This window comes from Nannobrachium achirus (assembly GCF_963921795.1).
Source record: "Nannobrachium achirus genome assembly, chromosome: 7".
NCBI classification, from domain to species: Eukaryota; Metazoa; Chordata; class Actinopteri; order Myctophiformes; family Myctophidae; genus Nannobrachium; species Nannobrachium achirus.
Genome location: NC_137816.1, coordinates 37,965,122 through 38,109,300, shown reverse-complemented (window position 1 = coordinate 38,109,300; position 144,179 = coordinate 37,965,122). Strand labels below are relative to the sequence as shown.

Below are 144,179 nucleotides of genomic sequence, written 5' to 3'. Positions count from 1 at the left end.
ATCATACATATATCCCTTTTATGCCCATATATGGAGATCCAAGTCTGTAGAACCAGCCACACAGATTGGGCTGTCCAGGACATCTGTCTTGGCCATATATGGATTCTGTTAGTGTGGTATGTGGCCAATGGGCATTCCCATATCATATGAAGTCCTGTTAGATATGGGCTTATTGATCTCCATATAAGGGCACAAAAGGGATTCTGTTCTCAGTGATGTCAGAGGGTGATGTCAGAGCGCCAGAGTGCCAAACCAAGCGTAGACAGACGGAGACAAGATGTGCAGTTTCTCATACTAAACTGCGACCTTTGGTCGCGAAAAATTCAAGCTATGCATAACAATGCCATGGTAAGAAGAGACTGAGGTACGTTATGGGAGAATCTGGTGTAGATACAGAGAGATAGTTGCCCTCCAACCTTCCAACATGATGCTTTGTGATTAAAGTAATGCAATAAAGGTCTAGTATGAGGATAGAGGGACTGGTGAGTCATAGGTCAGCAGTGGGCGTAAGGTGAGAACATCGGAAAGCCTAAAGCGTTTATAAAAAGCAGCCCCGTGCTGCTCCCAAGTGCCCAACATTAAGAGTTATTACTTCCTCCCATATCAAACCTTCAAGCACCTTGCTTTATTTACAACACAACAGCTCACTTCTCACACACACACGTACGCACGCACGCATGACGCACGCATGACGCACGCACGCACACACAAACATACACATACAGACACACACACATACGTGCGCACTCGCACACATGACTCACACACATTTTAGTGTTAAAAAGCTATTTTTCTGTGGACACATTCACAACATTATTTATTGAAATGTAATATAACTGATCTTTAAAAGGCCATTCACACTGAACTATCGTTAACCATTGCATTTTTTTTTTTTACAGTTGTAGCTAATGAACAGGGATTGACATATACAGAGATCATATGGGCACAATAGGGACACTGACAGACAAGTACCGACGAGTACTCTGACAAAGCCCCCGACACTATGGGCCCTATTCGTGCTAGTGCCTTACCCTTTAGCCTTATCTGCTACCCGTGAATTATACGGTATCCCGTAATACATTATGCCGACTCTATTTGCGCCTGGAGGTACCGTGGGCGTGTTGTTCCGCTTTCCCTGAAAAGAAAGTCTCTTGCACACCTACAAAGGCGACAGGTGCGTCGAGGCTAAACAGACTAAACAAAGGTCCGTCAAACTGAAAAAGAAAAAAACTCTCGCCACACTGTCTTCAAATGCAAGTGTTTTTATTGGGAATAACGTTTAGGTCTTTTAGACTTTCATCAGGCTTTATCTTTATCAAATCATATCATAAAGATAGCCAATGAAGGTCTAAAAGACCGAAACGTTGTTATTCCCAATCAAAACACAAATGCATTTGTGTCTCCATCCGGAATCAATTGGGTATTCTTTTTTTAATGTATTATTATTATTATTTTAACTCAAGTCTCCTTGGGGTGAGTAATGAATAGAAGATCATTTTGGGGGTAAATTCTAAAGATTTTAAAGGTGTCAAAAAAAGGTATTAAAGTATTATTAGAATTAAAAGTTTTGATAGTAACACAATTTTCAACTGTGGTTGCTAGGGTAACACTGTGGTTGCTAGGGTATAACAGGTGGTTGCTATGGTCTAATATATTGTTGCTAGGGTCTAATAAGCAGTTGCTAGATGGTATTTCCCCATTGAGCGCCCAAACCACACCCATCCATAATGTAACGGGTAGCGCAGGTGTTTTAGGGAAAAGGCTGGTGTCCCAAAGTACGTTTTGCACAGGAACGCCCCTTGTACCAAAGTGTGCTAAAACCCCAAATAGTGGCTTTAGCAAACTCAGCCGAAAATAGAGCCCTATGACACAGACATATTGATCAGATCAGCGGTGTGATGAGTGAGGACCACAGCCCAACTACGTACGGGCTACTTGTGCATAGCAGCCTGATCATAGGCTATGAGTAGACTAATTAGATAATCAAAAAGCTCCACATTCTCTTGACTCCTTTCACTTTCCATTTCTTGGTTGTTGGCCGGATCACTAACACATGTTGCCCTTTATTGGCTTTTTCAAGGTACAGCTTTTTGATTTCATACAACCAATCCAACTTGAAGCAGTTTGTTTGTATGGATTTCACTTTGATATCCTGATACAGTACCTATGTCAGACGTCCAGGCCATTCCTATTTGCCCGTTTACCTGAGAAGCTTGCAGTTTACAATGGGAAAGCGGTAGGCCTATGTGTGTTTGTGTACACTGCATACTGTATGTATGTCACTCTGTCTGCACATTTTTCCACCAGAGGCTGCTGTGGCTCAATTATGCAAACATCTTGGTTGTCATGTTATGGAACTTTAAAGGACGACTTCACCCATTTTCAACCTTTCTTCATATAGTTGGGCCTCACTAATGTTCATAATAATATGGTACAATTTTTGTCTACTTGGTCTGTGTCTCAGAGGAGGGCTGTAGATAATTAAGAAACCTGCCTACGAGTGACATCATCAATGGGGAATATCCAAGCTAATAGATACTGCAGGCTTTCTATTCCTGGAAAGGTAGCATTGCTATAATGGAAGCCATTGTTCTCACGGCACAGATATAAAAAGCTAGATGCCTCATTCGCCTCTGCAGTTCATTGGAGCGACATGCAAAAAGTGTAGTCCGGACTTCCTGGAAAAAACAAGGGATAGCTGCCAGTCAAAGTGACTACTGGCCAATCACAACGCGTCTTTTCCGTGACTTATCAATCCATCCATTTCCTGATGTTTTATTCCCCTCCAAACACAAGTGTCACCAACGTCATTTCTCTACCCTGCAATTCCAATCTGCAGATTCGTCACACACTGGGTGGAAGACTGGAGCTGAAACTGCGGCGTATTACAATGGAGCGGGCCCAGTCACGTCTCGCGATGCCAGCTATGCAGCTAAGGCAGAAACGCACTCTGTGCTCTTTCGATACCTCAATACAATTAAATAGTTCGCAAGTCGAAAAACAACCACTTGCTAAACAATTTGTGATATATTCTTTTATATTCCTGGAGAGATTATATAACAAAGGTCGCAATCGTTCCGAAATAATGTTTATTTACAAGCTGTCCAGCCCCGGCACTGGCCGGCAGCCCGGGCTCTCATAGACTCTAATGTTATTCACGAACTTCCGCCACGAACTTCTGCCACCCAAAGTGTCATGGCGCATAGCCGTGGTCACTGACCACGCCCATGTGTCCCTTCCTGCCTGAACTTCCTTGATGTTGCGCGGCTGCGCAGCTCAGCTGTTCTTACAGGCTGCGTACAAAAAGACCCGCCCCGCCTGCCTCCGATCGGCCTACCAACGTCCGTATGTGTGGCGCACGTGGAAGCGATGCACACGGATTCCCTTGGTCCCTCGATGCATATGCACCAGAGCCGAAGGAGGCGTCCACCTTTCTATGTCTATGTTTCACGGTAATACAAAAAATTAAACATGCTTAACGATGATGTCACTGGTAGGCGGGTTTCTGAACTGTCCAGAGCCCTCTCTGAGACACACACACAGACAGAGTCGAAAGAAATTGTATCATATTATCATCAGCATGAGGACTTTAATTATGAAGGTTGAAAATGAGTGTAGCTGTCCTTTAAAATTAGAATTATGAACTGGTAGGATTTAGTTTTTTTTAAATTAGTACTGTACAATGTACACATATTTTCATGCAAATGCTTTTGTACTTCTACTCAAGTAAAATATTGAATGCAGGACTTTTTGCTCCTAACAAATCAGAGTACTTCCAGTGATTCTTCTGTCACAGCATGAGGGGAGCTTGGACCCAATCTGCATCAGGGGAAGTTAAATCAACTAACACTGCAGGGTCTCCCAAAATGTACAAGCCTGGAGTAAAAGGGATGTCTGTTTGAATCTTGTCATGTGGATAATTAAGCAGAACTCCTGTACAGTACATCTGGGCAGCTCCACAGCAGGTGAACCACTGCACCTTCAACACAGCTTCATCCTTCAGTCCTACATGTGCAACCTGGATGGGGTCCAGGGCATGGGGGGTATGGGGAGGGGGTCATGGGGGGTTTAAGTATTGGGGGGCTTTCAGGTAGCAACTACTTGGTATGGAACACCCCCATACTCTCATTCCCCTCCAAACACTTTTTGCTACTACTCCTACAAATTCTATCAAATCACAAATCGTTATAGATTGGAGTCAAGTCATGTGATCAAGGTGTATCAGTCAGATTCCATTCCATTTGGCTATGTCTTCCAAAGATTGTGGGCAACCAAGCCTGGTGGAGGAGCGTACTTTTCTAGTATATTGTTACTGCAACTAAGTGGTTCTAGGCTGAATAAAATCCCCATGCTTATTGTGTATCGATGCCACTCAACTGCAGACATGTAATGCTTTGCTCGACCCAGGTGATCTAGGATATTTATACAAGACTAATTCAGAAATATGTTGCTCATCACAAAGGAATGTAAACTGCTTGTAGTTAACTGCCTTGGCTCGTGCTTCCACAGCAGTATGACAACTTTCAATATTTACATTCTTCTGTAGCATAAAAAAATGCCCTAGACTTAACAAAGGCGGGATGAGAATGGACAAGCGCTCTGGCTTTGTTCTTAAAAAGGAAACATTTTGTTCATCCTTAAAATGTGGAATGCTGACATCACCTAGAGGTGTTCCAAGGAGTCTGGGACATTTAAGAACTGTCAACCTTTAGGCTAATGGAGAACATCAGATTTCTCCCAATCTGGCCTGTTATTTAAATTTCTAGCATTTCCTGACAAATGAATCATCTTTTTCATTCTCTAGTCTACAGGCTCTTTTTTATTTGAGTTTGTACTTGTTTTTGATAGTGTTATTGTTACATTTTTAATTCACACATGGTATTGCACATACAGTGTTGATTTCTGCGTTGGCTTACATTAATTTGTCCTTTCTACAGAACATTGTTTTACTGTTTTAAGAAAACAAAGTGGGAAACATATTAAATATTAGTATTAGTATTAATAGTAGTACTGGTAGTCGTGCATCTAAAGCAAATAAGAAGGCGAGAGTCTAATATCAAATACATTCTGCTCAAGAGGATAGATTTCTGTGTATGTGGTTGATTGGCATTTGGCTTGTTAATTTAGGACATTGCTTCTGGAATATCACAAGGGGAAGAGTTGCAACTAGGACTTTACCCCAAAATAGGGACAGTCTGGTCAGCCTATTTTTGTGATATAGTTTCCCAGTCCTTGATAGCAAGTTCTTTATACTGTCGCACAAACTGCTGTACATACTGTACGAATACACACCCAAATACACACCCAAATACGCACGCACGCACGCACGCACGCACCTGATATGAAATAATGAATCAAAAGGAGCATGGGGTCCAGAGGTTTAGAAGTCAGCCAACATGTTGTGATGCCCCCCTTGTTTTGAAATAGGTCCAAGCATTCCTGCTGGCAATGTGCACTCAGATTCAGCAAGCCACAACTCTTGAAAACTTTTCTTTAGTTGGCTCTCAAATTGCTTACATTTTTGCTGAGTTTTCTCCCTTGCAAAAGTATAATGATGCGTCTGAGTTTGCTTCTAAATGCCTGTTGAGTGTGTATTCCTGGCTGTCCTTGACAAAGGTTATAACAGCCTCTGTTCCATTGATTAGTAGTGTCATTTTTGGAAGTTTTACCTTTGAACTGATCTTTTCATAATATCTGCAATTACAAGGCCCATTATGGTCAGCTATTAGTTTACTAAGTGTAGAAGATTTAAGGGATTAAATAGTTTTAGTTTAAAGTTTTCTGTTGTAATATCATGGGGGATATGTCAGGGTGATACCATTTAAAATGTATTTACAGTTCAAACTGGCACAGCTGAAAGATGGGAAAATAGATTTCTTATTTACCTCAAATACTAAGCTTGTACTGTATGAAATGTACAGTTATCTATGTTTCAGTCAGGTATGAAAACACACAACACTGTTTCAGTTAGTTATCAGGGTTTTTATTTTAGTTTTTGTAAAGCCACATTTTTATCATTTTTTTTCAGTTAATTGAAACATTTTTCTTTTCACATTTATTTAACATTTGTTATTTTTTATGAAAATGTAAGAAAATTGCACATCCAATGAAAAATGTATATCTCTGACATAAAACAATGATTTACTATTATCAGATGATTTATAATTAGAGGTCCACTTATTCATCGAGTCACTGAGGATGTTTGTTTTCAGCTCAGTGGCAATATAAAGTCTCAGTCTATTAATGTGCCCTCCCACCAATCACACAAAGGGCTTCTAGCATTCTCTGTATGACTCATATCTAAGCCTCACTGCAGAGAGTTACGTGTGATGTGAATACTTAACAAGAAAACTATTTCCTATAAACTCACATCTACATTTTAGAATCATAAACTTGTATTCATCTTTCATAAATAATTCTTAGATTCTGTGATTGTTTACAGTATCAACAATAGAGCATGTTACAGTATCCTACCAGGAAAGGATGGAGATATACTATTCATTGAGGTTCTGTGCCACCCAGTACTTAATATGTTGTTGCTGTCGTGCATGAAAGCACTTATCCATATTCTATGGATATAAGTGGATATATGTTTTTTCGTAAATTTACGCCCTAGATATTTGAGATTGCACATCTGATACTTTTGATTTATTTTTGTATTTGAATCCTGAAAAGTAAGCTACAACTAAACTGTTCGTCTTATCAGGTTTAAAAGAGGAGAGGACCAACTTAAACGAGGTTACCATATGCTGGCTTATCTGTTCTCTTTAACCACAACTTTGTCAAGCTAAGAAGTTCTACTATTTTGAGTATATGTTCAGATGGGAGGGGGGAATACTAACTGACCAAATGAAATAATTGTTGTTTGACGTCATGACTTATTTTTAGAAGGTAATATATGGGTGTGGAAGTGCCTTTCCATGTTAGAATCAAAATACAAACAGATAACATACACACTCTGACGCATCTAATCTCTCACTGAAACACCAGCCAGTCACACGCACAGTAACAACAGAAAACACACGCAAGCATGCTCGCACGCACGCGCACACACCCACGCACACACACGCAGGCGAATGATAAGTTATAAGTTGACAGTGTGAAGTACTGGTATATACCTGTACTGTGACTTCAGATTCACTATTACAAGGATCAAATCAAGCCATTAAGATTTAGAAGACAACATTTCTTGAGTAAAAAAGTTTCACCTTAAAAAAGTATATACGGTAATACAAAAGATGTTGAAGTATAAAATATGTGGTTAAAATAAAAAAAATCACAGATGCTTTCCTGGATTGAATGGGGTTAAAAAAGACAAGAAGGGATCAATTAAAATAAAAGAAATTCTTTTTTTTCTTTTTAAAACAAAAAAAGCATTCTGAAAGCATTAAAGTTATTAAAATATTAATGAAGACATTCCATGTTCACTGAGCTGGTCTCACTATCCACCCAGCTACATACTCAGTTCATATAATTAAATATTGGTTATATTAAGTATTGTTTTGGACATACTGTAGAAGTTACTAAAATACATCAAACAGCTATTGCCCTTCTACAGTATGAATCTCACCGTTTTGGACAAGACACACAACGATCAAATGTGAAATTCATTTTACAGTACATACAGTGGAGAATAATCTTTCCATGTTTCTTAGAGAAGGTACTTTATTGGTAGCAATGCATTAATATTGATATTTTTGTAGTTCAAGTTCATTTTTACAGTAAGTGTTGCCATTTCAGGCTACAATAGAGGTACTGTACAGGAATTTGACAGGCATAATACTGGTTGAAATGATCAGGTCGTACTCAAAAGTACAGTATGACCTTCTTCGGAAATGGAATAATTGGAATTATGAATATCTTGATTAGACTCATTATTCAATGAGAGTTAATGACAAGTGTCACTCCAGCTATAGTCACACATTAACATATTAAAATATCTAAATAGCATGTAAACAAACATTATTGTCACTCTGTGAACTTATCCGAAATGAGTTCACAGTTTGTTCACATTTTGAGTGCATAGTGTTCTGATTTTAGGAAATTAGCATGTTATTGTATTAATTGCACTTACAGTGGTTGTTCCCGATTACAAACGCTTTCTTCAGTACTTTTTTGTCTCTATACTCACTGCTACAGCCTTCTGACTCAGTCCAAAAACACCAATGTCTTTATTTATTTCTCACTAAAGAGTTGTTCAAAAAGGATAACTGGGTGAGTAAGTTTACTATTAAACAATACATAATTTACAGGTTACAGGTATTTGTGGGGTCTTCAACAGAGGGTCCGGGACCCCTAGGGGATCCTCAGAGTAACTACAGGGGGTCCTCCAAAAAAGAAGAAGAAGAAGAAGAAAAAAAATAATAATAATATGCATTATAGCCAGATTCTTAACCAGATTCTGAAAACTTTAGCCAAAAATAGCAGATCTACAAGCTCACAACGCCTCGCGTGGCAAGGCGTTGTGAGCTTGTAGATCGGCTATTTTCGGCAAATAAGTTAGGTGTAGAGGAGAAGTATTGACAGTTCAAGTGGTTAAATATTGGAAAAAACAAATTTACATGAATCCAAAATACACCAATGATTGTGCTGTCAAACAATGCAATGATATGGAATCTATGAAGAGTTTTTGGGGGTCCCTGCTTCATCATTCAACTAAGGGGTCCTTGGCCTGAAAACATTGAAGACCTCTGGTATACTGGTTGCAAAGGGTCTCCTGAGGTGTTCAGCTCAACAAACTGAAGTGCCAGTGAAAATATCAGAATGAATTTCTGTCAGCAGGGGGAGAAAACACTTCATCCCAATCTCAATCACACAGCAGTGTAGATGTCTCCCTCTCTCTGCATCCTCCTTCAGCAGCAGTGAACAAAGTAGGCTATATTAAGCACTATTTCAAAGATAATGTAATGAAACTGCTATTTTCACTATTTCTTATTTTATTTCCATTTTCTTGTTTGTTTTCAGTTTTTAGTCAAATACAGCAATGCAATGACATTAAAAGAAAAATAACTTGTACTTTTTATTCCTTGAGTATCTCTCTCTCTCTCTCTCTCTCTCTCTCTCTCTCTCTCTATATATATATATATATATATATATATATATATATATATGTCACGGTTTGATAGAGAAACAGTACGATCGAGAAACGGAGCACTCGTCGTGCGGCACGGGGCGGAACAAGCGGTCGCTTTGAGCCACAACAACATAGCGTCGGAGCGTTATTTGAAATGACGCCGCAGCTCCAGGCGGAGCCTGCTCGATTGTCCACGACACTGCAAGCGGCGCGAAGGCCAGCGGACCTTGGGCGCGAGTGGCCGCGAAGAGCGGGCCAGGGCCGGCCCCGCGAGTTACGAAGCCGTGGTGAATGCAATCGTTATATTTATGCCCAGGCCGTAAGGCCTGGGCAAGCGCACGATAAACGCCCTGTCCAAGCGACTACAATTGAGCGCTACTGAGGTTAAGGTTAGGGTTAGGGTTAAAGTAAGGCATAGTAAGCTAATGGCTAAACACTGCCGAGCTAGGCTAGTAAATAAAGAAAGATAGTCGCAAACGAGTGACGTCAGCGCCTACACTAGTGAATGGCTGTCGTCGCCATCTGGTGGTGATTGGTGTGTGGTGAACGACAAAACAAGCGCTCTTACCATGAACGTACTGAGTTACCTAAACGTACTGTAACATATATATATATATATTACTTAAAGGACCAGGTCACCTCTGGGACAACCAGATCTTATTTTATTGTTGTGTGGGACACGGTCAACACAATCCTGAGTTATTTTTTGTGTTCAATCTGTGTTTTTAGATATTTTAGTATTTCAGCCGATTTCAGCATGCTACAACTGGTCATATGATGCAAAATGCATCATATGACCAGTTGTAGCATGCTGAAATACTAACATATCTAAAAACACAGATTGAACACAAAAAATTATTCAGGATTGTGTTGATCGTGTCCCACACAACAATAAAATAAGATCTGGTTGTCCCAAGAGTCCCTTCCTAGAAATGTAGTGGAGTCAAAAGTACATTATTTCTACTGAAGCAAGTAAATGTCCATCCATTGCGGTTATTTAATTGGCCTTAGTTTACTTTGAAATGTTGTACTATTATGTAATGACAAAACATCATTAACCAATTAATCCTTATTTTATACTTTGGCTATTGGTGAGCTTGTAGATCTGCCATTTTATATTATATTGTGTGGGTTAGGGTTAGGGTCCCCTGCAGGGAAACCAGACTCAAACACCAGTACTTTATTCCATCTTCCATCATCTCCTAAGTAAACTATTTTTTCCCCGCACTAATCCTCCCACAGTTTTGGTGGCACGCACTTAGGCCATATGTCAAATCAACCAGCTTCATCGGGACACGCATGCGTGCTACTATAAGAGATACGTTATATATAGTTTTGTTTATATATATATTCCTCCTGAGAAGACTGAGATCGTTTGGGGTGTGCAATAGGATGCTACAGATGTTCTATCAGTCTGTCATGGCAAGTGTCCTCTTTTTTGGTATAACATGCTGGGGTGGCAACAACAGAGCAGGTGACACGTTTAACCTAAACAGACTGGTGAAGAAAGCAGGCTCTGTCGTTGGGTCCTCTCTGCAGGGGGTGGAGGAAGTAACCAGGGTGCGCACTGCGAAGAAGCTAGATTCCATCTTGGAGAACTCCTCCCACCCCCTCCATCTAGAGATCACCAGTTACTGGAGTAAGAGAGGAAACGACCGCTTTACCTACCCAGTACGGAGATGTGAGAGATTAGGAAAATCTTTTGTACCGGCTGCCCTTAAGCTGTACAACGAGACACATAACGGATGCTTGAAAAGGTCTCCCTTCCTAACTTGGACTTACGGAACCATTGCTGTATTGACTTTGGCCCTGTCCAGACGACAACAGATTTTTAATCCCCGGGGAGGTAAAGCCACGAACGCCCATGGGTGTCCACATGCAAACGCATGCAAACGGAGGACTAGACGAATAGTTTCCAAAACTCCGGCTGCAGTGCATTTTTGTTACCCGGGCATATTTAATTTGCCTTGTGGACACCGTAAACGGAGAAGTTCTTTGCTTGCATGCTTACGTCACATTGTGCTCATCGCCTCCTCCTCCTTGATATGAGAAAAACCCATGGTGGTCTCTGTAGAATATCCATATTTATGAGCGCATTCACGACATGTTAACATTATAGAGCTCAGCTGTCTTGTTTAGGGATGGAGCCCTATTTAGCCTAACGAATGATTTTAATGATATTTGTTACTCTTGTCAAATGTCATCTTCATAAATGGTGGTCAGCCACGATCTCACAGTCTCAAAAGATAGTTATGTTCTGAATTTGTTGTCTCACATAGCTTTCCACCGGCTCAATAAGCCGGATCGATAAGGTGCTCATTATCAATAACGAGATACAGCCCTAGTCTTGTTAACGGAGCATATCTGACGCGACGCGCCTGCCTCTTCTCTTTGTCAAAGTTTGGATATCAAATGCCAATATCAAATGATTTCAAGCATAATGGAGACATACGCACGCATGCAGGCATTATTCCAGCCCATTCTCATCAGCTTTGAAGGTGAGAATATGTTGATTATTCACGGCATGTGCCTCCTTTTAAATTATTTCCACGATCAGCACAAGCTAAAAAAAAGTCCGTCTGAGAGAGCGCACCACTCTCTCTCTCAATACAAAGTGATGCTTGCTTGACCACGAAGTTCTGATTGATAGAGTTACATTCGTTTAATGCTGAGAGAGAGAGAGAGAGCACACCACACTCGACGATTCCTCTCCCCTCTCCTGCTCTATAGAAATAGTTCGCGAATTTATATTAAATGAATGTTTAAATAGCAATTGTGCATGTTAAAGTGTGAAGATTGTGAAACTTGGACGATGCATATAGCCGCTATAGATAGATAGCTGCTGCAATGATTGCATGAGAGCAGGGGGACGCGCCACCCGCTTCGGTGACGCGCAGACAGGGATTTATAGCGTAACCTGTTGGTGTGGCATCCTACTGACAGCGTTTTAATAGCGTTTTGATAATACCGTGTGGACACACATATTTTTCTACACGGGCCCGTGTGGAGGCGTAGAGGTTTCAAAACGAAGTCAGAAACCCCCGGGGATTTTTTAGGTATAGACAGGGCCTTTGACCTCTAAGGAACTATTGCTGTATTGACTTTGACCTCTAAGGACCTTCCAGGAAGAGTGCTCATGTGCGCCTTGCGGTGACACGCTTCCTAGTTTCTTCTTTTTTCGCACTGATTTTTGACACTGCACTACTAGGTTGTTAGTGTTGGTAGTTTCTGAGTATTTTTGCTTTGTTTAACAATGACAGTGAGATACTTGTTTGCACTAACTAGCATTGACTGCTATGGTCTCTTTTGCAAGACACTTTATGTATACTTATATATTATTCGCCCCCTCTATTGATGCACCTTCTCTTTATTGGTACTGTACTGCTCTTGTCTTTGTTTTGTTTTTTTCCCTCTTATTTATCTTTTCTTACGTCTCTGTAAACTTTGTTTAGGCATAGTTTTACTGAGGTTAGGGTTAGGATTAGGGTTAGGTTTAGGCATAGTTTTACTGAGGTTAGGGTTAGGTTTGGGGTTAGGTTTAGGGTAAGGTTTAGGGTTAGGGTTAGGTTTAGGCATAGTAGCATTCACCAGGTTTGCATTCACCAGTGTGGGACTAATGCAGTCAAATGCTCTACCACTGGGACATTAGCTTCTTCCACTGGTAAATGAGCTTCTTCCACTTCCAGGTGAACAAAAACAAGCACTATCCTACCCCAATCTAACTGAGTTACCCCAACTAACTGTAACGTGTATATATATATGTAACGGAGGTGATCCGAACCTCCCCACCCGGCTTTGAACCCGGGTCTCCCGTGTGAAAGTCCAATATCTTAACCATCACTCCAAAGGGACATCCCTATGCAATGAGGGCAGATACTAGACTTTTGAGGCTTCAGGCTGGGGCTGCGACTCTCTCCGCCACACTCACCCCCCTTTGACCTCCTCCTACGGGGAAGCCCGGATCCGGGTCACGGCACCAATGTAACGGAGGTGATCCGAACCTCCCCACCCGGCTTCGAACCCGGGTCTCCCGCGTGAAAGTCCAATATCTTAACCATCACTCCAAAGGGACATCCCTATGGAATGAGGGCAGATACTAGACTTTTGAGGCTTCAGGCTGGGGCTGCGACTCTCTCCGCCACACATATATATATATATGTATATTTATATATATATATATATATATATATATATATATATATATATATATATATATATATATATATATATATATATATATATATACTAGGGCCCAAGGTGGAGGGGCCCTAATAATTTTATACTATAGCTATTGAAAAATAGCAGATCTACAAGCTCACAGTGCGCTGCGAGCTTGTAGATCTGCTATTTTGAAAAGTCATGAAAATGTGTGCAAATCTTTGAATATATGTATTTTTTAAGCGAACATTTGTAACTCAAATTTAGCTTCTGGGGGTAAATATTTGAACTAAATATTTTGAGATGGGGGTCCGTGGCCAAACACATCATTTTGGGGTCCTCCTTCACATGAAAAATGTTGAGCACAACTGACAAAAAAAATCACGATTAAAAAAAATTAGATCTACAAGATTGCAGCTTGTATATCCGCTATTTCTCAATAGTTAAAGCACAATATAATTCTTAATAATGCGTTCCCAGTCTAAATGCGTTAAACCCCCTCCCCCTATGAAGAACATTCATGGGGGGCCCCATAGTGAATCCTTGTACCCAGGGCCCAGAATTTGGTGCGACACCCCTGGAGTACTTCCTCCACCACTGCATCCTCCGTTTCCCTCCCCCACAGGAGGAACACCATGAGTCAGGGAATGAGAGGCATGAGAAGTCACAAATAGAAAGTTAAAAGATAGCCTATAATCAGTGACTTATCTGACCATGTACATTTTGTGAATATGTATGTATTATATTGTCACTGTCGGGTGGAAACCTTGCATGTCCAAAACAGTTACTTTTCAGGAAATGGTGAAAAAAAAAGAACTGTAGTTCAATGTAGTTATTATTTAGTCACAAGCTCTTTTTTTTTTTTTGCTCAACGTATTTTTATTACATAGTATAAAAGTAAAAGTAAAAGCAGAATCGACATGAGACAAACAAAAAGGAAAACAAAACACAAAAATACAAGTCAGGTTTAGCACCGCATAAACATCCAGCAACAGTACGAGTGAGTACCCTTATATGCAATATCTAAAATTAAAAAATTAAGAGGCACTGTCAACTGATCAACATACGAAAGAAAGGGCTACCACACTATATACTTATCAGTAGAACCCATCAGTGTAGGCCTATATCAATTTTTTTCTAGTTTAAGAAAATACATGACCTCGCAGTTCCACCGACTAAAGGAAGGCGGACAACTATTTTCCAAGTTCAAGAGAATTAAACAGTGCCAGCAAGGCAGAGTAAGCTATGCTGTCCAAGTGTATCCCACGCAAGCCAATTGATTCTCAGAGGGCACACCGAAAAGACCAAGCATAGGGCAAGCTGTATTAATGTTGTCGTGGTCAGGCAGAAAACCTGTCTGTCCCATTTTCAACTATATGTTGTTGTCGTTTTTTTTTTTTTTTTTTTTTTTTTTTTTGTAAATTACTGCCATGCAGTGTCACTTAAAAATTGCAATAAAAGCCGATCTACAAGGTCTGCTATTTTGGTTATTTTTGAAAGATTTTGAAAATGAAAGTCATTAAAGAGGTGGTGCCATAGTTTTGTACTTTTTCTGTTTTGTATGTGTCTAAAGAGTTAACATTACTCTACTCTTGCCTTCCCTGTGTATTTTTGGTTACTTCCTGAAAGCTGAAAGCCTCTGAGTCAAAAGGCCCAATTGAAAAACACTGAGTTAATGACATCATAAACTCAGCCCCTCCCCTTTTACCATACACCCAACACTGTGGGTGTGGCCAACTTCAGCTAGGTCACCACCAACCTGACAACCAGGCATACTTAATGAACTGATGGGTGTGTGGCCACATAAAACATAATTTTAACACTTTCTGTACACTTTTTTGGAGAAAAAAAATCTTCCTCCTAGTATAATCATAATACCTGATCATCATGTTTTTTTTTTTTTTTTTTTTTGGGGGGGGGGGGGGGGGGGGGGGGCACCCCATCTGTAAGTGTGTCCGTGGGTATTAGAAATATTGAACCAATAAAAGAGAGAGCTTGTAAGAGCTTGTAACTAAATAATAACTACATTGGATCTATGGAAACAAAGCTTCTTAGTAACACTTTTGGTCAGTCGGGTTTCCTTACACAGTGTCACAATTGTTTTCTGCCTCTGTTTTTGTCTCTCGTACACGTCTCGCTTGCTATTATCCACTAAGCCAAGAGATGCCCTGAGATCAATACAAGAACGCTGGCCCCAAAATACGCTCACCCCGGTCCCCGGCCCAAATCCGGCGACCTCGGAGCGGTCGCCACCAGCCGGTAAACCTTAAACTCAACCTCAGTAAAACTATGCCTAAACCTAACTTTGTTCCTAAACGTAACATGGGACAAGGGTTCTGGTTACCCCTCAGACTGCCCCACCTACTGTACATACTTTGGCGACTGCACATAAGTCCCACTTCCCATAACTCGACGATGTGCGGTTAGGGTTAGGGTTAGAAATGGGGTGAGTCGAACAAACGCAACGTTGGAGAAATACGCCTTTGGAACAATGACACGGCACCCATACTGTACCTGTTCTCCCTCATAGGCCTTGTAGTTGTCCTTCTCCATCCACTGCAGATTTGTAACTGGACCACTCAGACTCAACTCCAGGGACGTGCTGGGCCCCTGATTCAGCCCGGGAAAAAGAGTTGGTGAGGCCCTTATTGCGCACTATAGAGAGAGATCTCTCTCTATAGCGCTGCTGCCACTCAAAGATTTGCCATTACAGATCATGACAAGTGACAAGCCAGTGGGCCAATTACATGAGTTAAATTTTGTCGTTGTTTGGTGGAAACCTTGTATGTCCAAAACCGTTTGTTTTGTATTTATCATTTTAAAAATGATTTAAACTAGTGAAAACAGCCGATCTACAAGCACGTGTGCTTGTAGATCTGCTGCTTTCACTACTTTTGTGTGACAGCCTTGTATGGTGAAGCAGGACTTTATTTTTACTTTTTTCCTAATGGCCGGCCTGGACCGGCCGGGAATGAACCGGCCGTTCGGGAGTTGTCCCGCTTTTCCCAATGGCCAGCACGTCCCTGCTCAACTCCTTGCCAGATTATCATGTTACCATGTACTTCATGTCTTGGCTCTCTGGCCTCTGCAGTGTATTCCATGTTTCTGGTTATTTGATTCCTGTCTCTGCTTATTTATTACAGTATACTAGGGCACGCCAGCACGGTCACACACACGTCATAAGCCGCAGAAGCAGCAGCTTCCCCGTTCTCTTCCATTCTATGAGCTTTCTGTTGCAGCACATAGATACAGTACATGTGGCTCTCAATGCGTCTGAAGCTTGGAATTCAACATTGGTGAATTTTGACCGGTCGTAAGGAAAGAGGCGCTGTGGTTGTCCCGACTTGGGAAGCATTTAGCTTTTTTCAATTAACCATCTACCCCAATGTAAGTCAAACAAACTACACACCGGAAAACTGGCACCAGAGCCTGCTCTAACCGGCACTGCCAACAACTCACAAAAAACGTGGGAAATTGATGCGTCTGACGCCTCAGCTTGAGTTGGCTACAATGCTCCTGACACATTTGTTCTATGTTTCATTCTGAATCCCTGAGTTCTGTCTCCGGGGCACATTTTTGTCTGCCTAGCTTGCATGTTTTGACCTTTGCCTGTCCTTGGATTTTGAATCTGGTGAATTCTGGTTCCTGATCTTTGCCTGCCTCACCATTATGTAAGACTTGTACCTTCTGTTTTATAAAACCCATCGAATTGCACCTGATCAGCGGGTGCGTGTTGTTGTTCCGACACGCATTACTCAGACGTTGCGTTCGTCTGACTCTCCTCCATTACTAAGACGGAGTAAGGAGACGTCGGACTGACGCGTGCCCCCCTGATGAGCATCTGATGTCTGCCTTTGAGTTCTTCCCCTGTATTGCTGCTACGCTGATAGCATTCCCTCTGTGACCCACAGACCACTATACTCACCCAGTTTCTGTCTCATCAGTCACCTAAGACAGACAAGGTCTTATGGGACTGTCACCTTCTCTAATTGATTTATCAACATCGATGTAAAATCTTTGGCTTGTAATCTCTTCATGCAGTCTCCCCAGCCATATTTTCTCCTCGTGTGACACTGAAACATAAACTCAGGCTAATGGACAAAAAGGATCTCCTCACTAAATGTATTAAATTCATTATATTGCAGTCTGAAAACAGGGGGCATAAGGTTGATTAAAATTTTCTTATTAATTAGATTGTATGTTTTGATGAGAGACCTCCTGCCAAACTAGTATTTATAAAGACCAAAACACTGTAAAAGATAGGCTATTTAAAATGTTTGAATTTTAGAGTTACATTTAGGCTATATATAATAATATTAGTAGATTAGTATGAACTTTATAAGTTATTAATTTAAACTCACTACACACACAAAAGAGGTCTGCAAAATAATCCATAATCCACTTTCATAATCCATGTACAGGTGATTAGGGAGTCTTACTGGTCAAATTGAGGTTTTGTATTTTTTAGTTATTTTGTTTCAGTCCTTTTAAAGTTATACTATGTAACTTTTTTTATAAAACATATCTTAAAATTGTCCTAACTATTAAATCGCTAAAGTTTTAGAACCCCCACTCCGTTAATTTCAGCCCCAAAAGCCTTTTCCTTATATGTTTTCTACTTAGCCGTGACAGGGGCGGGATTTCCCGGCAAAATGACGTCATCTGCATCATCCGTATACGTTGTGTACCGTTGGCCAATCACATTGCAGATCATACACACATGATACACTACCGGCCAATCACAGTGCATCTTGTGTCTCTTCAGGAAATAGCTTGCTTCAACAGCTTTGTTTACGCTGGTCTAGAAGTCTAGCCTGTAACTCCCCAACACCGGTCCGCAGAGGGACACGAGACACCTCCACGGATGCGTGGCGAGGCAGGCGAGCCGGCGAGGCGGACGCGGTGGTCTGAAGGCCCGGTCCGCGGCGAAAAACGGCCGAAAAAAGCAGATGCGACCGTGGTTTGCTATAACCCTACTGACCACTAGTTGAGCAACTTACACTGTATAGCTTTAACGTATAATCTGCCTTTTAAAGTGCAAGTCCTAATCAAGTCTTAAGCAACTCGAGACAAGTCCAAGTCAAGTCACAAATCCTGCTTTTCACGACTTCCCCAAGTCTCCAGCTCTGCCCTGGTCACCCAGTTATCTGCAAAGTGTGTCCAGAATCCACTGTAAAGAACAACCTTTAGCCACTTAGACCCTGTACTTAGTTTTTTATTTATTTTAAACTTCTGTTTATTGGTTGTTGTTTTTTTTTGCACATCAACAATGTATCAGTTACATCAAATTTAAATTGATTGGTTTGATTGACTGAAGTATCTATTAGAAGATTGCATAGGGAAAGGTACAGTTTCATGACAGTACAGTTCACTGGTACAAGGTCAACTAAAAGGAATATATCACTGAATGACAGACAGATATAAAACAGTACTATGCAGTAGATATTATCAGGAAAAAAAAACTGTTGTAAACCAAAACAACAATGCAAAATAAAGGTATTTACAAAGAATAATCACATAATGAAGGAACCATGAAATAGAAATAAGGTAACAAAGGACACACACACACACACACACACACACACACACACACACACACACACACACACACACACGGACACACACACACACACACACACACACACACACACACACACACACACACACACACACACTAAGACTGGGCGATATTAGGAAAACCTTCGATATTCAATAACGTTGTTGAATACCTCGATATCGATATTACTCACAATATTAGTAAAAACAATTACATGATATAGTTTTTAATGTTTTTCTACTTTAGGTCCACTGCCTGTCTAACTGTCTAATATGAGCATATCCATGCATGCACACTCCACAGTACACATAGAATAAATACATTAAATGCTTTATTTCCATTTCCAACAATGGTTTTATTGAAATAACCACAACACACACACAGTGCCATTTTGGTCACACCTTAGCTGTACCATTTGAGGTCAGCTTTACCAATACTGTAGGTCCTTCCAGTTTTTATTCTACACTAAACAAATATCTTTAGAAATAGCTGGAAATGACACACTGTAAGCCTGTAGATCAGCTATTTTCACTCAATCTGCATCCCAGGACACGGAAGCTAGGGTTTGAGTGTTGTTAAAGGGGAAAACCACCCATTTTCAATATTGAACAATGTCATTAATATACCTTAGAGGAGTTGTGTGGAAATAAAATAAAAAGTTCCCCCCTTCGGTGTTGCCTAGAACTGGAGGATTGATTTTGGGGTTTGTATTGCAAAGTACAACGGTGTGATGTCATCACGGTGTGATTTAAGTGCACAAATGGTTCATCTCTATAAGTTTAAATGTAATGTTACTGGTTTTGTCCATGGCTGTTGTAGGCAGGCAAACAATTCTCTATCATTGCGACCATAGGTCGCAGTTAACTATGAAAACCATCACATATTGTCCATACGTGAGTAACGCCTCAATGTCTATAGCTGCTGACCTGTTTGTTGATATTGTGACATCACATTGTTGTGACATCACCTCATCAAAGATCAAACCCTGGATATCCATACATGGAGACAACTGGATGATCACCTAGATCTCCATGTATGGAGCTAACCTCTACATCTGATTCCCAGATGATGTCCTGTTAGAATCCCCTTTATGCCCATTAATATTCAGCCCATATCTGGGAATGCCCATACAATAGAATCCCTTTTATGCTATCAATATTAATCCCATATTACTTTTCGCCCTTAGGCGTCTTAATGGTAAATAAATACTATTGGGGACGCAACAATTGACAAGCATGAATTTATATTTCTGGGCCGCTGCTGAAAAGGTTTGTGCACCACTGCTATATCACAGTATGCTTTGGTTCCTTGGTGTAAGATTATCAAAGGCCAGGCTATAACTTTTTTTGCACCTTTAATGATAGCCACACCAGAGATGCCTCTGAGCATGGTTTAACCCTGTAAGACCCGATTTTTTTTTTTTTTTTTTTTATCAGATGGTGTTGTACTGTAGGTGTCCTAATCAGAGGAAGAAGACTGTTTTTGTAAGATTTATAGCCATAAATCATAAATCATATTTTCATGGTCTAATTTACATTTGGGGATATTTTTCACAATAATAACATACATGTTCTAGACATTCTAATGATCACCAAAAAAAAATATTACAGGCATTTTACTAATATGTTTTTGTGAGGAATAGCTTCAGTGAATATTTATATGCAAATATCGTGGCCAATGGCATTGTAAAACTAAACAATAGGATCCAATGGTGATGTTAATGTGATGTTACTGTGATTAAATAAAAATGTGTCCAAAAAGTGACAGTAGGCCTTGGTTAAAGGTAAATTTAACATTTGATCACGTCACAAAAAAGCGTGAGCACATTACTCCGGTCCTAGCTGCCCTCCCTTGGATCCCTGTATATTTTAGAATTCATTTTAAAGTTATTTTTATTTGCTTTTAAATCTTTACACAGACTGGCCCCTCCCTATGTAGCAGAACTTGTCAGGCTGCACTCACACTGGAACGCACTCTTACGCACTAAGTTCAGTCAAAGTTGTGTGTTCAGTCAAAGTCTGTTCCAAAAAAGAATACATTTCCCACAATGCTTTGCGGAAGTGGGCGGTTCTGCTTGAGGAGGAAGCAGATATGGTATTTGGCCATGTAGTTCTTTTGGAGGTGTCATCGGGTGAAGGCCTGCTGCTTTTTGGTGACAGGTAAAATGGATTTACAAGCTCACAGCGTGCCACCATGCGACATGTTGTGAGCTTGTAGATCTGCTATTTAAAAAAGTTACTTTTAACAAAGTATTTGTATGTTTCAGTATTGATACTTTTATTTAAGCAATGAATTTGAGTATTTTTTTCACCACTGTATAAAGCTTACATTTTATTATGAATAGCACATTCAATCAATTGCATCTGTGTAGGCATCACTGTCACCATGTATGACATGTAAAGAAATATTTGTAATATTCATTGTTATTGTCGAATGTTTACTGTTACACACACTTAACTTTAATTTATTTATAATATTTTTCTTTCTGAAATGGAGGTTTCATGTCACTGCAGTGCAGACAGGCTCTGCTGCTGTGGAGTACAAACTACAAGTGAACACACCTGTGTGGGATTGCATCATGGCCTCTCTGTCCTATTGGTTGGCAGTTGAACCCTGCCCTTCTGTCTCATCAAGTGCAGCTTGTCTGCCCTCTACTGCTTGCCAGAGCGATATATAAGAGAGTGGCGTCACGCTTTGAACTCGCCGCAGACCGGAAGTGGCTTCGCATGGAGCCGTTCTCATTCCTAGCGAGCCTCTGCCCCGTCCGCCCCCATTCTAGCCGAGGCATTTAAAATCGCTGGAAGTAGACCAAATCACGTCTTTTTCACCATTGTAACGCATTCACGGGCCTCGCTAAGGTAGAAAACATTATTAAAAGAGTGAAAAAGACGTAATTTAGTCTACTTACCAGCGAGTGACAAAATGAATGGGGGCGGACGGGGCAGAGGCTCGCTAAGAATGAGAACAGGCTCCAGTAAGCTAGGCTAAGTTAGCTTCCCACCATAGAGTAAATAGGCTTTCCACGCTTACTATGGGAGTCGACGTAAGTGACGTAACTCTCTCTTCTACAACTCTGCTGCTTGCCTACAACTCTCTGTGCTTGTGCTTAAGCAACTGTGCTTGTGCTTAAGCAACTGTGCTTGTGCTTAAGCAACACCACAGGACTCTCACTAGACTTCAAACCATGTGACTTCCATCCGGAATGCATTGTGCTGTCTCTGCCCCCCGCTCCCCCCACACAACTCTCACTAGACTTTGTGCCTTTAGGTCTGTAGCCGGCCTCAGACATGTATTCTCTGTAGCTTTTAATGTTGTTTAATTCCTTGTTTTCATCTTGCCTTATTTCTTTGTGTGTTCTTTTTTCCTATGCCCTGGTATTGTTACACATGTTTGGTGTTCATCGATTGCCTGACTGCAAGCGTCAGACTCTTCACACACTACGTTTCACTTTGTTTTGGGAAAGAGTCTGATCCTTCGAGGAGACATTCTACTTCTGGGGGGGCGGGCTAAAGCCTATTGACGTCTCTCACACACACACACACACACACACACACACACACACACACACACACACGCTTAGAGCTCCCGACGGCGACGTGGCGTGACATTGCAAAAATACGTTATTTCTCATAACATATTATATGATTGCATGTTTACGTTAGTGCAAAATGGTATTAAAACGTAATGAAACGGCACTATTGTATAGTTTATTAAAAGAATTCGAGTCGAGCGGGCGTCCGGCTGACTCCGCCATTGACAGTTTTCACGGACCAATCAGAGTCCACTAGCGACTCACGTGGGCAGAAGAGCACCAATCAGAGTCCACTAGGGACTCTCACGTGGGCAGAAGAGCTCTGAAGGGAGGGGGCTGGGGGGGGGGGCTGGGACCGGACCAGCCTACCACGTGCCCCAAGTCTACAGCCCTGATTGGCCCATTCAATTCGGGGGGTGGTAATGTGCGGACTGATTTATCAGGCTAGTTCATCGATGCCTTTCATACAGCACTTTGGGCAATTGTATTGTTGTAAATGTGCTTTATAAATAAAATTTGATTTGATTTGATTTGCATGCTAAACATGACATCAGTGTATTTTGTGCTGCATTGGTGAACTATGATGTATTATGGAATTGGTAAAAATTCAACAGACTCAGTGAGAATGGCAGGGGAAAAAAGGCGAGTCACGATTTGTCTGTCTATCATTGCTTTACATTAGGGAATCCATCCTAAACCCAATACTATAAATAGAAAATGGGTACATGGTGATGGCATCTGCACACATGAGCATGCATGCACACAGATGTGTATACCGGAATGTGTATACATTATAGTACATACAGTACATACATACATACATATCGTTGTGCATTTTAATTGTCTCTCTGTTTGAAGTAACTCAAAGTGAATATGTGATTTGTCAATTGATTCTTTTTCTCCCAGGCTATGAATAAAACGCTTTCATTATTGATGTGCTGACGTCAGATGTCCGCCTGAATGTTGTATGTGGTGCAGACCTCTTTCTCTAGGCTAGCTACACACACGCACGCACGCATGCATGGGTGCACACATGTGCGCGCACACACACACACACACACACACACACACACACACACACACACACACACACACACACACACACACACACACACACACACACACACACACAACCACACAACCACACACACAATACTCCTACCTGGCATTAATGGAACTTTAAGCGCTTACGTTGCAGGCTGCTTGCAGAGCAGCGTCAACCAATTGGAGGGAGGATAATGCAAAACATATGTCTCTATTTGGCTATATCTGTGCTCCTATCTCACTCTACTGCATGCCTTCTTCCCTCTAGAGGCTGGCGTGTGCCATGCCATCAGAGCAGCAAGCCGGGGCCCACTGGTGGGCAGTGAGGATATTGCATAGTGGGTCCCCAAATAATTGGGAAAACACAAAGATTGATTATTGATAATATATATATATATATATATATATATATATATATATATATATCTTTTTTCAAATTAATGTAAAAAAAGAAATTCCTCGTATTTTCTTTTTCTTTAAAACCTTGATGCAGTGGTGGAAAAAGTACTCACATTTGTTACTTAAAGGAGGACTTCACCACTTTTCAACCTGTCTTCATATAATTGGTCCTTTTTTTCTCTCAGAGGAGGGCTGTGGGCAGGTCAGAAACCCATCGTTTTGTGACATCATCGATTGGGAATCCAAGCTAATAGAAACTGCAGGCTTTCTATTCCTGAAAAGTTGCAATGTTAAAGTGGAAGCCATTGTTCTCGCGATAATACAAATCTAAATATTATTTTCAAAAATATTGATAATCTTTTTTTTTTTTTGTGGAAAATGATGATGTCACAAGACGATGGATTCTGAACTTCCCACAGCTCTCCTAGGAGACTTGGACCGAGTAGAAAAAAATTGTGCTATTTTATCATGAACATTAGTGAGGACCTATTATATGAAGACAGGTTGAAAAGTGGTGAAGTTCTCCTTTAAGTAAAAGTATCAATACTGCAATGTAGAAATACTCTGTTACAAGTAAAGGTCTGGAATTCAATTCAAAATGTACTTGAGTAAAAGTACAAAAGTATTGTACTTTACACCACTGGTCAGATGGGTGGGCCGTGAAGGCTTTCCAGTGAGTATCAGAGCACTACTCTGTGCAGAGCTGCTTTCTTTGGTCTCAACAGGCCTGGATTAACCACTTGAAACCTGGAATACCTATTCTGGGGCTAACACTGAAAATAACCAATCGTTTGTTCGTTCGTGTAGGACTACACAGGCAATTGGGACATCAGCCAAGAAGTGGTATCATAATCCAGTTCAATGAGGCCGCTGACTCCATAGACATATAAAGGTAGATGCCTCCTCCGGCATCAAATGGTACTGACGGTGTTGGTAAAAGTGGACTGGCAAGCTTCCGGAATTCTGAAGGACGGATGCTCGGTAGGCCAATTAGATCCCTCTGTCCCACCGCAGGGGGCAGAGTGCTTTCCACAGTTCCAGCTTGCCAGTCCTCTTTTACCAACGCCCAGAGCCGGAGGAGGCGTCTACCTTTATATGTCTATGGCTGACTCCATGTGGTGATTTGAAGATTGGGCATTCATCAATGATGTGTTCAACATTCTGTGGTTTTCTGCATTCACAGAGATCAGTGGCAGACACTTCAATCATATGCAGATAGAGTTGGGTCTTAGCTACTCCAGAGCGAAGTCTGTTGAGAAGTCGCACCCAGGAAGATTGGTTGAAGGAGAGTTGATGAACTTCCTCAACGTAGATGTTGAATTGGACCATTGTTTGTTCCAGCAGTCAAGGATCCATCCAGGGTGTGGAGGGCTCGTGGTAAGGAGTCTCCTAGCTTCACCAGATGAACCAAAGAACTGCTGCCCAATATCCCTTCTGTCACATCTATACAAACTGCTTGAGAGGGTCATTCTATCAAGAATAAACAACATCATTGAAGAGAGCCTTCCCCATACTCAAGCTGGTTTTCGTAAAGGGCGATCAACAACAGATCATGAACCCGGCTGGTTCATGACATTGAATGCGCCTTCCAGAGGAAAGAAAAGTTTGGATCAGTCTTCATTGACCTCACAGCGGCATACAACACAGTCTGGCACAGAGGCCTCTACCGTAAGCTCCTGAAGACTTTGCTTGATGTTAAGCTTGTGAAATTCATCATGTTGCTTACACAGGACCGTACCTTTGTACTGGAAACCTCAAGCGGGAAGAGAAGGAGACTGAGGAATGGACTCCCCAAAGGCTCTGTTCTCGCCCCAACGCTTTTTAACACACATTTAATCGGCGTAAAAGGTGTCCAGGGCAACCCGCCATTTTACCTTCTTTTGAAGTCCTGGCAAAAAAGTAATCAGAGTAAATGTAATCCAAGTATGTCCTGTTTACTTTCACGATAGTATTTTCTTTCAGTCAGGACAGTTTTCGAACAATCGCGGGCCGCAGTGCTTTTGTAACGGCCGGTAGAGAAGGCTGTGCTTTAAACATGAAGAAGAATGGAGAAACATGCACATTTGTGCAGCAGAGTTAAACTGATGTGAATGAAGGAGACAGACTTCCCGGTCACGTGATCTCGTGCTGCATTTCGGGGAATGGAGTGTTTTTCGTCACCGCGATAGTTTACTGTGCAACGCGTCGAACGTGTCAAATGCGTTGGCACATCGTGGACCTCCTGAGTTAACATCTACACCGCCGACATGCCTGTTGGAGAGTGCTCGCAATACACCTATGCCGACGACTCAGCCATTGGATTTGGTGACAAAGCCTTCAGTGTGGTTGAGAATGGCTTTGAGCAAGATCTCTCACTACTACTGAGCAGGTACGTCCACAAATGGCACCTAAAGCTGAGTCTGCCAATCGATGTGCCAATACCACGCTCAACATCACACTCGATGGCACCAACGTCAGGCATGACCCCAACCCCAAGTACCTTGGTGTCACGCTTGACCGAAGCCTTATCTTCAAGCCACACATTCAACAAGTCACTGCCAAGACCGCTGCCTGTGTAAACCTCCTGAAGAGACTTGCTGGCACTGGATGGGGTGCAAACCTCACCACCCTGCGCACCTCCACCCTTGCCCTTGCATACTCCACAGTATGCTGTATGCCGCCCCTGCATGGAGCCACAGCAGCCATACAGCCTCTATTGATGTTGTATTCAACACCGCCATGAGGCTAATCAGTGCCTTAACATCAACCCCTGTAGAGTTACCCCCCATACTTTCTGGCATTCCACCTCCAGAGCTCCATTGAAACTTCCTGACCTTGAAGCTGGCCTGCAAGAGTGCAGATGAGCCAACAAGCCTGATCCCCCCGCCTGCTGAATATGGCGACCAGAGACTCAAATGAATAACCAATCTAAAAGCTCACATTGCGTCGATCACCATTTTTGGAAAATACATTTTGTGGAGAGAGATAAAAGGGACCAGTACAGAGCCCTTGGAAATCCGGTGTTTAAGTGCCTATTAGAGAAACGACAAATGTGTATTGTATAGTTCTTTAGACAAACCTTTGAACTACATCATTTTCATATGTTGTGAACAAATACTTAAACTTTTAACCTCATGAACCCTAGCATCCCTATTCTGGGGTGAACATTCTGAAGAAATGGCAGATCTACAAGCCCATGACATTAAATGTCATGAGCGTACTTTCTGTGAAGAGTTTTGGTGTTCACTAAGGCAAGTAGTGGCACACATAGGGCCCTATTTTTGTCTGTGTTTTACCTCTTATGCCTAAACGTCTTACCTTTTATTTACTATTTTGAAAAACATTTTAAAATACTTCAAATAGCTGATCTACAAACTCACAATGTGTCGATGTAGATCGGCTAGTTAAACTATTTAAAATATATATATATATATTTATTCTAAAGGGCTAAATTATTCATTTAATACAAAACTGGGGTAAAGTTTTCATTTCACATGGATAAAACGAATGATGGAGAATTGGAGTTAGACTTATTTTCTGTATCAAGTTCTGATTCACAAAATAAGACTCAACATTGAAGATACATTTTGGGCTTTACTGAGGATACATTATGATGACTAATAGTAGAAGGCATTCTCTATGTATATTCTATTGTTTACTTTATATTATTCTGGGTTGTATATTCTATTGTATTGTTTACTTTATATTATTCTGTGTTGTATGAATGTGTTTCAAATACAGTTTATTCACAATATATTTATTAATATGTTTTAACAGAATGAGAAAAAAAGCTTTAGCTTGGAACATGCAGTATTTAAAAGACGGTCATAGATCTGCTTATACTATAATGATATGGTAAGAACTGCAAATATGAAGGTGAGTAATGCACAAGCCGGCATTGTCTTCGTCATTTCATATTCATGTTTATCAATCAATGGTTCCTGGAAGAGAAATGATTGCGTGTAAGTAATGGAGGCTGCATGCTTGTGTGTGTGTGTGTGTGTGTGTGTGTGTGTGTGTGTGTGTGTGTGTGTGTGTGTGTGTGTGTGTGTGTGTGTGTGTGTGTGTGTGTGTGGGAGGGGGGGGGGGGGTCCTTTGTGTCTGAACCATTTCTCAAAACAGTCTAAAGTATTCCTACTAATGATGCAGGTTTTATCATTACAGTACTGCAAACTCTTACCCACCAGCCACCACTAACAGTATGTCGTTGTTGTCGGGTGGAAACCTTGTATGTCCATAACCGTTCGTATTGTACTGTATGTATCATTCTGCTATTTTCCATAGTTTTTTGCGACAGTCTTGTATGATGATTGATGATCGTTGATGAAGCTTGGAGATACAAGGTTTCATGCCCGACAGTGACAATGTGTTGCATTAACGAGCCCAGCCAGTCACAGCTAAACAACAATGTCTCCTTTTGTTGTTTATGCTTAAACACATACGATGGGAGAAAAGCATTTCACAACAGGATTAATAATATAGTGGGGAAGGGGCATGAATGAATGAATGATCCACCACCCCACCCCAGCCCAGCCCACCCCGCCCCGAGTGTGTGTGGAGTGAGACAGTGACAGACATGCGTTGCTGAGGCTGGCGTACGACCAGGGGCGTCACAAGGGGGGGGGGGGCGGCTGAGTTACTATAGGGCCCAAGGTGGAGGGGGCCTTAATTATTTTATACTTTAGCTATTGAAGAACAGCAGATATGCAAGCTCACAGCACGGCATCGAGTGCCGTGCTACAAGCTTGTAGATCTGCTATTTTTTTAAAGTCGTGAAAATGTGTGCAAATCTTTGAATATGTGTATTTTTTTAAGCAAACATTTGTAACTCAAATTTTGCTTCTGAGGTTCCCTGGAACTAAATATTTTGAGATGGGGGTCCGTGGCCAAATACATATAATTTTGGGGGTCCTTCACATGAAAAGGAGTGAGCACCACTGTCATAGAAACCTAGGTTTTTCAAAAACCTTAGAAGGATTTGAAATATTCAAAGACTTGCACAAACTTTCACAACTTTTCAAAAATGTGGGGCTGAGTTACTATAGGGCCCAAGGTGGAGGGGGCCTTAATTATTTTATACTTTAGCTATTGAAAAATAGCAGATATACAAGCTCACGCAAGCTTGTAGATCTGCTATTTTTGAAAAGTTGTGAAAATGTGTGCAAATCTTTGAATATGTGTATTTTTTTAAGCAAACATTTGTAACTCAAATTTTGCTTCTGGGGTTCCCTGGAAATAGATATTTTGAGATGGGGGTCCGTGGCCAAATACATATAATTTTGGGGGTCCTTCACATGAAAAAGAGTGAGCACCACTGTCATAGAAACCTAGGTTTTTCAAAAACCTTAGAAGGATTTGAAATATTCAAAGACTTGCACAAATTTTCACAACTTTTCAAAAATGTGGGGCTGAGTTACTATAGGGCCCAAGGTGGAGGGGGCCTTAATTATTTTATACTTTAGCTATTGAAAAATAGCAGATATACAAGCTCACAGCACGGCACCGAGTGCCGCGCTGCAAGCTTGTAGATCTGCTATTTTTGAAAAGTTGTGAAAATGTGTGCAAATCTTTGAATATGTGTATTTTTTAAGCAAACATTTGTCACTCAAATTTTGCTTCTGGGGTTCCCTGGAACTAAATATTTTGAGATGGGGGTCCGTGGCCAAATACATATGATTTTGGGGGTCCTTCACATGAAAAAGTGTGAGCACCACTGTCATAGAAACCTAGGTTTTACAAAAACCTTAGAAGGATTTGAAATATTCAAAGACAAATTTTCACAACTTTTCAAGAATAGCAGATCTACAAGCTCGCAGCGCGGCACTCAGTGCCACGCTGTGAGCTTGTATATCTGCTATTTTTCAATAGTTAAAGCACAAAATAATGCATAATGATGCGTTCCCAGTCTAAATGGGTTAAACCCTGTAGCAACTCATAATGTAATAACGGCTCATAATGTAATAAGGGCTCATAATGTAATAAAAAAAATGTAATAAAAACTCATAATGTAATAATCAGCTCATAATGTAATAAAAAAACGAGCGCATAACGTAATAACAGATTTTTCAATAATGTAATAATGTAATAATGTGTTACATTAAGAACCTCCACATAGGAGGCTCATAATGTAATAAAACTTCATAATGTAATAATGGCCTATTTTTTTGGTAAATATCATGGTATTTGCGACCGACCTCCACGGACCCCCAGGGACCCCCAGGGACCCCCTGCCACCACCGCCAAATAGTGCAAAAATGACCAAATCAACACCCCAACTGGGCTGCTCATGGGGGAATTCCCAGGGACCACCGACTCCTGCTACTCCAACAGTCCTTCACCTTCATTGGTTTAACTTTGCCCCGCCCCCTCCCCTCATTGGCCGAAAGTTTATTTGGCTTTACTCATCAACTGTTTGTTGTACAAACTTGTGGGTGGTGTCAATTGACTTGATTAAGAGTCCTTAACCTTAATTGGTTTAACTTGGCCCCACCCCCTCCTCTGATTGGCCGAAACTTTATTTGGCTTTACTCATCAACCATTTGTCGTACAAACTTGAGGGTGGAACCAATGCCACTCACAGGCCTTTTTGTGTACATACTGTGACCTGATGGTCGCTTATCTCCTGATTAGGGAGCCTTACTGGTATCATGGTAGTATCATGTCAGTATCATGGTCATTATCCTGGTCAGTATCCTGGTCAGTATCATGTCAGTATCATGCCAGTATCATGTCAGTATCATGGCCAGTATCATATCAGTGGCATGGTCAGTATCCTGGTCAGTATCATGTCAGTATCATGGTCAGTATCATGTCAGTGTCATGGTCAGTATCATGTCAGTATCATGGTCAGTATCATGTCAGTGTCATGGTCAGTATCATGTCAGTATCATGTCAGTGTCATGGTCAGTATCATGGTCAGTATCATGTCAGTGTCATGGTCATGGTCAGTATCATGTCAGTATCATGGTCAGTATCCCAGTCAGTATCATGGTCAGTATCATGGTCAGTTTCATGTCAGTGTCATGGTCAGTATCATGTCAGTGTCAAGGTCAGTATCCCAGTCAAGTATCCTGGTCAGTATCATGTCAGTATCCTGGTCAGTATCATGCCAGTATCATGTCAGTATCATGGTCAGTATCATATCAGTGGCATGGTCAGTATCCTGGTCAGTATCATGTCAGTATCATGGTCAGTATCATGTCAGTGTCATGGTCAGTATCATGTCAGTATCATGGTCAGTATCATGTCAGTGTCATGGTCAGTATCATGTCAGTATCATGTCAGTGTCATGGTCAGTATCATGTCAGTATCATGGTCAGTATCCCAGTCAGTATCATGCCAGTATCATGTCAGTATCATGGTCAGTATCATGTCAGTATCATGGTCAGTTTCATGTCAGTGTCATGGTCAGTATCATGTCAGTGTCAAGGTCAATATCCCAGTCAGTATCATGCCATATCATGTCAGTATCATGGTCAGTATCCTGGTCAGTATCATATCGGTGGCATGGTCAGTATCATGGTCAGTATCATGCCAGTATCATGGTCAGTATCATGTCAGTGTCATGGTCAGTATCATGTCAGTATCATGTCAGTGTCATGGTCAGTATCCCAGTCAGTATCATGCCAGTATCATGTCAGTATCATGGTCAGTATCATGATCAGTTTCATGTCAGTGTCATGGTCAGTATCATGCCAGTATCAAGGTCAGTATCATGTCAGTGTCATGGTCAGTATCATAGTCAGTATCATGTCAGTGTCATGGTCAGTATCCCAGTCAGTATCATGCCAGTATCATGTCAGTATCATGGTCAGTATCATGTCAGTGTCATGGTCAGTATCATAGTCAGTATCATGTCAGTGTCATGGTCAGTATCCCAGTCAGTATCATGCCAGTATCATGTCAGTATCATGGTCAGTATCATGTCAGTATCATGGTCAGTATCATGTCAGTGTCAAGGTCAGTATCCCAGTCAGTATCATGCCATATCATGTCAGTATCATGGTCAGTATCCTGGTCAGTATAATGTCAGTGTCATGGTCAGTATCATAGTCAGTATCATGTCAGTGTCATGGTCAGTATCCCAGTCAGTATCATGCCAGTATCATGTCAGTATCATGGTCAGTATCATGTCAGTGTCATGGTCAGTATCATAGTCAGTATCATGTCAGTGTCATGGTCAGTATCCCAGTCAGTATCATGCCAGTATCATGTCAGTATCATGGTCAGTATCATGTCAGTATCATGGTCAGTATCATGTCAGTGTCAAGGTCGGTATCCCAGTCAGTATCATGCCATATCATGTCAGTATCATGGTCAGTATCCTGGTCAGTATAATGTCAGTATCCTGGTCAGTATCATGCCAGTATCATGTCAGTATCCTGGTCAGTATCATGCCAGTATCCTGGTGGTCAGTATCATGGTCAGTATCATGGTCAGTATCATGGTCAGTATCATGGTCAGTATCCTGGTCAGTATCATGCCAGTATCATGTCAGTATCCTGGTCAGTATCATGCCAGTATCCTGGTCAGTATCATGGTCAGTATCCTGGTCAGTATCATGCCAGTATCATGGTCAGTATCATGGTCAGTATCATGTCAGTATCATGGTCAGTATCATGGCAGTATTGTAGGCTATATCATGTAGGGAAGGAAGGTCACCAGTCTCTGTCTGTCTGTCTGTCTGTCTGTCTGTCTGTCTGTCTGTCTGTCTGTCTGTCTGTCTGTCTGTCTGTCTGTCTGTCTGTCTGTCTGTCTGTCTGTCTGTCTCACTATCAGCAGGATCACACAAAAATGTCCAGACTGATTTGCACAAAACATTGGTGGAGGGGTGTAGTATTGGCCAACTTGGCCAAAAGACCCGATAAGATATAATAAAAACATGTTTTGACAAGGTCTTTGTCATTTGTCAGTATCATGTCAGTGTCAAGGTCAGTATCCCAGTCAAGTATCCTGGTCAGTATCATGTCAGTATCCTGGTCAGTATCATGCCAGTATCATGTCAGTATCATGGTCAGTATCATATCAGTGGCATGGTCAGTATCCTGGTCAGTATCATGTCAGTATCATGGTCAGTATCATGTCAGTGTCATGGTCAGTATCATGTCAGTATCATGGTCAGTATCATGTCAGTGTCATGGTCAGTATCATGTCAGTATCATGTCAGTGTCATGGTCAGTATCATGTCAGTATCATGGTCAGTATCCCAGTCAGTATCATGCCAGTATCATGTCAGTATCATGGTCAGTATCATGTCAGTATCATGGTCAGTTTCATGTCAGTGTCATGGTCAGTATCATGTCAGTGTCAAGGTCAATATCCCAGTCAGTATCATGCCATATCATGTCAGTATCATGGTCAGTATCATGGTCAGTATCCTGGTCAGTATCATATCGGTGGCATGGTCAGTATCATGGTCAGTATCATGCCAGTATCATGGTCAGTATCATGTCAGTGTCATGGTCAGTATCATGTCAGTATCATGTCAGTGTCATGGTCAGTATCCCAGTCAGTATCATGCCAGTATCATGTCAGTATCATGGTCAGTATCATGATCAGTTTCATGTCAGTGTCATGGTCAGTATCATGCCAGTATCAAGGTCAGTATCATGTCAGTGTCATGGTCAGTATCATAGTCAGTATCATGTCAGTGTCATGGTCAGTATCCCAGTCAGTATCATGCCAGTATCATGTCAGTATCATGGTCAGTATCATGTCAGTGTCATGGTCAGTATCATAGTCAGTATCATGTCAGTGTCATGGTCAGTATCCCAGTCAGTATCATGCCAGTATCATGTCAGTATCATGGTCAGTATCATGTCAGTATCATGGTCAGTATCATGTCAGTGTCAAGGTCAGTATCCCAGTCAGTATCATGCCATATCATGTCAGTATCATGGTCAGTATCCTGGTCAGTATAATGTCAGTGTCATGGTCAGTATCATAGTCAGTATCATGTCAGTGTCATGGTCAGTATCCCAGTCAGTATCATGCCAGTATCATGTCAGTATCATGGTCAGTATCATGTCAGTGTCATGGTCAGTATCATAGTCAGTATCATGTCAGTGTCATGGTCAGTATCCCAGTCAGTATCATGCCAGTATCATGTCAGTATCATGGTCAGTATCATGTCAGTATCATGGTCAGTATCATGTCAGTGTCAAGGTCGGTATCCCAGTCAGTATCATGCCATATCATGTCAGTATCATGGTCAGTATCCTGGTCAGTATAATGTCAGTATCCTGGTCAGTATCATGCCAGTATCATGTCAGTATCCTGGTCAGTATCATGCCAGTATCCTGGTGGTCAGTATCATGGTCAGTATCATGGTCAGTATCATGGTCAGTATCCTGGTCAGTATCATGCCAGTATCATGTCAGTATCCTGGTCAGTATCATGCCAGTATCCTGGTCAGTATCATGGTCAGTATCCTGGTCAGTATCATGCCAGTATCATGGTCAGTATCATGGTCAGTATCATGTCAGTATCATGGTCAGTATCATGGCAGTATTGTAGGCTATATCATGTAGGGAAGGAAGGTCACCAGTCTCTGTCTGTCTGTCTGTCTGTCTGTCTGTCTGTCTGTCTGTCTGTCTGTCTGTCTGTCTGTCTGTCTGTCTGTCTGTCTGTCTGTCTGTCTGTCTGTCTGTCTGTCTGTCTGTCTGTCTGTCTGTCTGTCTCACTATCAGCAGGATCACACAAAAATGTCCAGACTGATTTGCACAAAACATTGGTGGAGGGGTGTAGTATTGGCCAACTTGGCCAAAAGACCCGATAAGATATAATAAAAACATGTTTTGACAAGGTCTTTGTCATGTGTTTTTGAAAGAAAGATGGTTAATTTACTTATTTGAAAAGACCAATCCTTTAAGTGTTTTAATGTATAAGATAAGAGATAAAAGTTGTATTGATCCAGCAGGGAAAATTCAGGCTCCACAGTCTGCAACAAAATATATACAGTATGTACACCCTGAGCAGTGCTAGCATAGTGTTGACGATTACAAATAAAATAGAACACACAGAAGCATAACTGCTTGTTTCCGAGCAAGTTAGTCCACCAAGCGAGATGATTGTAGATAATATTGTAGATATTGATTGAATTATTACCTACAATATATACACATATATACATATGCCTATACTATATTGATTGTATAGATAATATTTCAAGATACATTAGAGACTAAAAGGAATTGCATTATACATTTATGCTGGTGAAGAATTCAAGAAGACTGTAATTATATATGTGGACGGACATTCTGTCTTGGCCCTTTTTCAATGGAGGTAATAATTATGATAGTTTTCAAAAACAATTGGCAATTATTACATTAATAACTTTTATTACATTATGAAGTAATAAGGGTGTGATCCTGCTGATAGTGAGACAGACAGACAGACAGACAGACAGACAGACAGACAGACAGACAGACAGACAGACAGACAGACAGACAGACAGACAGACAGACAGACAGACAGACAGACAGACAGACAGACAGACAGACAGACAGACAGAGACTGGTGACCTTCCTTCCCTACATGATATAGCCTACAATACTGCCATGATACTGACCATGATACTGACATGATACTGCCATGATACTGACCAGGATACTGACATTATACTGACCAGGATACTGACCAGGATACTGACCATGATACTGACATGATATGGCATGATACTGACCAGGATACTGACATGATACTGGCATGATACTGACCAGGATACTGACATGATACTGGCATGATACTGACCAGGATACTGACATTATACTGACCAGGATACTGACCAGGATACTGACATGATATGGCATGATACTGACTGGGATACTGACCTTGACACTGACATGATACTGACCATGACACTGACTGAAACTGACCATGATACTGACATGATACTGACCATGATACTGACATGATACTGGCATGATACTGACTGGGATACTGACCATGATACTGACATGATACTGACCATGACACTGACATGATACTGACCATGACACTGACATGATACTGACCATGATACTGACATGATACTGACCATCACACTGACATGATACTGACCATGATACTGGCATGATACTGACCAGGATACTGACCATGACACCGACATGATACGGTCATTATACTGACATGATACTGACCATGATACTGACCATGATAGTGGCATGATACTGACCAGGATACTGACCATGCCACTGATATGATACTGACCATGATACTGACATGATACTGGCATGATACTGACCAGGATACTGACATGATACTGACCAGGATACTGACCAGGATAATGACCATGATACTGACATGATACTACCATGATACCAGTAAGGCTCCCTAATCAGGAGATAAGCGACCATCAGGTCACAGTATGTACACAAAAAGGCCTGTGAGTGGCATTGGTTCCACCCTCAAGTTTGTACGACAAATGGTTGATGAGTAAAGCCAAATAAAGTTTCGGCCAATCAGAGGAGGGGGTGGGGCAAAGTTAAACCAATTAAGGTTAAGGACTCTTAATCAAGTCAATTGACACCACCCACAAGTTTGTACGACAAACAGTTGATGAGTAAAGCCAAATAAACTTTCGGCCAATGAGGGGAGGGGGCGGGGCAAAGTTAAACCAATGAAGGTGAAGGACTGTTGGAGTAGCAGGAGTCGGTGGTCCCTGGGAATTCCCCCATGAGCAGCCCAGTTGGGGTGTTGATTTGGTCATTTTTGCACTATTTGGCGGTGGTGGCAGGGGGTCCCTGGGGGTCCCTGGGGGTCCCTGGGGGTCCCTGGAGGTCGGTCGCAAATACCATGATATTTACCAAAAAAATAGGCCATTATTACATTATGAAGTTTTATTACATTATGAGCCTCCTATGTGGAGGTTCTTAATGTAACACATTATTACATTATTACATTATTGAAAAATCTGTTATTACGTTATGCGCTCGTTTTTTTATTACATTATGAGCTGATTATTACATTATGAGTTTTTATTACATTTTTTTTATTACATTATGAGCCCTTATTACATTATGAGCCGTTATTACATTATGAGTTGCTACAAACCCCCTCCCCCTATGAAGAACATTCATGGGGGGGGGGGGGGGGGGGGGACAGTAAATCCTTGTACCCAGGGCCCAGAATTTGGTGCGACACCCCTGCGTACGACGTACGCCACTGATGTGAAGCGATCCTCTCGAGGAGGTGGAGGGAGGGATGGGAGGGAGGGAGGGAGACAGAGGCACATTGAAGCAGATGCAGAGAAATGTGAGAGGGTGTCAGTGAGACTGGTGATGACGCGCTCATGGCTGCGGAGAGCTGGCGAGGCCGCGGCCCCGGCTCTGACTCACCTCATCCCCACGGGGCCTCCTGGTTGACGTCACTCAGCGTGCGCTGTGGCATTTTTCTGCCTCAACTTCACTGTGAGCAGCAGCTAGCCACACACTTAAAGCCCATCTAGTGCCGATGAACACACTGCAAATGTGAATCTGTGCGTGTTGGATCCGCATGCGTAGGCCTACTTGTGTTTGGTTTCACACAATGCACATATATATATATATATATATATATATATATATATATATATATATATATATATATATATATATATATATATATATATAATATAATATATATTTATATATATATATATATTGTTGGGCAGAAACCTTGTATCTCCATATTATCTCTGTATCTTTTTTTTTCATAAATTGAAGCCATATAAATCCCAGATCTGTTCTATCATACTGTATCACAGTGTTGCACAAAAGTAACAAAAATTGCCAGTCAACCAGTTCACAACACGTTGCGATGCAACAAGTTGCTATTTTTGCCTGTAATGTCATGCTAAAAAAGGTTGGGAAAGTAATTAAGTCTGTCTGTGGGTTTTATAGATATTTAACCAAATGGCAAGTATTATTAAGGGTCTACATTTACATCTATATTTGATCATTTTTCAATTTCCTGAAAACTAAAGTAATAAAGTAATAATACACATTATTAGCCTTCTTATTGACACAATCATGTAAAAACGTGTGGGTGAAAATATATTCTTAAACTATTTATATATAAGAATTATATATGATTAAATGGTTTAAAATGTTCTTTTTCTTTTTACATCTACATATAAACACCCTGGGATTCACAGCAAAATGTAGCCTATTTTTGTTAAAAGCATTAAAAAAAGAAAAGAAAAGAAAAAACTAACCATGTGTTTTAATAACATACTGTAGGTGATGTAAGAATGTACTATTACTATCATCTGTTTTTTAAATATATTTTTGTGTGTCCTGGATGTAAAGTGTAGAGAGTTTTTAATCACCTGTACAGGGTTGTAAAAAATCAAACCAAGTTTGAAGTGAGCGGTGGTGCGTGTGTGTGCGTGGCCGTGTGTGTAGCAGTTCATTTCAGGGTTGCATGTGTGTGTGTGTGTGTGTGTGTGTGTGTGTGTGTGTGTGTGTGTGTGTGTGTGTGTGTGTGTGTGTGACTCAAGAGTGCCACCTGGTCACCAGCGGTATTACAGCTCATGCTACGGACAGACATGCATAGACAGTAACATACATACATACTGTACGGACAAAGTCAACACTTTATATACAAGTTAACACTATATATACTATCAGTAAGACGCCCTAAGGGAGAGAAGCGACCTCGTCCTAAAGGGTGAGGTCACGCACATGGGCGCGTACACCCATCCGCCTGGGTGACAGCAGACTGCTGGCCAAGCCCTGGCACTTTGGCATGGCATCAACTTTGACCAAAACAAATGCACAGACCTGATTAGTTGTTTAAGTTGGCCAAAATGTGTCCACATTTTCCCAAATATGGAGATGACTGACGTCTGACATAATAGAAGTTTTACGTCATAGCCCGCGGCTGTAGCTCAGGAGGTAGAGTGGGTTGGCCAATGATCCATGGGTTGGCGGTTCAAATCCCAGCTTCTCCTGTCTACATGTCCTTGGGCAAGACACTGAACCCCAAGTTGCTCCCGGTGAGCTGGTTGGTGCCTTGCATGGTTTCCACCGCCACCGGTGTATGAATGTGTGTATGAATGGGTGAATGTAATGCACATTGTAAAGCGCTTTGGATAAAAGCGCTATATAAATGCACCATTTACCATTTACCATTCACATGAGACACAATATGTCCATGTATGGGCATTCCCAGATATGGGCTATGTCCATATATATGGGCATTCCCAGATATGGGCTTAATATTGATGGCATCAGGGATCTGCTGGTCAAGTCATCATTGTGACAGAACGGGTCATTGAAAATGAATTATGTCTTGGCCAATCATTTGCAACATCATTGTGATGTCAGAAGAGCATGAGGTTTGACAGACATGTGGATGGACGGACGGACATGAGTTGGAGGTTTTTATACCATTTAGTATGAAAACAGAATATGCATAACATGCTGCAGAAGGCTGGCCAGAATGGGGGAAAAAAATAAAAAAAAACATTGCATTGATGTACCTGGGACGTATCCTCAGTGATGTAGCCCATGGTCATCGGGGTTTCAGGTCTCGCAACATCATAACCCTCAGGTGACCCAGCCAGGGTTGATCAAGTCCCGACTTACGTCCCAGTAGCTACCCACGATCAGTCCCATTAGGGAAAGAAGGGGCCACACAATCCGCTGCTCCGAAACTTCTCTGCCGGGGCTGGGAGGTAAACCAATCTGGCACGTGGAAGGACCAAGCTCTGTGGGTTGACTCCTGTCCAGGCCCCTCCTACGTCTCACCAGGTCCAGTCCAGCTCTCACCAGGTAAAAGGACCTGTGCGTTGCACCAGACACCAAAGTAGGCTATAATGTATATTGCAAAAAGCTATTATTATGTGCTTGACTGTATCAATACAGTCCAAAATGTTTCAATAGTGAGCAGAAGATGTGCAAAACTATCTCTCTTGTAGAGACTTTTTAAATGTAGAGTTAACATCTAAATGAAATGTACCTTGCAGTTAACATTATTACCTCCAGTTGACTTGACCTGTCAAATGTCTGCTGTGAAAAGGATTTGTTTGAAGATGAATAGTCAAGCATGCGTTTCAAAGATTTACAGAGACAGGAATGATCTTTTACTCATAATAATAATGATGTCCTCTACTATTTGTAATAATGATGTCCAAGTACTGTCCACACTCGGATTCCTCGCTATATGGGAACTATGCAGAAAAAACTCAGTGACACGACTGTGATATCTGCCATCTCTTAGCCACATCTGATCTGATCCTACACACTGTGATCCAGGCTATTCTATGTACTCTGTTTTCTGTTTACAGTACTTTGCACACATTTAATTTCCATGGAGGTATGTGTGCAGTTGCCTTTTTTCTTTTCTTTTTTCCATGGTTCAATAGGAATGAACATTCTTACACATGTGTTATAGTTTATGGTTTTGTTTATAGTTTTTTTTTAAGTCATATATTTTTTTTTTTTTCTGTAACTAAAATGTTTTTCCAATTCTAGTTCAGTTATGTCGTTAGTTTTAGGACAACTTTAGTTTTAAAATGTTTTCATTTCTTTCTGTCATTTTAGTGGCTAAATATGTCTTTTTAGACACAATAAGCCCATTCCCAAGATGCACCGCAATCTTTCATGGGCAGGTGTGACTTATGTGGGCTGGTGTAAATGGTAACAAAGACTTTGCCGGCTTATTGTGTCTAAAAAATACATATTTAGCCACTTGTACACATGCCCCCAACCACTGAAATCAAAATACAAAAATCGCTAAAACAATAGAAAGCAGTAAATGAAAACATTTTAACACTCATCTTTTATTTTCTCTAATTACAATCTAAAATATGAACCCTTGTTGTAAAAAAACAAAGTTGTCCTTTAACTATAAAAACCCTGTATCCCGGAGGTGAGGAGAGAGGCTACCTGAAGAGGAAGTGAACAAGGAGAAAGACTGGAGACCAGCCCGCTGATCCAGATGCTTCCTACAAACTCAAATCCCTTCAACCTAACAAATGGGAGGTCTGTCACTCCGCCAGTACACCACATGTCCTTCCTCACACTAAAATAAAGGTGCCACCTGAAACCAAAACTGGTTCTTCAGAGTGATGCCATATATTTCTGGCAGAACTATTTCTAGTTCCAGAAAGGTTCTTTAAATAACAATTTATTTTGATGGTTCTATAAAGAGTCCATAAGAACTTGAACCCTATATACCATGGGTATTCAACAGGAGGTCTGCGGCCCCCTAGGGGGTCCTTAGAGTCTTGCAGGGGGGGCCGCAAAGTTAGTTTGATAGCAACGTTTGTTATTTAATTTTATAATTATATTCAAAGGCTTGCTTCTGGGGCGTCCCTGGAACTAAATATTTTGAGATGGGGGTCCATGGCCAAATACATAACACTTCACATGGAAAAGTTTGAGCACCGCACTGACATAGAAACATAGGTTTTTCAAAAAACAAATATTATATACAAATATTCAAAGGCTTGCTCAAATTTTCAAGATTTAAAAAAAATAGCAGATCTACAAGCTCGCAGCGCAGCACTCGGTGCCACGCTGTGAGCTTGTATATCTGCTATTTCTCAATAGTTAAAGTATCCATGGCCCAGAATTTGGTGCGACACCCCTGCACAGGAGGCATGTGTAATGACGATTCCTGACCTTAGGACTCCCGAGTTTACACCACCGAATACATTTCACAAACCAAAAGAAGGAGTCGTGCTGATAAGATAACCGCTAAGGCTGAGGAAGTCTCCATTACAGGCTGGACTGTTAAGACTCCTGGACGATGAAGTCATTTACACTTGCACAAACCCTGTCATTTTAACCCCAGGATGACTGTCTTGTTCTCAGCTTCACTGTCATTCTCTAGAATGGTTATGTGTTGTAAAGGGCAAATGGATCACTCCTGGGAATATTTCAGGCTTTGGTCCAGACATATAATTTTACCTATGGTGGGTTAATGGCAGTGAAGTGAAGGGGGGCTGTTGCATTTGTTCCTAGATTCCTACTGTGAGGGTGGTGGTTTCATTTCCACTACGACCATCTATTTTATATATCACCCCATTGGTGTTGATTAGATAGCTCTTGGTTTCGGAGTCTTGTCAAAGCGCTAACTCTCGTTCAGTCCCATACTAGTGCTGTTGAACAGGCTGAGTGGAGAATGACATGGACACTATGGACAGTTTATTCATATTTTAGAGCAATACGCTCTGCATAGAAACTTTGTTCTGGCATTATCTCCGTCAACTGTGGTATAATGAAACCTTACTACTACCGGCGGTCTCTCCTTTAGGATACTCAAATGACCTGCATTTGAGTCTCCACTCGGCCGCTCATCAAATTATTGGCTTAGGAATGCGATAAAACAAAAACATCTCCATGAATCCAATGCTTCATGGGAATAACTGATAGAAGATAAGTCGTTTTTTGGGGTGAACAATTCCTTTACGTGGTTAACCAGACAAATTATACATTTTGTTGAATAGTGTATAAAACATCTATTCACATTCTTTCACATTGATTCATTGATACATATTTGTCATCATCACGTTGCTTATCGTCACTGTCGGGCAGCAACCTGGTATCTCCAAGTTTCAAATGTGTAATTTTTTCCGCAAAGCAAAGCCCTGCTTCATCACACAAGGCCGTCGCACAAAAGTAGTGAAAACAGCAGATCTACAAGCACAGGTGCGAGGCGTTGTGTGCTTGTAGATCGGCTGCTTTCACTAGTTTAAATCATCTATCTATAAATGCGACAAATCTCTGTCTGTTTGTTTGTAATCCGCGTATCTCGAGAACCGTTCGTCCCACCGGCTTCAGATTCGGCACGCGCGTTCCCCGGCGCGGCATGGAGTGCAGTGCCGGGCCTCGACCCGACCCGACGCGCGGTTTTCCCTAACCGGCGCGAAACGTTCGGAATCTCCTTATGCGGAAATCGGCGCAAAATCGGCGCAAGCGCTGACTCATTGTGACATCACTGCAGTGCCGGGCGCAAGCACTGAGTCATTGTGACATCACTGCAGGCAGATACAGGGGCCTAGCCTCGACCCGACAGACTGAGATCTCCATATATGGGCATATGGGCAGATACAGAGATCTCCATATATGGGCAATACAGGGGCCTTGCCTCGACCCGACAGATATCTCCGTATATGGGCATAAAAGGGACACAGACAGATATATCTCCGTATATGGGCATAAAAGGGACACAGACAGATATATGGGCATAAAAGGGACACAGACTGAGATCTCCATGACAGATATCTCCGTATATGGGCATAAAAGGGACACAGACTGATACAGAGAATGGGCATATGGGCAGATACAGAGATCTCCATATATGGGCATATGGGCATAAAATGGACGCAGATATATGGGCATAAAAGGGACACAGACTGAGATCTCCATATATGGGCATATGGGCAGATACAGAGATCTCCATATATGGGCATATGGGCATAAAATATGGACACAGATAGAGTATATGGGCATAAAAGGGACACAGACAGATACAGAGATCTCCATATAATGGGGTTTGCATTAAAGGGTGGGGCATTCATTCCCTATTTACATCGTTCCCGAGTTGGCCAGGTCGCAAACTCCATATATGGGCATAAATGGGCACAGGCAAACAGATGGTCAAACCAGGTCCTACAGAGATCTCCATATATGTCAGAAAATGGACGTTGACAGACATATCTCTCCATATATGGGCATAAATGGACACACGCAAACAGATGGTCAAAACGGATCCTATGACAACAGGTATAATGGGGTTTGCATTAAAGGGCGGGGCATTCATTCCCTATTTACATTGTTCCCGAGTTGGCCAGGTCGCCGACTAGACGCTCGGCCGCCCGAAGGGCGGCCGAGCTTCTAGTTTAAAAAATTATAAATACAAAACAAAAGGTTTTGGACATACAAGGTTTCCACCCGACCACGACGTTATATTAAAACCCATTTAGTGCTCCAGAAATGAACGGGTTAACATGTCCAGCGTGCCTCCCGCAGGCTGCATCCACGACCGTTGTCTTATTTTGAAGGCCAGAAGTCCATAGCGTAAACACTTCCAGTTTGACGTCATGACGTCATTCACCGGAAGTGATCGTCATCAACATGCGGTTGTGTAATGGCCGATCGATGCCTTTCAACATGTGTTTTATTAGCGAGAATCTAATGCCATCCTTGGCTTTAAAAGTGTTGTTTCGAGATAATGGACATTAAAGATGAGATTCCCCGTCGGCCTCCATGTTAAGGGATTACTATTTTGTGCACGCGCATCCAAAATGATGATGAATCAGCGAGTCCAATCGTGCCAATCGTTTCCAACGGACCCTCGGGTAAGAACGCCAGCGTTACTCTATATACAGTACTTTTCGCGAGTATACTCGGGATCGGCACTCTAAATACTTGAGTATTTTTCAAGAGTATACTCGGGATCGGCTAGAAATGAGTTAAGTCATGTGAGGGGGCTGGCCTTAGCTCTAAAATGCTGCCATCTTACTGCTTGGAAACGTCACCAAACTACGTGGCTATACGTCATCGTCTGTTGACAAGAAAGGACACGTTATGGACACATAATCCAATGAATAAAAACAGGATGGAAATGTTAGTGTCCTTTATTGAGCAGGCGCACTAGGGTTTCAGACGTTTGAAGCACACGCAGTAGCGTTTTAAATGTGGAAGTCTTGCAATCCCAGATTTGACCACCAGCAGCTGCGGCAGCTTCACTGTCCCAGTTCTGGGGGCATGGTTCAGAGTATGGGAAGCCATTGGTGGCCCATCATTGGCTGGCCTTTAGCCAACAGGGAGAAAGTGAGAAAGTAATGAGAAAGTGATGACTAGTTGCAGCTGACTAGTTGCAGCTGTTTTTTTTTTTTACAGCTTTGCCAAGCTGTAATAAAGCTAGTGATTCCCATCAGCAGACCAATGTCGAAGTTTCCTTGAACGAGATACAAACCCTTAACTGCTACCGATGAGCAGGTTGGTGCCTTGCATGGTTTCCTCCGCCATCGTTGGCGTGTGAATGTGCCTGTGAATGAGTGAATGTCATGCTTGTAAAACGCTTAGGGTAAAGGCAGCCCCCTCACATGACACTTCTGATGCATTTTCTTTTCAGATCCATTGAAGAGTATGTCCGTCAATTGGTCTATTCATTGTTTTATATTAAAATCGCTGTCTCCTGAAGCTCAGAGTTACTGTACGCAGGAACTCAGTTTCCTATGATGCTTTGGACAGTTACAAACATCTGCATCTGCTTCCCCATTCAGTCCATTCAAGGAAACACAGAGAAATGCATCTATCTCCGATTCTACTTTCAGATTGTGCGGATGGTCAGAAAACATTTTTTTCAACTGGCCGCAACTAGGCGGTGGATCATCGCGGTAACAATTCTTCTTATGGGTGAAAAAAGGTGGACGTTAGAAACAAAGTGAACTTAGACATCGTGGACACGTAGTGGCTTCCGTGGGACTTCAAAATAAGGTCAAATCAATGAGGAGAAAGGCTGGTAAGGTCTAACAACCTGAATTAATAAATACCTGGCATTGATTGTGTAAGCAACGTGATTGGTTAAAAAGGAAAAAGCTATATAAATGAACCATTTACCAATTGGTTTTATCATGACTGTCAGGTCGCAAGTTACTTTGAAAACCTCCACCGGCTGTCAGTCAGTCTGTCCGTCACGTCACATCACATCACACCTTTGGCCCTACTCTTATCTCCGGCACCGTTGCCCCTATCCATGCCAAACTTTGCACACACACACTCCTTGGTTGGCAAACCACAACCTCCGCCCCTGATTTCTCACATCCCCTCTTCTAGCGCCACCTTGAGGTTGCTTTTTGCAGACATATGTATGCGACCTGACGGTCACTTATGTCCCGATTAGGGAGTCTTACTGGTATATGAACTGAGATACGATGTACTGTAATAGCAGTTGTGAGAAAAGTATTCAAGGAAGTCAACAAAGCCACCCTCCCACACAGGCAGTACTCTGAAATAAGACATGTTTAGATTTTTCTCTGCCCATACGCTGCGACTGTAATGATTGTTTTCTATGAGTACACAATGAGTATTTGATGCAGCTATGGAACTCCATGCTGTTCAGCAGTGTGTTCAGAACAGTGTGTTTGGGATCAAGAATGAGGACATTTTAGAGATAGACCAGGCCAATGACCCCGTCCCCTTAGTCGAGAGAGAGATGAAGCAGGGACCCCCACAACCTTTTCTTAGATTCCATATTCATGGGTTGCATTTGTAGTCCTACACCGGCCATGTTGAGGACCAACACTGGTGTTCTGATTGGAGTAGAACATTAGTTATATGCCAATCAGACAAATTGAAACACATGTGTTGGTCCTCAACATGGCCATTTAGGACTACAAATGCAACCCATGAATAGTTTCATCGTTTGACAGCACAATCATCATGTATTTTGTACATTTTGTAAATGTAAGTGTAAATTTGTGTTTCCAGATATTTAACCACAGTAAACCGTCAATACTTAACTTGAACCGTCAACACGCATACAAAGTTCTCCACTTATCGGGGCAGTTAAAGGTAAAAACACAAATTGGCCTTTTATAGCTCCACCATGAGGCTGATTTGAGAAATTTAAAGTGGCATTTCTTCCTCTGCCTATAGGGAATGTGCATGCACAATGTCATCAAAAAGATGCTGTATTCATGATTTGAGGCATTTTGTTCGAAACAGACCAATCCTGGAAAGTCCTCCTGGTGGCGCTATAAAAGGCTGATGTGAAAAATGCAGGGGAAAAATATCATGCAAAGCGGTACACAGTATCTCTAAAGTCATGTCATCAACATGGATCTGTCCCATTTCCCATATTCCCTCCTGATTGGCTATGATTGCCTTCTAAAGTTTGTGTATGCGATGTGACAGTCGCTTATCTCCCAATTAGGGAGTCTTACTGGTCACATGACAAAATCTATACTACAGTACTATCAAAAAATGAATTTGAAAAAAATCGGCCCCATGGCGGCACTAGAACAGGCCCATGTGGAAAATGTGGGGCAGAGGTTCTGAATCGGCCTCCAGGGAGTACACATGTGCACATGTTTGGAGGAGTCCGCGCCAATGGCACCGGAGATTAGCTGGTAACGGACGGACGGACAGACAGACAGACAGACACACGCACGCACACACACACACACACACACACACACACACACACACACGGACGGACGGACAGGGGCGAAAACATACTCTCCCCCATGCCTTCGGCTGGTGTAGACAATTATCTACACATTTACACATAGTACCTGAGGCTGCATGAGCATAGCAGCAGATGTATACTGTGTGCATGATATATTTATGGACGTTAGTTAAGATGCTAGAAAACACAAAAAGGGACAAAGGGTTAGTGAGTTGTACATGGGATTTAATTTAAAGTACAGGAGTTCTTACTTTTAGAAATAATTAAGTATCCAAAAGTACATGCTTTTAGAAAATGCTTTAGTATTCAAAAGTACAAATTACAAAGTAGACCTACATTTTCTTTAACACTGTCCAAAAATAAAAATGCTCAAGTAGGCCTATACGCACAGTACACAAAATATATTCTCAAGTACAGTAAATGTACTTTGTTACTGTCCAACAGACTGACTACCATACATTTGAAAGGTTTGAGAAGATTTATTATAGGCAACGCCGAATTTCTATTAACTCAACTGACATAAAAGGTAAAAGGTTAAAGGCTTGTAACTTAGCAAAACATATTTAATTTTTTTATATATTCCCTTAAAGAAAATATTCAAATTGAAACCCAGCAATACGTGGTAGCGGTAGTCCCCCGCCCCCTTCCCCCTCCTCCCAGCCTGTGCAATTGCACTAATATCCAACATGAATGTCTCCTTTTCACAGTGTGCTCGGAGTCCCATGAGAGCTGCAGGCCCTGCGTCATTCACAAAAATTATTCAAATAGCTTTGACCTCAGTCTTTTTCACTGAGAATTCTTTTTATAGCAGGTGGATTAGCAGGGATGGGCGGGGAGTGTGAGCAGGAGGGTGGGGGGACTCGGGGATGGAGAGAGAGAGAGAGAGAGAGAGAGAGAGAGAGAGAGGTGGTGAGAAGGCACTTTCTGTCCTCACTTCCTCTAACAGACTGCCAAAGCTGATGCTTCTTGTACATCTGCATCCTTCAGTCTCTCGGAGGGGGAGCCATAGGCCAACATGTGTCTCTGTCTTCATGCTTAATTTATACTCTGTAGTACGATGGTGTCGCTCGCCAAAAATAGCCCATATACAAGCTAACAACATGCAACACCATTGTACCATGATGTATACATCAGGCTTTGATGGTCTCACTGCTCTCCATCACTCCATTTGTCTTAAAATATGGAATTGTGATCCACTATAATAAAAATAAAAGACCTAGGAAGTAATGGGTTACAGTACAACAGTGTACTTTTGTTCAAGCAGTGTTGTCCTAGTTACTGAAAACCAGTAACTACTGTAGTTATACCGTTACTAGTTACTTAATTTCAAAGGAACTCAGTGACTTAACAGATTACTTACACCAAAAAGTAACGCATTACTGTGGAAAGTAACTTTTTAGTTACATAAAAAGGGAGCTCCCATTAATGACCTTATAACCTTTATTTTCATCACTTGACATGCATTGCACTGAACTCTGCTAAGCCATGTGGTCTATACCAGTATTGGGCAGTATAGGCTCAGGGGTAGAGAATTAAGCAATATTACACGAGAGGGTGTGCATTATCACGGTTATTTGCACGCCAGCCTTGCTGCAGGAACGAGCCGAAGGCGAGTACTGTAGGCAGGGCTGAAGTGCAAATACTGTGATAAGGCAGACCCTCGAGTGATTATACAACAGTTGCCCTTAAAGAAAACACGTCAACTTCATTTCATTGTAATTAAGATATTCTATAGGAATTTGTAATTTTTTAATGCCTCATTTAGCTAATGTCCCTGAACTTCATATGAAAAATGCTAGCCTAGCCACCTAGCATAGTTACTTTGGGGAGAGGGAGAACTTCAGCTCTTTCGCAACCAGCACAGCTGAAATCTTTGTGTGATGAGACCGTGCAGTAGTGCTCATTATTTGCACGGGTAGAGAGCCATTTCAACCAATCTGATTGCTTCGTCAGAACTACCTGTTGTAATCGTCATTAGAACACGGAGGGTTCCCAGTTCGAATCCGGGCTCCCCCAGAGTTAGTGTAGAAGTGTCCTTGAGCAAGACTCTTAACCCCTAGTTGCTCCCGGTGAGCAGGTTGGTGCCTTGCATGGTTTCCTCCGCCATCGGTGTATGAATGTGTGTGTGAATGTAATGCACAATCTATGTAAAGCGACTTGGATAGCGTCTTGAAGGCGCTATACAAATGCACCATTTACCATTTACAAGTGGTTCCCAAACCTTTTAGCTTGTGACCCAAAAGAGAAATTAGACATTTGCCCGTGACCTAAACTAGTGAAAACAGCAGATCTACAAGCTCACAATGCGCAGTTTCGCACCACGTTGTGAACTTGTACTGTAGAAAAGTTATTTTCACTACTTCTTAAATATTTGTGTTCTAATTTATGGAATTTTGTAGATTTTATGAATTATGTATGAATGCAATTACTTACAAAATAACTTTGAAATGTAGTTTTTATTTGCAAGCAATGTAAAATATAAACACAAAATAATCTTATTCTCCTCAAGACATTCTGAAATAATGTGCAATGCCAGCAGAAACTTGAGCGAAAATTCTTCTAACAAAAAATGTCATGGTTTGATGAGCCTTATGAAATAGACGCAACAATGGATTTGACTGCGAGTTGTGACAACACATGCATCAACAGTGAAAACATCACAAAGGATTTGATATAATCAAATAGCTGCAAGCAGCACAAATAGCTACTTGTTGTGTGTAGTTAATAAAGGGCAGAAGCATTGATTTACAAGACGATCTAAATCATCTCATCAATAATGTTAGAAGGCACAGCTGTCCACCACACACTGCTGCAGTGAAATGACTGATCAGCGGACGGGTAAAGTCAGCTACTGTAAGTGATCCCATTCAATCGTACCTAGTTGGGGCTATCTGTAGTCACGTTTGCAGTCTCAATGTCTGCACACTAGCCTGTTGGTACAGTACTATTTGGTAAACACAAACATGCCAAACATGGTGTCGGAGTCTGTCTGCATTCAAAATAACGAAGTAACGGCATCATGTAGTAAAGGTAACGGAGTTACTGAATTTAAAAAAATATGCGTTACAGGATGGCGTTACAGTCAAAACACTGTGTACACGGCAGCATCTATCATTTTGTTCCGTTTGGTTAGATAAAACTGGCAACATAAACTGTTTGCTCAATTACAAATAATAACTAGAAGCTCGGCCGCCCAAAGGGCCCTTCAATGGGAGTGGGAATCAATTGGTCGAGCTTCACATGACAGCTAGCTTACTGTAGAATATAGTCAGCATGCCAATCTAATCAACATGTCTGGAGGTCTGGACCAATAGAACGACAGAATGTGTCTTAGAAATGTATAAAGACTGAGCAAAATAATGTATTTGGCGTCTTCTCCGCCGGACGCCGAAGGGCCGATGGTTGGCTCTGTACCATGGTTTCACGCATCTTACAATAAACAACCAAACTGGAACTCTGAACCATCTCTGCTCCGTCTGCGTTCCTGCCTGCCTGCAATTCACCGTTTGTCAGCCTTCTGATTGGTCCCTGAGACTCCCTGACTGGCCAACCAGAAAAAACCATTCACTTTTTGCTATCGGGGGTGGAGTTTGTGCAGTGGAGAATGTTGTTTCAGGCTTTCAGCAACTGTCCGCAGTGCGGAGCACGACCTTCGTCCAGTACGGCCGCGGCAGTAGGGGGCGATCTCGCTCATCATAATGAATAAGCTTCAACAAACTAGTTCACATGGACCTTATCAATGGTCTAACTAGTTACGATTGGGTACATATATTTTAAATGGGCAGAATTACGAAAAGCCAGCCTATTATGTGAGGAGAACAGATTATAGTTCTCCTCTTCCTACCCAAGATGCAATGCGCTTTCTTTTTCTATTTCTATTCTCTCTCTGATCCAGAGGATTAAACAAATTAAAACATATATTTTCGGGGAAACCCCCTGTTTTGCAATGTAACTACTGTACCTTTATCTTCCCTTTTTATTAATATCACCTAGATGTTTTTCCTTTGATACTTTAAATTGCAATAATGAGGCTATGAAAAAAAAAATCCCATTCACTGCCACTATAAAAACAATCTGCCCAGGGTTAATGTCCCAGCATAGTAACAGGGCAGAATGGGGCGGGATTTGCAAAAGCCTGAATTGCATGCCTCTCTGCTTATCTTCTCTCCAAGCAACAAGGTTGAGAATGGTTAAATTCAACCCACAGTAACTCCGGGTATTTCTATTATAGACTCTTTGTCTATTAATATACTTCAATCGTTAAGGACTTTGGCTAAGGATTCCAAGGAATTGATCCACCGGGAACCGGTTCTCAACAAAGAACCGGTTCTCGATTCCCATCCCTAGTCCCTATGTCCCTATGTATGCAGTACCATAACGTCATAGAAAGTACACAGAGACCAACATCACCACAGCTGATGTCACGGACTGAACGGCCCATAGAGCACCGCTCACTTCACACAGGTGTGATTATTTTCCATTTCCCCCCCAATTCGTCCCATAATATATGGCTATGCCTGCTGGCGTAGGTATCCCGTTGTCCATATTCGCGAGTCTTGCCTGGTGTCTGCACAAACCGGAATTGCTAGGCTACAGTTTGTGTTGTGAGTGTGTGACATGGACCAGAACCCAGGACGGCCTCTATAAGACCCTGTAAGGAGGATTCAGAGGAAGCATCAGATAGACTGACAGAGACAGAGACAGAGATGTTGCGCTGGGTGCTGACCAAAGAGAATGGAGGACCAGAGCGTTACAATCTGGTTGCTGTGACCGTGGGTCACAAGGTGTACTGCTTTGAAGGCTACAGTAGTAGCGGAAACATGAATCAGCTCAATGTGCATGTCTTCAACACAGTGTCTTCACCCTGGAAGAAGTTGCCCCCAGTGACACCTGGAAGAGATGGACTTCCTCTTGAGGTTCCCTCCTTTAGGAGCCGGTCATACACAGCTGTGTTGATAGAAGATGTCATCTACATCTGGGGAGGGGTTTCTGGCAGTGATATACTTTATGAATTTGATGTCGACGCCCACAGATGGGTCCTGCCCAACGTTTCTGGGGGGGAGGTCGGGCCACTCAGCCTGTTTCTTGGGGAAGATCATGTATATCCATGGAGGATTCTTTATAGGATACTTTAATGACATCTACAAGTTGGACACCACCACAATGGTCTGGTCTTTACTTAACACCGGAGGAACTCCTCCACCTTCTTCACGGCGGCACTCTGCCACCATCATCGGGACAAAGATGTTTATATTTGGGGGCTGGGGGAACCATGGCAACAACGACATCAGAGTGTTTGACACAGACCTACCAAGAGACCAACTGCTGGCTGAGAACGCCGCCTTCTGCAGAGCATGCCTACAATGGAGAGCTGTACATATTGGAGGGGACCAGGGACTGCAACGATCTGTGGAAATTCAATCCAGAGACCCTCTCTTGGATGAAGGTTGTGCCCAAGGGAGAAGGCCTGTCTCAGATTCATTTCAAGCCCCATTGCATGGTGGGAGATCGTATCTTTCTCTTTGAAGGACGCAAAGTTGACACATCCAGGGACACACCAGTTCATAACCTCTATGTCTTAGACTTAAGTCCTAGTCTGAAGACGTTATGCAAGCTGGCAGTTATTCAGTATGGTCTGGAGCAGTCTGGACTCCCACACAACATCAGGTGGGAACTGGTAGCCATGACAACCAACAGCAACAGATGATGATGGCAGAAAGTAGGCCAGGTATTGCCATGTGTGTATGGCCTACTTGTGCACAAGTATCAAGTTGGCACCTCGACAGAGTGCAGTTCCAGTTTATTTCTGCTCTACATACATTTCATCATGGTAATTAGTGAGGTTGCCCGAAGGGCAACACACTCAATTCTGGGGAAACCTCATTTTCATGATGAACTTTTCACTGGATAAACTTTTCCGCTGCCATTGGATATTGATGGAAAGTGATGTCACTGATTCTGATAGTAGTTGAGTTCAATAGGGGAGTGGTGCTAGTGAGGATTGGTCGAGCTTCACATGTAGTCCCCAGCTATCTAGGCAATAAATAGGCAACCACACTCGCAATTTCCAATTGCCTCTAGTTGTACATTGTAATTGTAACATGCACCTGTAGCCTACAACCTGTGTCAAACTCACTGGCCCATAAATAATGCAGCCCAGATTGGAATGGGTTGTCAATTCATTCTGGATCACCTGTCTGCAGCCAGTTAGTAGAAATACAATCTCAGTTGCCCTACGGATAGAACAAATGCTATTTTTTACTGTTCATTGCTCACCGATGGCTAGTATAACAAACAGCTGGCTGGCTAGCATATCATGGTCATGTACATTCCTGAAGGCTGCAAAATAAGACAAAAGGAGATTCCAATCTGACTGAAAGTGATGACTCGACAATTGTCTGGAAGATGATACAGTATACAGTACATTGCAATAAATATTTGATGTCTCTTTTCTATTTACAGAACACCTATTGCAAGATGAACAGGTTTTGAAGAACGTCTTGGAATGATTGCTCCATTACGAGAAAACATCCGCAAAGGCGCGAAGTTACGTCATTTATACAGGCTGATGGCTATATGGCACAAACGTTCAATTAATCCGATGGGTCGGGTTGACCAATCAGGGACCGGCTAAGTGGCACAAACGTGATGCAACGCTCCCAGGGGCTTCACAAGGGGGGAAAAAGTGGGACTTACCAGGGCCCAAGGAGGAGGGGCCTTCATTATTTGATACTTTGGCTATTGAAAAATAACAGATATACAAGCTCACAGCGCTTGACTTGCTGCAAGCTTGTAGATCTTGTAGAAGTCGTGAAAATGTGTGCAAACTTTGAATATATGTATTTTTCAAGCCAACATTTTGCTTCTGGGGGGGTTCTTGCCCCCAAAAGAACTTCTTGGAACTAAAGATTTTGAGATGGGGGTCCGCCAAATACATATAATTTTGTGGGTCCTTCACATGAAGACGTTCTAGCACCACTGACATAGAAATATAGGTTTTTCAAAAAACCTTAGAAGACTTGCACAAACTTTCATAGTTTTTCAAAAATAGCAGATCTACAAGCTCGCAGCGCGGCACCTGTGAGCTTGTATATCTGCTATTTTTCAATAGTTAAAGCACAAAATAATTGTGCGGGTGCCCGCAGTGAATCCTTGTACCCACCCAGGGCCCAGAATTTGGTGCAACACCACCTTCAGAGGCCTGCCTCTTCCAAGTGGGAAGCATGGCTATACGTCACTGAGTTGTACAGTACATTTGACCAGTGGCGTCAGTTCAGAAAAAGCTAAGGTATGGCAACATGACTGGTGTCTTGCACGTGCGCAAGACACCAGTCATATTGCCATACCTTAGCAACAGGCTTGCTATATTTATTTTAAGAAGAAGTACATATAATATATAATTATATATACCTATATTATAGTTATAATACCTTGTTAACGTGACCATTTTGTTAAATGTTGCATTTGTAGTTATTTTACAGTAATTTACCAACATAATAACCCGCACAGATAGACAAAGAGACATTCATGGATTCATATTTAGAACTCACTTTTATCTTCCCCCCTGGACCCAGGGTATGGCAGCTGCATACCCCTGCCATACCCAATTGACGCCCCTGCATTTGACGAAGATACACAAAAGAAGCCACGTCCACGTGCCATGCCATACAGCATGTCACATGTCACATGCCATGCCATGCACTCTGGAAATAAAACAAGGAAAAAAGTAGATCATGCTATAGGCTATACTGTTGTAAAGTATTGTTTGCTACCAAAATCTTCCAAAAACTACATATTCATACTCTCATTTTAGTTGCTAACTTTTTTGCTAACATATTAACATTTTCAACAAAACTAAGACCCTCTGTCCACATATACATTCTGTTTAGCAGCATAGTATATATTTTTTTGTCGAATTTGCATGCCATGGCAAACATCTGAACAAGAATTAGTCATAAAATTTGATTGGATCTTTTACCTGGTCGACATTTGGGTCGAGAGTGACCAACTGAACTTCCCTGAGTGTCTCCATATATGGAGATTCAACTTCAATGAGTAAACATGGCAAACTGTCAACTGCCCGTATGTCTTGATAATTGGTAAAACAAACTTTTGGCCTATTTGTGGAGCTTATCTCCCGATTAGGGAGTCTTACTGGTGTAGTCTTCAAGAAACTGGTCCTGGTTATTCAAAAAAGCATTCTTGTCAATTTTGGCTGAGCCGCGGCTTGTACAGCTCACAACGGCAGCCATGGGCCATAAGCAAATCCGCGTATTTACATCGCTCCTAAATCCCTTTTTTGGTACTTCTCTACTGTTTATAAACACACTGATGAGCTAACATGCAGAAGTTACTCCATGCTAATGTTATTGTTGAGATTCTGCTGTAAAATCTTGTCTCGCAAGACTTCAGAATCCTATTGGATTCAATAGGCCGCAATCACATATATGCGTGAGATATCTTCTCGTTTGAGAATGAGGGGCGAAGGGCGTGTCCCATTCATTTTTTATGTAAGTCACATGGTTTCATGTCGTTGCCGTGTCTCTTGCTCAACCGAAGGCTGTCTTTTGGCCAAGAGATTTGCAAGAGACAAAAAAACACGTGACCTCCATTGACAATGAATTGGACCCACCCTCCCCCTCATTCTCAAACGACACGGACACGATAGCTGTCGCAAATGTTTGGACGGCGCCATAGGATTCAGAAGTCTCGCGAGACGAGATTTAAATTTAAACCTGACAAAACATTTGAAGCAAGATCCTTTTTTAATACTGGGATCTCCTTGGGGAATAACCTGACCCTACATACCGTAATACATCAAACAAAGTCAACAATGGACATTTCTGAAACAAAAGTGAAGGAGATTTTGTGGGGAGTGATGTTTAACATTTAAGGGAAGGACTTTGAATCCATGATGGGCATGGTTGCAAGTTGGATTATAAGGCTTATATGATTTTTCTTTTGTTTTTAACCTTTTCCTTTTGTTTTTAGCTTTGTTTATTTCCATGTATTGTTCTGTTCGATTGAGGATCACTTTGGAAATACATCCTTTAGTGATGCTTTTAAGTGCTATCCTCTGGGATTTTATTTCATGGCACTTTTTTTTTTTACCCAATCAGTCAGTGATATGTCATGGACTCATTGGCTGGCTCCTGTGTCTTGCAAAAATAGAAGCAAGATTTCAAACTTTGTTCCTATAGCAACTTAATCCACACTCATACAGTTTGGTTTTGATAGTAGAGTGGGTTTTGTGTTTCTCCCTGTTTCTACTTTAAGAGCGGGGCTTCAACATTAATGGTTACTCATTACTTAGTACTTGCTAGTCATGCAATTTACGGATTGATGCAAGTGTACAATAATAGCATCATTCCAGATTGACTGTTGAACTGTTGCCATGGACTGCTGCCATATATGAACTGTTACCATGGTATTTGAGGAATTGTAGTCATAGGTAAATGTCGTTTATAATTAAACAATATCATGAGTGGTTGTATTGTCATAGGCATGAGGCCACAAGCCAAGTCGTGAAGATAATCACAGCCGTGCTGATACACAGTGAGACCTTGAATGTTACGGTGATTTTGTAAAACAATTCTTCTATAAATTATTCATCAAGATATCGTTTGGTTGATGATGTTGTCATTTATTCAGCTCAGCTCCACCAACAAATAGTTACTTTCGGACTACCATCAACAAAATGTTGCTGAGGTAAATAACAGATTAACTTTAGCTAGCTAGCTAGATCAAACAGTAACTTTCAAGAACATGTCCTGTCAACAGACAGACAGACAAACAGTAAGGAGCAAGTTACAGATGTCAAGTTTTTATATGACTGATGTCTGGATACGGCGCTGCATGGGTTGCCTCCTGGGTGAGGAAGGGTCTGATCCTTCTAATGTTATAGAGAGTGTAAACCTACAGGATCGATTGACTGCTGCAATGTGTGCCTTGAATGAGAGCTGACTGTCCAGAACAACACCAAGGCTTTTGGCCGTTGGAACCGAAGGTCATGGATGGGGCAGGACTTACCTGGGAAGAAGAGAAGCTCGGTCTTGTCTGAGTTCAGCTTGAGGTGGTGAGAAGACATCTACTGTGTGATGTCAGCCAGACATGCAGCAATGCGCTCTTTCACCTCAGTGGCAGAGGGAGAGAGGGGGAGGGGGGGGGGGGTTAGAGGAGAACCACCCAACACATGGGCCCACGTAACCTCTGAAGCATAGAATCAGCCATCTTTCACTGGGTGAATTGTGGCAGCTTGACCTGCTTGCTGCCAAGACAAAAAAATGTCTAATGTCTTCAATTGCCAGAATCTTACCTTTTAATGTGCACGATGTGCATGGGTCATGCACGGATAATGCACGGATGATGTAGCCTGATACTTCAGTCCGCACATCACCACCCCCTGCTGGTGGGTGGTGTGTAGTGTGGACTGAACCCGGAGATATTTTATTTTATTTCAAGCGCGCCCAAAGAGCGGGCGCATTGAATGGGCCAATCAGGGTTGTATGCTTGGGGCACGTGGTTTGGCTGCTCCGGTCCCAGCCCCCTCCAAACAGAGCTCTTCTGCCCACGTCAGAGCAGTGTAGGCCCACGTGAGACTCACTCGTGGACTCTGATTGGTGTCCTCTGCCCACGTGAGAGTCTAGTGGACTCTGATTGGTCCGTGAAAACTGTCATGGCGGAGTCAGACTCGACTCGTATTATTTTAATAAACTATACAATAGTGCCGTTTCATCACGTTTTAATACCATTTTGCACTAACGTAAACATGCAGTCATATAATATGTTATGAGAAATAACAAATTTTTGCAATGTCACGCCACGTCGCCGTCGCGCGTGTGTGTGTGTGTGTGTGTATGTGTGTGTGAGTGTGTGACGTCAATAGGCTTTAGCCCGCCCCCGCTGAAATAGAACGTCTGCTCGAAATCTCAGACTCTCTCCCCCACGTAGTGTGGTGTGTTGAGTCTGACGCTAGCAGTCAGGCTACGGATGATGCAGCTTTCAAATAAAATAATCCGCTTGGAAATTCGTTCAGGCATTCAAAAGATAGAGGCTATAATGTTTTCTTCAAAGGTAAAAGAAGCTGTTCTGGGAGTCAAACATGCATTTCATGATCGCGATCATGCCGAAACCGGAAGTATGAAGTAGGGAGAAAAAAAAGAAAAAAAAAAAGTTTATCAAAAACAGCCAGCTTGGGAAACTACTATACAGCCCAAACTCGGGAAACTCGTGTTTGGCACTTAACTCATCCAGTGCCTATCCCGAACAAGTACGGCTTTTCTTCGGCAAAAAACATTTTTTTTACTCACCCTGAGCTGCTTGGACCAACGTGGGTGGTCCTGGCTTGTCCAGCGCTTTCCAACGAGCCATTTTAGATGGTCCGACGATTTATTCCATTGAAAATGGTTTAAAATAAAGTTTAGACCCCCCCCAATGTTCACTGAATGTTCACTGTCGACGGCGCGACTTATTCCAGTGTGCCTATCCCGAACTAGTTCGGCTTTTTTAATAAAATGAATAAAATAATCCGAGGCCGCACCAAGCCAGGCTCTAAATTTAAAATCTAGGCCGCCGACCGAAAGCCCTTTCCACCGGCCCGTAATCGGGTAATGCCGCCGCATCGCGCCGTCGAATCCAATACAAACTCACATCTTTGAAGCCCTTTTTTTCTGAACTGTGTTCTCTGTGGAAGCTGGAAGGTTTTATTTACGGATAAATCGCCGAAAATCTATCTTCTAAATGAGCTATCAGCCTATAGCCATCTGTAGCCATTTCCATCCGGGTCCTTTTCATCCCATGCACAAACGTGAGCACGCACGTGACTGCAACGTGGGTCCCTGTATGTTACTACGCTCGTCTATGAGAGAGACCCTGGCCACTCAACAGACCTTGGGCGCCCCCAAGTGGCCCGGCACTGGAAGCGTTAATAGAGGAGCTCCACATCATATGTTAACTAGAAGCAGTGCTCTTCCGAGCACAGGTCCCCACCAGGTCAGGTATTTTATTGTGGCCTCCTGGTGGCGCTATAATAGTCCAATGTGAAAAGGGTGCCATGTCTTCTTCTGCCTTTCACGGTAATCTGACGCTGCATTCATGATTTGAGGCATTTTGTTCAAAAAATATGTGTTGCAAAAGTCGACCTGCTAGTGGCGCTATAACTTGCACTGATGCTAATAGGCCTGCGTCCTGCGACAGATACGCATATTAGGCTATCAAATGTATACAAATCTTTTTTTAAATAGCAGATCTATAAGCTCACAATGTGAGCTATTTTCAAATGGCCAAAATGTATATCAAAATCTACAAAGTAACTAATAACTAAAGTTTTGAAATAAATGAAGTGGAGTAAAAGTTTGGATCCGAGATGTAGTGGAGTAGAAGTAAAAGTATTGGAAATTGGATTTACTAAAGTAAAGTACAAATAACTCAAGTGTACTTAATACAGTACTTAAATAAATGTACTTAGTTACTTTACCCCACTGGTCTTTATTTTATCATACTTTATTTATTAATTTAGGTGCTATTTCATTTTGCATACACTTTGCACTGTTCTATCTCTGCATATACTGCACATATTAACTCATTTTGTGCCCCAGAAATTAACGGATTAAAATGTCCAGTGTGCCTCTCGCTGGCTCCATAAACGGCCAGTCTCTTATTTTGAAGGCCAGAAGTCCATAGCTTAAACACTTCCGGTTTGACGTCATCGCGTCATTCACAGGAAGCGGTCATCGTCCACATGGTGTTGTGTAATGGCGGAACGGAGCTTTTCAACATGTGTTATATAAGCAAGCATCTACTGCCATCCTCGCTTTGAAAGTGTTGTTTGGAGATAATGGACATTAAAGATGAGATTCCCCGTCTGCCTCAATGTTATGGGATTACTATTTTGTGCTCGTGGATCCGTGATGATGATAAATCAGCGAGGGAGATCGTCTCGGGACCTTCCGCGCATGTACCCGGTAGGATAACCGCCGTTACAGTAATATATTACTTTTCGCGAGACATCTCGCGATCGGCACTGCGGACATCAAAGGGAATTTCGTGAGACATCTCGGGAAAGGCACTAAATGAGTTAAAGGGTTAGGGTTAACACGTGTTAAATGTTGCCCTTCATGAAAAATGACATGACCTGTTGAATTTTTGTGGGACTCATGAAATGTCCCTGGGGCCCATCTGAAAGACCCTTCTTGAGTCCCGGGACTCATTACATTAAAAACCTAGCAACATCACTGAACATGCCAATGTGAAAAGGATGGCATTTTTTCCACAATTTAGTGGGAATTTGCATGCAAAATTTCACGGAAATTGCACCCTGCATTCATGATTTGAGGCATTTTGTTCAAAACTGACCAATCCTGCAAACTTTGGAAGCCAATGTTAGCCAATTAGGATGGAATATGAAATATCTGATAGATCCGTCTTGATCACATTCTGAGTTGTGTGATTTTTGGATAAAATCTGGAGTAATATCCTTGCCTGGTTCCAGACCATAGACCCCGCCCACTCTCAGAGTGGACTGTTTCTCTGGTCTGGAGCTGAGTACATGAATCGGCAGTTTAGCAGCCAAAAACTGTGGCTGATCCAATGAGCGCGGGGGAAGGGGGTGGGTTTAACGAATATCCAATCCGCGCAGCAGTTGAAACGATTCAAACGAAGTTCACACACACAGGCAGGCTGAGGCAGGGCGCGCGCGCGCTGATTTCACCGAGCTGTTAATGTTGAATACATGTTTCTGGTCACAGTTCTGTGTGGAAGAAGTCACTGGCACAGACAGAGACACACACACAATCACACACACACGCCGCGACGGTGCGTCGCGTTCACCGTGCGTCGCGATCACTCGCGCGCCGTCGCGCGCGTGCACGCTCGCAAAAAAAGTTCCTCCTCCGTAAATCGCTCAGAATAGGGCACAGTTTCAGACTAAAGCGTGAGCTGAGTCTGAAATCAGGCTAGTAATATCGCAAAATGGGTTTTACATAAGTCGGCCTCAGATGTGAAAAATGCAGGGCAAAGGTATTTCCTTGGCCTCTAGGGAGTGCGCATACAACGTTTTACACTGATCTGTTGAGTTATAGGTAAAACACAAATCCACCTGTTATACTGTAACACCACCATCAGGCTGACTTCTTCCTCGGCCTAGTGGGAAAGTGCGTGCAAAGTTTCACGGAAATCACACTCTGTGATAATGATTTGAGGCATTTTGTTCAAGGAGCACTCTTGCTAACTTTGGAAGCCAATCTTAGCCAATCAGGATGGAATATGAAAAAAAATCTGTTTCGTTTAATGACTATAGAGATAATGTGTACCGATTTGCGTGATTTTTGGACAAAATAGTGTCCAAAAACAAATTTCCGTCTGTCCACCGACAGACGGACAGGGCTGAAAACATAGCCTCGGCCATGCCTTAGCAGGGTAGCTAACTTGACCTTGTGCTTTGGTCCATGTGCAACCCCTTTAAATTATATCTGAACTTAATTTCCTACAAAGTATATTTAGAATCCCTGAGAACATGTACGCCTACTGATTTGGAGCTCCATAGATTTGAACAATACACGTCTCTAATCTAGCATCAGTTGTACAGTACATCAGTTGTACATATAAAAAGCTAGATACCTCTTCCGCCGCTGCAGTTCATTGGAGCGACCCGTCAAACTGGATAGGCAGAAGTGTGGAAGTGCCAAAAGCATGCTTGCACTCAAAGTGACTATTGGCCAATTGCAGCGCATGTTTTCCGGGACTTCAATTCAAGCCAACGTCCCCTTCTGTGACACACACGGAAGCGTCCTTCATAATTCAGGAAGCTTGCCTTAAAAATTGCCTATCCTCCAAGACGGACGCCCCAGAGCCGAAGGAGGCGTCTACCTTTTTATGTCTATGGGTACATCAAGCTGCCTCACGCTATGGTAACATGAGATAGGCTCCTAACCTTTTGGTTCCCAAGCTATGGTATAGAGAAAGTGTAGAGAAAGTATGTGGAAGTCATGAATAGATTTAGATAAATACTGCACCCTCTCTGAATTACTTCCTAATTATGTTTAAAATAGTGTGAATGTGATTTGTTAATCATAATGTATATCCACACTGCAGGGCCTCACAGACTGATAACATGAAACAAGGCTTTTTTTTTTCCAGTACACACACATAAGTTCAACCTTTAATTCAACCCAGTAAAGTTGAATTATGACTCTTGAATTGCATTAGATCAAATATCATGACATTTTCTGTTTGGACCGTAATAAGCACAATTGCGTGACGTCCATTGATCTCCAAGGGAGTGGCATTCAGACGTACCAATAATGCGGCGTTCATGCTAGATCAACGCAGCATTCACTTTTAGACACCGTTAAATGTTACTTGCGCCGTTTAGTTTCCAAGGTAACAAGAAGGGTATATTTAGAGTGTACAGAATGAGGCAGAGGAAGAGAGAGAGGGAAAAAAATGTTGATCCTCCTGATGGACCAATTACAACTAGAGAGGTGCATTTTCTGAAGAAAATGTGGCGTGTGATTGCAACATGTAACTTACGCCTGCCTGTGTGTGTGGCCGTGATCACATTACAGGGCTTAATTAATGCTTAGTTCTAATGTATTTAACCTCTTGAACCCTAGCGTACCTATTCTGGGGTTGGGGGGGGGACGGACATTGGCCGAAAATGGCAGGTCTCAACCTGTGGCAATGCCTTGTGAGGTTGAAGATTAGGCAATGTTTTGGCTTAGAGATTTGATGCTAGGTGATGCTACCTGTGATCCTAGTTTACTGAGGCACTAAACTATGCCATTTGATGTATGTGTTTACCTTGCTTAACGTAATTCGCTCTGGAAAAGAGCGTCTGCTAAATACCTAAATCAGGGGTCTTCAACGTTTTCAGGCCATGGACTCCTTAACTGAGAGAGAGATGAAGCAGGGACCCCCAGATTCCATAGTTTCATCGTTTAACAGCACAATCATCAGTGTATTTTGGATTCATGTCAATTTGTGTTATCAGATATGTAACCACTTGAACCGTCAATACTTAATAAACTTGACCTTTCACTCTGTACTTAGTGTGCTCTTTTTTCCCCTCTACACCAAACTTCTTTGCTGAAAATAGACGATCTACAAGCTCGGTTGTGAGCTTTTAGATCTGCTATTTTCGGCAAAGTAGATCTTGTAGATCTGCTATTTTTGCCTAAAGTTCTCAGAATATGGACGTTAGAGCTCAAGTGGTTAATATAAAAAAGGATAAAAAAAAAGGTTTCTATCACACAAAGATTTTAAGGACCCCCTGTAGTAACTCGGACCCCTAGGTCCGGGACCTAGGGGTCCCGGACCCTCTGTTGAAGACCCTTGACCTAAAATGTAAATGTACTATAAGCTATAAGCCATAGCTTGTCTTATACAACAGCGGTTCCCATATCTTTTCAGCTGAGACAGAAAGATACATTTGGTGTTACATTTGTTTGGAAAATGTTTAATAATTTAGATTTCTTTTTAACAACTATTTTCTTACGAGGGTCCCCTCTGGCACAAAAGCTTTTCCGATGGGGTTCCGCAGCCAAATACATATCAATTTGGGGGTCTTTGACATGGAAAAGTTTGACGACCTTTGTGTTAAACTATAGGGTTGGCTCAGTTCCAGGGTTTACCAGTTTGATGCCCGCGCCCAGACCAGTTTAATTGTAGGATTGACTGTACAGACCATGACTGAGACACTCTGCCAACATGCACATGCAGTACCTGTCAGAGTTTCAGCATGCTGGCAATTACAGCACCTGTTTACCACTGTGCCTGATGCACTCGTCAGAAAAAATGGGAACCACCAAAAGAAACAAGACAGGAGATCCCCTTTCGGTGTGTGAGTCAATAGACAGGAACGATGGTGGAGGCAGCGTGAGAAAAAATGTTCAGAGGAATGACAACCCCACACTGTTGCTGAATATTGAAGGAGAGCATGGGGATGAAGAGTGACGCCAGGGACGTGCAGAGAATGTTAGAGAGGCAGGGGCTGACATTTTTAAAAGGGCCTTTTGGTGAAAATACCGGCTATTTTCAGTGCTTGATATACCACACTGAACAAAGCAATAATCAAGTCAATACTGGAGACGTGGCGTATATGGCATGGATTTCTACACAGCGTGGGGCAATTATTTCAACATAAGATGCTGCATTCAAGTTCAGGAGAGTTTGGACAACGCAATTCTCTTGAACGCTGCCTTCAGGTATGGCATATGGAAAGAGGGCATTTGCATTTCTTTCACCATAGTAAAACAAACTGCATTCATGGTCTGGAGAGGGCACTTTTTACAGACAAATAAAAGGGCAGGGGCTCAAGCCCCTTTTAATGTCTATGTGTGCACGTGCCTGTTGCTGAATATTGAAGGTGAGCATGGGGACGAAGAGAGACGCGGCTGTCTACTGCTCTGTGGTGGGATCGTGTTTACAAGTGGCAGAATGTAGGCCTCCATCTGGTGCATTGGTAAACTATTAAAACCCAGCGTGTTGAAGATCTGACAGTGTGTGTCTCACAAAAACAAATAAAGCCAGGAGGTGGAACTCAGCTCTGGCACAATTCAACCCCTGATAATGACATGGAAATGTCTGGTCTTCAAACATAAGCCTTGCATTATCAGCTGTGATTTCCAGAAAACAAGACCTCGAGTCTAATAATATGGCGTGGGCTACCCGTCCAATCTTAAATGTGTGTTAAACAAGGACTATATGAGCCTGTTTGCCCTGTAGGCCTTTGTATTTGATGTTATGCTTTTGAAACTGATAGTATCCTAGATAAAGTACTATGTTCTATGTTCTATGTTCTATCCGTCTGTCTTTCAATGTTATATGAGATACTTAAAGTGTGGTTCCTGTGGAAATAAGCCTCGGCTTTCTAGGATCTCCTTTTAGTTGACGTTGTACCAGTGATTTGTACTGTCATGAAACTGTACTTTTTTCTATTGCAAACTTCTAATAAATTCTTCAATCAATCAATCATTCAATAGGCAACCACACTAATAATAGCTTGAATTTACATCAAAAACAATGACAACAACCAACAAAGAAAGCAACAAACTACTGTATACTTACAGGACATGAGGGTCCGGAGGGCACTTGCCTGGAATGCCTTGTACGGGATGAGGAGCAGGGGCGTCACAAGGGGGGGGGGGGGGGGGGGGGAGGGGGACTGAGTTACTAGGGCCCAAGGTGGAGGGGCCTTAATTATTTTATACTTTAGCTATTGAAAGATAGCAGATATACTTACAAGCTCACAGCGCAAGCTTGTAGATCTGCTATTTTTTTAAAGTCGTGAAAATGTGTGCAAATCTTTGAGTAATTTTATTATTTAAGCGAACATTTGTAACTCAAATGTTGCTTCTGGGGGGTCCCTGGAACTAAATATTTTGAAATGCTGGTCTGTGGCCAGCTGTGATTATATAAGATAATTAAGGCCCCTCCACCTTCATGGGCCCTAGTAAATCAGTCCCACTTTCCCCTCCCTTGTGACGCCCCTGACTACAGAGGTCCGGAGGAAGACTTCTAGGAGGGAGGCCATCTCCCTCCACTGCCCTTAGTCGTCTTACTGGTATTACTTTCTTTAACAAAACATATAAAATACAAAATACAGTTTATCAATAATTAATCACCTGATTTTTGTAAACCATTTTTCACCCAGTGCCAAATAACTAATGTAATCCCGGGCGCTACACTCCCTCTGCCAACCTGGACAGAGCAACGGACTGACCTCATGCTTCCTTCTATGCATGAGGAGTCCAAGCCGCTTCTTCTCACCTGACCGGGTAGAGATTCCCCGGCTGGAAGTGGCGCGTGGAAGGAACACATTATTCCAACCAGTTCCTTTCCCCAACATCAGGCGCCCCGGCTGGCCAGGGGGAGGCAGCAGGCATGGACACTAAGGCTTGCCCACCTTCCCCCGGCAGGTAAATAAAACTCGGGCAGGTGAAGTTTGTTTTCAGGTTGCCCGACTGGGCAAGTGCTCATTTGAGGGAACGCAACCGTCTATAAACACAACACAAGATATCTGTCTAAACACCTGAACATGGCCAGAGGGCTGTCTTCTGGTCTGTGGAATGTAAAATAACAGCACTCTTTACCTATAATGTTTTTACTGTTGCTAAAAATATAAAATAAAATGTGTGAAATTCACAGACATATTCAATCATAGCTATGTAGGTATTTGGCATTTAGAGGGTATGACATTTTTTAATCGCATAGCTCCAGTAGGTAAAGAAATAAGTGTTAATTTGAGCGGTAATTAAAATCTTGCCTATCATTTTATAATGGATGATTTACTTTTCGAGCAAGTGGGTATGACCTTAGGGCAAGTAGAACATAAGCTGTACTTGCCCAACGGGCCCTTTTGCCAACCCCTTATAGGGTATGGGCACTGATGACGCAGAGTAGAGAACACGCCCCAGCACTTCATCTCTATTTAAACTTTGGCTATTTGAAAATAGACGATCTACAAATTCACTTGAGCTTGTAGATCTGCAATTTTACTATAAAAGTTTTGTATACATCAATAACTTATGAAATGGGACATTCTGCATAATGATGAGTACTTTTACTTTTAGTATATTTTGATGGCAATACTTTTACTCAAGTAAATGTTGATGTCCGGACTTTTACTTGTAACAGAGTAATACTTTTACTGAAGTAAAAAAAATACATTAAAAAATGTATTTTTTTCCACCATTGGCCACCCCAACTGAGGACATACAGGCTCATCAGAGGACATACAGGGGAACTAAAGCCATCAGTAGTTCTGTTCAACTTGTTGCCTATAATGACATTTATTCATACAATAGGTTCACTGGAAAAATAAAGCAATATTTATAGTACAAAACCATCGCTTGAATATACCGTCTTCAATGTAGTTGTTTGTCTCAAAAAGACTTAAAAAAAATATGTTTTCAACTCGTCACCCACTGAGAAAACATTCATTGGCAGTGCATCAATAAAAAACTATTAAGGTAGTGTAAGTGATATTATTTATTTAGTTAAAGTGTTAAATACCGTCCAGTAGCTCTATGGACTCTGATAGCAGAGTGTTTGTTCAGTAACAGGGGTCTCCCCGTCTCTCCAGCTCTTTAGTAGACTAAACAAAAAATGCCTTTTCAGGTCAGGATTCCAATCATCCTATCAGGGGAGAAATCTCATACAGGATACAGGATAAAACAAGTGAAATTGGAAGTGATGAAACTAAAAAACAAAAACAATGAGCTGACAAAACTCAAAGTGGAACACTATAAGTTCAAGCTGATGAATGTGTTTTCTCTCGTAAATTAATGGTGACCCACCTCTCCTGAAAGTGTATCGTCTGTAGAGGGAGACCCCTGTTACTGAACAAACTTTATAGCAATGATTACTATCAGATTATACTGTACATAATGATCATTATGTACCCTGTCCACCCCCCCCCCCCCCCCAAAAAAAAAGAAAAGAAAAACAGATACCTACACCACATTTAAAGGAGTAGTTCACCCCCAAAATTACTTTTTTCTATTGATTACTTATGCCATGGAGACTTGAGTTCAATAATATTGTTTTGTATTTGTCGCATTTCCAAGTTAAACATTTCATTATAGTGAATTTACCCCCATTGTTCCGGATGCATCCGGATGCATTCGTTCCCAAATGCATTCGGGTCCCCATCCGGAATCAATGGGGGTACATTTATTGTAATAACATTATTGTCTTAGGAATGCGACAAAAACCTAAAAATATGATTGAACTCAAGTCTCCATGGCATGAGTAATCAATAGGAAAAAAAAACATTTTGGGGTGAACTACTCCTTTAAGAGTGAAACTTGGCATGAAAAAGAAAAGCCTTACGTCTATAACACAGCAATGTATGTACTGTATTTTATAACATTTGCATTGTTTTGTCTCTTCTGAAAACAAACAAACCTCAAAAAACAATACTTTGATTGCTGTGTAATTAACGCCTTAGTGCCGTCCTGAGTTTGGCAGAGCGTCCCCGTGGGTTCTCTGCTAGCTCTTCCGTCTGTGGAGTGACAACTCCTTTCTGAAGGGAAACCCAGTGCATATTGTCCCTCCCTCCGTCCTCTTTATTCCACATCCCTTCCACCCCCGCTCTCTGCTCCCTCTGGTGGAAGCGCTGCTGGTGGAACGTTGACAAGTCATCGTCGCCCTGAAGGAAGCGTTTGACCAGTCTGTCTTCTAGAGAATGGAAGGTAAGCACACAAAGGCGGCCTCCGGGCCGCAGAATTTGCTGGGCAGCACGCAGACCGGCATGAAGTTCATTCAGCTCATCGTTAACGAATATACGCAGAGCCTGGAAAGTCTTAGTGGCCACATGAGAGGGTCGCTGAAGTTGGTCTTTGCGGGCGTACAATGCAGTGGCAGGAAATGATCCTGGAGAGAGAGAGAGAGCGAGAGAAAGACATGCCTAGAATGAGTGCAGTTTGTATAAATGGGTTGGTGCATCAATCAACAACTTCTTACACATACAATAACACTCTCTTTGTAACCTGTAATAACTCTAGAAAATATTATAATCATATTATAAAATAAGTATAATTGAAATATAGAACATAATCTGTCATGCTCACTGATTGATTTAGCCTTTAAAAAGCCATACAGTAAACCCATACAGTAATACAAATAGCAAGTGAAACCTCCATTCTACTTTCCATGAAATCCAAATTGGTAGTGATAGCATGCCAGCTCTGATGAGCCACCTGCTGAAGTAGCCTACTGTTGTACAAGTGGGTTACATTATTGCCTTGTGGTACTGGAATTGATTAACCCATTTAGTGCTCCAGACATGAACGGGTTTTTCACGAGTATACTTGGGATCAGTGTTAAATGAGTTAAGTCTTCTTGTTTGCTTCTAGTGTCTGCTAGCCATCCCCTTGGAAGTTCAAAGAGTTCCTCTTGATAAACTGTGTGAACTGTAAAGCATTACCTTCAGTACTTTGGGCTGTGAATCTTTAGCATAATTAAAATATTATTATTATTTCTATTGTACACGAGTGCCTTGAGTATTGGATCCAATCTCCCGGAGAGCTTCGTTTAGATCCTATAGCCCAAGGAGACAGTCAGTGGACTGGTGTGAAATAAATAGCAGATCTACAAGAGTGTATGAAATGTGTATTAGTGAACAGAAATACATAAACACACACACACACACACACACACACACACACACACACACACACACACACACACACACACACACACACACACACACACACACACACACACACACACACACACACACACATATACATATAAGGTATGAGTGAAATAAGCAGGGGATGAAGGAAGGGAAGACAATATGAGAGAATAAAAAAAACGATTAGATAAAAAGATGGATAGTAAAGACCACATTTAAATGAAAAGGGGAAAGTGAGTGGTGTGGCATTTCTCTCCTCCTGCGCTCAACAGCTCTTTGTGTGACTCACCCAGTAATCAATACAATGCCTGCACCAGCCCTAGTCTAGCCTCGCCAAGTCGTTCTCTCTCTCTCTCTCTCTCTCTCTCTAATTTATCTTTCAAAGGTCCCACAGACAGTCAGGGAAGGATGGCAGGGTAAAAGGAGAGATGAGAAGGAGAAAGGAGAGGTAGAAAGGTGCACAGATGGAGAAGACAAGGGAATAGGGGTGATTAACAAGAAAAAACATTGTGATTGCGTTAGATCAGATAAACTGCTACATCAGGGGTCTTCAATAGCAGCGTTACTACAGGGGGTCCTCCAAATCTTTGTGACTTTTTTATATTAAGCACTTGTACCCTAGCGTCCATATTCTGAGAACTTTAGCCAAAAATAGCAGATCCACAAGCTCACAGCGCGAGGCGCTGTGAGCTTGTAGATCTTTTCGGCTAAGAGTTTTAGATATTTTAGGTGAGCTTTAGATATTTTCGGCTAAGAGGCTTGGTTTAGAGGAGAAAAAGAGCAGACTAAGTACTGAGTATTGACAGTTCAAGTGGTTAAATATCTGAAAACACAAATTGACATGAATCCAAAATACACTGATGATTGTGCTGTCAAACAATGAAATATGTTGTATAATATATATGGAATCTATGTACAGGTTGTGGGGGTCCCTGCTTCATCTTTCTCTCAACTAAGGGGTCCTCGGCCTGAAAACTTTAAGACCCCTGTACTACATTCACAAGACTAACCTATTGCGGCTATCTTAAGTTTCAGTTTCACTTGAGAGAGAGATGGTTCAAAGCAGTTCCAGCTGAACCTTTATGAAATGTTGGGGAAGTGAACATGTTCTTCCACAACTAATATTCTTATTCAATGGCTGATTAGTATAACATCTGCCAATCAAACATTTATCCCACATAGGCCTATAACTCTTCATAGGGGGAGGGGGTTTAACCCATTTAGACTGGGGACACATTATGTTGTGCTTTAACTATTGAAAAATAGCAGATATACAAGCTCAAAGTGCGGCACCGAGTGCCACGCTGCGAGACAGAATTGCCTTTAATAATAGTGCAAGAATTCCTTCCACTAGTGCAATAATTGCACTAGCAGAAGGAAGGAAAGGCCATTGGATCACCAAAATCAATAGGTTTCATCCTGCAATCCGCCCATTACCCCCCGGCTCCATTGAGCGCGTCAACGGCAACGTCGCGTCACCTGCGAGCTATTTTTTAAAATCGTAAAAATTTGTTTAAGTCTTTGAATATTTCAAATCCCGTTTTTTGAAAAACTTATGTTTCTATGTCAGTGGTGCTCAAACCTTTTCATGTGAAGGACCCCCTAAATGAAATGTATTTGGCCACAGACCCCCCATCTCAAAATATTTAGTTCCAGGGACCCCCCAGAAGCAACATTTGAGTTACAAATGTTCGCTTAAACAATACATATATTCAAAGATTTGCACACATTTTCACAACTTTTCAAAAATAGCAGATCTACAAGCTTGCAGCGCGGCACTCGGTGCTGTGCTGTGAGCTTGTATATCTGCTGATATCTGCTATATCAGCACCACTCTCCCCCCCCCCCCCCCCTTGTGACGCCCCTGCCTCCAGCCTCCATCTTGTACTTTGGGACCAAATAAAGGCTTGGAGGAAAGCTCATTAGGCCTTATTGTAAACCCAAGCAGCAATGACGGGGGAGGGGTAGACATTGAAGTAATATATTTGGAAGCTATAATAGAAACAAAAATGGCAAATGCAATATACCATCTGTTTTTGTACAAGCAAGGTACTGTATACTGTACATGTTTCATGATAACTGGATGGTACTGAAGCTTAAAACAGTTCTACTGCCAGATGTTATTATTTATTTATTGGGGCTGGTGCCAGCAAAAAGCAGCTTACCTTTGCGATGTTATAGAAAATTATCTATTGATAATTTTCAAACTACCGTAATTCTTTCTACAATGGACGCTCATATGTGTACTTGAGCCAAGCTGGCGGCAGAGGGCCGCTCCGCTTGCCATACATTCAGAGCATAGAAATGCATTTTCTAGAACAGATCCACAGAAAACAGCCAGGAAGTGATTTGGGACTCCATTATTGTTTACGGGCGGTGGATCTTTGAGAGCAGTGTTACGGGAAATATTTTACTGTAAACGGCGGCGCGACCCCTCATCAGCTTACAGTCATCAGACAAGGTCAAAAGAACGAGCCGTATTGGCAACGAGCTGGGTTGAAAATTGGGGCGAACGGGAACGTCCGAAGCAGTAAAAGAGTTAAGTGTCCAAAAACACAGGTTTTTATTTTATCATTTTAATGTTATTACACTACAGCTCCATGGAGACATTAGGGCAGGGGTCTTCAACAGGGAGTCCGGGACCGCTAGGGGGTTCTTAAGAGTTACTACTGGGGGGCCGTAAAATCCTTGTATGATAGGATCATTCTTTAAAATTAACAACTTCAACCCTCACATCCCTACTCCGAAGAGAACTTTAGCCAAAAATAGCCGATCCATAAGCTCTCAGCGCCTCGTGCTGCAAGGCGTTGAGAGCTTGTAGATCGGCTATTTTTCGGGAGCGTTCCCAGCGTCGACTGTGACGCGACGTTGGCGTGCTCAATGGAGCCGGGGGGATTGCAGGATGAAACCTATTGATTTTGGTGATCCAATGGGCTTTCCTTCTGCAAGTGCAATTCTTGCACTAGTCACGCAGGGGTCTTCAACGTTTTCAGGCCGGGGACCCCCAAACTGATGGGGAGATGGAGCAGGGACCCCCTACCACCTCGTAGGGTGGGGGGGTCGAGGCTACGACATATTTTTTATTGGAGCTGTGTGGAACACAAGCTCCCTATACGTGGCGGTGTGTGTCTGTCTGTCTGTCTGTCTGTCTGTCTGTCTGTATGTAGCCTCTGGTGTAGCCTGAGTACCCTGGGTGACCAGATAGGTGCTGTTGAGTCTAGCCTGCCCTGAGCATCAACTGCAATACACACACACACACACACACACACACACACACACACACACACACACACACAGCTCCACTTCGAACAGAGGTTCGATTTTTTTTTAAACATGTACAAGTTACAGCAAGCAGGGTGGGCATACCACTACCATTTCTAAACATACTACTTATTAACTGAGAACCAATGTCAATAATATCAACAATCTGTCAATTGCATAGTAATCATGTATTCAAGCTATTCAAAATGGATAGAATCATGATTTATTTTTTAACATAAATGTGGGAAAAAAGAAAAAAAGAAAAAAAAACATTTTTTGAAATCTTTTTTTTTTTTTTTTTTTTTTTAAGCAATAATTTCGCGGACCCCCTGCAGTACCTCCGCGGACCCCCTAGGGGTCGCGGACCCCCTGTTGAAGACCCCTGCACTAGTGGAAGGAATTCTTGCACTATTATTAAAGGCAATTCTGTCTCTTAAAATAATTTCCAAATTTCCTTTTTTACTAAGGATGCCAATGTCAGTCAGTTCACATCACTTTGGTATGGTTGTGTCAGGTGTAAGGAAAGTGCAGCTTATATCCAAGGCGCCGGTGGCGAGGCTTTTCAACTCATTCTTAAACACATTTTAGACTTCACTTCAACTAAAGTAGCAGCAAACCCGTGAGGATAAGACTAATAATGTAGCAAGTTGTTCAGATTTGTTTACATCAACAGTGCTTCAATTATTGGTCAGAACCCAAACTCAAAATGCGTAGGCCCCAGGCCTATGCATTTTGGGTACCCTCACGACAAGAGTATAAGTAGGTTTTAATCAGCCTACTGTACTGTAGATCACAGGGCAAGGGTAAATGCATCCTCCTTTGGTCCACAGAATCACACTAAATCACTGGTGTAGCTCGACTGCAAGCTACATGTACGTGTATATCAAAACTTTTAAGATGCAACACTCAGCTTTGTAAAAGGCAACTGGTCTCCAATGTTATTATAGTTTAATGCACAGTAGCATTTTCATTTGATTTTTCTTTTGTTTTCAGATTAGTTTGAGTTTCTAAGCAGGTTTGCTAATTTAGATTAGTTTTATTAATTTTAGAGTTATAGGCCAAAAAGGTAAAGCGACCAGATATAGTGCCACCATGAGGCCGATTTGAAACATTTTAGGCCAATTCATGGAAAATTCTTACTGGCCACATGGGTGCGTTCATGTTGCAGGTGAAAATAAGGTAAAAACACTGAAAAACCTGGCAGTGGCGGATGAATGAATGAATATCTGCCAGTGATGGTGTTAAAATAAGACTTTGTGGGAATTTTTAGCAATAGCTTCATTTTACAACGTTTGAACAGACTTACAGCATACAGAGATTATAACAGCTGTAAGCTTTTGTCAAAGGTTTGATTGAATGAGACAACACCTCCAAACAATAACCCCAAAAGTGATTGCCATTACAGTATACAACCACCCAAACCTTTCTCCTCTATGTCCATCCATAGCATTTCTTTTCTCAGCAATATAGTGTCACAAGCAGAGCACAGACCCCAGGGACTTACACAAGTCAGGACCTCATGGATTGATTGGAATAAACATTGGTGGTGACTCGCTATGCTCTTCAAAGGAGATCAAACAACTGCCCAGGCTCACACCTGTTCTCCCTGTGTGACGCACACACTATGTGCAATAACTATTGAAAGGACAGCAGCTCACTCTCATTCCAGCTCAAACTCTGAAGAAACGCCTTGAGAAAATGATCCACCAAGACATAAAATGTCATCCTCGTCATATGCATGAGTGAATAATGTGTGTGCGCCTCTATATAAATAAGTGCTTGTACTTGTGTTAGGGTGTGCAAGTATGCATTTGTGAGTGAGCGGCAGAGAGAGAGGGAGAGACAGAGAGAGAGAGAGAGAGAGAGAGAGAGAGGGGTGGGGGGGTGCAGCTACAGAGCAGCATGAAATGACGTAGGGTGGGAAACATATCGCTGTCAGGTGGAAACCTTGTATGTCCGAAACTGTTACTTTTCAGAAAATGTCAAAAAAGAAAAAACAGACTATTTTGGGGCATACCGTTGTAGTGACACTGTCATACGACTAAATATAAAATAGGGAAATAATTTATGAAACACATAAAAAGATGAAATATGGAGATACAAGGTTTTGTCACCAATAACTAAAGAAGCGAGGAGGAGGGGGGGGGGGGGGGGGTGAAGGAGAGAACAAGGGTCATTGTATGAATGATTTTCAGGTTGTTGTCAGAGCATGAGCAGCGCCCCATTTCAATCTTCCTCTTGCTCTCTCTCCTAATTATTTATTGCTTTAACTCTTGTTAAAAACAGCGCGCGCTGCGAGCTTGCAGATCTGTTATTTTTGAAAAAGCTAGATTTTTTTTTATATATCTTTTTAAAAGCGAACATTTGTAACTCAAATGTTTGCTTCTGGGGGGTCCCTGGAACAACATATTTTGAGTTGGGGTCCGTGGCCAAATGCATGTAATTTTGGGAGTCCTTGACATGAAAAAGTGTGCACGGCTAACATAGAAACATAAGCTTTTCAAAACCCTAACTAACCCTAACCCTAGAAGGATATAGAAGACTCAAAATATTCAAAGACTTATAATTCTAGACCTAAATGGGTTAATTGTAACACAGGATGCTGTGGGGGACAGTCAGGCACCCAAAACAAATCATAGTTCAGATCACAGTCTGTTGTGATTTTCGGAGGCAAACAGCTCCCATCAGGGAGACCGCCTTAAAACCTGACTCCCCGTTATTCTTTTTCCTTTACAGCCTCAAAGAATGCTTTAGGGAATGAGTGAGTATAGCAGCTAGCTACCTGCCACCACGCTAGCCAGCTGCTGTGTCCGGGTGATGGGGTAAACACTACGTGCCTCGACAATGGCTGAGGCTATTTTCCTGGCATGTCTCTCCTCTCCGTATGCCGTGAGGATGGATGCAAGAGCCTGTTGATCTAAGGCATTCACAACGTCAGCAGCGCAGGGCATGTCGGGGTACCTACGCACAAAGAAGAGACCAATTAAGCAGCTTGACGTCACACCCTTGCTGACAGCAGCGAATCCTGACACATTTCAGATAACGGCTGAAAACCTACATGGTGGACAGCTGTGAGAAGGGAGGATTCGAGTGTGGTTAAGGGAAGAGAAGGTGGCTCACACCATAGTTGGGCCCGTCACGATTAGGCCCGTCACGATTACAAATAGTGAATGAAATAACAATTTAGAACATAATGAATACAAAATTACATTTCTGTTTGCCTTTTAGGCTTTGTAAACAAAACTTGAACAGGGCAGATGACAGATAATGTACATATATAAAGAAACATATTTAATCATTTACACTTTCAAAATAAGAGGAAATACAAGCTCACAGCGCGTCTCATCGTGATGCAGTGTGAGCTTGTAGATCTGCTATTTCCGCGATTTTTGGAATATGTTTGAAGATGTATGAACATTTTTCAACATGGAAAGGATCATGACAATTTAGCTAATAATTGTGATTATCTCAAATTATTGCTTAGGTAATAATTATGCAATAATTGTGATTGTGAACAATAATGTTGACAGGCCTAACTGTAGTAGCTCATTCTGTAAAAATGCCATTGCATTATCTTGTGAGTTATTAGAACACACTTTATACAATCTGGGAAGTGTAATAATTAATACATAAAATAAACTTAGTAAACATTGCAAACACATGGACAGATTAGTTAAGCAATCTACACTGAGTATCATACCTTTCCTTACGTTTAGGCTTCCCACCATTTTCAAGAGAGTTTTCCAGTACATTTCCACGACATAAAATATTGATGTGACTCACCTACTGTATATCGATATCAAGTAATTATGTTCATATTTTATAATACTGTACTTATCACATATACTGTACTATGCTATAGGGGGGAAACAAAGTAATTGAATAACTGGTTGGAGACGCTCTGCTGCACTCACACCTACGTCATACTGCCTATCTGACCATTATGACCAAAGCAAGCTGCGCACTCATACAGTACGCTGTTAAGGACATTCTTTAACTATACAATAGCACGTACAAAAATAAATCAGTTTTCCAGTAAATGTTTTTTTTCTCTCATTTCCATTGACTGGAAATCTGCATAATTATACTATTTTAAGGTTTTCAATGTTTTCCAGGTCGTGTCGGGACTGTGACGTTAATGAACTGAGGTTTAACACATTCATTAACACCTCAACAACAGCTTCATAACAGCTACTTCAAGCAAGTCAATTTATGGAGATATATTCTTAAAATAAACATCTCACGGTGGTTTGACATTTTAACGACCCTATAGACTTAGTAAACTGAACCTGAGTTGGCTCTGTAATCCAAATCTCTTTGACAAAAAAGCCGATCTACAGTACAAGCTCACAGCATCTTGCATTGCAACGAGTTGTGAGCTTTCAAATCTGAAGGCTTTGGCTAATGTTCCCCCCCGAATATGGAAGCTGAAGTTTAGTGATGGTGCTCAAGAATCTTTTGATGGTACTATATGCATCCCAGAGTCAAGTGAAGTGTACTGAATAATTTACTGTAAAATTGTTATAACTATAACTTAACTACTTTGAATTTATTGTCCTATAGGCCTATTCCAAGTACATTACAAAATGAAACCGTAAAGTACACATTTATTTTTGACAGTGAAGACTGGGACATTTGCGGACTAAATCTGATTACTCGCATATGTAACAATCAAACTGTGCGCCTAGGAATAGTGGAACAATCTGTTTATTTGAAAAGCTCATGTCATATCAGTATCAACATCCTCTAGAATGGAAAGATTGATGGGAGGAAAGTAATAGTCCTTGTAATGGCTAGATGCGCAAGTATTAAGTGATGGGGATACATTTTTGTTGCAAATGACAGAAGCAGGAACATACAATTGCACATGATCACATTATTACGTTTTCACAATAACGCTGGAAGTGAACAAAAAAGCTGGATTGACAGGAACATTATAGGGTAAAAAAAAAAAAAAAAAAAAAATATATATATATATATATATATATATATATATATATATATATATATATATATATATATATATATATATATATATATATATATATATATATACATGTCACTGCTAGATCGAGAATCAGTTAGATCGAGAACCGGAGCGCTCGTCGTGCAGCGCGGGCGGAACAAGCGGTCACTTTGATCCACAACAACGACAACGTAGCGTCGGCAGGAATGATAGCGCCTCACCCCACGGAGGTTAGGGTTAGGGTTAGGCATAGTAAGCTAATGGCTAAACACAGCTGAGCTAGGCTAGTAGATAAACAAAGAAAGAGGGGTCGCAAACGAGTGACGTCAGCGGCTACACAAGTGTAGTCGGGTTAACCTAACCCACTCTCTGTAGAAAGCGCATGATGATTCAAAGCACATTACTTAGACCCTTAGTTGCTTATATTAATCTCCCCAAACGATCCTTCCTGCCACAGAGTTATTTAGCGACACCTGAACTTTGATATACTCCACAACTGCAGTGAAGAGAAATGGATAGAGACTTGTGATGATACGTTTTAATATTGGTGGTGTTGGGGTCGTCCTGACTGTGAAAAGGGGAGGGGTTCTGTAGCCCATTCATAATTTGCCTTTTAAATTTGACACATGCAAGTTTAAATGGAAACATGAATACCTCATAATATGAAGCAAAAATCATGAAAGAAAAGGCTGTGGTCAAATAATTTCTGTTAAAGATTGAATCACTTAGGACTGGTCTCAGGATGTTATCCTGTGGATCTTTTATTTCTCATTCTCAAGCAGATTGTGTTCAAGTTTGATGGCATGTTTAAATTGGCTGAAGTGCCGTTTCAGTTGTTCCACTGAGACCTTTTGTAGAAGCTTCTGAAAGTTATTAAGTAGGATTATATTTGTCCAGGTGACGGCCCTCGTCTGGCAGGGGATTTGTATTGTCACACCTTTACTAGGGCTTGTTGAGGTGGGTGTAGTGTGTGTGTAGAGGTCACAGGGAAGCATTAGTAACTCATAAGAGGCCTCTTTGAAGAGTCTGTTGGCAGAGGTTATTGCCATAAATTCTTGATCTTTACTTTCCTAGTCTATTGTTTTCTGCAGCAGCACTTGGATTGTGACAGCAGTTTTGAGAGTGTTGTGCTGTTTGCCATGAACCTGCAAACCTGGAGCAACAGTTTGCTACGCATCAGAGCTTCAGTCTCTTTTTTTTTGCCCCTGCTTTTGGAAGAGGTTTGTGTTCCCAATTGTGTTTAGTGGTCTAGTAAAACTATTCAATTAGGGCTGTCACAATATGCCTAATCCACGATTCGATTCAACTTTCGATTCTAAGGTCACGATTCGATCCGATTAGATTTTTTTGATACAATATTAGGGGTGGCTCGGTATCAACATTTTGTTATCGCGGTTACCGTCCTCCCATTTACCGCCGGTATTGCGGTAATTACCGCACCCCCGTATCTATTAATTAAGGTTCGGCGATAAGACAAAATATTCCTATCATCTGCCCAAAATTCGTCTCTCCACGGTCCTATAAGCCCGACTGCTCGAGTTCCCCGTACAGCACAGTGGGTCTGGCTTTTGAAAGTAGCAGATCTACAAGCTCACAACGCGTCGCGTTCGCAACGCGTTCTGAGCTTGTAGATCTTTGCAGTGTCGGGTTACTATAGTAACGTAGGCTACAGAGGCGTCAATTGGGTATGGCAAGCTATGGCACCTGCCATACCTAGGCTACAGGGGGAAATAATAAAATGTACTTTCATCGTGCCTGTTGCTAAGGTATGTCAACATGACTGGTGTCTGTCATGTTGCCATACCTTAGCTTTTTCTGAACTGACGCCACTGGTAGGCTACTGGGGCTTCACTGCACGCTGTTTGTGAACAAACCAGATGAGACGGGTATAGTAATTGTGTACGGTCTGTGATTATGCAAACTCACGTCTCAAATCGCATTGATTGAGTGGTGATATAAACATAGTAAACAGGTTTTAGTTACCAGACTTGACAGAAAAGGTTGTAGTCGAACAACGACGGGCACACGCGCTATACTGTAAAAGTACTCACTAGCGCTGGTTTCATTTTCGGTTTTAGTCCTCGCGTCGCGCTCCGCCCGTATGAATAAAAAAGAAACGGCCACGAGGTATGTATAAACATACTTGTGTGAGTTGTGTCGTGTGGATTATGGAGAAAGTTTAACGCTGCTGACCGAGGCTACTGCACTGCTCCAGTGTCTACTGTGTCTCACTCTCTGTCGGAGACTGTGACGGGCCAAGCTTCCAATTGTTCCAAACATGTGGTGCGCGGCCCAGAGCAGAGCGGCATGAAGCGCATGCGGTCCTCGATTCTCCCCCGTTTTAAAACTCGCTCGTTCTCAATAAAAATAGCCTATTTTTTTGTCTTTTTTGACCGCGGTAAGGACCCTGACACCGCGGTAGGCCGCGGTATACCGCGATACGGCGGTACGGCGGTTACCGAACCCAGCCCTAACAATATAGGATATATATTTATAAACCTCCTTTTTTTCAGCACTGAGAGCTATATGACTATACATTTAGGCTATTGTCTTGAAAAACACTTTCTCAATAAGTCACTTTTATTTGAATAATAACAAATGAGATTGAGAATAACAAAAGGTTGAACATAAACAACAAACTTTGGGTTCTATGCCCTAACAACTAACATTTTCATGCGCGGAAGTGAATCGAGATTCGGGTTGTGATTTCAATTCACTGAATCGAATGTCAATTTCGGTTCGATTCGCGTTTCGATTCGAAATCGTGACAGCCCTATCAATTACTATTAGTATTGGACAGTAACATGCCTCAAATTAGGTTGACGATCTGCTAGTCAGTGTGTAGGAGACTGACCACATGATTTCCTCCAGGAGAAGCAAAGCCGGTAGATTCCTCTACCGGTAGATAGAGGAATTGGAATCACAGCATCAGCGGAACAATCACGTGTAAAGACGTCATCGAAAAAAATGGATCTCCATTTATTTCCTGTTTAATCTTTTCACAGAAATGCCTGCTTTCGCTCCATGTTTGTGCATTTTCAATCGGCCATAAACAACTGGTGGTCGGAAAGACTTGCTTTCTTTTTATATAGTTACAAGCATCATATCAGATAAACATATTTGGCTAACCCATTTTTATGTGATTCAACTGAGAACCAATAGATCACAATTATGGAACACAGTACTACTGATTCAACGGAGAAACCAATAGATCACATGTGGTGGAACACTTACCTGGCTCCATCCATCCTCATATCTAAGGGTCCATCCTTGCTGAGTGAGAAGCCCCTCTCTGGCTGATCCATCTGCATGGAGGAGCAGCCTGCATCTAGGAGGACAGCATCGATGCTACCTGGTCCAATGTTCAACTTACGCAGTAGGGCCTCAAGTTCACTGAAGCGGCCAAGGATTGGTTTCACTCGATCACTGAAGGAAGCATTTGGGGGAGGGAAAGGATGAACAAAGACAAGAGAGAGATAACGGCTCTAGTGAATTTACTTACTTACTTTACTATGTAACATTGTAAAAACAAATACATCTTGAGGCTGATTCATGTTTTTGATATAAATGGCATCATTGATGACATGATTCAATTGTGGACTGTGCAGAGGATCTGGTGCATAGCAAAGCACTCAAGATTTTGTAACCAGAAGTTGTATGCTGCATTGCCATGATCTCCATGTATGGGCATAAAAAGGATTGCTGCGACCGTCAGGTCGCAGTTACTACCAAAACCTCCACCGGCTGTCTGTCAGTCTGTCCGTCAGTCAGTCTGTCAGTCTGTCAGTCTGTCCGTCACGTCACACTTTTCCCCAACTCATATCTCCGCCACCGTTGCCCCAATCCATGCCAAACTTTGCACACACACTCCTTGCCTGCCAATCCACAACCTCCACCCCACCAGGGACCCCCGGAGCTCCAGGGGTCCCGCCACCGCCAAAAAGTGCAAAAATGACCAAATGACCACCCAAACGGGGCTGTTCACGGGGAATTCCCGGGGACCACCAACTCCTGGTGCTCCAGCATGGATGCCCCTAGTGGAGGACCCCCGCCACTGCAGCGCACATAAAATGCCGTAACTCGGGCTAGGAGCGACCGGGAGAGCCGGGGCCGGTACCCACGCGTCCGCCTTGGCGGCGCCAAGAGAGCCGTCAACATGAATCTGTCCCATATAGCGCCACCATCAGGCCCATTTTTTCAAACACATTTTTGGAAACTGCTCCTACAGATTTTGCCCTAAAATCACGCAAATCGGTACACAGTATGTCTACACTCATGTCATCAACATGGATCTGTCCCATATAGCGCCACCATCTGGCCGATTTTTTCAAACACATTTTTGGACACTGCTCCTACACATTTTGCGCTAAAATCACGCTGCGACCTGACGGTCGCTTATCTCCCGATTAGGGAGTCTTACTGGTATGTATGATGTCAGATAGAGATGTGCCGATTGATCGGTGAGTGATCGCGATCAGCCGATAATGCCTCTATCAGCTTTGATCGGACATACCACCACGGCGTCCGGACAATAATTTTCCCACATGCACGCACAGAAACGGCACGGAACAGTGCTTGCGCTTGTGCATGCTAGAACGCGTCCCCATAGATTTGAGTGACGACGCACGGCGCCATATAGCCTAACTAATCAAATGGTTATATTTGCATAACAAGTTTACCAGGTTTACAGTGAGTGGTGTGCAGCGCATCCCCCTAGATTCACAAGCCACTATTCATATGGATACTGTAACACCTACTGTAGGTTTCCAGCGGTGACTGCATGTGCATGTGTCCTCATACATGGCTCCTGTTTGAGATTTGTTCAAAGCAAGCTTTGTTTCTCTACTGCAGCGCTGTATTTTCTAATTGAATTAAATGAAACTAGAAAATAAAATCTTAAGTAACAATGTAAATGTAATTAAGACTAGAAAACATAATTTAGTTTTCCCACCATTAGATCTGCTGACATCTGTTACATCAATAAATCACCGTCCGCCCTGAAAAGAAAATACCAAAGCACCACTGCGTTTATTATTATACATTGTGATGTTTTCTGAAGCATGACAACAGTGTGTGAAGCATGACCAAAAGCGTCACCTTTACGTTTATGTGCAAAAGTTTACAAAAAGCAGGTTCACTTTGCTGTCAAAGAATTCTCGGACCGAGAACAATGGTGTGTTGCCTATTAGCAACCACACTAATTACAGGAAGAAGAAAAAAAGGTCACTAAGGCCTTCTTGAAGATGGCTCTTCAAGAAGGCCTTATATATATATATATATATATATATATATATCCTGTATGTATCCATCATTCTGGCTTTTCATTTTAAAACATTACACACAACGTCACCCAAAAAGTCTCTAACAGTCACCTGTATTTTTCCACTTTGGATCCATCACGTTCTAACGTTTAGTATAGTCACATAATGGGCCAAAGGTGCACTGCATTATAAGTGTGGGACATACTATTTCAAGGATTGCTTGTATAAAGGTAGAATACATTATTTTAAAGTCAACTTAACCTCCTAAACATACAGTATATGAACTGTATCCTGAATGGCAGCCTAGGAATTCTCTAGACCAGGGGTCTTCAATGTTTTCAGGACAAGGACACCTTAGTAGAGAGAGAGAGATGAAGCAGGGACCCCCACAACCTTTTCATAGATTCCATATGGTTGCATTGTTTGACAGCACAATCGTTGGTGTATTTTGTATTCATGTCAATTTGTTTTTTCTTATATTTAACCACTTGAACTGTCAATACTTCTCGCCTCTACACCAAACCTATTTGCCGAAAATAGCGCTGCGAGAGTGCGAGGCGTTGTTGAGCTTATAGATCTGCTATTTTTGTCTAACGTTCTTTTTTTTCTTTCTATCACGCAAAGATTTGGAGGACCCCCTGTAGTAACTCTGAGGACCCCCTAGGGGTCCCGGACCCCCTGTTGAAGACCCCTGCTCTAGCCTAATGATGAAACTGTAAGGCTCAGCCACCCTTCCTTGCAGTGTAAGTTTGTGGTCTAGGTCTAAACGACTATGATTTTGATATTTAGTATACTAAGACTAAACTATTTCAGATGACTAAAATAGGACTAAAACTAAATGGTGTGTTATTCAAAAGACGTAAGACTAAGACTAAGACTTGCTGTCAAAATTAACACTGCTTCCTTGTCTGGAACTGTACAAGGCTCAGCCACTCCCTCAGGCACACAAGGTGAGATCCTCCAGTCATGTTCATGCATTTTTCATGTGACCTTTCAAGACAGTGTGAACAAAGATGATGGTAGAAATAAGCAAGAGAAGCAAGCCTCTATACACGAGCCAGAGGGAGCAGTAGATGTGTAGCAGGATCTTCCTACTTTTAAGGTCAGGAACCCATGTGGTTAATTATTTATATTAAACTGAGGTGTTTGAGAAACCGACAGAAGCTGACAATATTTATGTTATAATATATTATATTATATTATATTATATTATATTATATTATATTATATTATAATTATAATATAATAATACTAATATAATAAATGAGAAACTACTACTAATTGACTTGAAAAAATACAAAAAAGGCATGTAAATCAATGTCAACAAAGCCATGTCCTCTGGTGCGGGTATGTTCAAGTTGACATGACTGAGCCACTTTGTATATCCTATACAGATGAATAAGAAGTGAGAAATCCTTCTTCATCTTCCTATTCACCCACTTATTTTTCTCAGGTGAACTTTACGGAGAATTGTCCCCCTAACGAACATAATTTGTGGTCTCTTCCTACTCAGAGCTTAACTAGAGACATCTCAGAGCAGAGCATACCCCGGTGGGTCCACTATTTCTACACCCACTGATGCAAGAGGAAAGATGGAGTACAGCGAGCATGGGAGCATCTCACCCACGCTGCCTGGGCTTTCCTTTTGCCTTGCAGTTATCCTTCACTATCTTGTACAGCTGATTTGTTGAAAATCTATAATAGAGGCTTTCCTCTACGTCCCCCTCACTTGCCCACTGCTCTTTTGCTACTGTCCTTACAAACCAGTAGCACCAATATCCAACCTGTGAGGCTTTGCTCTTTTCTTTTGTAATCGTATAAAGTATGCAAGACGTCATTCAGTAGTGCGGTTGACTTTATTTCCACCAAGATATTGTGGATTTGACTGCCAGTGGGTGGCCTATATTATTCGGTAAACTAAAAAACTAGGGATGCACCGATATGGAAATTCTTGGCCGATAGCCGATACAGATACCGATATTTGTTTATTTCCTTTTTGGTGTTATTATTTCCCCTTTTGGGCCAGGGAAACAAATAAATCATTATAAGAAATAACTGTTCAGAATGTACTCTCTTGGTAGGCATGCAAATAACCAACACACCATCATACCCAGCTCAAAATGTATGCTTAACCCATTTAGTGCTCCAGACATGAACGGGTTAAATGTCCAGCGTGCCTCTCGCAGGCTCCATACGCAGCCATTATCTTATTTTGAAGGCCAGAAGTCCATTGCGTAAACACTTCAGGGTTGACGTCATGACGTCATTCAACGGAAGCGCTCGTCACCCCATGCCGTTGCTAAAATGGCCGGTCGTTGCCTTTGTTATTATGTTATTGTAGCGAGAATCTAATGCCATCCTTGGCTTTAAAAGTGTTGTTTGGAGAAAATGGACATTAAAAATGAGATCCACCGTCGGCCTCCATGTTAATCTGCTGCTATGGCCGAGGAGCCCGAAAAAATCCCGATGTACGGCCCTGCCATGCCCGAAGAACCCGAGAATTTCCCTTTTTTGAAAAAAACCAAAACAAAACATTTTTTTTTGTTGACCCCAAAAAATGTAGTAGGCATGATAGCAATCGCGAAATTGCATGTTTAACCCCCATAGCAACCCCATCTTTCAAACATGGCAGCCATCTTTGTTTACATTTTAGGAAAACATAATGGCTGCTATCTCATGAATGCCCGAACGGATTTCCATTCGGATTTTTTTTTGTTTGAAAGCTGTGAGCAATGTGGACACACGTGGTGCATTATCTAGGCATGGGTGTGCATGATCCGTGCACTATGAATTACATGGAAGTCTATGGAGACAGGGGCATATGAGAGTAGGAAGGTATTGTTAAATGGCAGCAAATGAGTTAAGGGATTACTATTTTGTGCACGTGGATCCGTGATGATGATGAATCGGCGAGGCCGATCGTGCCAGGACATTCCAACGGACTGTAGGGTAGGAGAACCGGCGTTACTCTATATACAGTATTTTACGCGAGTATACTCGGGATCGGCACTCTAAATACTAGAGTATTTTTCACGAGTATACTTGGGATCAGCGTTAAATGAGTTAACAATAACAGATAAATATCGGCTCGGTTAATGTCAGCTTTATTTGCTGATACCGATATTGACCGATAACGGCAAACATCGGCCGATACCGATGTGTGGCCGATATATCGCTGCAACCCTATAATAAACTACAATCTTTACTCCATGCTTCTAATTCCAATTTGTGCCAGGTTTCAGCCCAACAAGACAGTAAGTCGTCACTGTCGGGCAGAAACCTTGTATAAGTTTCAAATTTTTCTTCATTTGTTAACTAAAGCCCTGCCTCATCATAAGGCAGGGCATCACAAGCACATAATGCCTCACACTGGCTATTTTCACCATTTAAAATCATTGTTTTTTTAAATGATGAATGAAAACAGTTAGAGGTTCAGTGTCTTGCTTGGTGCCACGGCATTGGTCTGAAGGTTCATTAGTCCGAAGGTTCATTAGTCCGAATTTGTTAATACTATGCCTAACTCTAACCCTAACCCTAACCTCAGTAACCCTAACTAAATTCGGACTAATGAACCTTCGCACTAATGAACCTTCGGACTTATGGGAAGTCCCGATCTTGCTCAGGGACACCTTGACACATTGCCGGGCCGGGAATAGAACCTGGTTTGCGAGATTATAGCCCCAGATAGACAGACTGACTGACATACAGAACGGCCCTCTTACAGACGGCTGGTCTTTTGCAGAGTTACTTGGTTTGCATATTGGCCAGAAGTCGCATAATTGTTTTCTTCTAAATCTGCAGTGGTTCTCCAAATGGAATTTCCAGTGGTGTAAAATAACTACGTACATTTACTCAAGTACTGTACAATTGTGATGTATGTTTTACTTTACTGGAGTATTTCCAATTGTCAGTACTACTACTTTTAATTCTATTCCACTACATTTCAGAGGCAAATATTATACTTTTACTCCACTATAATTATTTGAACTTTAGTTACTGCTTTAGTCATTAGTCGCTTAGTAGATTTTGAATATAATAATTACAAAACACCTACTTACCCACTTCAGCTCTATATACTGTCCATTTCGGCCAAAATAGCCGATCTACAAGCTAACACCGTTAACAGATATCAAAATATTTGTATATACATTTTACACATTTGATTACTTTTGAAATGGGACATTGTGCAAAACGATTACCTTCTACTTTTGGCAGGGGCGGAGCTATAGGGGAAGCAGCCGATGCAGTCGCATTAGGGCCCGGAGGCATTAGGGCCCGCCACCGCTCCGGGGAATAAAAAAATAAAAAATAAAAATAAAGACAACTTTTATTTTGAAATGCTATACCGGATTGAGAAGACACTCTATTGCAGGGGTCTTCAACATTTTCAGGCCGGGGACCCCCAAACTGATGGGGAGATGGAGCAGGGACCCCCTACCACCTCGTAGGGTGGGGGGGTCGGGGCTACGACATATTTTTTATTTTAAACAAGTACAAGTTACAGCGAGCAGGGTGGGCCGTACCACTACCATTTCTAAACATACTACTTATTAACTGAGAACAAATGTCAAAAATATCAACAATCTGTCAATTGCATAGTAATCATGTATTCAAGCTATTCAAAATGGATAGAATCATGATTTATTTTTTAACATAAATGTGGAAAATAAAAATTAAAAAAAATTAAAAAAAAACATTTTTTGAAATCTTTTTTATTTTTTATTTTTTATCAAGCAATAATTTCGCAGACCCCCTGCAGTACCTCCGCGGACCCCCTAGGGGTCGCGGAAACCCTGTTGAAGACCCCTGCTCTATTGGCCCTCTTGACGAGTGCTACTGATTACTCAATGTGATCCAGACTAGTTGCTGTGGTGAAAACCTCGCATCGGGGCCCGGCGGGGGGTCGCTACGCTACTGACTTTTGGTACATTTTGATACCAATACTTTTGTACTTTTAAAATTTTCATTCCAGACTTTTGCTTGTAATTGAGTATTTCTACATTGCAGTATTGATATTTTTACTTAAAGGAGCTATAGTCAACTTTTTCTTGAAAAACGGATGCTAAAATAAAAAAATGTTTCAAAAATATTTTATAAAAAAATAAGCTTCATATGTGTTTCTATTCAAAAATGACCACAAAAAGCGTAAAATAATGATAAAATACTAATTTTGGCCATTGTCAGACCGACACTTTGTTTACATTCTAGTCCAGGGGTCTTCAACAGGGGGTCCGCGACCCCTAGGGGGTCCGCGGAGGTACTGCAGGGGGTCCGCGAAATTAATGCTTGAAAAAAAAAAAGAAAAAAAAAGATTTCAAAAAATGTTTTTTTTTTTTTTACATTTTTCACATTTATGTTAAAAAATAAATAATGATTCTATCCATTTTGAATAGCTTGAATACATGATTACTGTACTATGCAATTGACAGATTGTTGATATTATTGACATTTGTTCTCAGTTAATAAGTAGTATGTTTAGAAATGGTAGTGGTACGGCCCACCATGCTCGCTGTAACTTGTACTTGTTTAAAATAAAAAATATGTCGTAGCCCCGACCCCCCCCCCCCCCCACCCTACGAGGTGGTAGGGGGTCCCTGCTCCATCTCCCCATCAGTTTGGGGGTCCCCGGCCTGAAAACGTTGAAGACCCCTGTTCTAGTCTATAGACTAGGATGTAAACAAAGTGTCGGCCCTACAATGAAAAAGTTGACTATAGCTCCTTTAAGTAAAACATTTGAGTACTTTTCCCACCACTGCTCATTTCTGAAGAACCCATTTATTTAGCAATAATATTTTGCATACCTGGGGGTACATACTGTAAGAACTTTACCCCCATTTGAGAAACACTGATTTACTGTATGAATTCAGCACTGAAACTTTTCATATTATTCTGGTCAAATGTATACCAGCGAAATATTGCCTCCAGAACAAAGCTAAAAGTAAATGCTCTTAACATACTTATTTACTTAAATTCCTCTTTTTAAATAGTTTGTTTCCCCCATCAATTTTTCAAACTAATCTTTTTTGTATTTTCAAATCAATTTGTGGCACAGAACTAGAAGTGCTTTGTTCAGAAATTATAATATTATTCATGTAAGGTATACATGTAATGTATACTACTTGAAGTTTCCCATTTCTTGTATTTGTAATTGTGCTGCAGATTATACAGTATGATGTTTATTCAGGTTTTTACAAATAGCAGGAACAATTTAGGAGTCACTGCGTCCTCCCACATACCACAAAGAACATATAGGGGGGATAAAATAACCTTTTTGTACAGGATGAGCCACTTCTACACCATGTTTTTGTAAGCCGCTGAAGGGTTTAAAAATATGCAAAACAGTTACGTAACATTTCTAAATTATTAACTTCTTTATGTGGCTTAGACACAGGGTTGGAGATATAAATGCCTTATGTAAGGTCTTATATTATTAAAGAGGACAAGTTTCAGTGGTGTGTGCTGAGGTCCACGTGTAGGCTCATAATTGCTTAAGAGATCTGATCTATTTATAGCTGTAGCAACCCACAACATTGACATCATTTGAAACTTAAAACGGAATAACGAAGAAATCGTTTTTGTTACTCTGGCATCCTGTTGGATCTACCTAACAGAGTTGCATTGAGGCAGGCAAGAATTTGGCACATTAAATCACCCATGAAATGCTGAGTTAACTGCAACATAGAAGGCTGCAGCTGAAAAAAAATAAAACTGCATATCTGCAAGACACTTAAGGATGATCTGTATTTTTGTATCATATACTGTAGGTCTGACTCATTAAGATTCGGAACATACAGAATTTTCCTACAACACATACATTTTTACATTATACTGTTGCTGTGTATCAAAATGCGTATTAAACATTTCTACTTCATGGCATTCGGTGCCAAAGTTCATTGCATTGACTGAATAACAATGTCTCAAAGATTGTTGAAGGTTTTGCTTCATTTCACTGAAATCGATGCAGAGGGCAGTGAATGATTAGCAGTGTGCCATCCAATTCTTCGTACAACGGCGTCGATCATCGAAAATAGCCAATGTACAAGCTCAAAACGCGACACATCACAACTGGGGTTCAGGCAGGCAGACAGAGTCGGACAGATGGGCAGCAGACTGGCAGGCCGATTGGTAGACGAGTCAATGGATGAGTTGGCAAACGGATCGGTCTGCAACGAATGAATTGCGTCTTAAAATAAGTATTTAACGATAAGGTCGATGAGTAAAGAGTCTAACAGTCTGAAGAGTCCTTATGTATTATGGAGGTTATGTGATCCTTACGTCACACGCTAAGATGTCATGACAACGACCGAGTCTGAGATACTGGGAGCTGTCAGCTTAGTACATACATGGGCAACAGGCGGCCCGGGGGCCACATGCGGCCCCCACCTTCACTTAATGCGGCCCGCAGGTTAATATCAGAATACTGATATATTATTGATTTCAGCTGTTACAATTCCAAACATGCAAACATGACTTCAGTCTATCTTAGTAGCTTAATGACTAGTATAGTAGTACTAAAATGTTTGTCTTCTTTCATATCCAACGTATTTGTATTTAGGTTCATAAAGTTAACATGAGTATAACTATTGCATTTGAAATGATATACAATTGTACATATCAGGATTCCAATTAAAAAAATAACAAAAATTATTCATGATTCCAATTCAAAAGAAGCAAAAATAGAAGATCTACAAGCTCAAAACGCGTCGCAGGAGTGAAGGTGGAAATATAGTGGCCCTCTCAATCATCAAAGTTGCCCACCCCTGGCTTAGTACATGACACTGACAACATGTATTTACTTTTCTCCAGTGACAGCACCTTCAATATTGCCATTTTCCAGTAGGTATGGATTTGTCTAGTGACGTACACTGCCCGTATTTTATGATCAGTTATGTCATCAACAATGGGAATCAGTGATTGGATGGTCGCTGGTTACACTGACATGCACACATCAGCTCAAACATTCACATTCTGTTGCTTTTAAACCCACCTGGTAAGGTATAAGGCTTAATTTATACTCAGTCATACCACTGCCGTGCACTGAAAATAGCAGATCTATTACCTCAAAATCTGTTGAGGATATGGTGCATTGTGAGCATGTAGATCTAGATGTAGATGTTGATGTGCAACACCATTGTAAAACAAAATACTAATCAGGTTTAAGGTTGCAGGCATTGAGGACACCAGGAAGTGTGTGTGTGTGTGTGTGTGTGTGTGTGTGTGTGTGTGTGTGTGTGTGTGTGTGTGTGTGTGTGTGTGTGTGTGTGTGAGCACATTCCACATGACGTGCTGCCTCTTCACAAATCAAGCCTGAAATATTCCCCAGTGTTGACCTACTCGGTTCCTTTACCTGCGTCACTGAAGCCTAAGACAAGATGCTGATTGATTGCTTTCAGCAGGGGAGCAGTGATGAAAATATCTACAGTGAGTGAAGAAAAAGGAAAAACAAGCATAGAAGTCCCAATGCCTTAGAAGAATGGGTTTCCTTTGGAATGTGTACTTGAGCTGAGTCAAATTATCCCCGGAAGTTTAGAACCAATTCAAAGCACTAATATGTGTGTCAGATATGGAAATGAATGAATACATTATAATAATATATAAATTTCAACACTCATTAGAAGTTAAAAACAAATATTCTGATTTGGTAGAAAATAGTGTCTTGGAAAGTATTTTTTATTCAAGAATCAAGAATACTGGTACAGTACAAGCAGCAAGACCGTGGTACCGTGGTAAAAAGTAATGACACTGGATGAGACAGAAATTAAGTCAAAATGTAGAGGTAGAAGGGCAGAGACAAGACAGGTACAACATTTTTTTGACCAAATGATTTGACCAAGGCCTCATTCAGCCACGTACAGGAAGAAAAAAAGGGGAAGCTGCCCTTTTCGCATCATCACAAAGAGTCTGTTACTGATATTTGTCCTTAATTCCATGTCCATAATATTTTTTTGCCCAACCCATGCACATCCAAAGGGATGGAAAAGAGCTCCCTGTGGTGTGTTCAGCCAACCTCACCACCTCCCTGTGTCCTGGTAAAATAGCTCTTTCCATAATGGCTACCGACTGGATGCTCTGGGTTATTTCCGAAATTTAGGAAGAGGCAGTTTTCCTTGCACCACTGCGTCAGGCTTGCCATCTCCTCTAGATAGGCTCTCTCGTTTGAACTGTTCTATGGCCACACAGTCGTAAGGAGTACAGCAGAGGACTCAGTATGTAACCCTGCGGGGGCTCAAATGCTTAGGGTGAAGGACGGTGGTAGAGGTGTGTCTACCCACCCTGACCATTTCGGGTATGGCAGTTAAAGTCCAGTACCCAGTTTCATACTGTAGGGTTCAGTCCCAGGTTTGCCAGCTTGCTAGCCAGCCTGGTGAGGTATACAGTATGATGTTAAGAGGCAGAGCTGTATTCAATAAATAACAGCTTCCCCGGTTGGACGTAGCGTGAGGAAGGAACACGTTATTCCAATCAGTTCTTTCCCCTCCATCAGGCGCCCGGCTGACCAGGGGAAGGCATTATAGAGACCAGGATTACTGCATGTTTTTGTGAGGTACCCTAGGGGACACGGGGAGAACATGCAAACTCCACACAGAAAGGCCCTTTCGCCAACCCCACCTAGGGTGTGGGCGCTGATGATGCGGAGGAGAACACGCCCCCAGCGTCACCCGGCGGGACTCGAACCCAGACCTTCTAGCTTTGAGGCGACAGCGCTACCGACTGTGCCACCGTGACCCCCTGGTGATCGATTTTTCTAGTACATTATTTTTGCCCCAATTTTTTATTAATTGTCGATTTCAAATATTTCTTGGGATTAGTTGTGCATATTTTCAAAAGTTTAAACATGTTTTACCTTTGATACTAATTAATTGCTCTCAAGAATGGCCAGTTTCTTATTTGAACTGATTTCCCTTGCTTAAACATGACATTCTTGGATATTAGAAAGAAAGTTTTTTGCTTGATACATTGTTCATTGAACTGGTTAATTCTTTGATCATTAGTAAAAACAACAGTGCAAAGTGTCAAAGACAAGCTGCATGCTAATTGCCAAATAGGGAGCCAGTCCCGCTGTACGTAGATTAAAGCCATATCTTTAACATTACCACTATAAAGTGTTACTAGGCTATTTACTGTAGGCTATTTCTATTATGGCCCACAGTTCCGTGTATGAACATTTCAAAAATAAATAGGTATGAAAATCAGACCTGGAAGACTGCCCGAGATATCCCATTGAGGACCACCTTGGTTATGACTGTGATGGCCAACAATTGATGGATAGAAGTGTTCTGTTTCCTACAGGCTTCACTGACCTATTGTCACTCACATGATGCCCTTCAGGAGGCGGACGTGTTACTGAATGCTGTATCTGAGCCTCAGATATGGCTGTGAAATTAAAAGGATTAAAGGGATTTTCAAAAAAACTTTTGGTAATTTTATCAGTTAAAAGTTACAATGGGTTTGTATGTGGAGCGGAGAGTCCCTTCCACTGCTCCCTGTTGAATATCCCTTTAACTTGAAAATATCTCAAAACTGACATTTAAAACCTGACTTAATCTCGCTGAATGAGGTTAATCAAAAAAATTAAGAAGAAGGTACCTTTTCCCCTTTAATATCAACAAATCGACATCAAAGTCAGAATAACAACTTAAGCCCTATTATACTATAAACTGTGTCCTGTTAAACTAGCCAACGTGTTGTGAGCTTGTAGATTTGATATTTTAACTACAATTGACATTGATTCGAAGTAAGGCTGGGCAATATATCGAAAATATATCGATATAGAGGTATCAACATGCAAGGTATACATATCGACGAAGACGGCTTGAAATGAGGTATTGGTGTATGTTTCAAATTAATTAACAGACACTATGCATGCACATACTGTACTGTAGCTCATGCAAAAAAGCAGTCCATCTGTATCCATAGGTGTGGTTATTTCAATAAAACCTACCTAACCTTCTATGCGTATTGTGCAGTGTGCATGCATGGATATGCTATTCATTATCTGTTTAGGCAGGCAGTGGACCTAAAGTAGAAAAAAAACTATAATGCAATCATTTTTACTAATATCGTGAGTAATATCGATATCGAGGTATTCGATGTTATTGAATATCGAAGGTTTTCCTAATATCGCCCAGCCTTAATTTCAAATCATATCGCCCTATCCCCCCCCCCCCCCCCCACACACACACACACACACACACACACACACACACACACACACACACACACACACACACACACACACACACACACACACACACACACACACACACACACACACACACACACACACACACACACACACCACACACACACACACACACACACACACACACACACACACACACACCACACACACACACACACACACACACACACACACACACACACACACACACACACACACACACAACACAACACAACACAACACAACACAACACAACACACACACACACACCCCCACCCACCCACCACTGGAATATTGTCAAAGCCTCTGTTTTAATATTAGAACTATTTTTTTTTATTGTTTTAACAACAACATTTTGCATTTCCTGCTATAGTGTCAACTAAGAACATAACTGCCCTCTGCCTGTGAGTCATCTCTCTACACACATAGAGAAGCGGAGGTATGACAGCCCCCCTTTCCTTTCACCAGCACAAGAGTGCTGACACTACTGCTGTTGCACTACCCGCCCTGTGGTCAGAGGACTAAAGTTATACTGCGTAACCATCATTACAGTTTGCCACCTCTGTTCAACAAGGAGAGGATATGTAAGTGGCAATACCTCAAACATGACAGTTCATTTACACCAACATCGCTGTCGATCCGTGGCACTAGGCAAAAACCACAGATACACACATATGAAAGCGGCAGCCTTTGGGGCGACCTTATGCAAATTATTCAAGAAGGGCAAAGGAGATCACCACAGCAATAGCGATGTTTACTGCAGAAGATATGAGACCCTATTCCAATGTAGACAATGCAGGGTTTGAGAACACAAGAGCAAGAGTAACAAGAGCACCGGCCATGCTGCATCATTCCCTTTCATCCACATTTCAGTTAAAACAAAATGTTTCCTCTAATAAACAAATAGCTGAACATCTAGGGTTACATAATGTACAATAGAGGTTCTTGACAATGACTTCAAATTATAATGACTAGAGGTGTGGGCCCTCACATCTAGAGATCAGGCCAAGATCAGGAGTGTTCAAAAATCAGCATCTCCTGAGCAAGCCTATGTTTCATGGTACATTGTCAAATCTGGTCTTAATTTAACTGAATGTGCATCCCATAACTAGAAATCATTTCAACAGTAAATTATTTAGCTAGTGGGTCCCCTGGAACCACCTCAATGACACCTCATTTTACTTAGTGCGTAGCGTTGTTGCGATGTTTCATTAGTCCGACGGTGTGTTGGTCCTACTCTCCCCATTGACTAACACTATCTCTAACCTTAACACTAACCCGAACCTTAGTAGGACTAATGGGAGATCGGACTATCGAGATTTTCCCTTCTCATATCCAGTCGGGTATTATACATAAGAGAAAACAGTATTGTTAAAAGCAAAAAAAATACTGGAATTGTAAGAATTGTGGATTTTTTTGGGTAATTTCTCTGGAAAATAAATTTGTTGAAAAAATCGTGAAATAATCGTGACATCGTGAATCGTCAACCTTGAATCGTGATTCGAATCGAATCGTGGGTTTAGTAAATCGTGACAGGCCTACTAATCGACACCTGGTGTCTAGCCTCCACTACTCGCAAAGTGCTTCCAGACATTGTGTAGCCTTGAGTGAGCAACTTGACCTGCTAGGGTACATGGAAGTCAAACACTTTTGCTTTTGTATGACGATATGTTTGCGGTGTGGCACCAAAGGGGCCAGCCGTCTAGAACCCTATGTGCGTATGTGTAAGAGAGAGAGAGAGAGAGAGAGAGAGAGAGAGAGAGAGAGAGAGAGAGAGAGAGACTACTACTACTAGATATAGTCTTATCCTTTAATTTCTGTCAAAATGGTGGTCACCTTTGGACACCATGTGTGGGTCACGGACCAATTTTTATGGGCAGAGTAAAAAGACTGCAGTAAAAATCCAATGTTTTCCCCCTACATTTAAAATAATAATTAATAATAAAATAATAATAATAATTATACATTTAAAAAAAATCTAAGAAATTCCATAAATAGATAATAAAAAAATAAAAAAGTAGTGAAAATAGCGGATCTACAAGCTCACAACGCGGCATGAAGCGACACATTGGGAGATTGTACTGTAGATAGGCTATTTTCACTGGTTTGGTCCCGGGGAGACATCAAATCTGTATTTTGGAAGCTAAAAGTTTTGGTAACCACTGCTGTAACCTGTGTTGTTGCTTTTTCTGTGCAGTTTCTTTAAAATCGCCCCGAAAAATCGCTTACAGGCGGCAGCCATTCGCAACTGGCAATAACAAACCTAGCCCAGCCTCCCCTGACCCCTCTTTGTATTTACCTGCTGTATATATTTTTTTGCACTGTTTATTTTATTTTTATTTACTTTTTTTTATATCTACTGCATAGTACTGTGTTCTATCCGTCTGTCATTCAATGTTATATGAGATACTTCAATGGTTTCCTCTGTAAATAAGCCAAGTGCTTTCCTAGGATCTCCTTTTAGTTGACCTTGTACCAGTGAACTATACCGTCATGAAACTGTACCCTTTTCTATGCAAACTTCTAAAAACGTCTTCAATCAATCAAAGTGCAGAACAGTTGAGGAGGTCTTACCTACCGTTGCTCTGTATTGTCGATGCTTCTTGTCTTTCTTTTTGCCTTGTATTGCTGTACACGTACAGTCGTACACGATAGTACTTTTTCTTCCCCTTACTTTTTACCTGTAACCAGTGTTGCGTTACTTTTATGAGTTATAGTTATATAGTTTTATAGTTATATAGTTATAGTTACTGCTCTCAAAAAGTAACTAGTTACATTTACTACAAAAGGTTTGTCCCCGCCGTGGTAGAGAGATATTCGAACTCAAATTATTTTTTGAGCTCATTTTCCATTTTAAAAGAGAAAGAAATAACATCACAATGAAAGGAGAAATGTCCAAGTGCATGCATGGTCATAAGCATATACGCAATCCCAAATAATGCTTGCATTATAAGCTGTAGCCTTTGAATGTAGGCTTAGGCTAAGACCCACGTTACTGATTACAGAAGATGCCTAAGGGCGGAAAGCAGTCACACCATCTGTCTTGGCCATATATGGATTCTGTTATTGTGGTTCCCCTAACAGGGCATCATCTGGGAATACTCATTTATGGACTTTTATTTTATCCTTAATTAATAGATACCCATATATGGAGATCCATGTATATGGAGATATGGGCATATTGGTTAGACTGACAATGAGTCAACCATAGCTATATATATGGAGATCTGGGTGATGTAGAGTTGATGTCAGTGTTGGTCAGCTCCATATATGGAGGTCCATGACATCAGGGATCTCCATATGGGCAGGTCAGCCTCCATACTGTATATGCCAGGATGACATCAGGGATCTCTATATATGGGCAGGTCAGCCTCCATATATGGGCAGGTCAGCCATAGGCATTGAGGTCAGCTATAGACATTGAGGTGTTACGGACCTATTGACAGTACTTGCCGGTTTACATACTTAACTGCGACCTTCAGTCGCAATTAATTCAAGTGCTACGTGTTACATGAACTCTTCAGCTGCACTGAGGCGCTATTCACTTCTAAGCTATACGGAAATAAAAATGTTTTTATTTAATTGGATTAATTAAGCAATGAGCCTTTGAAATGCCACCAACAGTGGAACATGAAGACACAAGTCTTTCAGATCGGATGGATCTCATGGCTTCTTCCAGAAGGACATACATTTTTTCAGTAGTGTAGGTCACAAATTACCAGTTCTTTGTAGGAGTGTGGTGATATTATCCCTGACTTTGTCACAGCAAAGACCAAAGACTTTTGGAACTGTTAATAATATTAAAATCAAAAGAGCACGGCAGGCATCGTCTACATTCCTATGCACTGCGTCTATGTTCCCTCCTTCAGAGAACAGGGTTTATTTTCATAACCAGCATCTCAAACACTCACATTAACTGTATGCGTGCTTGATTTCTATTGTGCTGCAATCTATACAATACCCCTCAGCAATTTGCATCAAGGTTGTACTTTCTGCAAGACACAGGAGCAAAGTGGGGGAACTCTCCAATCCTGTTATATGGATGCACTGCGGGGGCTGCCTCGGTCTTTTATTCAGGCTTCCAATAATATTGGCTAATTGCTTGATTCCTCCAGCGCCTCTGAACTCTCTCACAAGTGGGCGTGAAAGGGTTTATAGCAGGGGTATACTGCTGCCGACACAGTGCTGTGTTTTGATTTTCTATTTTTTTCCTCTCATCCCCTTCTCACAGGCGCATTGCTCTAGCCAATTCCCTTGAGAGAGGTTTCCCCAGAATCTACGTAAAAGGATTCCTACCCACGCCATGGTCTTAGGAACATCTCATTTTCATCCTCCCTCGCTCACTCACGCACGTACACCAGTACACACTCCCTCACTGCCTTATTAGACACTGTGTCCTGGTGTCTCCCTGTTTTTTTTTCTCCACTGTAATGCTCATGTTTTTTTCTCTCTCTCTCTCTCTCTCTCTCTCTCTCTCTCTCTCTCTCTCTCTCTCTCTCGCTCGCTCTCTTTCTCTCTTTGCTTAACTTCTCTGGGCTTTTCTCTACTTCCCACCCCCACACATCTGATGGATCCTCTGTGGGAGGCTGCGTCTCCCTCACACTGCAGCCGTGGGCCCTCGCTCTGACAAATGACATGCTGGGGCCCACCAGCTATGAGTACGGGTGGGGGTGGATGTGTGTGTGTGGGAGGGGGGGCTTCCTCTAAAACAGAGAAAATGGATCTCACAGCCATATCTCATTGATAGGGTCCAGTCAAGGAAGATGTAACAACTTAATCTTTAGAAAACACTGATCAAAGTATGTGTATTTTTACTATTCTACAAGTTCCCTTCTCTGTCAAGGTGTGCACATATATATATATATATATATATATATATATATATATATATATATATATATATATATATATATATATATATACTTGCATTGCAGACAAAACTGGATGAGTAATTGATACTCACCTGCGTGAACAAATCGAATCTATACAAATGATGAGTTTAAACTAGCTCTGGTCCATAGCGTTAAGGAAATCCATAGCGTTAGGAGTTCTCCTTAACGCTATGTGACATTTCGGCCATTGCCCGCATACCCCCTGTAGCACAGCCTCTCTCGACTGCAGTAAAAAATAAAAGATAAAACACTTTCGCTACTAACCAAAACCACGGTTTTATGTTGCAAGCTTTCTAAAATACATGTTTGGTCAGCAAAAGAAAATATTCCACCGGATGGAAAAAATATTTTGGTTATTCCACTGTGCTACAGATCTGGTCAATGGAATTATTCTATTGACAAGATATGTAGGGGGCGCAAAGTCACATAGTGAGAACTCCATCTAACGCTATGGACCAGAGCTAGGTTTATACTACTGTATAACTCGCCTTACTGTCATGTCGAGGCATACTGTTCAACCAGGAGCCCTGTAATAGCACCCACTGCAGAGGACACATTTCACATGAAATTTGCATATATTATGTGCAAATAGCATTGTTGCGACCGTAGGTCGCATTTACTACCAAAACCTCCACCGGCTGTCCGTCTGTGAGTGAGTGAGTCAGTCAGTCACACGTCACACGTCACACTTTTGCCGTGCTCATATCTCCACAACCGTTGCCCCCATCCATGCCAAATTTTGCACACACACTCCTTACCTGCCAAACTACAACCTCCAAGGACCCCCGGAGCTCCAGGGACCCCCAGGTGTAAAAAAAATGTCCGTCCTTGAGTCATACGTCACACGTCACACTTTTGCCCTGCTCATATCTCCACAACCGTTGCCCCCATCCATGTCAACTTTTGCACACACACTCCTTACCTGCCAAACTACAACCTCCAAGGACCCCCGGAGCTCCAGGGACCCCCAGGTGTAAAAAATGACCAAATGTGCAAAAATGAGCAAATGACCACCCCAACGGGGCTGCTCACGGGGAATTCCTGGGGACCACCCACTCCTGGTGCTCCAGAACGGATGCCAAAGTGGTGGGCGCCCCCAGTGGAGGACCCCCTCCACTGCAGCTCACATAAAATGCCGTAACTCGGGCTAGGAGCGTCCGGGAGAGCCGGGGCCGGTACCTTTTCGTCCGCCAAGGCAACGCGGAGACCCCACCCCTCATTTCTCACATGGCCCTCTTCTAGCGCCACCTTCAGGCCGATTTTTAAAACACATTTTTGGACACTGCTCCTACAGTTTTTGCCCTAAAATCACGCAAATCGCTACACAGTATGTCTACACTCATCCCATCTACATGAATCTGTCCCATATAGCGCCACCTTCAGGCCGATTTTTAAAAACACATTTTTGGACACTGCTCCTACAGATTTTGCCCTAAAATCACGAAAATCACTACACAGTATGTCTACACTCATGTCATCAACATGGATCAGGAACATTTTGGAAAAACAAATTTTTGCCCTATTAGGGAGTCTTACTGGTGCCTTCCATTGTGTTAGGGTCAAATTTGACCTGTTTTCAAGTTTTAAAAAAAGTACTGTTTACATTTCTTTATTGGAACAAGGCTTCATGATAACCTCAGAAAGAGCTATTTTAACGTAACAAAATACCACCATTAAAAACTGTTTTCATTGATACCATTGCAAACTGTAAGTTAGCAATGAGGTGAAAAATTATATTGGATGATAATCAATGTCATTGTGTAGGCAGCTTTCAAACAACGCAAGGGATACAGTGACAAAAATACCTCAATGGAGTAGCGATTACATTATTAGCATTATTAATAAGAAACTTACTTGTGCAGCTTGGCTAACTGTTGAGCCAAAGAGAACGCTGTAGGGTCTCGATCCAAGGCCAGGACTGTGACTTCAGGACTACTATTCAGAATGGCTTTAGTATGACCTCCACCACCAAACGTCATATCCAGAACCATCTGTGGGTCAGGGTGTAATGACAATGTCAGCTCACAACGTGATTGAATATCATTGCTCAATACAAAGTTGTCATCATATTTGCATTCTTCTTCATTGTGATGCTTTATGACACTGAATAGTATTTTAGATTGCAAATTTCACAGATGTAAGCGTTTAAGCTTATTGATGGGGGAATAGGTTTAAAGCTGCAATCCATAATTGAGAGGTGCTCCTGGAACAGGAGCAATAGGCTAAGCTCCAAAATCTGTCTTTGTCTTGTCAAAAACCAACAGAAAAACACGTTCAAAAATTTCCGGGCTTACTGTACTCTAAGTAAACTGAGGCGCGTCTACAATGTCCGGCCTACATCCTGGGACAAACCGCTCAAAGTTTGTTGTCTGGTCGAAAACCGGGGGGAAAAACACCCTAAAGAATATCCTGGGCCAAAGTTTGTTGTACGCCAGGGTCCCATTGGACCATGCTTCGCAGGACACGCTGTGATTGGCTAGCGGGATGCTTGATGAAATTAACTCATCTGAGAATTGAACCCAGGCCCCCACAAATGAGACCAAATTGCAACCTATATTCCAATTCCTTGTCAGTGCAGGGAAATATTGGGAAATATTGGGCTAAGAACTTCAGTCAGTAAAAGCTCTCAACGAGCTATATAAATGCAAGTTATTATTATTATTATTATTATTATTACCCTTATTAACAAGTAGGTGTCCTGCCCGACACCCAGTGTTGTATTATTGGTGATTTAATGTTTGGGGCATGCCAATTTAATGACGTCACACACAAGTCGCTTAACATCTCCACTACTGTCTGGAGTTAGTGGACCATTGATATGCATCCAGGCTCTTTCCTATGTTAATGCGCACTGTCTGACACTACTTTTGTAGATGTTGTTGAGGTTTGAACTTAAGGCTTGTTTTACATCGATGCATGTGCGTGAAGAAAGTTTCATTAAAATAAGTTCTGGATAGCAGTTTTAAACTAAGGTAGATTTACTCAACAACTTGCCCTGATTGGCTGAGAGGGCACCCAGCACATACCATTTACAATCTACTGTAAATATACTAAAATACATGATTTGATTTGTATTAAATGGAATGTATGTACATCCTAACTCACACATTCAACCTGCAGGCAACTATTTAAGTCCTAATGAGCTCCATACAATGGTGATGACGCTATCGTAGCAAATTCTTACAAACTCAAAACAGAAAATGGCAATAACTAATGAATCTATTCATAAGATGTAGACAATTTCTTGTACTTCCACACATTTAAGATATACAACAGATAGCAAATAGACACATACAGTATCTCTGTTACTTTTTAGAGTTAGAGGAAAATACAGAAAAATACAGAAATACAGTAAATTCACTGTTGCCACTGTAGAGGCAATAATGCTTGAGGAGAATGACTAGCACTTACTCTTGATAACTATACGCCTTCTATAGATCTAATCCTTACAGTAGTGTTGGAGCATCTTGTAGGTCTCTCACAAAGACAGACACACACACACACACACACACACACACACACACACACACACACACACACACACACACACACACACACACACACACACACACACACACACACACACACACACACACACACACGACAATTACACATTCACACCCATAAGTCGATGTGAGTCATCCTCCTTGCCCGCTCTGAAATATTTTTTTCTCAGCTCAGCCTGCAGATCAGCCTCTAAGCTATGAACTAGCCCCAGCTTCAACAGCTCTTTCCACCAACACTTGACACTATGTGCGTGCCAGCATAAGAATGTTAAGAGGATGTTTTGTTTATGATTAGTTGGACTGCCAATATCTATGCAGAATCATTGCCGTGGGAGGTGAGAGGGTGGGACTGGGCATACGTTTTTCTTTTGTCAGAATATCTACACCAATTCTCTCAATTAGGTTAAAAAGGGTGTACAGTACGTTGAAAATGGTTAAGTCTGCGTCTGTGAGTATACATTTTTAACTAAAATAATGACATTGAAGCCAATGAAACAGGTTATTTTTTTCCCATGTCCTAAAAGTAAAAGTTTTGGACATCCAACATTGACAACATGACTCTTGGAAGTGGCTCCCTTCAACCATGATTTGTCAAAGTGTTTTGACATTCAATGGAAGCCGTCCACCCTGTAGGCTACCAAGAACACATACTGCTGAAATAAACCCTTTTTTTTTTTTTCAAATTGAATCCCTCTACCCATGATCCAGAGTTTCCATTTCAAAACTAGTGCAGCGAAATCACTCCTAGATGGAAGAAATTAATCAGTCCTGGATTTTCTTCTGGAATATTGTAAGTAAAATGTAACCTATGTAAATTTGTTTTAATATATATATATTTGACATAAAAAACAGCCATATCACCATTTAAAGAAACATGGCTGTATTTTGTTCCATTGTTTTAAAATGCCTTCCATTCCCCGCAAAAACATTACACATAAGGATCGATAGTGACGTTAAAGGTGGGGTGTGTGCGTGCATGTGTGAGAGAAGGAGTGATCAATGGCGTTTCCCTCTCCCTTCTAGAGCACAGCAGCAGATGGGAGGGGGTGTGGGCTAGTGGGATGAGTCACACGCATAATGAACTTGCCTGTTGTGCTATTCAATACAAAACAGGAAAAAGAAAAACACAACAGCAAAGTAGGATGGCTTTTATCTGTGGGTGCACCAGCAAAGATGATATGTACTTTCTTTTCGCACTCAGAAATTGCAAAACGCCTGGGTCATTTTAATTGATAGCCGATTTTCTCTTTGTTTTCAGCAATCATTTAACCGCATGGCAGAATCATGTTATGTCAGCAAAAAGCACATCTTTTCTTGCAGGTTATAAATTAGACCTACAGTATCTCTTTCAATTAGTAAGATAACATAGCCATTATACCTTGTCAGTGGAATTGCGTTGCTAGGGAACAGTTTGGGTCCAAGTTTATTTCTTGTCAGCTACTGATATGCAAAAACACTGAATTGATTGATTGATTGATTGATTGATTGATTGATTGATTGAAGACTTTATTAGAAGTTTGCATAGGAAAAGGTGCAGTTTCATGACGGTACAGTTCACTGGTACAAGGTCTACTAAAAGGAGATCCATGAAAAGACTACGCTTATTTCCACAGGAAACCATTAAAGTATCTCATATTATAACATTGAATGACAGACGAATAGAACACAGTACTATGCAGTAGATATGTAAAGAAAAGAAAATGAGAGAGAAAAAAAAAAGAAAACAGTAGGCCTAATTCTAAACAAACAGTAAGTATATACAAAGAAGGGGCAGGGGAGGGGAGGGTTGGGCTAAATGGGAAATGGGAAATAAACTTGGAAGTTGGACCCCATGTAGAATGTTTGTGCTTCAAGTTGTGAAAAGAACTACAGACCTTCTCAACATAAACATTCTAAACGGGTCCAAGTTTATTTCCTGTAGCAGTGTTTGTGAATGTCAAGTGTGAAAAGGTGGACCTTTTCACACTTGACAACAAACATTCTAAAAAGGTCCAAGTTTTCCTCAGTTGCGGTGTTTGTGAATATCAGTGGCTGACAGGAAATAAACTTGGACCCAAACTGTTCCCTAGCAACGCAATTCCACTGACAAGGTCTATAGCATTTTTATGGCTTCAGAATGTTATAGAACTTAAACAGCATCGGTTCCATGACAACCTAAGCATCATTTTGATATCTGCTGCATAAGCGCCGCAAGGGAACAACTTCACATCATCCATACATGGAACCAAAGATGCAACACAAGGAGTCCAAAACTGTAAAACCAAAGGGAAAACTATCTATACAGAGACTCTCAATGCCTTTCGACAACATTTCCCTTTTTCAAAAAGCTGATATTTCCGCCACCAGATGGACAAAACAACTCCCTCAAGGATTTGGCTATAATGGGTTTGACATTTGCGATGATGATTGACACTGAAGTTGGAGTGAGTCATTCACATTGATATTTCATACAGAGGAGTGTCCGGGAGGATCTTGCCAGCTCTGCCTGGACCAAGCCGCGCCGAAGGAGCCAGCAGGAGACAGTCCGTCAATCCAGGATGAAACATTGTCAAACTCCCATTTCTAAATACAGAGACCACCTGACCAATGACGCTCACAATGAAAATAATTGCTGCTCTGTACATTTTATCCTCTATTTTTGGGCTGTGTAATATCTGCCTTTCCCAGCAGAGGGAACAGGAGAGTTAGGAGTGGTCCGAGTGGTGCAGTCCAACAGTGCAGGTGCAAGGTAGCAGAATGCAGGGCTGTTTAGTTGCAACTAGCCACTCCACAATATTCATAACAGCTTTTCTTCCTAAACGGGAGAGAGGAATATCAGACATTTGTATGCTGAATCAAAAACAGGCCATGCCTGTTCATATACATTAGGAATTGTTCTTTGTTAAGCAACTTGCATTTTTGGTATAAGTGAGATTTTTCCTCAAATGATCTACCTCCTGCAGAGGAACACACAGATGCTGACTATATGGAAAAAAGGGGCCATTTCTCAGTCTTCTGCAGGCTGAATTCATTAGGAAAAGGGGGACAGGAACCTGAGAGAAGGCTGAGTACTCACGTAAATCCTACTTGTGACTCCCCAGCCCAGGTCAGTTACAGTGGGGGATCTAAAATGTCACTGAGGGGAGTTTTTACAGATCCTGTTACACTAACAGACAGACCATTAGGGAGACAGATACACGGGTACAGGATCGCTTTCCTCGTCGCGTCCGTTGCCATGGCAAGGGTCAGGGGTGTCGCACCAAATTCTGGGCCCTGGGTACAATGATTCACTGCGGGCCCCCCATGAATGTTCTTCATATAAATCGCATTATTTTGTGCTTTAACTATTGAAAAATAGCATACAAGCTCACAGCGCGGCACCGAGTTCCGCGCTGCGAGCTTGTAGATCTACTATTTTTGAAAAGTCGTGAAAATTGTGTGCAAGTCTTTGAATTTTTCAAGTCCTTCTAAGGTTTTTTTTGAAAAACCTGTTTCTATGTCTTGTCAGTGGTGCTCAAACTTTTTCATGTGATGTGAAATGATGTATTTGGCCACGGAACCCCATCTCAAAATATTTAGTTCCAGGGACCCCCTCCCCCCCATCTCAAAATATTTAGTTCCAGGGAACCCCCGCCCAGAAGCAAAATTTGAGTTAGATTTGCACACATTTTAACAACTTTAAAAAAATAGCAGATCTACAAACTCAGTGCCGCGCTGTGACCTTGTATATCTGCTATTTTTCAATAGCTAAAGTATAAAATAATTAAGGCCCCTCCACCTTGAGCCCTAGTAACTCAGTCCCACTCCCCGCCCCCCCCCCCCCTTGTGACACCCCTGGGTGGAGGTACCCGGTTTGCATTTCTCTCCATCGCACAAAGTTCACGGCGAGATACAAGTACACACAAAAGTGACAATTCTGTTTCTGACTGTTCGGTTTCAGGTTGCTTACCTGTGTGCACTGAAGTCAAATACTTCAAACTTTTAAAACGGTTAGTCAGCTGCAAACTGCTCCTAAACATAGTTTTGTGGCTTACAAGCAATCTAGATCAAACTCAAGAAGTTATGCATTTCTCTTTTTGAACTCCAAATGTTGGCTTCAACTATATACATCTTGTGTGTATATAACACACACACACACACACACACACACACACACACACACACACACACACACACACACACACACACACACACACACACACACACACACACACACACACACACACACACACACACACACACACACATATATAGATATATCATTTAGCTCTCATGCACATCCAGGCAGATGGATACGAGGTGGATAGGACCCCACACTCCAAAAGCGTGGGGTCATTTCATTATTTTTTTAGCTATCAATTTAAAAAAAAATCTGCACGTGTTTACACACGCACACACGCACAGACACATAGACACACACACAGACACACACACACACACACACACACACACACACACACACACACACACACACACACAGAGAGAGACAATAGGACGTCACTGTATAGGGAGGTCATAAAACGCATCTTATTTTATTTTATAGGACCAATTGCCAGTGTGTTTGTCAGTCCATTAGTCTAGACTCGGGGGGCAAAACAGATGGCGAGTGAGAGAGGACTAACTCACCTAAGGACATGAAAGCTTGAAGCAATTATTCTGTCAAGAGGTTATTATGTTGATCATGATCAGTGATGTTGGTAGCCAACACACTTGTGGCCTCCTGCCTCCACTACTGTTAAGCTTTAAGTGAAACTACCTGAAAGTCTTGACTGTGTGTAATGTGTTTAGGCCTGTGTCTATATGTATGTGTGAGCATTATGAGCAATAGAGTAGCAAAAAAAGAAGGAAAAAAGAAAAAGAGAAACATTGAGGAAACCTTGCCAGAGGGCTGTTCAAACTGCCTTCCTGTGTGCTAGGCTAATCTCCCTTTTGTTAATGGAATGTTGTAGAGTTACAACAAAAAAGTAACATTGCTCATCTATTCAGCGTTGTCTGAAATCTTTTGGAATGGAGTTAAATGAACACATTTTAGGAGGTATTTGGACTAGTTTAGACAAGCCAAGCATGCATGTTGTGCCAAACCATCTGCGCCCATTTACTTTTAGAAAACCCTATGTGAGGACGTTTATGGGAGGTTTATTTCTCAACAATTAATGGTGCAAATAAGTCCCATCATGAAAACATTGGTGCACCATATAACACTGATTTGAGCAAATACAATTATGTATATTGAACTGCCTCTAAAGTCAGTCTCATATTACTATGTGTATTGTGCACTTCATGTTCAGAGAAGGTAGTTAATTGTATTAGTAAAAATAAGTACAACATTCCAAAAGAAAATATAATATATAAGCATGTGCTTGAAAGGTAGGTAACCCACCAGGCCAGGTTGCCTACCTAGGGCCCGCAAAGCAAACTTTGGAAGGCAGTCATAGGCAATTAGAATGGGATCTGAAAGATCTGACTCATACATCTTGATCACATGACTCCAGAGATGATGTGTAACAATTTGTGTGAGTTTTGGACAGCATCTGTAGTTGGAAAAAGTGTGTTTTGAAGAAATCTGGGACAAATGGCCAATGTGGAGGTTTGCGAGAGTTGCAAGATCAAAGGAATCCAGGGGAAATACGTTGATTGTACGTCAACAGTCAAATGTCAACAGTTATTTGCACAATGGTGAAGCGGGCTGTGAAAAAAACTACAGGGTGGAGGTTCTTCCTCGGCACTGTGCGTTGAAGGTTTCACAGCAACCAGATAGTTAAAAAAAATGCAATTATTGTAAGCAGATTCTATCTAAACAGAATGGAACAAAACATCTGACAGATATGTCTTCACATGACCACAGAGATAATGTGTGCCACTTTGCATGAGGTTTGGACTAAATCTGTAGGAAAATGAAACAGCCTCATGGTGGCGCTATAACAGGACTACAGGGTATGTGAAGAATTTGGGGCAGAGGTTCTTCCTTGGACTTCCAGAAGCATGCGTGCAAAGTTGTTCACAGGCAAACGGACACACACGGACAGACATGGGTGAAAACAGTCTGAAGCCTTTGGCTGATCAGCCACATTCCTTATGGAAAAGCAAGCCAATAGCCTAGTTTAAAAACATTTGACGGACCACACAGTTATCACATTAGCTATTCCAGTATTCAAAAAACGCTCTGCGTAATACTAGCCGCCAAATAACTGATGCAAATGACACCGTTGACAGTTGAGCTTTTCAGAGTATTTTGCTATACTTTCACCATATACTGCAAAGCAAAATAGCAGGTACAGTACATTCATTTATTAGATTTTATAACCATTAAAGCCAAAAGACATTGTATGGTTTTTAACATGAAATAAAAACTATATATATATTATTGTTTAATGTAGTGCGGTATACTACATTAACATTAAAGGACAACTTTGTTTTTTTACAACAAGGGTTCATATTTTAGATAGTCATTAGAGAAAAGAAAAGATGAGTCTTAAAATGTTTTCATTTACTTCTTTCTATCGTTTTAGTGATTTTAAAGATTTTGATTTGCATGCATGCCCCCAGGTTGGGGGCATGCATGCAAGTGGCTAAATATGTATTTTTAGACAAAATAAGCCCATACCCAAGATGCACCACAATCTTTCATGGGCAGATGTGATTTATGGGGGCTGGTGTAAATAGTAACAAAGAAATTGCCGGCTCATTGTGTCTAAAAAGACATATTTAGCCACTTGTACGCATGCCCCCACCCACTGAAATCAAAATACTAAAATCGTTACAACATTAGAAAGCAGTAAATGAAAAAATGTTAACACTCATATTTTCTTTTCTCTAATTACAATCTAAAATATGAACCCTTGTTGTAAAAAAACAAAGTTGTCCTTTAAGTTATCATCTAAAAATATATATATATATATATATATATATATATATATATCAATTTTACTACATTGTCACTACATCAAAAACATGAATGCTGTACTCACTGATCCATATATTCACCTAAATAAGCAAGCATTTTACATTTAAACAACTGATAACCTCAAATTAAAAGCAGCAAAATGTAAGAACACTCCATGTAATGACACTTACTACATAACTTGACTCTTCCTTTAGGGTCACAGACAGAGCGGCTGAGGTGGGATGTTAATTATCTTACTTGATCACATTCCATAATAAACCATTTCCTACACTCACTTATATTCTTGTCCCTTTCCTTGATTATTCCGCTTGAGTGTACTATAATGTACAGTGATACGGAGGAGGACAGGGTAACGGGGAGGGAAGATATATCTCTCTCCATCAACGCCCCTGGAGATGTTTCCAGTGCCATCGAAAACTGCAGTCCCTGTCCTCCCCTTCACAAAGTCCATGTCAAACTCTCCTCCCACGGCAGGGAGTCCTGAGTCTCTTACACAGACAGTAGTAGCTGAGGGAGATTCCAGGAGACTCATGTACGTACTGTACTACAAGACACTTGCATCTCCTGTAAAGCTACAAATCAATAAATCAAATGCCTAAGGAACATGTGCAATACAATGGAAACATCAATCTTTCTATCAGGCGTCAAGCTACTTTGCAGCAGAGAAAGGATTAAAAATAGGCTGTGATTAAGACATTAAGATGAAATATGTCTATGTAATCTTTGTCAGAACTGTTAAGGATAATGAAATTGGAGACTACAGCAGTCTTGAAAGTGTTAAGAAGCTTTAAAAGATGTGCTTGTGTTAATTGAAAGACCTTTTTGGAAGAGATCTTTTTTGTAGGGGGAAAAAAAAAATCTATGTGTACATACTTTGAGATTGTTCGTATTCCCATAACAACTCCAGCAGAACCTCGGCAGCCTCAACGGTCGAACTGGCAAACTGGGAATGGAAGCTATGAAATGTTCAACTTATTGAAATGCTAAGTCAAGCAGGGCAGGGTGCTTCAGCAAAGCCCAAAAGTACGAGATTAAAGCTTTATCTGCCACCTCTGCACCATATATGATGAAAGGAAGTCACATCAACAAGCAAAGATTTATGAGCACCATAACATAATGTTTGTATCTACTTAGGCTAATCACCTGATGTGAACTAAAAAGAAAAAAAAAAAAAAAAAAAAAGGAAGTGGTTTGGAGGCAATGAATGACAGCTGGGAAAGAACTGTTTGGATATTGAAAGAGATAGAGAAGGAGGCACCTCTAGAGTGTGCATGAGTCATCACTCTCCATGCCCCCCCCCCCCGGCAAACTGTCTTTGCCTTACAGGTTGAAGATTCACTGAGCTACATTGTCTTTGCTGGAAACATTCTCTCTCACACACACACACACACACACACACACACACACACACACACACACACACACACACACACACACACACACACACACACACACACACACACACACACACACACACACACACACACACACACACACACACACACACACACACACACACACACACACACACACACACAGCAATGAGCCATGCATGCAAGTGCATTAAAACCTAGCCTTTTAGCAGCTCATAAAATAGTTGCAAAATGTCCCATATAACAGTTTAAAGTATAGTGACACAAATCTAGAAGTCTCAGTCTCTCTTAAGGCCTTATACTTTGACCGAAACCGCCGTTTTCGGTCAAAAGGTCCTTTTCTACCATAAAATTATATCCCTCGGGACTTCTGAAAAGCATTGGACCGAACAAGAGTTCGGAAATTTGCACGTCGGAAAACACAACTCACCGAACATTTCGGTCGAAGTATGGAGAGGCCTTTAGTCTCCTACTATTTAACATATATTAGTATTGCAGTACCTGTTGTGTACTCCATTTTAGAGAGAATGTAAAGGTAGGCCAAGTGTTTACTCTGATACCCTGCAGTGGATTGCAAAGCTCAAGCACTACAGTTTGTCTCCCAAATGAGTTTCTTATTTATTGTAAATGGAGATTGGAATTGCACAACAGCTCTAGATTTGAGAGAGTTGCTCAAGTTAATCGCATACTGATTCAACTGTCCCTAGTCCAACACAATGCCAAAACGTAGGTTTGCACATGAACAACATTACTTCTATAACTGCATTATTAAAACCTTCTTTGTCTTTGAAATGGTAACCCTCCCCATGTCATTCAGGATACATTCCATGAGAAGTGTGAGGAGTTTCCATCACTCTCTCCTCTGCCTCTCTCTGAAATGGCGTCTTCATTGAGACCCGCTTATCTCATATGGACGTTGTCCCTGCTTCCCTCCTTATGGATGTTTTTGACACAGGATGGCCGAGTATCCTAGTCATTATAAACGGTTCCCTAGCTACTGGCACCGTTCCAACTCGCCTTAAACAAGCATTAGTCCAGCCCATTTTAAAGAAGACAAATCTAGACCCCACCATCCTCAATAATTATCAACCCATTTACAAACTCTGTCTCCTGTCTAAGTTGCTAGTAAAGCTGCTGCCCTATCACCATCAAAACAAGATCCTGGAAAAGGATTCAATCTGGTTTTAGGTCTGGTTTCAGCCCTTTTGAAAGTAACTAATGACTTACTCCACATTGCAGACTCTGAAAATGTGCCCCACTTGTTCTACTGGACCTCAGTGCGGCGTTCGACACAATAAACCCTTATTAATCGCTGAAAGAGCAGGGTTGGTTATACCAACTATCACAAACACTGCTCTGTCCTGTTTCATTCCTAACTTAGAACAATCACAGTAAAGCTGCCCGCTCCTCTTGCTAAGCAAATCTCACCTGGGTTCAATCCTAGGGCCCATACAGTTTTGCTGTTTCAAACATAATTATTGCGAAGAACAGGGTAAAGATATACAGTTTCAAATCAAACACTTATGGAGTGCTTCCTTATTTTCAAAAACAGACAGACATCAGGGTTTCCGGCAGCACTTTACAAGGCGGGCGCTGCGCCTGCCTTGAAATCTTTCACTATAATACATTTTGCGATTTTGGACTATAGATGGACTTTACATTTCGCCTACACCACACTGCGCCGCCACCCGCGAGCATGTTTCTCCTCACGGAGAGGAGAGGAGGAGAAGGTGGCTGGCACAATGCAGCCTGCCGCTCTGCCCTGAGCGGCTTTACCTCCGTGGGGGAAATCCTGGCCGTCACCCGCGACTCATGTAGAAAAACTTGCAAAAGTATTTAACTCCAGCACGGGAGGGATGTGTTGTGTTGTGAACTTGTGTAGGCTACACTGCATGAGAAGCACGCACCACTCCGTGAGTTCGTTTCACGGGACTTTGTGAGGGTGCTCAATAGAGCCTTCCGTGTGAAAAGCTTTAGTATTTACATAGGTTTAATGTGTAAGATTAAACATAGCAGCGCCAATACCACGCTATCTAACCCTACGACGATAGTATAGCGTCCGATCACTGATCATCATCAGCACACAGTAGCACTAGCAAGCTAGGTAGCTATGTCAGACCAACAAACCTGTTACCCCGGTCAATACATAGGCTTCAAAATAAGAGCCGGTCGGTGGACTTAAAAAAAAAAGAACGCTTGGTACTTGTACCAATGTAAAGTAGCCTATAAACAAGCTCGCCAACGTTTGGTTTAGTTGTGTGATGCTGTGAGCTTGTAGATCAGCTATTTTCAAATAGCACATGTAATAATGATAGCATAATGTAGTTGTATTTTCTTTTTTCAAACCAACTCATTAATATTTTGAGGGCAAAAATGATAACTGATTTAATCAAAAATCGAAATATGTTTTGATTTGTTTGTTATAAGCAACTTCTTTTTCTATTATTTAACTTCACTTAATATTTTGAGGGCAAAAATAAGAATTAATATAATAACAATTCATCAAGAAATACATTTTAATTAAGAAAATTAATTAATTAATTAATTAAGCAAAATTTTCCAGCTCGCGCGCAAGACATACACATAAAATAAACAGGTACAATGAAAAGAATACAAACAACGTAAAGGTTTACATATGGGGTGAATTCCCATAACTGTTCACAAGCAAGGCTGCTTTATATATCTAAATGTGTACACTCAAACCCAAATAGGACCCATACTGTTTTCCCTATAGCTCAACCACAGTCAGGTGATTTCGCAACCTGGCATCTCGTTCCACAGCTACATGCGGATTAACACACAACTGTATCTCCCACTGAAGGCCAATGACCACACTGGGTTGGACCGCCTTAGAGACTGCCTTTATGTTATGAGTGAGTTATCGTTCACAGAACATGGCGCTGTTTTGACCAAGCGAGCAATGGGGAAGAGTGAAACATCCATTTATCTGGCTACGCTAAAATGGCTGTCAATGCAGAAATGCAGTCGATAGCAGCACGCGGCCACTACGCATCATGGGATATGCAGTTTTTTGATCCGCAAATCAGGGCCTGTCACACTGATTTTCATAGCGGCCTGGTACTGAGAGATCACTTCCTAATACAGTGAATGTAGCTAATTGTTGTCTGTTTGAATAAAGAGCAAGGTCTGGTAGTAGTTTGAGTTGAAAAAACATGGGAAAGTTACATTGAAATGAAATCCAATCCTATATTACAATTGGCTAATGGAAGGACTGTCCAGCAGGCTGGCGGACAACGGCCACGCCACAGATTCGCCCATATATGGCATATATGGCATATGGAGAACCAGAGTCCAGAATCACACTGACAGATCCGAACACTATGCCCATATATGGTCATGCGCATTATACAGTATGGGACCGACCCGACTTCAAACTTGGCATAGAGTAGCATTGCGGCCCGAACTCTAGATGTGAGGGCTGCAGAGCGGCTCCAACCTTTAGTACTAGAAAAGTGTGCAAAGCAAAGACCTCAGCCAGGCTGGGTTGGCTGCAGGGTCTCAATGGATATTGAGAATTGGAGATGGGACGTTCGCGAACGAATCAAGTCTTTTGAACGGCTCTTTGAAATGAACGATGGGATCCGTTTCGCAGTAGGCCAGGGATCAAGGCGTTGCGAGGCATTCTGAGCTATTTTCAAATGGCCGAATGTATCCACCTGTTTCCACAGGAATTTACTGTAGAATTATGTGTGGGACACATCCGGTAAGTATTTAGAAAACAGCTGACATACAAGCTCACGTCTGCGACGCGACCGTTGTGAGCTTGTAGATCACACTCAGCTTGGCTCGGCTGCCGACGCCGGAACTGCCACCCACCTGCTGTGCAATGCACGATGGGACGTCGGAAACTTGTGGGTATATGGCCGAAATGCATATAGGCTTGAAGTGATTTGTAATTATAATCAAAATCTACAAAGTAACTAGTAACTAGAATGAGTCTTTTGAACGGCTCTTTGAAAGGAACGGATCCCAGAGATCCAACTCACTTCAAAGAGCCATAAATCCCATCTCTATTGAGAATCCTTGCTATGGCTGGCAGGACATTGGGTGGATCCATCATAAAATGTTGAAGGCTCTTAAAATTGTTGGGTTGTGATGGCTAACAATTTATGAATTTGGTAAGCCATTGTATAACTTTAGCTCACAACACTACGTATGGGCCAATGATCATTTGTCTAGAGTTTGCATTGTTCATGTAAGTAAATCGTGTTCATGGTAGCGGCTGGATTCAGCAGTTTGTTTTCTACTCTGTGTGAGTTTTTCAGGTACAGTCCAGTTTAGGATGGTAGCCATGCTATTTGCAGACAGTGTTGCATTTTGGCATCATTTAATAGGCCTAAATGTGAATTGGATCAGCTAGCTAAACGTTTTTGTTAAATCTACCTCATTCTTCCATCCCAAAGTAAAACTATCTTAGCAAATGCATTATTTTTAAGTTATATTCAACATTTACTATAAATGTATTAAATGTATTTATTATTTACTTGTTTTGTAGCTCTCCACTAGCTACTTCTCAGATTAAAAGGAATAGGCATTTTGGATAGTAAATCATTTCAGTTTGAAGTAATGTGATTGGTTTTGACAATGGAAAACTACATATCCTATATTAAAATTGCCTTGATCGTCATTGACTGCCAAGGCCCGAGTTTCCCCAGTTTTTCCTGATGTCTCTGACTGCCAAGGCCCGAGTTTCCCCAGTTTTTCCTGATGTCTCTGACTGCCAAGGCCCGAGTTTCCCCAGTTTTTCCTGATGTCTCTGACTGCCCAGGCCCGAGTTTCCCGAGTTTAGATTAAATAGATTTGATTAAAAACAATCCAAAATCGTGCCCCAAAGATAGTGCTTCCGGTTTGGGACCGGAAACGGAACTGGATCTGCATTTCTTTTGGCTGGAACAACCAATTTCTCTGTGACGACTCCCTCAGGTTACTTCCTACGTAAACAACACTGCTCCTGGCTCAGCAATGGTAGCATGGATCAAGATGGGGTCTTTCTTTTGTAATCGTGAACGGACCACGGCATGTACCCGGATCTGTGCACGATGGACACGCCCACGATAAAAGGTAAGAAAATCGCAGCAGGCAACCAAGAAAGTCGCAGATTCTTCTTGGCAATCAATGAGTTTAAAGGAGAAGGCATTTTGGATAGTAAATCATTTCAGTTTGACAAGTTATGCGCTTGGTTTTGACAATGGAAAACTACTTATCCTATATTAAAATTGCCTTGATCGACATTGGGTCACATGACTCCCTTCGAGTCCTCCATCAATTTCTAATAATTCCATAACATCTCTTGACAGCTACATAACACTTTTATTAAAGCAGCACGATGTAACTTTCCTGTTCTACCCCGGACCAAATGTCTCAACATAGGAGCAGGGAGACCAAATACAACCATCCCAATTGTACAAGTTATATTGTACTATACTCTACCATACATATTGTAAAAAGTAGATTTCTATTCAAAGAAATTAAACAATACCGCTTTAACACTGATGCAATTTCATTAAATGTCTGTGTGTAATAGTCTCAAACATACACACACACACACACACACACGCCAATCTAAAGGTTCATGAGAAATATTTCAATTAAAATGTGTAAGGAGATGTTGACATGTAACATACAGAATATATACATAAAAAAGCTGGAAAGAGTAAGAGAAACCAAACAGCTCTTATTAAAAAGAAAAAAGAAAAACAGGAAATAAGGTCAAGCATGATGCAGCGGATCCATTCAAAATGCGCTCTGCTGGTGGATGGACATCTCTTAAGCCTAACACACATTGTGAAAATAGGAAGCAAAGAAAACAATGCAAACTATATATAGCTCGAGTGAAACAGGAATGAAAATGAAAGGAGGGGGTGGAATCATGTAACTATATTCACAAAATGTAAAGAAGCGTCAGAAGAAATGGCTTCCTTTCCTGAAGGTGAATTTCATGCTACTAGCAGAAGACAAAAGAAGAACAGGGCCAAATCCATTAGGGTGTAAAAAGGGGCTGAAGCTAAATGAAGACCTCGTGTTGAAAGACGTGGTAATAGGAAAAGACGGATCTTAGAGGCATTTAAAGAGCTCCCAGTAGTTTAAGACTGGTCTGACAATGCAGGTCAAAATAAAAGGAAATGGAGGACGGAAGAGTGAGGGAGTGAGTATGATTGTAAGAGTATGTGAATAAGGGAGGGCGAGTCAAGGGGTTTGAGCAGGGGTGTCACACCAAATTCTGGGCCCTGGGTACAAGGATTCACTCACATTTTGTGCTTTAACTATTGAAAAATAGCAGATACAAGCTCACAGCGCGGCACTGCGAGCTTGTAGATATGCTATTTTTTTTAATCGTGAAGCTTTGTGCAAGTCTTTGAATATTTTAAATCCTTCTAAGGTTTTTTTGAAAAACCAATATTTCTATGTCTGTGCATGGTGCTCAAACTTTTTCATGTGAAGGACCCCCAAAATTATATGTATTTGGCCACTGACCCCCATCTCAAAATATTTACTTCCAGGGACCCCCAGAAGTAAAATTTGAGTTACAAATGTTTGCTTAAAAAAATACATATATTCAAAGATTTGCCCAAATTTAGACTTTTCAGGTTCAGGTTTATTGTCACACATATCCATACAAGTACAGATACAATGAAACTCTTGTGCCAGGAGCACTCTCAGCCTTATTACACAAAGACATGGTCACAGTGACCGACAAGAGTGTGGACCCACATACCATGCAGGCCACACAAGACAAGTCCCAACAGCGACAATACCATACAGTGTAACAGTGTACAGTTTAAAAATGCGTACAGTGCCCATGTTTATCTATGTTTCACTTTCATTCCTTCTTCAAGCAACCTGACTGCCTGGGCAAAGAAACTATTACTGAAACGAGTGCTATGCGATTTGATGCTCTGGTAACGTTTTTTGGATGGGAGGAGTGAGAACAGGGAATGGGCGGGATGCTGCTATATGCTTAAAAAAATAGCAGATCTACAAGCTTGCAGCGCGGCACTTGGTGTCCCAGTCCCACTCCCCCCCCCCCCCCCCCTCCCCTTGTGACGCCCCTGGGTTTGAGAGTGGGCTGTCCTTAGTCCAGGCCTACGCACTGTAAGTGTATTTTTTTTATATATAAAGTTGCTGCCTCAGGCCTTAGCTGAGACCAGTATTATCATCCTGCCAATGTTTTGTATACATGAAGTCGTTATAAAGAGGTGGGGGTGTAGGCTACTGATTTTGATCTAGATCAACCAGTGAAAACACATAAGACACAGGCATGCCACCAACTGGACTCTTTGACGGCCTAATTTATAATGTTGCAAATGTAAATGTATTAATAATACATAATTGAGATTGAGTGCAATCCTGCAGCCAGTGCCAAAGTAGGGCAAGCAACATATTGGGACAGCTTTCCACGGTAAGCATACAAAATTGCTAACTGAGAGCCTAGGGTTATCAGTTCTGAAAACTACATTATTTAGAGGTAGGCGTGTCATTGGATATGTCTTCAGAGATATTAGACCAAAGTGAGAATGATATATTTGTGTGAACCAAAAATATTTGTCTTTAAAGGATAACACCAGTGTTTTCAATATTTGTGATTACATACAAATGTAGGAAACAATAGCCTACTATCATGGTCAAAATTAAATTATAGTGCATTAAAGCATAAATACTTATATATAAAATCAGATATAGCGAGACTTGTGAATTAAAATAATTGTTTTACTTTAAAATGATTGTTATTCAGTTTAAGTGTTGGGTCTCAAAAGATTCCATCAATTCACAGAAAAGTGTATTTATTTCAAAGAACAGCCAGTCCAGATAAACCAAGGTGTTAAACTAGCAAGTGAAAGTATTACATGAACTGAAGATGGCTTGTTGACAAAAGCATGTTGAAAGCTATGCTGCACCTGTCTTTCTTTGTGGCCCCTATCTCGCCTATTTCTTTCTACTTAACAATAAGAACATCAGGCGGGGGATGACAGAGGCAATTTAGCCCCACCTATAAGCCAAATATGTGCCATTTCACTACGTCAGTGTTTATTTTGGATGTGCTTGAGCAGCACACAACAGGCCATGACACAGATACAATGCAAACAGATGGCCTACCACCAGCTACCAACAAGCAGCAACCACAGCCTATTTATCTGATGCTTGGGTTGGTGCTAGCAGGGTTGTAGAGTAGAATTTACACAGTAGATATTACATATTTTAGATTTATTTTTTTATTTTTTATAAAAACAATAATTTATTTGGAAGATTGCCTATGCTGACATGCTCACAATAGGGATGCCAGGTTAAAACCAGGGGTTCATGTATCTGTGTTGACTTGAATTAATTCTTGATCACCTCTTCTAACGTAAGAAAGATCTATATATTTTCATTCAATAAAATGTTTAGAGACAGACAAAACATGAGACACGGGCACTATTTTCAGCACAGCAAACAATGAGCTTAAGGTCTGTTCAGTTTCCAAAAGAGAGATGGGGTGTACCAGGGCCTGTCGTTCAGTTCAATGGTTCATGACAGTTTTCTTCATCGCAGTAAAACCCAAACTGTGGAAAAGATGGAGAGCACATTTCTTTCTCCATTCAGGATCAACAATTGCGGTTTCCCTGTTGTTTTCAAATGTGAATTCTCCTAGTCCTAGGTCTTTGCACCGGGCTGTTATGTTAATATACAGTAATTCTACTTAAGTAAAACAACCATCTTATCTCATAACTCTGTTTAGTACTCAAGCAAAAGCCAGTGTTGGACTGTCAGCAAAACCAAATGAGAAAAGGAACTAGGAAATATCAAGATCCCGTTTACAAGATAATTTTAATAATATTCCAAATAACTTTCATCATCCATTCCTAAAAAATGTTTAACATTAATAATACAATATGGCATTATTATATTATATGTATAGGGCTGTCACAATTCTTACATAATTGTCTAATCGCAATTATTTTAGGTAGTTTCCATGTTGAGAAATGTTAATATAGTTAAACATTTTCAAAAAGTAGTGGAAATAGCAGATCTACAAGCTCACAACGCGTCGCATCCGTTATGAGCTTGTAGATCGTCTATTTCCACTATCAATGTTCTTTTTTAAGTATAAAGTTGTCAAACATGCCAGTAATTTCATTGTGTATTTAGGTTATGTGTCATATCTACCAAGTGCAACTTAAACGCCTAAAAGCCAAAAAGAAATGTAATTGTCAACGACAAAAACACAATTAAATTGTTAATCGCAATTATTTGAGTGACAATTAATCGTCATGTAAAATGTCATAATCGTGACATCCCTATGTGTATTTCACAATATAGACTTTATTCTCATGCAACTCAAAGCTATGTGGTTGCTGCTGGCTGCTGCAGCTGAGAAGTTAAAGGAAACGTTAAAAGGGATGTAATATATGTATACTGTATATACAAAATGATGGTATGCAGTTTAATTTGAGACTGCGAGTTGTTAACACATATGTAATATGGTGCCAACCCCGAGTTTCCCGAGTTTGTATTGGTACTAGTGCTGTGCCAACCCCGAGTTTCCCGAGTTTGGGCCGATTTTTATTTTTATTTTTATTTTTTTTCAAAACATGTTTTTGGACCTCCAGAAATGTATTAGGCATGATAGCGATCGCGAAATTGCATGTTTAACCCCCATACCAACCCATTCTTTCAAACATGGCAGCCATGTTTGTTTACATCTGTAGAAAACATAATGGCTGATAAATCATGAATGCCTGCACGGATTTCCAAGCGGATTTTTTTGTTTGAAAGCTGTGAACAGCATCTACACACGTGGTGCATCATCTAGGCATGGGCGTGCACTTATTACACACTTGCACAATTACATGGAAGTCTATGGTAACCATGGCAACGCGGGACATTGGCCGGAAAAAATCATTGCAACATAAGTGTTAATACTGCTCTCAGCCTTTGACCAAGGCACTCTAACCACAAATTGTTACAGAGAATGATGCACAGTACTGTATGTCCTCTGAGTAATAGCTGCGTTGTATGTCGCCCCACATCTGTTCAAGATACATATACAGCATCTTTTCATAGCAACAGATAATGAATGGTCATAGGAAATTTGCACTTGTTTCTTACGTGTGTATTTATGGTTTAATGCGATGATAGCCCCGGGTGCGCGTTGGTTAACAACTACGATTTAATAAGCAAAGACTGTTCCCAATTAGTTTGTAGTGATAGCTGGGCAACATAGGGTGAGTCATCGAACAGAAACCTTTAACCTTTTATTCCAACCATTCAAAAATATAAACTTCAATAATGAATCTGCAAGAAGGTGCCAAACATAACCAGGGCACAGGGCAACTGACAATATACGAGACAAGCTTGTGTGTGAAGTTTGTGTGTAAAATCAGTCTTAGACATCAAATCAATGTGCAGACATGTTTAGAGTTGTCGGTCAAGTGGATTGTCCCTTGAATTTCCTACAGGTTCTGATGGTTTACGATGAAAAGCTTGACATATCAGTTGGTGGTACTGCTCTATCTTAGACTTTCAATAACACAAAGTATTATGAGATAATAGAATACTAGTTAGTATTACCACTCCCCTTGAAAAAATAAATGTGAATCTAAGATTTCCACTGATCATGATCAGTATGTCTCTGTACTGTACCTTCCTGTATCTCAACTTATCTTTTGCACCAAGTACAACCTTTACCATGGTATTCCCACTGACTCAACATTATCCACATGAACCCAAGCGTCCCTATTCTGGGTATTTCATAATAGACACATATTTGTCAAAAGGTGAACATTCGGCAAAAATAGCAGGTCTAAAAGATTGCAATGCTTTGTGTTGTGAGATGTGGGTGGTGTGAGTTTTAGATCAGTTATATTCTGCAAAAAGGAACGGGCCAAGTCGGACCCTGGTCAACGAACCATTTACACCAGGGGACTTCAGAGAGAGATGAAGTTATGCTTCCCATAACGTAAAGAAATGTGTTGCAGATTTAAAATGTTTATGGATTTCTTATTCAGCTTAGACTTGTTTGACAGCACTATGATCTATTGGATTAATATTCAACCACTTGAACTGCCAATACGTACTAGTCTGCTCTTCTTTTCCCTCTACACCAAACCTCAGTGCCAAAAAATAGCCGATCTACAAGCTCACAACGCTGTGAGGCGTTGTGAGCTTGTAGATCTGCTATTTATTGGGCTAATGTTCCACTAAGAATCAAGTGATTAATGTAAATAACATGATCCTATCACACAAAGATTTAGCGGCCCCCATGTAGTAACTCTGAGGACCCCCTAGAGGTCCCGGACCCCCAGTTGAAGACCTCTGATTTACACAGTGTAGAGTTTAGGTGGTTAAACTGGGTGGTGTATTCTGCACATTCTGGATTGGTCCTCATGTTACCCATGAAACCTTTAAAATGTTCAGTTCCTATTGGATAATTATATTTCTCCTGCTTCACTGATACTTTGTGTGGGCTCTGTTATATTACCACATCACTCTATAATTCAATTCATCGTTTCATTTCACTTCTCAACCGCATCTCTCTATGAAACATACCAGTAATGTATTGAATGACTGCCTACCTGATGTCAGCCATGGACTATTCTTTTTGCACCATAACCTCATTTGGTCATTTAACTCTATATATTTAGCCACTAAGAGTTATCTTAAATTTATTGGGAAGATGTCTATCAACTTCTTCTGATTCAGTATTTATTGTCTCAGTCATAAAAACCACAAAGGGCCGGAGAGACAGATCCAGAGAGAGGAGAGTCAAATAGAGGGGAGAGAGGGACAGAGCAACAGGCAACCGAAGTGAGACAGGAGCTTATTCAGCTCATGAATTCCACTGGATATAACAAAGATCAAGCCATAAAGTATCGACAAAACTCAAAGACTTCTATTAAAAAAGCAGTGGTCAATGAAAATGTCACTCTAGTAATTTCCAGACCACTGCTCACAGACTTCTGCACTTATATCCCCAACTTGCTATGTCGCACCACAAGGGGCAACCAGCTGGGCTGCGTAGCGTTGTTCTGAAATCTCATTACTCCGACATTGCGTTCGTCCGACTCTCCCCATTAATATACTAACCCTATCCCTAACCCTAACTGCACAAGTAGCCAAGTAGTTGAAGTAATGAGACGTCGGACTTTCATAATCTTCCGAACCAGCTGCAAATGTTTGCTGCCATGCTGATCCGACTCGCAACTTATAAAACGGGTCGAGGAAACACTGCCCTGAACTGCTCCCTCAAACCAGCCAACTCCATTCACACCTGTTGTTATCCTTCTTACTTAATCATCACACCACTTTGATCCTCATTTAAGATAAATAATGGAAGAATAGCAGGGCATTCACTGAAACAATGTATTCACTAGTATTCACTGTCACAATGTTGGATCTCCAATGTCTTTACCAACATGGAACAGAAAGTGTGCACATTAAGCCACATTAAGGAGGAATGTGAGAGAAGAATGGCAGTAATGATGTGATGGAGATAAGGCGGCATCTTCTTTATCTCTCACAGAAAGGTGAGTGAGAACAAATGGTAGAGTATGGGAAGTAGAAGAGAGGTCATCATAACATGTAAGATGACCATGTATTCCCGACTTGTATCGTTCACGACATGCTAGTGTTGTCAAAAATATCGATTTATCGAAAAGTATAGATTTTGAATAGATTTTCAATATGACTTTTCCATAGTATCGATAATATTGATATTCAGTTTACCTCTCTCGTTGGTTTACACCAACGTTACTTTTATGTGTATCCTTCCTACTTTGGCTTATTCCTAGTTATTTTAAAGGCCTATTTGTACTTAGAATGTGATAACATCAAAGGCAGGCCTTTAAAAAGTAGCCTGGCGGGGCCCGACGCTATATCTGTGTTCATTCCTTCCACAGTATAACGTCTGGCCTTTGATCTATTGGCAGCTTGAAAAGTGGGCGGGAGTACTTGCCTTGACAGACAGACTCCTCTAACCAATCACCATCTCTCAGCCAGTCGGAAGAACGGCAAACAAACACGTCTTTTCGGCCGATAAACTCCACTAGCGCATCCTCCGTGTTGCTTTTTAATTGTTGTAATTGATTCCAACTCTGAAATAACTGCACTTATTGGTTGTTTTATGGTTAGAGCGTTAACTGTTACACTTTTTGCATCGCGAGGGCAGCCATTGTTGTTTTGAAAATGCTGCAGCCTGCAGCATGCATCTACGTCACCGTCTACACATGGACCAATCAGGGAAATCTTTTCACTTGTTGTCAGGAAGACTACGTTTGTTGTGCGGAAGCATAGTGCGGAAGCAGTCACTGATTGGCCCAAATCACAGAATAATCGGTATACTCGCTGCCAATCAACGGAAGTCCAGACGTTATACTGTGGAAGGAATGAACACAGATATAGCGTCGGGCCCCGCCAGGCTATTTAAAAAGTGCACTACCATCTACCTCAAGAAGTTCTGTATTTTTCTTTAAATAAAAATGTATAATTTTGCACTAAAATCGCAGTGGTTGCGTGGTATCGAAAATGTTATCGAGTATCAAAATTCTTCAAAATATCGTATCGAAGTTAGAAATCCAGTATCGTGACAAGCCTACGACATGCATGGCCCAGAGTAGGCCGGGCACTGGTCTAATTTAATGCACACTGTAGGATTGTATATCCCCGTTTTACCCTGTTTTGGCCTCTTGTCTCTAGAATTTAGGGGCATGGTGGGCGTGTTCTCTCCTCCTCGTCATCAGTGCCCAAACCCTAGGTGGGGTAGGCGAAAGGTCCTTTCTGTGTGGAGTTTGCATGTTCTCCCCGTGTCCCCTAGGATAGGCACCCTCACAAAAAACATGCAGTAATCATGGTCTCTATACTGCTTTCCCCTGGTCAGCCGGGGTGCCTGATGGAAGAGAAAGAAACAGGTTGGAATAACGTGTTCCTTCCACGTGCTGATTATGAAAACCTTTTGTAACTTGAAACAAATGAGAAGCCGCCCAATTTCAAACTATATTAAAAACTCACTGATTATAATGTCTGGCATTTGTTTTTAATTATTTTACTCTGTGCTACTGGTAACATATCACACGGGTAAGGTAGAAAGACCCAAATACAGACACAGGCAGGCGGAAACCCCCCACTGAAGAATCCCAAGACGAAGCAACAGGAACTCGGAAGCACACAGGAACAACACACCTACAGGAACTCAGAACAAGAGCCAGGAAACCACTGGGAGAGCAAAAACGATCACACTAGTACAGTGGCTCTCAAAGCGGGGACCCCCAGGGGCCCTTGAAAGGGTTCCAGGGGATCCCCAGCTAAATTAGTTAACATACAACACAATCAGTTTAACCACTTGAAACCTATTTGATACTTTGCAGGGTTTCCTGCAGCACTTTACAGGCCAGGCGCCCCGCCCGGCCTGAAAACCCCCCCGCCCCCCCAAGGGTATTAAAAAAAAAAAAAAAAAAAAAAAAAAAAAAATGTTTTTTTTTTTTTTCAAAAAAAATTTTTTTTCTCAAAAAAACTTTTTGGACCTCCAACAATGTACTAGGCATGATCGCGATCGCGAAATTGCATGTTTAACCCCCATACCAACCCTATCTTTCAAACATGGCAGCCATGTTTGTTTACATTTGAAGAAAACATAAGGGCTGGTATCTCCTGAATGCAGGAAATACTCAAGTAAAGTGCAAATACCTGAAAATCTCCTTTGTACAGTATAAGTACAGTACTTAAGTAAATCTACTTAGTTACTTTACACCAATGTTTCTTTTTTTTTACTGTGCTGTAGACTTCTATTTATATGGCACGAGTGCTGGTTGATTAACCTGGGGGAAAAAAACAAGTTACACTGTCCTGTGAAAAACGTAGTTATTCAATGTTGAATAAATGTGAATGATAGCATGTAGTTGTGTTTTCCGTCATCATGGGCACATTCATGTGTTTTTTATAGGGCAAAAATAAGAATATAAAAAATTAAGTGAATTAATTACTCGAATTAATTAATTAATTATCAAAAAAATTCGGCGCACGCGCTTCGCGCGTGCGCCATGAGATCCCCCCCCTGGTCAAGACTTTTTCCTGCAGGAAACCCTGCTTTGGTTATAAAAAATACTAAAATAGACAATCTACAAGCTCACTACATGTCATTACCACCACCACCTCCTTCCTACCTATCACAGACACTGAATTGAGTCAGTAAACATATGATAGTGAGTATTATTCTACCATGTACAATGTGTGCCCAACAGGAACTGTTGGGCCAGAATGAGCTAATATAGCTTATTTGCATTGGTGGTCCCTCGGCAGGAAGAGGTTAAAAACAATACAAAAATACACAATACATAATAACCCAGCTACCCAGCTCCTTATCCAAGCCTCAGTCATCTCTGGGCTTCACTACTGTAACTCCCTCCTTGCTGGCCTGCCGGTATTCTCTCTCAAGCCCTATAACTGATCCAGAATGCTGGGGCAGATAGGATTTTTACACGTCTCCCACTTCTGCACTCCCTTCATTGGCCTGCGGTTGCTGCCTGCATCCAATTCTAAACACTGATGATGACCTACAAGGCAATCAAGGGCATTGCAAAGGGTCTGCATTTCTATAGGCGCTTTTATCCAAAGCACTTTACAATGTGCATTATATTCACCCATTCACACGCACATTCACTCAAATGGTGGAGGCAACCATGCAAGGCACCAAACTGCTCATCGGGAGCAGTTAAGAGTCTTGATCATGGACACTTTAACAGGATCGAACCAACAACATTAGATCACCAAACACAGGATGTCTGTCCCTCCCTTACTTATGATAGTGGTTCTCAACCTGTGGGTTGGAACCCCCAGGGGGGTCCCCAAAATATTTTGGGGGGTCCCCAGATGAAACTTAATGTGCAACATTGTTTTCTCTGGATGGTAAACAAACCAGCATAAAGTTTAAGTGTATAGACGGTATCTGCACATTTCTTAAGTGACAATTTAAGGACTTTTTAATACCTCTAAAATTATAAATTAAACATTGGCCAATTTGTCAATTATTAGAGGCAGAAATTGTGAAAATAGCCGATCTACATGATCACAACGCCTCACGTTGTGAGCGTGTAGATCTGCTATTCTCACAAAAGAACCGTGTTATACAGAATGTAATGCCTCAACTCTTAGTGCTCGTCAGGGTGGGGGGTCCCCAGTTAAAATATGATTATTTTGGGGGTCGCGGTCTGAAAAGGTTGAGAACCACTGACTAATGACACAATGGCCAATGCTCCAAGCAACCTAGACTCTTTTCCCCCTGGCTCCAAAGTTGTGGAATGACCCCCCCCCCCCCCAGGACTGTATGAAAAATGATTAAACAAACCTGGAAGTACATCATTCCCTACAAATGGCCGCTAGTTTCGCTGTTTTCCCCATGTGTTTCCTAAACCCACCAGGCTTGAGTTAAGACCAGCCTCGCGGAAACGCCCCTCTCAATAATCTTAAGTATGAAAGTGCATATATGAACGTTAGTGCTCTTAGTGCAAAGCAATACTGTACCTACTACCTACCGATCCATTACAATAATACACGCAGCATAATACGCCCAAAGCCAAATCCAAACTCAATGTAACTGATAATCAGTAAGAGTTTTTATTTTGAGCACAGTAGTGACAAATTAATAGCTTTCTCAGTACATTTTTCTCTTTTGCAAAGTTACAAAGTGTCCCTTTTTTAAGCACAGTACAAAGTAAGTATTCAGGTTTTTTGTTTAGCACAGTTTATTTTGAGCACTGTAGTGACAAATTAATAGCTGTGCATTGTGCAAATGCAGGCTTTTCTCAGTACAAGTTTTAAGATTGTCTTCATGCCTTTACTGACTTTATCCACCCTCCATGTGTCTCCATGTGGCAAGGATTTCAGCCACTCCTAGAAGTTCTCGCGTTTCCGCGAGACGGGTCTTAACTCAAGCCTGGTGGGTTTAGGAAACACGCGTTTTCCCCCCTGCTGGTACCAAAAAAACTATGATGCTCCATTCAAGTGAATAGGTTTTTGCCAAACTTTGAACTTGATTTTATTACCTTAACATTGTCAAAAAAAGTCTTGTTTCAATCACCATGATATGAGTTCTGTTAAAATATGGTCACATTTACTTTAGAATTGATGATAAAGTAATGTGTGCTGTAGGAGGGGCATGGCTACCCACCGTTCACCCTTGTCTTTCCGTTGGTGTAAAGTAACTAAGTACTTTTAGGTACTGTATTTCTGTACGATTACATCTCGGATCCAAATATTGTACTTTTACTCCACTACATTTATTTGGAAACATTAGTTACTAGTTGCGACCGTAAGGTCGCAGTTTAGTATGAAAACCTCCACCGGCCGTCCGTCCGTCCGTCCGTCCGTCCGTCACACACGTCACACCTTTGCCCTGCTCAATGTATACGTGTAACGCCTGATACTGAGGTGATGTGTCACTGTGACATCACAGATACTGAGGTGATGTGTCACTGTGACATCACAGGTGAGATCGCAGTGATGTCAGATACTCAGAGCAGGGATCTCCATATTTAGGCATAAACAGGTGACATCACAGTGATGTCAGATACTCAGAGCAGGTATCTCCATATATGGGCATAAAATGGATTCTGTTAGGGATCTCCATACTGTATATGGGCATAAAAGGGATTAGTGATGTCAGATACTCAGAGCAGGGATCTCCATATATGGGCATAAAAGGGATTATTCGCCATTATGTAATAAATGTAAATTAACTTTGGGCACATATTCACACATGTTCTGGTTTTGTTCCAAAATTAAACCCTTTTGGCAAACAATTCATGCTTCAATTGAAAAGATATTTAAGTCAAAACTGAGGAAATCCTCTATTCTATACCTCTTAGGAGTAGATCTAAATGTACCCATGAGCTCTTCACATCGGAAGCTGTTTGATTTTTTTAGGTTCTTGGCCAAAAAATGCATTTTGACGTTATGGAAGACTGATGAAATCCCAAACGAACATATGTGGATGGCCCAAATAATGTCTTTGTTACCCTTGGAGAGGCTTAAGTATGAAATGCAAGACAAGGCAGAGGTGTTTCTCGAAGTATGGTCCCCCTTCTTAGATTTTCTAGAAGGGGGCAACTGATTTAGGTTGGCTTATGATCCTTGTATGTAAGTCTGGTTATGATAATATGATCGACATCCCACCACCATGTACGCACACGCATGATAAGGCACTGCAGGATTCTGGCCCGTGCCGCACTGTTCAGATGGGGGTAGAGGATAACAGTAGTTTTCTTTCTCTTCCCATGGGGGCGGTGAGACATGGGCGAGAGTTCCTTGTGCCCCCCTTCTCTTTTTTCTGTCTTTGAAGCTTTTTACCACTTGAGATGTATATATACTTTTTTTCCCTCCCCCGTTATTTGTCTATTATCTGTATGTATAATTTCTCGTATGTCTTTTGTCTTTTGTGTAGGTCCAAGTCTGTTAGTCATGTTTGTCTGAAAAAAAAAATAACCTGAAAAATAAAAAATAACAAAAAATAAAATAAAAGGGATTAGTGATGTCAGATACTCAGAGCAGGGATCTCCATATATGGGCATAAAAGGGATTCAGATGGAGATTCAACTTCAATGAGTAACAATGGCAAACTGTCAACTGCCCGTATGTCTTGATAATTGGTAAAACAAACTTTTGGCCTATTTGTGGCTTATCATCACATCCAACCATCTTAAGATACTCAGCTAGTGGGGAATGCTCTCTTCCCTGGTGAGAATTGCCCCTTTATATAGGGCTTGTTTGTGTATTGTATGACATCACGCCACATCATCAGCTGTGGACTCTGTGATGTCATCGTATCTCCATATATGGCCATCTCCGTATATGGAGATATAAGTCGTCCATGCCCAGGTATGGGCTGGTGAGGTCAGACTTTGTGTGATGGGTAGGTTATCTCCATATATGGAGATTCAACATTCCAGGTGTAACTATGGCTGCCCGTATGACGTGAGAGGTGGAGGCTGTGATATTTGTGGAGATAAGCGACCAACGGTCGCTTATCTCCCGATTAGGGAGTCTTACTGGTTACTTTGTAGATTTTGATTATTATTACAAAACATACATTAATCACTTTGGCCATTTGAAAATAGACAATCTAAAAGCTCATAATGCGTCGCAATGGGACACATTGTGAGCTTGGAGATTATTTTCAAAAGATTTTTATACATTTGAAAACTTGAAATGGGACATTCTGCATAGGTACTGAGTACTTTTAGTACTTTAAGTACATTTTGATACCAATACTTTTGTACTTTTACACAAGTACATTTATTTACAGACTTTTATTGGAACAGAGTATTTCAATATTGCAGAATTGATACTTTTACTTAAGTAAAGAATGTGAGTACTTTTTCCACGAATGCCCTAGCCCCGCGTAGCCAGACCTACTCATCTGCGAAGAGAAAAGCCTGGGAGAGATATGAGGCAGAGAGAGTTCTAGGAGGTGGGGCTGAAATTTCCCGGAAGTTTTCTTTTTTCACAGTGCGGTGTTACTGCCAACGTATTCCCAGCAGAAAAAAAATCTGTTCTACTTCTACCGCGCCGTTGGTTGCGCTCGCAGTAAACAATATACAAACAAAAACATCGATTCGGACATCGTTACACATATTAAGAGTGAGTTAAGAGCTACACTCTTTGTATTTGTTTAGCTGGGGAATGTAAACAGACATGACGTAACCTCCGTTAAACGCAGGACTTCCGCCACTTCAGCTAGAACCAACCAGAAGTCATATCTTGCCCAGGGTGCCACTGCCCTTGTCTCGGCAAGCTTAACACATTGTCCCACCCTCGCTGCGGTTGCAGCCTTCCTTTGAATCATTTCCGGTTCCATTTCTAGAATGATGGCGGAACCGGAAAGTCTCCGGCAATTGGAGACTTTCATTCTCAATGATACAAGCTTGAGAGAGGGGAGATAGATGAAGCGAAATAAAACGGCAATCAACACCAGCTCCTCTTCCCACATGACACCAACATGGATTAACGTGGATTAAGAGCTTTACATGCCAATGGGACAATGGATTAAGATAGCATGTTGGGTTGTTTAGACAGATGCTAAGTTTGATGTTTACCTAGTATCCTAGTTAGACTACTTTGTAGCACTTACTTGTTTTCTTGGCAGTCTTACTTGACCAATTACCCATTGTTGGTTGACTTGGTTTATGCCATCTTGCATTTTGTAAGTAACTCAGAGAATCTGCCAAATGCCTAAATTGTAAATTGTTATATTGACCTGAACATAAAATGAGCAGTGGTGAATATAATCCTATTCTTTGAAGATACCACACAAAGTACCACAAGATCTGATAACTAACAAGAAAGTTGCTGGGTCAATGATATGCAAGAGGGTGGGCGTCATGAAAACAAAAACATTCCAAATTGGGACTACATGAGTAATACAGATATCTCAGATCTGATATCCACAAGGAATACGTATTATTAGTGTAGTTGCTATGGGGCACCTAGACTATTGTTCTTGTCCAGATTTATTATTTCATCTAGAGTAACCTTTTTCTGTAACCCCAAAAGCCCATCGACTTCAATGGACTTTTTCTGTAACCTCTTCTGTAACCCCAAAAGTCCATTGATTTCACAAGCTACCTCCACGAGTGTGCGTTGAGCAGATTGGTCAAAACAAAATCATTGAATTTATTTTCTTTATGGGACACACATAGACAAAACTTAATTTAATTGGTTGCCGACACACACATACAGACAGACAGACAGACAGACACGCACACACACACACACACACACGGAAAGTGTAATCCCCATGTCACGCTAACCCACCTCCGGACATGGAGTGAGAGGGGGAGGGGGGAGAGAGAGACTATTTCACCCATGCAAAAACCTGTCCAATAGAGCGTAGCAGCCGCAGCCATCTTTTTCACCGGAGCAGTTTCTATAGATAGAAATCCCATTAATTTATCCAATGACGTTTCAGAAAATCAATCAAATGGAATCAAGCCAACCAGTCTCCCGGTGAATCATGACAATAAAAGAGTTGATTCTGTTCATAAAATAATTGGAAAACAATAAAAGAAGGGTGACGCGAAAGTACTGTACAAGACTGTGGACATTTTTTTAAGAATGAAAGAACTACTTCTCCCATGAGCCATTGGGCATACCTATCCAATGACTCCAATCAAAACGATCGATTAGCCTGCATCTTTTTAACTTTAATGTTGACTTTGTTATAGCATTTATATTGTTAATATGTTGTAACATATTGTAGTTGACTGGTAGTGATCTTCCTGGATTAAGGAAGTAGAAACGCATGACATTCGCGGGGAGTGAAATATTTTCATAGTAACGAGATGTCTACGTCATTGGAGGTTACTCACCAGTACGGTTAGTGTAGTACTTCTCTGTGACATCGCAAATTAAACATGTTTTTTTCCTAAGTTCGGCTGTTCGGTGCTGCCGAAATGTTGTGACATCCCAAACTAATTTCGGAGCTCAGCAGTGTTTTCCCATTCATTCAGCCCAGCATCAAGTTAATCTTTTCGGCATTGAAGCCAAGGAAACACCGGTAGTTTGGAAGAGACACAAGCCAACTTCCAAATGCGTGTGGCTGTGTAATGAGCATTGCATAGCGGATACACTGTCAGCTGCATCTTGTGTGTGTGTGTGTGTGTGTGTGTGTGTGTGTGTGTGTGTGTGTGTGTGTGTGTGTGTGTGTGTGTGTGTGTGTGTGTGTGTGTCTGTGTGCGTGTGTGTGTGTGTGTCTGTGTGCGCGCGCACGCGCGCTCTCTCTCTCTCTCTCTCTCTCTCTCTCTCTCTGTCTCTCTCCATTTTCTGCCCATCGGGGCGCAGGCTCGAGTTGGTGCTCACTGGACCTCCAGCCAGCAGCGAGGGCCAGTCAGATATGTATCTGCCCTGGGAAGCTCATTTATCGGCCAAAAACGTTTTCATGCCAAGGACCTCCAATATTTACAAGCGACTTCGGCGCTAGCCGTGAGAGAGTATGAATTGACTTATGGAGACGGCTCCTTAGCGGAGTATGCATCATAGCCCTACCTCTCACTTAACCTGCATGTCATCAGGTGTCCCGCTAGCCGATCACAGCGCGTCCTGCGAAGCTTGGCCAATGGGACCCTGGGTGTACAACAATTGGGAACCGGACAAAGCCAGATGTTGGAGCTTAGCTCCTGTTCCAAGAGCACCTCTCAAAAAACATCACACTCTTCTTCTCTCTTTTTGGTGATTTGTGGCAGCTTTACTCACTCACAGGCCAGGCATACAGTATATACTACAGCATTTTCAGTGGTTGTGTATCATTTACAAGTGGTTTCATGTGGACACACATTTCTTGAGACGAATCTGTGTGTACAGTAGGCTTTTTGAAAACGACTCCGTGACATTTTCTTAAGCGTCTCCGTCTGGACGTGGCCTCAGTCTGACAAAAGCCAGATTCATAAGCAATTTACAAGGGGAGGGGACTTGATTTTCCTCCCTAGAGATCGGCATACCTGGTCGTCCCGTGAACTGCGTCGTTTGGGCCATTCAACATGTTTACTTTATTGAAATATGAGGCATATTACCAGTGCACCAAACAGCACGAGTGCAAGGTATTTAGATCCCATAGCCTGAGGGGACGTGAATGTGTTGCGCTGATTGATCCAGTCAGGAATCTGGCTGTGTGTTTCAGGTCAGTGAGTGACAGCGCAACACAGGCAGAGCTCCAGCCAAGCAACCAAACAGGTTAATGCATCATTTGAATCTGTACTAAATGATTCAGTACTGAATAATTCTCACAACTACCATAATATTACTCCTCACCAGTCATCTAAGCTGTCAGCTCCTGTGCACAGCTTGTAAACAGCTTGAAAACGGTCCGTGGTGCTGACCCATCCCCACCTCCGGTGCTCATTGTTTCTTCAACCGGGATAAACTGCAAGTTCAAAACACAATGCCAGACAAGAGAAGCAGTCCACTCAGTGACTGGATGGAGTCTATGGTCTGAAGCCAGGCTGGGAGGGGCCCATTTCTTTCAAAAATGTGACATCATGAATGTAACATCCAATCAACCCCAAATTGGAATCGCATGATGAGGGGCCTCTATAGAGTGCACCTCCAAAAGCTTACTTGGGAGGGTACCACAAATGCGTAAAGTAGTAATATATGCTATAGACATGCTACAACTCCCCCAGCGCACTCTCTCACACCCTTTCTGTAATCCAAGATCTTATATAGCCCTGGCTATGCTACCCAGCCTGGTGGGGAAATGCACTCTGAATGTACTTCTCTAGTTTGGAATGTGTAAAATGAACTACCTCTAAAAACCATCACTGTATAAATCACTGGGAGTGTTTTTAGTTTTTGAGCCTTCAGCTGAACCCCAATCAAGGATATGTTGCAGGAATGAGTCATCATCTCAACTCAGCAGTCCACAGGGCATACATTAGATTACCATACCCACGCTCATAGACTACGCACAAATGTAAATATTGTAATAAAATCCTCCTGTAATAGTATTGATTCTGTGTGTTGGGTGGGTTTCACTTAGTTTATTTTCCCTACTTTCAGCAATATTGCATGCATGTAAATACTGTACACACTCAACAGTATTCAGCTCCCAGTGATTTATTTAGCAGTTACTGTATATAGTATAGCCTCTCATCCTCCTTTACCCCAGTGTGTCATGTTCAGTAACAGTATAAAAATTGATCTTCCCTTCTCCGTCAAATACATACAATACAGTGCTTGTTACTCTTACAGCAGTTCAAAAATCTTAACACAAACAAAACTGGCAAGGTAAACAGATTCAAAAGTTGCTGCCACCTATACATCATGTGAAGTGCCCCCAAAAGATGACACAGCTTTCTTTTATTATAAAACATTATTCATGTGAAACTAGAACTGAAGAATGTGTGCAAGATAAATGGGTTGAGGCAACTCCACAGGACGATGTAGTGAAGTACCCACAAGGGGGTTGTCTGTTCAGCAAGGCCGAACAATTTGGCATACCATAGACTGAGGCACCCCATTTGGCTAATGAAGTCCCAGACTGTCTTTCACACCACGCCCCCACCACTCCACTATGAAATGTTCTACTCATGAAAGTAATGAGGCAGGGAGGGAGTAAGACTCTTCTGGCCACTGATAACCTCAGACTAAACTTGCAACCTTACGAGACAAGGGCCTAATATCTGGCCGTCAATCAGCCCCAGCGTCCCTAGCTGGAGTGTTTAATTACAAGGATCAATTATTCACCAGCCTCCTCTTTCACTACTCAGTGCTCCCAAAAACAAAGGAGGAGTGAAAAAAAAAAAAAAAAAAAACACAAAGGTAAGACCCACAAGGGGGTGGGGCGGTGCATTTACATTTGAGAAAACAGCAAATCCCTTGCTCCAGGTAGTATATTTACTGCCCATTATATGCATTATTTGTGATACCTTTTACTTTTTCAAAGACGATGCGTTTCTTCAAGCATTAAAATGATTTTTTTGAGACAATAGCTGTCTGTAATAACAAATATTAAAGTTTATCTCGATATTTTTATAATCATTTATAATCAAGAGTATATTACAATCACAAAATGTGTCACATTTTGCATGCCTTTGCGACACATACTGTAACGGTGCACATTTCACAAGGTGGGATCTAGTGCAAGGTGAACCATTTGCAGCGCCTCTGAGGCAGGTAAGGGTTTAGTGTCTTCCTTGAAGACACTTCCAGGTATAGACAGACAAAGACTGTTGTGGTGTGAACCTTCCAGTTATCAGTTACAGGAAGTCTCTACAACCATCCAATTACACCAGCGAGACTCAACACAGCCTTGAGTCAAACACTCAATATATCATTGGCTCCACCAGCCGAAGGCATGGGGGAGAGTATGTTTTCACCCTGTCTGTCTGTCTGTCTGTCCGTCCCTCCCTCCGTGCGTGCGTGCGTCCCTCCAGTTTGTTACCAGCTAATCTCCGGCGCAGGAAAAACATTCCTTGGGCGAAAAACGGACCCCATAAAACTATCGTTTAGTGATGAGTCATCACTTTTCAAAGTTTTGTGGTGGCCGTTTCTCAGAAAGGAATGTTTTTTGAGCAAAACAAATGCTTGCATTGGATTCAGAATCCCCAAAAACACCTAGTTTGACCCCTCACATGCTACTTAAAGCATATTTATTTTTTGTATTATTTTACTCTATAGTAAAGTCTATGAGAGCCCAACTTTGATTGGCTCCCACAAGTTTCCCAAGACAAATCTGCGATGCCCCTATAGCCAAAAATGTTCCATATGGCCTGTTCTAACTGTGTGCCAAATGTCATGCTTCTTTCATAAAGTGCACGATTTTTGCCTCATTCCAATCCACTACAGGCTAGTTCCATATATAGTTGTTAAATTGGTTGTTGTTACATTATACAACAACCAATGCATAATATAACATTTTACTAATGTTGTTTTCTATTGGTGCTGCTACTTGCTACCTCTGGTTGAATCAGTGCCAGCGACAAAATACTGTACCCTCAAGACCTCAAAATGTACTTCATAGTTTCCCATAATAGGAAAGACTGTGAATCAATATTACACCTTTACTTATATCATGAAACAGTAACTCTTGTCTAGCCTACAAGTTCTAATATCAATTTAGGAAAGGTAAGGTATAGGTGCATAGTGAAAGATCATAAAGTTAAATGTGTTTCCTATTCACCCAGAATGAGAGCTGTGCTAAATAATCTACCTCAGTAGTGACTCATGTTTTACTAAATATTTAATAAGTGACATTTTGTTCCAGATATGATGGTAGTTCACACTTTTGGTGAGACGGGTTGTTAATCTTGTTATTAAAGAGAGAGACTCTGACTCAACTTCTGATTCAGAGTGTGAAGTTCACACTCACACAGAAGTTGAGTTAAACCACCTGTGAAGATATTCTTCACATCATGGTCAGGTCTTGGCAGACATCCTGAAGAATGTATGAACTTGGTCATAGAGCCGAACTAAAACAGGGTCGATATAGGAAGTAAAGGGGATCAAAACTCTGAAGTTGCAATTGAAAATTGGACACTTTTCCAAGGTGGCATCCCACATCATATGTATCAATATAAATGCACAAAACTATATTTAACACTGCCACTGTCACACACTCAGAATCAATTGCAACACAATTATTCCTCATCTCTGTCACATCAGCAAATAATAAGGATCTACCTTTCTGCATCAAAGCTCTCCACAGTGCAAATGTTAACGAACAGTTGCTGACAATTGTAAAAAAAGAAAAAAAAGGTATTAACATTTATGGCCTTGTTAACTCCACAAGGGGGAGTGTGGTGAGACTGCAGTCTAAGCGTAGGCAGCTTCTTTCCCTTGGTAAAGCAGCACAGGGTTTTTCCCCTGGACTCTCAGCTGACGGCTCATTAATCTATTCTGGCGGAGGTCCCCAACCCAAGCAGCCGGTGCCAGAGGAGGATTCCCCATGCCTCGTCCTTTTCACCAGAACTGTTCTATTTGCCCATCAGTGCGAGTGAGGTAGAGGGGGTGGACAAACAGGAGGGGGAAGAGGATGATGCCACAGAAGCAACAAGCCAGCTGGGATTTCCTCGCACTACTGAAACAAACAATTTCCTCTCTGTATGCAGTCACTAGGATGTTCCCCTCTGCGTGGGTGGGTGGAGAGAGTACACTACAGTTACAGTACAGCACTTTTACCTAGCAAACTTTCAGAATCCAACTCAAACAAAACAAAACCCATAGTTTCAAACATAGAATTGGCATTATAATAAAATATGGACTTGGAACATCACTGACACCATTACAGCTCATTCTGCAGTAAAGACATTGCACTGGTACAGTAACAAAAATATCATTCATACAAACTAAAACATTTGAACATGAAACTAATTGACTGTGTGAGAGGATATTTCACTGCACAACTTCTACAGCTGACTACAGGCATATTCAGTGTTCAGAAACTATACTGAATTCCATTAACCATAGTAATTCTACTGTTGAAAGCTAAGAAAATATATTAGCTTGGCAATTAGCATTCAGTGATTTACTGTATGAGTTGAATAATGACTTGAAATATGCCTTAGAGAAAACCTCCAGTACCGTTTCTCCAAGTGCAAAGGAAATTATACTTTAATGGAGGATTTTGTACATTGACTGTACACTCAAAATATAACTGCCATATGGAAATGTTATTTTAAGATTGTTATCTTTAAAACAAATGAGCCCCCTGAATAAAAGCTGTAGACTTGATGGTTTCACTATTCCTGTAATTTGAATGAAAACCCTGATTCGTCAGCAATATGAAAGATTAATGAAGCACACTATCCCATCTTTACTTTGCTTCCTCCCTTGGCACCGATAACAAACATGAGTGTAGGTGAGATCAAATCAACATGACATGAGTCTGTACTGCAAAGAGATGACAAAGATGACAAAACAAATGCTCATCTAAAGCGACACAATTAGGGGGAAAATGTACTCAACTGGACAAGATGTCCTGGAACATAGCATATGAAATACTGCTTGGTTAACCAAACAGCTTTGTCAATATTCTTGAATCCATTGCAGCTCCTTATCCAACTCCAAGCCCTGATCTGATTTATATTTGATTACATTTGGAATCATTCATGCTTACTGTTCACAGAGGGTTGCTGTTCCTTCAGCACTCCATACAGCCATGAGACTTCAGCACCATGGACAGTGTGTTCTCTGTAGATTGGGGAAGCTAATTTAACATTGATAATACATTATGTGATGCTTTGGTACACCGAATATCTGTGAACTATGCACTATCCCAATTCTACCAGAGAAGACATGACTCTATTCCAGAGCCTCAATCTTTCTCCATGAACTTGGAGGTGAACCTTGGATACCAACATCAAGTTAGCAGGACTTTTTTTATGGACTGAAAGTCTACATATTTATCATCAACATAATGTAACTCTCGACTTTAATAGCCCCTTTTTTAATCCTGATTGTTTACCTGGATACACTGAACATTAATAGGCAACATTAATAACATTAATAATAAAAGCAAACTTCTATCTCTGGTACTTATACAAAACAACTATAAAAATGAGGAACATCCACACAGGATGGAGACATTGTTGGACTGAGCTTGTAATAAATAGTAGGAAATTATTTAAAAGTGTGCTGAAGTCATTTCATTTTTGTTGATCTCTGGTTTGTCCTGCATCTGACTACAGTGGATGTTTCTCCCATGAACTTGTCATTTCCCCAACTTATCACCAACTCTAAAAAATGTGTGATATTATAGGGCTAAGACTAATTAAAACATTTTGCTTTTGCTTCATTTGTTTGTGTTTTGTCTTCGTTCTTTGAAGCATGATGCCATTGTTGGCTTAAAATGTAATTACTGCTCAACAAGGGCAGTTGCTTTTAAAGAGAAGTAATAGCAGAACTATTCCAATGTAAATAACAGGAGAAGAATCTTCACCATATTGCCATAGGAAGAATGAAAATCTACACAAAGTTCTTCATAATCATAATCGTTAAAGGAGGCATCCAGACCAAAACACATACTGTATACTGTAGGGTTAAATCTGCCTTTTATCATACCCCTTCATACCTGCTTTAGTCGATTTTTTTCATAGCTGCCCCTGTTGCTAGATTTCTGCTGCCCCTGTTGCTAGATTTCGTGGGCCCTCTCATAACTAACACGGTGGATTGTCCTCAGGCGAGTGCGGTTATTTCTTTAGCTTCAAAGTTAGTATTTTTTTATTGGATTGTGTTTACACAACGTCCTGAGACCAACCAAACTGCTGTTTTGACCTCACAGGCACCCTTACTTGTCAAACAGCTTCTGCTCTGCACCAGAGCAGAGAGAGGGAGAGAAAGGGAGGGGAGGAGCAGAGGATCTTCTTGTCTGTTTGACAAGTAAGGGTGCCTGTGAGGTCAACTCAAACAAACCAACTCAACTCAACAACTCAAACCGAGATGACTTTCATTTCATTGCATGAACATTTTCCATGAGATTAGGCAGGGTCTATACCCTAACCACACACTCCACAGTCTGCAACTTGCCACTGTGGAGGGTCTATAACCCACACTTGCCCTTTAGGCCTGAGTGCATGCATGTACACATTCTTTGAGGATTCCCTAAGCGCAGCATCCTTTTTGTTTGTAGGTACAACAAAGTTAAATCAAACCATTTGTAACATTACTGAATACAACACTGATGAAGGTCCTATGACCGAAACATTAGCTGTTCTTTTGCACCATTCACTGTGAGCACAGAGCACTTTATGAGCATGTTAAAATAAAATGCAAAATATTTTCTTAGTCTCCGTCTATGGAGTCTTCCTTAAAGGTTTATGTAGAGTTTTCCTTAACATTAAAGGACAACTTCGTTTTTTTTACAGCAAGGGTTCATAATTTAGGAAGTCATCAGAGAAAAGAAAAGATGAGTGTTAAAATGTTTTCATTTACTTCTTTCTATCGTTTTAGTGATTTTGATTTGCATGCATGCCCCCAGGTTGGGGGCATGCATGCCCATTCCCAAGATGCAGATTCCCAGATGTGACTTATGGGGGCTGGTGTAAATAGCAACAAAGAAAATGTTGGCTTATTGTGTCTAAAAAGACAGATTTAGCCACATGTACACATGCCCCCACCCACTCAAAAAAAACAAAACAATAGAAAGCAGTAAATGAAAACATTTTAACACTCATCTTTTCTTTTCTATAATTACAATCTAAAATATGAACCCCTTTGAAAAAAACCCAAATGAATGTAATTTGAGTGTATTCATGGAAGACATTGCACAAAATATTGTGTCTCTGCCAATGTGTGAAATTATGTGTGCAATGTAATGTGAAAACAGTGCAACATGACTCCTACCCATATACAGTAGATATCCACAGACAGATTTCATGTGTGGGAGACAGCAGGGTGTTGAAAGGCTGCATTTACCCACTTTGGTCTAATTGCAGTATTTGCTCTCAGACACCCATAATCACATGAGTGCTCCATTTATACAAACTCTGGCTTGACTGACAAAAGCAGCTACACATGGCTGATTGCTTTACAACAACCGTTCAAAATATTAACCTTAGTCCCGAGTGATTTGAGAGGGTCTTTGTGTGATAACACAGGGGGTTTTGCTCCTCCCTGCCATTGACTATAATAACACCTTCACTTAACCACTACAATTCTGTGATTGCCTGAATTGTACAGTACTGTAGCTGTATTGGAGGCTGATATCAGTGTGCCGACTTCTAATTGGATGGACCAATTAGAGCTGTAATTGCACATTATTACAAAGAGTTTCATACATATGACTTTTTAATGAGATAATAAAGTCCAAATAGAAGACTTGCATGCAGCAAATAGAGAAAATAACAACAATTACTAAATTAAACCGACTGACAACAAGCAAGCAAATATATGAACAAAGAGTACAGCTCTAATTTACTGCTGTAGCCAACTTAGAATGTAACACTAAGTGGATGTTATGGTATGTACTGCATGACTGTCCTCAACAAATCTTGAGGACAATAATACCCGTAATTGCTGGACTATAAGCCGCTGCTTTTTTCCCATGTTTTGAACCCTGCGGCTTATACAAAGGTGCGGCTTGTATAGAGATTTTTACAGCTAACGGCCAGTTAGTTAGTTTTACAATGGTCTTTAACAAGGATTTATATATAGATTTTTACAGCTAACGGCCACCAGGGGCGCTCTAGCGGGAAGCAGGAGGGACACCTGCGGCTTATAGTCAGGTGCGGCTTATATATGTAAACATTTGTTTTTTGTTCTAAATTTTGCTGGTGCGGCTTACAGTATATTCGGCTTATAGTCCAGCAATTACGGTAGTCCTTGAGTCCCGATCCCGATGACCTTTGCTGCGTCTCACTCCTCATCTCTCTCCCCATTTCCTGTCAGTCTACTGTGCTATCAATAAAGGCATAAAAGCCACACAATAAAATCTTAAAAAAATAAACAAATACAAAATACAAATCTTATAATCTGTTTTAGCCACAAATTGGAAAGCTATGTTGGGAAAGTTGGCAAATGGGCGGGCAGCGGAGGCATTTAGAGGTGTGAAGTTCATGCAGCACTTTATGTTCTGAAATTCCTGACTAAGTTGTTGACCATTAACCCTCCTTTGCTGCCCACCTTACCAGAAGGCCTTTGACTCATGTCCATCTGTGCCGGTAAATAAAACAGTTTAGACAAGATCATGATGAGGTCCTATTCAGTCATAGCCCAGGAATTACAAATTATATATATACTGTATATATATATAATTTAATTATCCATGACACACACAAATGTAAATTGTTGTGAGCATTATAGTTAGGTCTCTGCCTGTTCGCTCTGTATAATTTGCTAAAATGAACGATTAGTTATAATTAGTTAATACAATAGACATTGCTTAGTAATCTGAAACTGGGGAAAAATTTAAGAAATAATCATTACCTGAGAGGATTGGACATCTAAGCAATGAAGCACTTCTTTGAGCATGACCGGTTTATGAGGAGTCTTTTCAGTTGCAAAGGAAGGAAGATCTTGAGAGCTGTCCTGGGGACAAGGACTAGATGAGCCAACTGTCGATGAGTGCACAAAGAACATCCAAGGCGTCCTGACTCTCCAAGTAGCTGCTGGTCTTGACCCCAAAATGGAGAGCTTGGTCACATGGTATATCATGGCCCTGACAGAAAATCTGGAGAAAAGGTGATATGATAATTAAACAAATTATACAATGTGATGAATATATTAGGAGAATTTAATCAAATGTCAAATACTGTGATACACCAGCAGCTTACACCTTAAACTGTGTTACACTAACTCTTAACATTTCATGTAAACCATTTTGGCCTAATTGATAATACACATTCCTGATTTTGTTGACTGATATTGTCCTAATGCATGAAGGGAATGATATATATATATATTTTTTTACAGTAGGTCATGTGTTTCTTTCAGCCATAGCATTGCAGCAAACATTTCAAGATCTAATTTAGTATTCACATGTGAATTTAAAACTGCCTTGGGTGCACACTAGCCTCACGTAGCCAGGCTTACTCATCTGCGAAGAGAAAAGCCTGGTTACGACCTTAGGCTGAAACGGCATGAAACGGTGCTACTTCCGCCGGGAGAATTTCACCGGAAGACTGCAACGCATGACGTAACTTCCGTTAACCGCAGCACTTCTGCCACTTCCGGTGTCTGCAGGTTCATGCCGTTTACATCGCCTATTGTGGCCAGGGTGGGTGCACAGACTGCACACAAGTCTAAGTAGAAGTGAAAAGGAACCCAGCAGTGTTTTAAAGTGAAATACTCCTTTAAGACCTGAAATGGGTCTCAATGTAATTTACCATGGCACAATGCATTCCTAAAACAACCTATATATGTATTGTCACATCTATTGTCACATCTATTTAGACCGGGGCTTCGTTGAGGCCTCCAATTATTTAATTCATTTTATTAAAGAAACCGGAATTGTTCGGTTTTGGTACCTCGGATACGTCGCGCAAAAATAGAGTTTTTTTGGGGGGGCTCTAAACTTTATTCTAAACCATTTTCAATGCAACATGTAGAATGGCTCGTTGGAAAGCGATGGACGAGCCAGGACCACCCACGTCTCTACTAGCAGCTCAGGGTAAGTAAAATAGCAAAAAGAATATTGGATTGGATTGAAAAAAAGAACCGAAATTCTTCAGTTTGGGGACTAAAAGAGTTAATAATACTACCCACTCTGCCGAGAGTGGGTTGTATTTTTCACCTTGGATGTGCTTTTATTAATCATTCATTTTATACAATTAGAACCCATTAGAAAGCACTCTTGTGGCAGTCTCAATCTTTAACATTATGTTCACCATGCTAAGGGGAATACCACTCATTTTCAACATTGAACAATCCTAGAACTGAAGGATTGGATTGATTGTGGGGTCATGTGATCAGTGACATCATGAAGGTGTACCCCTTGGTACACATTCATTTTCCCTGTATTGGATCATGACACAACTCCCCATACAGTCCATGCCAATTTTTGTCTGACTGGATTGTTCGCCTTTGCCTTTAAAGCAGAAATAAGCAGTTTTCTGCTGACATAAGCAGGAATCATGCAATTGCTTATTTTTATTTTATTTTTTATTATATTCAGGCGGCTAACAATGCTCCCTAAAGAAATCTAGTCTCTGTGGTGCTTCTACGAGCCGCAGTCTACCTCCAAAACTATTATTTTATCTGTAAGAAGCTCTGTCATTAGCAGCTCATTGGTGCATGAACCAGCCGACGGGGGCTAAAAGGATTGACAGACAGGTCAACCAATCTGAACAAGAACAAGATGCGGTCCTGATTGGTCTGTTATTTTGGATGGGCACCCAGTTAAATCGACCAATGACAGAACTTCTCACAGATAAAAATAATAGTTTTGGAGGCAGATTGTAGCCCCAGGAAGTGTCACACACACAACATTTCTTTAGGAAGCATTGTTAGCCGCCTGAATAAAATAAAATTAAAATACATTTTTAAAATAAGCAATTGCATGATTCCTGCTTATGTCAGCTTTAATTCAAAACACTCTTTTTGAGCGGTGGTCACACCGTCTCCTATACGTGGCCGTGTGTGTGGGTATGCGTCCGTCCGTCTGTCCGTCCGTGTCTGTATGCAGCCTGTGTCTGTATGTAGCCTGCAGTACCTTTTCTGACCACACATGTTAAGGAAGGGGCGCTGTTGTATAGGCCAGGCACACACGCGCGCGCGCGCGCACACACACACACGCACGCGCGTGTGCACACACACACACACACACACACACACACACACACACACACACACACACACACACACACACACACACACACACACACACACACAGCCTCCACCGCTCAGTTCACACAAGTGTGATTTTACTATTCCTACAG

At 41.4% G+C, this 144,179-nt stretch overlaps 1 protein-coding gene across 1 annotated transcript; it reads right to left on the bottom strand.

Moving 5' to 3' along the window:
- Positions 1 to 67,804: 67,804 nt before the first annotated feature.
- Positions 67,805 to 141,882, bottom strand: mettl15 (methyltransferase 15, mitochondrial 12S rRNA N4-cytidine; the record flags this gene model as incomplete). Its single annotated transcript, XM_080730209.1, has 5 exons — positions 67,805 to 68,241; positions 75,048 to 75,226; positions 80,466 to 80,657; positions 100,421 to 100,557; positions 141,730 to 141,882. The coding sequence occupies 5 exons, from the start codon at positions 141,880 to 141,882 to the stop codon at positions 67,805 to 67,807; spliced, it is 1,098 nt and encodes a 365-aa protein (XP_080586335.1).
- Between the last annotated feature and the right edge of the window lie 2,297 nt (positions 141,883 to 144,179).